Raw genomic sequence first — 142,576 nt, 5'->3', positions numbered from 1 at the left:
ACCCTGCAGCACTGTAAAGGGCACCTGTCGAGGGGCAGAGGAACCCTCAGTCCAGGAAGAGGAGAGTTCCAGAGGAACCCTCAGTCCACCCCTCTGTTCCCCTCCCCAACCCTGACCCATGGGATCCCCTCTGGAAAAGCTGGGCCAAGGCAAAACAGAAGAATCCTCTCCACAGTAACAGCACCAGGCAACAGCTGCACAGGAAAGCTGCCTTTCCTTCCCTGGGGCCAAAGGCTCCACAACGCAAGTACAGACAGATTCCCCTCCCTCAAGAGACCCGGAAACAGGAAGCCAAAGCCCCAGTACTGGATCCCTTTGGAGATGTTGTTTAGGAGGAGGGAAGGAAAGGTGTTTTTAATTTGGCAGAGAGCTCCACCCACCCTGGGCCCCCACCTCCTCCTTACCTGCAGATTCTCCTCCTCTTTCACTAGTTCCTTGGGGGGAAACAGATCCTTGGCTTGGATGTACTCCAGGCTGGGGGGCCCCTCCTCACCCTGTAGGGAAGGCCTCAGCCCTAAGTCACCAGGCTCCACTCGGCCCATCAGACCTCATTCTGCTCCCCTCCCCTCAATAAACCTGCATACACCCCGTACACCCTGATAAAGGTTTGGTCACTAGACGACGGAAAAGAGGACTGGCTTGGTGGGAGGGGTGATGTGGAGGGGATACTCAAGCCCATTCAGCCTAAGGGAAGAGTAAGCTCCAAAGAGGAACTGGGAGTCTGCACTCCTGGAAGAGCAGCAGAACCAAATAGAACCAAAATTTCCCAAATGGAGGAAGAGAGAAAACTAAGAAAAAGACAGGCAACAATGTGAGGGAAAGACAGAAGTGGGAATGGGGAGTGCCGCCCTGAAAAAAAGGAAGCAGGTGTGGCAGCTGGTTATGGAGACAGGAGGGAAAGCAGGCACCTAAGGCCACAGACTCTTCACTCTGGTAGGTGAAGGAGACAAAGAGGAGCAGGTTGGGGGATTCAGTCCCATGCCTCTAGAGGGCCTTCATGGATGTTTTCAAAAGAAGGATGTGTTTTGGAGCTGAGCTTATCTTCCAGTTAGGCCCTCAGTGCTGAAGAGCCCCCACCACCTACCAAGCAACCTGCCCTGCCTGCCGATCAGAGGGGAATTCCTACGGAATACCCACAGCAAGCAGAAGTAACTCCTCTCCCAACCAGCAGGGAGGGGTGAAGAGGGGATTTCTTCACCCGTTTCTCCCACAGGTCTGGGAGAAACCAGGAGACCCAAGGAAGGCCAGGGGGGGAGAGAGAGAGAGAGAGAGAGAGAGAGAGAGAGGGAGGGGGCCGGGCAGCCACCCACGGGGGGGGGGGGGGTAAGGAGGGGAGGGGTGGGAACATCTGAGAGGACAGATGGGGGAAGCTGGGAAGGAGCATTAAGCCGGAGTGGGGGAGGAGGGGAGGACTGGGAATGATGCAGAGGTAGGAGCCCTGCAGAGGCAGGGAAGATGGAGAAGAGAGGCTGTCTGGGGGACAGTCAAGGAGAAAAGACTGGCGTGTCAGGTGAGGTATGTTGTGGTGGAAGGGGGAGGGGACCGGAGCCAGGCAAACAGCTCAGATATCCTGTGCTCCCCGACGGGCCCCCTAACATCCCAGATCAGTCACATCCCACATCCCCAAGCAAGGATGCTGCGGGTGGGACCAAGATGGAGAGGCGGAGGTAAAGGGATGTACCCCTGCAGGGCGGGGCCTGAAGATCTGCAGTCAAGGGCAGTGGCTGCGGGGCCAAGATGGGTCACAGAATTTACACATACACACACACGCTTTCCATAATCCCCGGTCCCCGAAGATGAAAGCAAGTCCAAGAAAGAAAAGGAACCCCCCACCCTCCACTGCCAGGGGCCACGGAAAGCGGGATGAGCCAAAATTCGGAATCGCAAGGGCTGGCGCTGGGCGGGGCTGCGGGTGCAGCAAGCACTGGGACCCCGGGGCCCCCGCAGACCAGGCCAACACTTACGAAGCAGCTGAGCATGGAGCAGGAGACGCGGGCGGTCAGGCTCATGGTCGCGGGCGGTCTGGACCAGCACACATGTCCCCGGAGCCGCTGCGCTGCCCGCCAGTGCCGGACGCCCGCCGCATCACGGCTGCGGGGCCCGCCAGGTGCAGCCGCGGCGACCAGGAGGCGAGCGCGCTGGCGGTGGGGCCTCCGCGCGGCTCCCGCGCGCCTCTCCCCTCCTCTCCACAATGGAGCTAGCCCGGCTCCGCCCTCCGGCACGAGCGCGGAAGGGAGGGGAGCCAGACGAGGGGAGCGCCCCGGGCCGCGCGAGGAGGGGGGGTGGGGGCGGATCCTCGAGGCTCCGCCCACGGCTCCAGACTCCTCCCTCCTCGCGGTCCCCTCCGGCCGCATGCGAGGGCGTCCTCAGGGGACGTCTGGGGGCTTTCGCAGTCTGGCCGGAGGGACTGCCCCCAGACCGCGTCAGAGGGTAAGGCAAGCCCTCCTACATCCTTTCACTTCCCATATTCTCAGTGAACCAGCCCACACCCCTCTTTTCACACTCTGTCCCCATGTCCTCCCCACTCTGAGTTCCCCCAGTGTCTGTCCTGAATTTCCAAGATAAGGCTCACCTACAGTTTCAAGGCCTCCTCCTTTTCCTACAAAACCACCACCCACCACACCCCTGTCCACCAGTGTCCTCCAATCCCATGACATCACTAAATCCCACTCCCTTTTTTGCCCTTCCAAACAGACACTGGTCTATGCCAGGTTGGCCACTCCACACTCCTGAAAGGGAAGTTCTTTAAGTGTTTTAGTCCATGGCCCCTGCCCAACCCTACCCTTCATCTCCATCTCTCCCTGTTTCACATCCTCTGACATCTAGATAAGAAAGTCCTTCTTGGAGAAGAATTTTGGGAGGCTGGGAAAGAGAAGACTGGAACTACGGACCACAAAAGCTATGCAAAACAAAACCTGAAACCCAAGAGTAGGGTATGGAGGGAGTTGGGTAGAGGGCGAAGGAATAAGGAGGAGTCAGGCTCAAAGTGTCATCAAAAGTCTCGGAAGGAGCTGGTTGGGACCCCACACTTCCTGTGCCTGGTAACTTTCAGGAACTGGGGCTTTGGTTTTGCTCTGGGGGGGAAGGGGGAATAGGAGAAAACTTGACATTGTATTAAGCATCTGCTATGAGCCAGGCAGGCTGCAAACATTACCTCACTAGAACCTGTCAACTCTCCAAGAATTAACTGTTTTGCTGGTGAGAGGTCAGGCTTAGAAAGAAAATATGCGAGTTACCTAAACTATTCAAGCAGTGGTGCTAGGATTCAAAAATAGACTACGCTCACTCTAAAGCCCATGGTCTTTTCAGAGAGTCACAGAAGAAAAGAGGAAGGGGGCTACCAGTTGGTGGGAACCAAGACCACCAGGCTTTCTAGGGAAGAGACGAAAACCACATACCCCCATGCCTGTGGAGGAAAGGAGTGAGACCTCTCATCAACTGAATTCCTTAACCTGCACAGGGGACACTCAAAGAAGCTGAAAAGATACAGCCAGAGCAAGGGCCCGTATGGGCCTGGGCCTGCAACTCTCTGTTCTCTTTTCATCTCACGTTTCCTCCTCCTAGTTCTCAGGGGTTAGCTAAGGGGTTCCCTGAATGTGAGGTGAGAGAAGGGCATTTACAGTTAATGGAAGGTATAAGGATCATTTTCACCCCCAGCCTCAACCCCTGTGCAGCCCGGTGCTTCTCTGGGCCCCTGGAGGGTGCTATCCCGCTATATATCCAGTCAGCTACTGAGTGTAGTAGCTTAAAAGACAGCAGCATCTTAGAGCTGGAGAAACCCCACTGTTTTGATGGAGTCACTCCCAATACAGCACCCACAATATTCAAGGGGCTCACTAGGAAGTGCAAGGATCTTGAGATAAAGGAGGCCTGGCTTTTCAGACCAGAAGAGAGAGCTTCCACCAGGCACCCAAGAAAAGTAAGAGAAGGGCCATTATGAAAGGCTATGAGAGCCAGTGGTAGTATTGGGAAGGTATAGCATACATAGCATGTGCAGGAAAAGACTTCTAGAGGCTCCCTGTCCCAGTGCTGTATATTGGCTGGTGTTTTGCAACCTAAAGAAACCCTAATTTATTTCCAGGAGAGATGAACCTGTTTAGAGGCTGAACAGAGTAGCACAGAGCTCAAGGTCCAGGAGGGGCAGGACAGCTTCACAAAAAAAGACAGAAGGATTACAGAAAATAAAATAGTCTGAGGAAAGAGAGAGAATACTCACCATTCTACTGTGGTGAGGGTCCTGGCTGCCTGCTTCTTACTGTAAAAAGACAGAAACATAAGATTAAAGAGCACCATTAACATTACCTTAGAATCAGCGAATGCCACACATCTACTCCTAACCTCTTCAGCGAATTTCAGAGAACTGGCCTCTCCCCGTGTCCCCTTGCCAGACAGAGGCAATATGAGCTATGTGGGGAGAAAGCAACAAGTGATTCTGCAGGGCATGGAGTCGGCCCCAAAGTTCTGGCGCAGGAATGAGTGTCATCCAAGATTATTCAGCAGAACTCAAGAGTCCTGATTCCCAGACCAGAAGGAGAAGAACATTCCAAACACTGTTCCTTTTGGGAAAGCAAAAGAACTGCCAACTCTTAAAAGAGAGGCTGCCCAACCTGGACTTACTTCTGGCCCTGGAGGGACATGAAGCCACAAGAACGCTCTGCCAGCCTCCAAGTCTGGAAGTAGCACACACCTGACCTGTTTACTGGGGGCAGAGTCCAGAGCGAAGGACAAGAGGGAGGGGACCACAACCTGTGAGCTGAATGCCTTCTGGCAGCAGGACTGAATACGTCCTGATTAAAGTATTTGACACCAAGTGGGATGCTGGTTTATGGGAGGAGGCCACACAACAGAGACAGAATCAGGCCAGCCTAAGGCCTCAGAGTCAGTACCTGTCAAAGGGGCCCAAGTAACAGAAATTCAGGACGGGCCTCCTTGGCCCACTTAGGGAAGCAGGCCCAGGTTTTCCTGACACTTTCGCTCATGCCTGCTATCCGAGCTCAGAAGTCCAGCAGTTCCCTGCGGAAGGCTGCGGGGATAAAAGCCTCCATCTGTGGTCCTGCCCGCTTCCCTGATCACAGCCCACCCTTCCTCATGGGGGAGCCAGCAAGAGGCAAGCCAGAGGTGCTGCCTCACCGCCCACTGGCACGCAGCCTCAGGGAAACGGAGGGAGGGAAAGAGGGACAAGGACCAGGCCTGGGATGCCCAGGGCTCCCGGACCAAGGGGATCTGGCCCCGGGGTGGGGGCGGGCCAGGCTGGCAGGAGAGCCCAGGTGTCCAGGTTCTAGAGGCGGAGCCTAAAGATTCGGAGGCGGGGCCCCGAATGACAGAGGGCGGGGCCCATGAAAGCCGGAGGGGCAGGGGCGGGGCGAGGCAAGACGCGGTCGTTGCGGTTCCCAGACTGGCAGTGCACGGGGCACGGTGACTCACCCAGGCGGCGTCCGCCCGACCCTCCGAGGCCGCGCTCTCACCACTTCCGTCTCCCCCAGCTGCCGAGGCCGCGCAGCTTCGACCCCACCACGGGGCCTCTTCCCCCAACCAATCGTATCTCCGGTCTGTGCCCGCCCTGGCCAATAGCCACACCAAGTCCCGCCCTGCCCCCACCACGCAGCCGCCGCCCTCACTCTTCACTCTGCTCATTGGTTAAGTGGGGCAGACGCCCTCCCAGCCTTTAGCCTATCGGGTGCCGGAACACAAGACAGTACCTGGAGAGAGGAGGCACGGCCCCGGAGAGGAGGCTCGACCAATGGGAAATCACAGCGCGTCCCTGCGGCAGCCAATGACAGAGTAGTAAAAGGGGGGCTGCTGGAAGAGGCTCCAGGGGCCGGAAGTGGGGGTGGCTGTCGCCTACTGGTAGCGCAATTGGAGGCGGGCCCTTGTAAGGGCACAGGCCTTACAGCCACTTCCGGCGACGACCACGCCTTGGGTGTAGTTCTCAAATAGATCCCCGGTGTCACCGCAGTTTATCCGTTTCCAGTTTTGGTTTCGCTGCGGTCATCATCTCGTCCCAAACCCGGAAAGAGAGAAAAGACCCCGCAGGCTAAGAGAGGAGGGAGGCCTGGGCGCGAGGTTCTGTCTTCGGTCTTCTCCGAATGGAGGCGGGAGGGTTTCCTCTCTTCTGCGTCGTGACGGGTTCCTTCGACCCTTACTTTGCATCAGCGAACCGACCCTGCCGTCCTTCAGGACCTGCATGGTGCCGTCAGTCCCGAGTCAAGATCTCTCATTTGAGAGATACGAAATCTGGATCTCAGATTGCCACGAGCTAGCGGCGACCGCCTGGTCTGTAAGGAGAGTGGGAACGGGACTCGCCCAGCTCTTTGCTCCTCCCTTCTTCTCTCCCCTCCGGGGAGCTAGAGCAGGCAGCACGGCGGAGGGTGGCCGCTGGAGGTCGCAGTGGCCAAGAGATACCACCAACCCGGCAGAAACGGAGAACCGTTGATTTAGACTCTCAAGCGGTAGCTTCACTTTGGGGTTTTGCCTGAATGCTTTAAATACCAGGCCCTGGGGCCAAAATGTCTTCACGGGTCTCTGTGAAATTTTACTACAGCTGGTAAATCCAGCAAAACAGGAATCTTGCCCGTGTTCACTGCTTTAACCTGGGTCTAGAAGGGTCTGCAACCTAGCAAATGCTTAATATTTGTTACAAGAATATTAAACTTCTCGAGGACGATTGTACTTTACTCATTCCCAGCACTTACTTTAGTGTTGGATGATCCCAAGGGTTTCAGTATTTGTACAGTGTTCTAGCACAGGCTTCTTGGAATGCAGAGCTTAATTCTGTGTATACCCCTTTCCCCAAATCAGGGGAAACGGGAAGTCAGGAAGCTGCATGCTGGTAATACCATGTTTTCCCAAGAATGGATATCAGATCCAAAGCATCTATAGAACTGAAAATACTGTATGTGGAAAAGATGGAGAGCGGGTCAGGCCCCAGAAAAGAGAGGCAGGATAGAAGTGGTCAGTATGATGGAGAGGCCAGGTTGGATTCTAAGCGGAGACTGAACCCTGTCATAGGAGAGGAAAGTTTCCCCTACTCCCCCTTTCCTATTAAAAGCCAGAAACCAGCACCCTCCTTCAGCCCCCTTTAAAAAATGGGTCCTAGGATCTTCTTGGTCTCCAAGAGGTGGTAAAGACACAGACAGCGACACCAGAAGGCAGCTATAGACTTGTTAAACTTTATTTCCTCTGAGTCTCTGGGGAGGCAGCAGGGATGTAAGGCGAAGTGGCAGTAGCTGCAGGGGCCTGAGCAGAGCTGGTGCTGGGAGGGGCCGACATGGGCAGGACGAGGAGGAGATTTAAATATCCAGGATTGAAAGCCAGCTAATGGGTCTCTTCCATCTGTCTTTGGATTTTGTGCAGCATCTCCTGCATCCGCCGCAGCTGGAACAGGCACACACAGCGAAATGGGGCCATTTAGAATTCTACAGTGTTAGGGAAGTGCACCCAAGCTCTGATCCCTTAGCCAGGGCCATCGTAGCCCAGAGTTATGATGGAGACCCTGGGTAGAAGAATCAATCCCTCAATCCAGGACCCAAATAGGTCCCAGAGCCGGATCTTCCTACTCCCAAACCACAAAATATTGAGGTTTATAACTAAGCAGGGGCCTTCCATGCTGTCAATCCCTACCACCCCATACTGCTCTCACCTCCTCATCTTTCTCTCGGATCAGCCTCTCCGTTTCTGGATGTGTCCCTGGTGGGACAGCAGGGATGGGAAAGTCGGTACCACTCTCTCGAGTCAGTTTGCTGAGGGGAAGGGGGAAAGGGACTTGGTAAGGCTAAGGGGACCCCAGCATCTGCTTGGACTGAGCCCAGGGCCTGAAGAAGAACCAAGGAAGGGCTTGTTCTCACCCAAGGCTGCGCTTGGGCCCCCCACACCCTCTGTACACACACACCCCCACAACCCGCCCTCTGTCCTGGCTTCTGGCCATACTTGCGATTCCTTTCTTTCACCACCAGGCGGGTCATGCTCTGGATGCACTGTGCCCTGTAGTTCTCATAATGTGTCTCCCGCGTCACATCCTTCAGGTCCTGCATGTGAGTACGCACCAGCATTGTCCTCAGCTTCACAAAGTCGCAGTGTCCTGGGTTTTCCACTGCATAGCAAGGCTAGGGGTCAGCCAGGAGCATGGGGAGAGCTTCTGAGGGCAAGGAGATACCCTGGTCACAAGCTCAGTGTTTTACCTTCCACGATGCCCCAGGGGTAGAGCCGGCCCCGAACTCGCCGCCCTCTGGCCTCTACCACAGTGTTGCTGCCAATTACAGCAAATGGGATGCTTTCCTGGAAGAAGTTGGGGGGGGGGCTGTCAATACCCCCCACTCTTACCTGTTCCTTTCCACCTATATCTCTATTTTCTCTGCTTCACTCTAGGAAACCAGGGTCCTCTCCCACCCCTTACAAAGAATTCTACTTCCCTCTTCTGCTCCAAAGAAACAAGATGGAAAAGGGATGCCCTGGGGTGCTCCCACCTTTAGGGCTTGGTCCTGTAATTTGAAGTCCTCATCCTCATCAGAGTCACAGTCTGGGAACTGATAGACCTTGATTCCAAAGCGCTCAATCTCCTCTCGGATCTGGCAAACACATGAGGGGCCCACAGTTCTGGGGACCCCATCCTTTCCAGAAGCCCACCTGCTCCCCTCCCCCCACCAGCTTCCCTCACTTTGCGTTTCTTGCGCTCCACTTCAGGAGGTGTCAGTGTGTCCGCCTTGGCCAAGATAGGCACGATGTTGACCCGCTGATGCAGGGCCTTCATGAATTCAACGTCCAGCGGCCGGAGCCTGGGGAACAGGAATGTGTGACCACAGGCTAGCAGCAGCCCCGCCCTGGCGCTCTCAGCCTGCTCCCTTGGCAGCACCTGGCGGTGACAGGAGCCTCAGGCTCGGACCATACCCGTGGCCAAAGGGTGAGATGAAGTACAGGCAGCAGTGCACCCTGTTGTCTTGGATGTTCTTGCGGTTCAGGCCGCTCTCGTCTCGGAAATACTGCTCGAACTGCTGGTCGATGTATTCTGCCACAGGCTTCCAGCTGGGGCAGGAACAGACAAGCAGAGAAACTGTGGGAGTGGGGACTGCCTCTTGAGCTCTGGGACTACAGAGTGGCCCATGCCCTGGGCAGTGTCCTCAAGCCTCTGCTATTCCCTGGCTTGCTTGCCCACATCTCCAGGGAGGTACCTGGGTGCAACAGGGGTGTATCTCACCTGTCCCACTAGAAAACCAGATGGAGCACACAGGCAAAGTTCAATAAATACTAGTTTGATGAGAGAAGACCGAGGTGACCAGACCAGTAAGAATAAGGTGCCTGCAGGTGAACACCAGCTGGAAGCCCTCAGTCATGTTCACAGTGAAGTTCATAGTCCAGCCTCTGAACCTTTGCTCATGTGCTTCTACCCTCGCCTCCACCTCTCTAAACCCACCCCATCCTTCAAGGCCATAGCCAAGAACTCTCTCTTCTGTGAAGACTCCTTGCAGTGGGCACAGTGCTCTCTCCTTCTCTCCACCACACTGTGAAATCATACATCATATGATTTTATAAACACACACACACACACACACACACACACACACACACACATTCAAGAACTCCAACTTTCAAGTCTTTTGCTCTTCTGTTATTTAGGCTCATCCTCACTGACAGGTGCCCAGACAGGTGAATATGTAAGCACCGTCACTTTCATTTCATATAGGAAGGAACTAAATCTACAGCAGCTAAGAGACCATCCAGATCATTCTGGCTAGCAAATTTTCTACCCACCCAAGCCCTTGACCTTCTGACTCCTCCGTGTGCTTGCTGCAACACTGCCTGGCCTATTCACTAACTTGAGCTGATTGACACACATGTGAGAGAACAGCTTCTCCCCCTCCCCTGACCCCCACTAGGACCATAAGCCACTCACAAATCAGGATGATTCACACTTGTTCTGTAGCCTTAAAATGTCCAGCACTGGCTGGACACCTAGTATGTGCTCAATAAATTCCTGCTGGTTGACTGAACGAATGTATGTGCAGGAGCACTGTATACTGTGAAAGGCCAAACAAATGAATTACTACTGTGAGAGAAAGGAGGAAGAGGTAAGTAGATTGACTGAAGGAGGGGATGATACTTGCTACAGTAGGAACCAGGTGCTGGCGGGCGTAGTTTCACGGCAAGCCCGGGGTGCTGAGACATATACCTAGCAATGATGATATGGAGGCCACCTCGATCCTTCGGGAATATTTCCATCAGAAGACCACAAACTGTGTGCCAGCACAGTGCAAGGGCAAGATTATAAGAAGAAATGGCCCTCCCCACAAGGCTAAGACTGCAGTTGAAGATGAATGCGCACGTTAAGCCAAAACATCACATACAGTAATGATAAAGCCTGGGGATCCAGAGCACAGAAAGGTCCATAAGGGTCTGCTGAGTCTGTGAGGCAATTACCCAGGGTCAGCTTTCTGGGAGGGCCACCTGTGGAGTCAGCACAGGGCCCTGATCTCAGAAGGGCCCACCCTTGGTTTGCTTCTCTGCAGTGGCCATCTTGAAATCTGTCACCATTTTCAACAAGGGACCCTGCACTTATATTTCGCATTGGTGCTGCAGTTATAATCTTAAAATCCATGAGTGTAAACGGCTCTTACTTTCATTTTTAATGCACATTCACATGCGTCATTTGGGGTGATTTTCAGATCAACTGGGCAAAGTGGTAAGGCCGGGATGTTTCAGCTGAAGAAACAGGAATGCTGTCATTTGCTCAAGCCCACGCAGTTACTTAATGCTGGATCAAGGTCTGAACTCAGTCTAGTGGTCTTAGCACCCCCTGCCTGACTTCATTAAGGGCACCCCCTCTCCTGTCTTTATCACTCATTCTCCTTCTCTTCCAACAACTTGGGTCTGACCATTATCTAAGCATCCCTCCAGTTCCTGAAAAAAGAAAGCCAAGGATGATGGCATGTGTGGCAAAGCCACCTTTTCTTCTAGCCTAGAGGGTGCCTGGAGTTTAAACAAAGCTCAACCTGTTTGTCTCCCCTTCGCCTCTTCTTTCTCCTCCTCACCCATTCCTCAAGGCACTCTCATCCCTTTAATAAAAGTGGTTTGTGGCACCTAAAATGTGGCTGGTGAAAGAAAAGGAAGGAGGGAAGAGGATGTTTATTGAGCAACTACTAGATGTCAGGCCCTGTGCTACATGTTTTCAGTTGGATTTACTTTTTTGAGGCTTACTTATCTTAGATCTTCACCCCCACTAAGTATAGGTCAGAGTCACAAAGGACATTAAAGAACATCTATTCCAACCCTTTCCCTCTCATTTTACAGAGGAGACAGCTACCCCATAAGGAGCAGTGGCATGCTCAAAGCCACAGACTTTCCTCCTGAGGATTTTGGTTATGTCTTTGCCAATGGATGCTCGTGTATGGGTGGGTGTGTGTGTAATGGGAAGAGGGCATCTGGGACTGTGCTTGGTCAGACATACCACTCTGTGTTGTTGACTGCATCCCCAAAACCCGGTGTGTCCACAATGGTGAGCCGCAGCCTCACACCCTTCTCTTCTATATCCACTGCATGTTTAGTGATCTCCACAGTTTGCATGATCCGCTCTGGAGAAGGGGGAAACTGAGGCCAGGGCAAGGGCAAGGACCTGCCCAGTCAGGACAAACCACCCACCCCAACCAGCTCTGCTGCCCAGACTGCCTCATCCATACTGCCCCCCTTCCCACCCCAAGCTGACTGGGGGCCTGTTCTCTGGGAACCAGCAAGGAGCACATTTCCCAACACAGGAAATGCCGGTGGCTGTTGGCTCTGGCCCCAGCCTCTTCTCTGCTCCCGGCTCTTTTCTTGGATTCCTGGAATCCTTTGGGGGTCAGAGACTCAGAGAGCAGGATTCTGGTCCCTGCCCTGCTTCAGCACCCAAATCTTTAGGGAGCTGGCTGGTGGGCTGCCAGGCTACATAGGCCTACAGAGAGATGCCGTCAATCCCTCTAGGAAGCCATGGTTTCCTGCCTGCTGGGGAAGGCCCCAGGCCCCAGGCTCTGGCGTGGGTTTGATTTCCCAAGTCTACAGGCCTGTCTGCAAGCCCCTCTCCTTTCCTTACCTTCAGCACTGAGGAGTTTCCGGTCCCGGTACAGATCGGTGAGGAAGAGGCTATTGACAAGAGTGGATTTCCCCAGGCCAGACTCTCCTGATGGGGGAGAGAGGACAGAAGATAAGAGCTATAGCCAAGAGGCAACCCCATTAGAACAAGCTGTGGAGGGAGCTGCTTTCTTATCTAATTGGGAAGAGACAAACAACCATAGCATTTTAGAGCTGGAAGGGAGCGGAGAAAACAGCTTGTCCAGCCTTCTTATTTGAATGAGGCCCAGCGAGGGTAAGAGATTGCCCAAGGTCACACAGAAAAAGGCAAATATTGGAAAGCTGTTGATCAAGTGTTCTTTGTACCACTTCAACGTCCCCTCACCCCCCCACATACACACTTTTGGCCACCCACGGCTCTTGGTTATTTGCCAAAAAGACACAGCCACTGGCTGCTTTTTCCTTCCTTACCCATACCCCCTCCCCACATATATACTGTCCATACCTGCAACACCCCTACCCAGTCCAGTTCTTCCCCTCCTCTACCTGCCACCATGAGGGTAAAGTCAAAGCCCTTCTTCACAGACTTCCGGTGAACTTGATTGGGTAGGGTCGCAAAGCCCACATACTCCTTGTCATCCTAATGGACAGGAAGGCAGAGTGCATCAGAGCGAGAGGCAGGAGGGGCCCCAGGACCCAACACCAGCCTTCTCCCTCCCTCCTAGGTCTCTGCCCCCCCGCCCTAGAGGAGCACTGTCACACTCCTTCGAGGGCCCAGCCAGGGCCACCAGCCAGGCTTCTGCCCCTGCTAACAGTTTCCAGTGCACATGAGGGTCAATGCCACGGAGCTAGGGCTGACACAAGACAGACAGCCCCAGGTCAACATGCATGCATGCGTGTGCACACACCTATACAAACACACGTGCCCATACACGCACATACACTCGGGATCTCTCTGCTCCCTCCCTGGGTCTTCCTGCACCAGCCCACCGAAGGCCAAGGGCTGGAGGTTCTACCTCAGAGGAGTCATAGGGATCAAGCTTGCCCCAGGGGCTGCGGGGCCGGGCTGAGGGGCTGAGAGGGGCAGAGGCAGAGAAGCACTGCTGGCTGTCAGAGGCCTGGGACCACGAGGGGGGTCTGAACTCCAGGTCATCCTGGTAGAGGTCCGGGGCCTGGGGCCTTGGCTCCAGGACTTGGGGCTTGGACCCCCAGGTCTTGGCCTCTGGTTGGTGGCAGCTCTCGCTTCCTGGGAAATCCTTCACGAACTTGTTCAGTTCTGTGTCATCGGTGTCCTCCAGGAAGCACTTGATCTGGGGGGGTGGGGAGTGGGTAGGTGGCACGAAGGGGAGAATGAAGGAGGAAGACAGGAGAAGGTAAGAGGGAGAGAGAGGAAAGCGCTTGCAGTTAGAAGGGAAAGAAACTGCACTAGCAGCCAAGCCAGAGGAATACTCCCCATCCCTCCCTCACCTGCTCCTGGGCCTCCCAGTGGAGACATCAGGAGAGACCCCAGGATCCAGGAGCAGCCCTGGGCAGCCCCCAAAGTCCTTTCAACTGCTGTTGGGGTCTGAGTAGCTCTAGTCCTGATGCTCCCTCTCAACAGGGTGCTCACCACCTTGCCCTTCCTGGGGATCTGGCCAAGACATGGTCCAGGGACTGCCCTAAAGGCCAGGAAGCCAGACTGAAGAACGGGGAGCAATGGAGGCATTAGAGCTGAGAGGAGGACGTGGTTCAGGATTCAAGGAGAGTGCAGATGGTCAGTCAGAATGGGGGACGGGGAGTAGGGTGGGGTGAAGGGAGCTGCCGGCCCAGGTAAATCAAGGGCCAGCAGGGGCTCTGTGCCAGCTGTCACTGCACGTCAGTGAGCTCTAGCACCGAGGCGCAGACTCTACTGGGGGTGCCCACTTCCCAGGGCTCACTGCAAAGAGCTCAGCACAGCTGATCTGACCCCCCCATCCAGACACTGTGCCACATTGGAACCTGTGCCGAGGCCAGAGGACAGAAGGGTAAACCTGCCAGTGGGATGGAAGTGAGCTGGGAGAGACCCAGTGAGGGAAGATAGGAGTACGCTAGGCTGCTGACAGCCCCTACCTGGGAGGGACATGCAGGAGGAAACACCCGTTGGTTGTCTCTTGCCCCCTCTACCTGGGGTAAGCTTCAGCCTTCAGTGTAGGAGGGGAACTGGCCTGAGCCGCGAACCACAGGGGCGGGTAGGCAAAGAGTGGCCAACTCCTCTGTAGAGACCTGTCCACCCCCATCTCCAGCTTGGAAGAGAGGTCACTTCCCCCCAGTCCTGCCATCCCCTCCAGATCCAAAAACTTCCTCTCTCATTTGGGAGCCAGCCCCCTTTGTGGAGTGCCTGGCAGTGCTGGGCTCAGCTCTGCCTCACAATACCCACATGCCACCTCCAGACAATGGACAAGGGCCGGCTTCAGCGGCTGACTCACTCTCTGCGTTTTGGCCAAACCAGTGGGGGCTATCCCAGACCACTATGGAGTCCCGGTCAGAGTGCGGGGAGACAAGATGGCCACAATCTTCTGCAGGTCCCCAGTTTACAGGGCAAGAATTGAGGGAGGCAGACATTCACATTGCCAGGTTTATGCCAGAGGGAAGGGACTGAGATAGAGAGGATGCAGGGAAAAGTCCCCTAAGAATTACCTTCAGGCTGTCGCCTCTCACGTCCCCACACCTGCCTGTAGCTATAGTCTCCAGGCCCCCCCTGGACAGAGGGAAGGAAAGAGGCCCTTTAGCCTGGAACTGGAACCAGCATGTGGGGGCTTAGTGAACAAAAGAGGCTGTCCTGAAGCAAACCTAACAGGCTTTTCTCACCCATAATATTTGTGGGATCCCAGTGGAGTAACTGTCCATCCTAGTTTATTTGCTGCCCTGGCATAGTGATTAATTGTGCCCCTTTTCACACAAAGTGTCCCAGGTTGGAGAATTCATTATATCGCAACAGAGAAGGGATGGGGCTGCGGGGGGGTGAGGGGTATGGGGTGCAGCAGGTCTTGTTTTCTGGCAGCTAGAGTCTGGGGAATTCCAGAAAATCCTCCCTCTCTGCATAACCCCACAGTGACCCAGCACTTGGCCCCGGTGAAAGACGACTATGTTTCACTGGGTTTCCGCAAGGACACTGAGCAGAGGGGCAGCAGTTAAGGGAGAGAGGAAGACACTGATGGGGACCCCTAACATCCCCAGTCTTCCAACAGTCACCAGGAACCCACCATTCCTGGGTTCCCTGCCAGTCTTGGCTGCTTATCAGGGAGGGCCCCACAGAGGCTGTAGACAAGGAGTTAGGACACTAGGGTGTTCACCTCCTATCTGCTCTCCCCCAACCCCAGCTCTCACAGTGACTAGATCACTTTTTTACTTAAAGCCCCAATCCCCATCAAGGCAGGAGGGGAGAGGTCAGGTCCCCCCCATCTCCCAGAGAAGCACCTTACCCCAGCTTCAGTCCTGTCCTCAGGGACAGAACTGCTTTGCCATCCCAGTGAATGGTCCATGTCCCAGGCTTCGGCAAGCTCTAGTTCTAATTTTATCTCCCAGGCAAAGTTCCTCACACACGGAAACAGCCTGATCCCGATGCTCTTGTTGTAATCCAGCTTCCTGGCTTGCTCCTTTCCCTTTCTCTTTGACCCCCCCTGTCTCTGTCAGGGGCCAAAAAAGCCTGTGGAATGTCGTTCCCCACCCCCTCCTCCTCCCTTTCCCTTGGCTCCCACCCTCCAAGGACAGCTCAGCTGCAGCAGGATCACTCTGTTTCTCTGCAGTCCCCTCCTCCTCTGATTGGCTGTCCCATGACGCCTGCCCGCTGCCTACCCCGGTGGGCACAGCACCAGCCTCCCAAGTCTGTCTGCAGCACAGGCTCTTGATCAACCTGGCCTCTCCTATTACCCCCCAAGGACCCCGAGGCCTGCCAGAGGGTCGTGAGCTGTCCCCAAGGTGATCTGGCCCATCGGTACATGGGGACAGCCACCCAGGAGACTCCACTCCTAAAGGACTCCAATCTCTTTCACCTTAACTTTAAGCCATGCTGAAGTAAGGTGGGAGGTCTTATAATCCCCTTGAAATATGTTCTCATGGGAACAGCCCTGCTTTTCTGCCCAAATGTCCCTTTGTGTTTTCCTAGCAGGGAACCCCACTGTCTTGGGAAATCTGCCCCTAGATTTCCCTGTGGAGTCCCAGCCACAGGGGACTCCTCCCACCCAAGGATACCTGACCTCTGACTCACGGGGACCTATATCACTTCCATCACCCCACTGTTCCCAGAGAGTCAGTGGAGGAGCTGCTAGCACTTGGTCTCGGAGGGGCATGAGTTCTGGCCCAAGGGAAGCTGGCATCCCAGAAGCTTCAGAACGGCCAATTAGGTGGGAGACAGACCGAGGGGCCTGGCTGGGAGTATGCACATGGAGTCGGAAGACCAGCGTTTCTGGTTTGGCCAGAAACACCCTCTATGATTTTGAATATTATCTTAATTTCAGGGCCTTAATGTCCAATTGTGAATGGCCCTATCTTGCTTCTCAGGAAGGCCGGGGAGAGATACCTCAAGCTTTTGAACCTGAGGAGAGAAGGTGCATTTCAAGTCACAGGATAATTTTTAATGTTGGCCTGTCATTCTTTTCCCATGCAAACTGAAACCCCGTTGGGTTCCTGGGCTGGAGAGCACTCCCCCACTGTACCCACTGACCTCCAAAGTAGCTGGGACACTGATCTCCTTTCAGAGAGAGACCCCTTACAGAGGAGTCTGGCTTGACATGAACACGTCAGCCTAAGAACTGGGCCTAAAGGGCCTACAGCTGACGACTCTGGTCGTGGTGGGGTGTCTTTTAATTAGAGCAGAACAGGGTGGCTTCAGCCAAGCTGAAAGCACCAAGACCTCAGCTGAACTGAACTCCGTGTGTGGCAGAAAAAGCCCCTCTTGGTCCCTGCTGGGCTTGGCATTGGGGACAGTCCATGCTTCCCCAGGCTTCCATCACTGGAACAATCACTCTGTCTGTACCCATGTGGGGAGAAGTGGGGCAGGGATAAAGACAAGCACCACTTGGCCTCTCCCAGGAACCCCCTTCTGGGGAAGGTCACAAGGTCACCAAGACTTCCTAGCCAAGCCTTGGGCCTCAGCCTAGACACAGCTTGAAAGACAAAAGCTCAAAATGTTGGCCTTTCGAGACCTGGAAGCCTCTGATTCCAGTGGGCCCAGGGAGTTCCTTTCTCGAGGCTGCCCACAGCCGACATCCTGCCCCACAGGCTGATCATGGATCTCCTCCTTCTGTAAACAGCCTGTGCCTCCCAAGGCGAGGGCAAAGGCTGGGGGGCTTCCAAACTGGGAGGAGAGGCTGGCATGAGGGCCAGAGACCCTGACCCCCTTCATAATGCATCTGTGGCAGGCTCTGGCAAGGATGGCAGCAGAAAAGCTGACCCCCTTATAGTCAGACATCAAAGCTTCCCACCTGGGGGTCCCAGGAGGCAGGGGGGTGTGACTATTTCTCCTCCAGACAGGTGGCAGGAATGAGCTCGCCCAACCCCCACTGCTGCAGAGGGATCTGGTTTGGGAGTGGGGCAGTGTACAAGGCAGCAGGAGGAAGCCTCCTATGGTTCCTGTCTGAGAGGCAGAGGGACAGAGCTGATCCCATGGGTAGGATGGTGGGCAAGGCTTCGCTCTCTCAGGGGTCCCCGGGGCAGAGGACGCAGTAGGAAGAGCCTAGGAGCTGCTCCATGCCAGGCTGCAGGAAGGAGGGCTCAAGCGTCTCACCATCCCTCCTGGGGAGGCAGGCACTGTTTGTAGGCCTCCTCTGTGTGTTTCCCAAAGGAAGTTGGTACTGGCCCCTGAACCCAGGGCAGGTGGGCGAGGAGGGGTCACCCAGGTAACAGCTGACTCAGGCAAGGGTGGGGGACCCTCAGCTCAGCCTGCCGCTGACGCGCCTTCCCCAGCCCAACAAGCGCGTCTCTGCTGGCGGGCCCCCACCCCCACCTCCGCTCAGCACTGACCCACCCCTCGGTCCAAGAACACCGGCAGCACCCCAGGACTCGGGGTCCGCTCCGTCGCCACTCGAATCAGAGGGAGAAACTTGGAAGCTGCGACGCAGCGCCGTCCACCAGCATTGCCCGCCTGTGCCCGCAGCCGGAGACAGAGCCGGGGCTGCTGCGCCGCGGGTCCCCGCGGAGCCGCCGGGAGCAGAGGGCCCTGCGCGCCTCGGCCCTGCCCCGCGCCCGTGCGCCTTACCATGGCTGCAGCCCGGGCCGGGCCAGCTCCTCCTGGACAGTGTCCGAGGGACCCGCGGCCGAAGCTGCGAGCCGACCTCGCCGGACCGCCGGCCCCCGCCCGGCGCCCAGAGTGCGGACCGGCCGGGGGCGGGGCCTGTGACAAGGGCGGGGCCAGCCGGCCCTGGGGCGGGGCCTGCCCTCAGAGATCGCCGGCGCCTGCCGGGGTGCCCGGGACGGGCGACTGGCGGCGGGCGGCGGGCGGCGCGTGCTGTGGGCCTTGCAGCCCGAGACCCCGGGAAGCGAAGAGTGCGCAGAGGAGCTTAGGACAGCGCTGCACTGGTCACCTGGCTCGTCCTTACTCAGCCCCTAAGAGTGGCCTCTTCAGGCAGCACATCACAGTGGCGGCTTGAGCAAATGCCCAAAGAAAAAGGAAGGGCCCACCTGGCATCCCCAGGAGGAGATGTTTTTGGAAGGAGAGGGGTTTTGCCCCACGAGTTGGGAGAGAAACCATTAGTTACCAAAGGTTTGCAGGAAATGAACCCCACTGACGTCCAAGTTATTGATTGTCCCTACACACTCCATACCTCCTAAGGTAGAACGTTGGACGTTCTCTACCTCTACCCAAACTATGAAGACGAGGCAAGAGGTTCCCTTCCTGCAGGGCCCTAGATTAAAGATTAAAGAGGATTTGCTGCATAAATTATCGAGGGATCATCTGCTGGAAGGGTGGAAGGGAAGAGGCCTAGTGGCCTTTATGGGTCAGTAAAGCCTTGTCTGAGGCTGAGGAAAGTGGGAGGGCCTCAGGAGAGGCCAGCCCAGGCCTGAGCCAGTTCTACGCTGGGCAAGCAGGTGAGATGCTGTGGGGACAGATGCCCCAGCAGCTTTAGAGGCATTAGAGGCTCAGAAGGGTCATAGCAGCAAGGAAGAAGTAGATGCTTAGAGGGTGGGGAGTTGGTAGGGATCTCCTGAGCTAATACAGGTCTGAGCTGGTCAGCTTCTGTGGAAGTTTCCAGAAGCATGCCTCTCCCTGATTTCCAAGAGCCTTCCCCAAAGCAGGCTGACTGGCCCGAATACGCTTTAGACAAAACTGAGGCCCACGTACAACATGGCACTCTCTCTCTCTCTGGAAGTGCCACAGCCTGCCTACCTATTTCTGTCTGATCTGTCACCAGTGGTCACGGTTGGGATCAAGTTAGAACTTAGCAAAGAGAGGGAAAGGGCCTAGGTATGCAGATGAGAACCAGCTCAGAAAATGAGGCATGACTATTGGAGAAGTTATTGGATATTTGGCATTGGTGGACTGAAGGATGGGGGGGGTGCCTTTGCTTAAAGAAATCAGGGGTATTCATAAGCTAGCAAGCTGAGGAGAAACCTTCCTAGGTGGGTGACCTTGGGCAACTCACTTTACCTCTCTGGACCTCATTTTCCACACCAGAAAATGAGAGAATTAAATTAGGATAAGGGCCAGCAGCTTGGCTCAGATAAGAGGGAACCTCTGAAGGTATAGAGAGGTTCCTGGAAAAGGCCTGTGCTAGATCAAGAGATCTGAAGGAAAACAAAGACATGAAAGAGTTTCTTTAGAGAAAAACCAATGGCTATTGGAATCCTGCAGAAGTAGCAGCAGCTGCTGCCGTCAGACCCGAACATCAAACTCCAGCTACACAAAGCCCCACTGTTGGGAACTAGCTGTAGGCCACTAGTACTCATGTATGCTCTCATAAGACTTCCACTGGCATTCTGCACGGCCTGGGCTAGGGGTGCTGGGCCAGAGTGGGGGGTGGGGGAAGCCCATGTCAAGGAAGACAGGCTCCATCACAAAGCCTTGTTCTCCACAATTCTAAGTTCCCTCCTCCCACCGCCCCAGTCCCTGGCTGTAGTCCAAGTGTAGACACAGACACATCTCAGAAAGCAGCTCGGCTAGCTCATCCTCAGCTGCGGCTGGAATCCCAGCTCTGCGCTGGCACCTGCTGCCCAGGCACCAGCGAGCTCTGTGTGTCCTGAGGCACGTTGGTGCCCAAGCTTGTTTAAGGGAAGTGAGCCCCTAGGAGAGGCCTGGGACTGTGGAACTCATCTTTATGCCAAGACTCTAAGGAGCTTGGTGCTCACAGTGCCTTTGTAATCGCTGTATCCGATGCCCGACAGGAACCATGCTAAAAGCATGCTAAAAGCTAAAGGCAGACTTTGAGCCATCCATAAACCTTGAGTGCTAACCCTGCTGCACTCTGGGTTTCTGAGAGAACCTGGCCTAGGCTTAGGACCCCATGCCAATTTAAGTGATTATCTTACTGCCTGAATGCCCCTTCCCCTCCCTAGGCCTCCGTTTCCCCCACTGAAAGCTAGGACCAGACTCCCCACAACTCTAGCACTCGTGTTCTGGGGTTGGTATGGTAGAGTCTGACACCCAGGCAGAAGTGAAGCTGAGATGCAGCAGCCCTTGTATGGGTCACTGACCACTGAGTGCTCCTCCCCACCTCCAGTTAGCACATGGCCGCCCGACATTGCCTCAGTGCCCCTCAGCTCCTGGAGCTCTGGCTCTTCGTTACGATTCAACATCCCACCAGGAATTGACATCCTTGACTAGAGTACAATTTCCCAGGCACCACTGGAGTCGGGGTATGCAGGCCAAGGCTCTGGGGAGTGGACACTTTGTTTGGCACAAAGCCTGAATCTCCTGAGAAACTCAGATCAGCACACACCTCCAGCCTACTAGACAGGGCTCCCTCCGCTTAGGTCAGGCCAATGTGGTCTGTGTTAAAAAAAAAAAACTCCTTGCCCCTGCCATTGGACCTTTCCTGCCTACCCACGGGTGAAGGTTGTGAGGCACCAAACTAAACAAGGATGTTGCACGTGGACCAAGCCAAGGCCCAGGTTCAAAAGCTAAGAATAAATAGTGATTACCACAGGAAATCAGGATCTCTGATTTGTATGACTAGCAAAGGCCACTCTTGCCTCTGTGTAGCAGAGTTTCTCTTAAGTGGTACAGGAACTGATTGTACTTCCCTTCCCCGAGCGGTGATGAGTCACTGATGATATAGTCAGAGGGCTCTAGTGGGACCAAAAGGGCTAGCGCTGGGTTGCGTCTTTCAAGGAAATCTTACCTTATCTGTCCAGAAAGGTCTGTGGCAAGAAATCAAAATATCCCAAGCCCCTCCCCTGTCCCTATTGTTCCCCAGTGTCCCAGGATCCTGGGGCAGGCCTGAAATATGGGTGGCAAGGCCGGAGAGCACAATATTTCCTGGCACCTGCTGTATGGCTATGGTGAGGGGCAGTTCTGGAGCCAGCAGAGGGCAAGAGGCACGCAGAGGGCCCTTCCAGCACCTTCTCTGCAGTAGGGCAAGGCACAGGAGCTGAGAGATGGGACTTACATATACACTGGAGTGCGACCCCCCTTCAAGGGCCTCCACCTTACCTCCCAACTTGCTCTTGAATATCTCCCATGGCTAAAAACGCACTGACTCTACTGCCCTTCAATCTTTGGGCAGTAATTTACCAAAGGTCTTCATCATACAGAGTCAAAACTTGTGTCTACCTGGACGACCCTCCAAGTGTCTCTGTGCTAGAAGCCTTGCTAACTCATTTCACTGGACTTTGTTTGGTTCTTTGATGTCCATGCCCTTTCAAGGGACCCATCTGTATACTTTCCTCTCCCAAACTAACCACAAGCCCCTCAAGGACAGGGAGTATATCTTCTATTTTAACCTCTACTCATTTCAATTCAGTGAACATGTGATGTCATATCTTCCTGGATGACCAGGCCTCTGCCCCCAGGAGGTATCTGATCAATATGAATTGACTGAAAGGTTTCATTGATTGGCTTTCCACTCTGATTTTTGGAGCACAGACAAGCCTTGAGGCTCTTGGGCTTTACTGGCCCAGAATTTGCCCTTCATTCTGGCTGTTCACCAGCTCATACTCACCTCCCAGCCTCATAGTTCACATGCAGAGACACAAATGTTACCCTCACTAAAGCCGTTCCCTTCGTAATCTGTGATGTCTGAAGGTACTGCTGAAATATTGAGAAGTGACTTTGCAGGAAGATGTGGCTATGGGAGAAGGGTTTCTATACCATGTATAAATCCTAGGGCAGGATGCTCCCTAAAGTGCTCTCGATTTTGAGGTGTCAGCTCTGAGCCTCAGTTTCTCCACTAGTGAAATCAGGAGAAAAAATCCACCTCATGAGATTGCTATAAAGATTCACTAAAGTAACATGCTTAGAAAGGTGTACAGAGGGGTGCCTGGGTGGCTCAGTGGGTTAAAACCTCTGCCTTCGGCTCAGGTCATGATCTCAGGGTTCTGGGATGGAACCCCGCATCGGGCTTTCGGCTCAGCAGGGAGCCTGCTTCCTCCTCTCTGCCCGCCTCTCTGCCTACTTGTGATCTCTGTCTGTCAGATAAATAAATAAAATCTTAAAAGAAAGAAAGAAAGAAAGAAAGAAAGGTGTAGACACTAAAATGAGTGGTAGCTATTATCTCAGCTAATGAGAAAACTATCAACACCAAATCAGCAACCATCAGCTGTCATGATGTCAAATGCTTTCCCTCCAAAAAAATGAGGAATGTGCATGTGTAATGGGTGTAGAGGGATGAGAGAAGAGCCTGAGACTAAAGTGACATTGGAATGCCCATGTTGCCACCAACTGTAGAGTCAGCCTCCCCAGCTAAACAGCACTCCAATATCTAGAAAGCATGTCTCTCGATTTCAGACTTACTGAGCGGAATCCCCAAAAACAGCCATTGTGGAGACTCCCGGAGCTAAATGACTTTGTCTGTGATGGGAGTGCCTAGGAAGTGACTCTGGCCAGCCCTATCCTCCCACCTTCAGTGCCTCTCAGGAACTGCCTCACATTCTGTTCCTCTCCTCCAGGCGTTCCTTCAGCCCCCAAGGTGCAGCTGTCTCTTGCCTCTCCCCTCCTGGCAGCTGGGCCAAAGGCAGCTGAGCAGAGGAGGCGAAAGGGACACGGTCGTTTCTGTCACTCAGGATAACCTTCCTGTGGCTGAGCAGCTGTCAGGGTGACTTCTGTGTCACAGATTTTCTTCCTCACCCAAGGATGCTCTCTGCCCTCTGAAGCCGAGCTCCCTCATCTACCCAGATCTACTATTTCTCCTCTTACTTGAAAAACTCACCATCTCAAATACCACCAAGATCTTCTGACAGTAAGATACAATGTTGGAGATGGGTTCCAGGCAGGGAACCAAGGAGCAGCTTCTGGAAATACACCAGAGAGTCCAAAACAAAAGTGGCAGATTCTTCCCTATGTAGAATCATTCTGAGAACATCAACAACAACAACAACAATAAAACCCAAGGGATTCTGGCCTCAATTCTGCCATCAAGCCCAAGGGAGGGGCATAGGATTTTCCTGCCCCCATTTCATAGGCAGAGTGACAATCTGCTCAGGTCTCACAGGGCAGGCAGGACATCACACCCCTACCCTGTGCTTCCAGTGGCTCCTGCTGATGTACACTGCACCTTAGCCTGTCCTAGTGGTCACCATTTGCCCTAGTTTGCCCAGGACTGGGAGGTCCGGTCCCAGGATACAGGTTGCTAAACCAGGAATATCCCAGGCAAACCCTGATGAGTTGGTCAACCTAGACTGTCCCCAAAATAGCAAGTGTGGGTCAGAGGTTATCAGCCTCCCATTCAGCTCTGGACTTCGCTGCCCATGGTAGCTGGAAACGAACAAGGCATCACCTGACAGAAAGAGCAGCTGGGTGGCAGGGGTCAGGCTGTTATGAAAAGCCCCCCAATGTGCCCTGCCCCACTTTCAGCAGCTCTGCTCCATTCTTTCAATTCCCTCTCTTCTCAACTACAGGCCTCTGTACAAAGCAAGAGAAAATGAGGGCAGTGGGAAAGATGGTTCAAGGGTTCCTTTCAGGCAGCCCCCCCCACCCCCCGGGGCTCTGTTAACATTCCCAGGAATGCAGAGCAGCCCAGCATTTCTCCTAGACTCTGGGTTTTTTTTCTGTCGAGGAAGTCTACCTGAGCAAAACTTCCCCAAGACTCAAGAGCCAAAGAGAGGCTGGTCATACCATCCCAGAGGCCAAATGACATGTCACTTTAAAGACACCAAAGTCTGCCTTAGGTTTCACTGAGATGGCCTCCCCTGGTTCCTGGCCTCTTTTCCAGAGTTGGTTTCTTGCATAATTGATAGACATAGAAGGGAGTAAACCACCTTGTCTGCTGATAGCCTGAGACATCGTTTTCAAGGGCAAGTAAGTTAGGTGCCTTGAGGACAAGGACCTTGGGGCCAAGGCAGCCCCATCCATCAGGGGCGTTGCAGCCCTTCCCATCAAGAGCTGCTTTATTCCAAGGAATTCCCCAGGGCTGTGTGAGAAGACAGCCCCAGCTGACCCAATAGGGGACCTTCCTGTTGAGCTTTTGCTCGTTCTGATACCAAAAACAAAACCATTAGGAATGCTTCCCTCAGTTCAGCATAACCTTCTCTGGGGAGATTCCAGCCCCTAATGTACCAATCCAAGGATGAGAAGCATCTGTAAGCTCTGCTTCTTGGACAAAAGGGCCTTGAGGAGCCACTTGGGAAGAGACTGACACTTAAGAGAGAAATGGTTGAATCGGGCTCTGGCCCCAGCTGTGGACCCAGAAGGGCTTGTGAAGCTCAACAACAAACACGCGGCCGCCCCTAAGCCAGGAGCTGTGGCTGGCCACCAGAGAATGCCTGCCAAGAATGGAATCTGGAACAGACTCTACAGTCAACCATTCCCAGATCAGAAGAACCAGAGGCCTTGGACATCCACACCACAGATTCTCTCTTGTGGGATGGCCTGTGGGCCATGCAGCCTGGAGAACAGAATGGGGAAGGCCTAACACTCTCACGCTTTTTGAGAAGCCCTTGGCCTTCTCCATGCCACCCCACTTCCAAAGAGCCAGAAAAGACAGCAGGCCCAGTCTCTCCCCAGCTTCTCTTCCCAGCTTCTGGGGAGCAGTCCTGCTGCAGAACAGGGCTAGAGAGCTGCAATTATCGAGACAGGATAAGAGCTATTTTGGGAAGGAGCCATCTTGCTGCCAAGGCTTTTGACTTCCGAAACTAAAACAAGATGCACCAAGAAGGAGAGTGAAGGTAGGGGGAACAGGGAGGAACTTGCTCAGCCCAAACCATCATATCCTGAATGAGGGAAAACACTAACCCGTTCCCAAAGGTATGTAAGTGCATCAAAGGAGTGAGTGAGAGGCTAGCTATTAAGATACCCCTGGCTTTGAGAAGGAGGGTATAACTTGACCCCCAGCCACACACACATCCCCTTGATGACGACTCCCTCTTTCCGAAGACCCTGCAAGAACCCATATTCAGTCTGTTGCATTTATTTGGACATTTGAGCACAAACTATTTCATATTGTTGTTTAAAATGTTTCCTGTCTGTGTCTTATCTCCCCAACCAGACGGTAAGTTTCTCATGGCCAAAGAATGTGTGTACTCTGAGGTTTCAATGCTTCACCCACACCACAACCCCACCGCCAAGCAGTGCCTAGCGGAGTGCTAGGCATCTGAATAAAGTTGTTTATGGAAGGAAGGGATAGAGGGAGGAAGGAAGGAAGAGAAGAAGGGAAGACGGAGAAAAGGATTTACCGTCTTGCGTGGAGGTAATCTCTAGAAGTAGCTGTTCCCACCCACAGTGGAGCTCAGGGCGTAGGGCTGAATAGGAAGCCGTGGAAGAAGGGGTGGCAACCACATTTCTGGCACCTCCCCTTCAGCTCTTTCATTATCTGAGCTCAGGCTATCCTGCCCCACCTCCCTTGTTTGTTTTCTGTTTCTGTCTGTCATTAACTGTCCATCCTGGGCTAGCCCATGTGTGGGACCCATTAGAAGCCCATGCTAGGCTTTAGGTAAGGTAGGGATAGGGTGAGAGAAAGAATGGAGGCAGGAAAAGCTCAAACTATCTCATCAAACATGGGCCAAGAAGAACTAAAGTACTTAGAGGAACAATGCACTGTGAAATCAGGACACTCTTTGCCAAATTCAGGACACAGGGCTGCCGAGAGCAGAGTTTACCTTGTGCCTTTCAAAGTTGAGAACTCAAATAGTGTGTAACCCAGAGAAGTGTTCCCTTTCTGGAGTGCCGTAGGCTGTAGCAAGGAGAGCCAAGTGGAGACTGATCCAATGTATGGCTTTCCAGACAGCCTTCACATGGCGCACTTGGCAGGATTTATCATCTCTCCAGCGCTGCAACTACCTCAAATAGCGCCCTCTGGGGAGATGCAGCTCTACAGGTGCACAGTGCGGTAAGGGGAACGCAGGCTGGATTCTAGCCCCCACTTGCCCTGTTAGGTGCCCTTGTGCAGTGAACAACTTGCCCAACCATAAGGAGCACTTCTGTCTCCCTCCATTCTTACTTCCATGAGAGGTTAAGAGAGGGACTTGGATAAGGGGGAGCACAGGAAGAACGGAAGTAACTTCCCAGGGGTGTTCTTACCTCCTCATCTGTCATAATGGAGAAGCAGAAGTCGGGCATTCCCGGGGGCAGCAAATGGAATTCAGAGAGTACCAACAGGAGGGGAAAAAGAGAATTTTACTAAAGATATTTAGTAGACTTGGGCATAACCTGGCCCAGTATCCCAGTGCAAGTGGCTCAAATAGCAACAGCTAGCATTTACTGAGGGCTCACTGTTGCCAGGCACCACGCTGAGTACTGTAGCACCATGCTGTACATGTAGTAGCTTGGTCAGCCCTTATAAGGATCCTAAGAGGTTGCTACCATTCTCATTAACAAGGAAGCTAACGACTGGAGAGAGAAAATAACTTACCCAAGGTCACCGTGAGAAAATAAAGACAGGGCTCAAACCCAATACTATAACTTCAGAGTCCATTCTCTACTAACCTCAACTTTATAGAGCTTTGCTCCCTCTGAGGGGCAGGGATGCCCTTCTCTGCTCTGCTACCCATCATTCAGAGGGTTTGTGCTGGTTGGGACTGGATTGCCCTCCCAGGGCTCTTCCCCCAACCCCCCAGGAACTTCCTCATCCAGAGCCCTGGCCTCCCTCATGCTCACAGACTAAAGCATATTTTGAGCTAGAACATTCAAAGTAGGAACTCCTTGCTACTAAGATTCACTAAAGGAGGGTTGGTCCCTACCTTCCCTCCCACCAGAGAGGTCAAGGGAACAAAGTGGGAGGAGGGTGTCTGGGACACTTCTCTTAAAGATTCTAGAGTCAGGGGCAGCTGGCTAGCTAAGTTGGTAGAGCACGTGACTCTTGGTCTCAGGGTGGTAAGTTTGAGTTCTATGTTGGGTGTAGAGATTACTTAATAATAAAATCTTAAAAAAAAAAAAAAGGATTCTAGAGTTTGTTACAGGACCTACTGATGGCCTCAAGGCAGAGGCCTGACATCCCTGAAGACCCTGCTGGGTAGCAGTCAATGCTCCCCAGGTCCAGCTATGGGGGCTTGAGGAGAGTTCTGAAAAACCAGAGAGAGACGAGAGGAGATCCATCAACCTGAATTAGTGTGGAGTCAGCCCTGAGGAAGACTGTGAAATAGGTAGTTTGTCTTGGTGACTTTTTTGGTTTTTTAAAAAAATCACATGAGAGGCAAGTCCAGCTCATCTGTAAGGCAATGGGCTTAAACTGTTTTCCATTCCAAAAGTGACTACTTCCCACTGAAAAGAGGCTCCTGAAAACAAAAAGTTTCCGAGTCCCAAAGGAATGACTCTAACAGTGGAATTATAGACAAGATAAGGATTTCCTCTGCTCCTTCAAGTCAAACCCTGGTCCTGACAGTCTTAGCTCTATACTACACAGAGATCACCCTCCCACCTGTCCTCTTGCCTCCCAGACCCCACAATGGATCCATAGGACGGAAAAGCACAGACCTTTTAGCCAACAGATGACACGAGTGTACATTTCCTCAGAGACATCTGAAAGTAACAGAGATTGTTGCTTTTTTTCACAATGTGGGATGTACATCCCTCCCCCCACTACTTAACATCTCCCTTTCTAGTTCCACATTTCTCCTCCCAAAGATGCCCTCAGCCCTTGATCCTCTCCATGGAGCCCCTGAAGACTAAGACTAATTTCCCCGCTCCCTTTTCTCCACCCTCTTTGTGCCGCTATTAATGCCTTTTCCCTCTTGGAAGTCAGGGTCCTAATGTATCTATGCCCCCACCTTCTCCATTTTGTTGTCAAAATATTTACCTGAGAAACTTATTTTCTTTACTAGTCCTTACCAGCCCTCACCCCAGCTCAGTTCTTCATTCCTCCATTCTTGGGATGCACTTCCCACCCAGCAAACCACTCTCTACTACCTTCCATTGAAAGGTTAAGCAGCGTTGCCTGGAAGAGTCAATGCCTGATGCCAGCCCAAGCATCGTCACCGATGTCATTAGCTTGGAGCTCAGAGAAGCTGGAGGGGAAGGAATGGAGCAATGGACTCACGGGTGGGACTAGCTTTAGCACTGCCAGGAGGGCAGCTCTGAGGCCCAGAATGAAGAAGGGGCTTTTCCTGCCCACCCCAATGTCCCACCTCACTACTTTGGGACTGCACCTGGGCAGACTGCTTCTTCACATACCCACGAAGAAAGCACTAAACCTTTCAATGGGTTGTTTGCAGGTACGCTTGAAGGCCAGTGGCACTTCGCTCAACAGTGCCTGATTTAGAGACTCCTTTGGTAATGAGAGTGGTGGCGGTGTTGCTGGTGCTGGTGGTGGTGATGGACTTGCCTTCTCTCTCTGGAACATCATTTCCTCACAGAAAGGACTTGAGTCCATTTCAAAAAAGGACAATAAAGGATCTGGGGGAGGAGGGGACTCAGAATCAAAATCAGGTGTTGTCGGCCGGCTTTGGGGTGTTTCAACTTCAGGATTGAGTAAGGTCCACCATGAGGAATCAGGCCCATACCTAGGTAAGGACCGAGGGGGTAAGGGCCGAGGGGTCAGTTCCAGTTCTGCATGGACAGAGGGCTTTTGGGACGGTCCTGGGGACATGTAGACACTTTCTGAAGGCCTTTGGGTGTGCTGCTTATAGCTGCGCTCTGGAGTGACAAACGTAGGTTTGGGGGGGCTCTCAGACATTGCTCGAGATGCCACCTGGGGTGCTGGGTGTAGTAACTGTCCCCCTGGGGAGATGGTTACCCTACGTCCAACCTCGCTGTCTCCTCGGGTTGAGGGCCTCAGGTTGGACTCTACTTCTGTTGATATTAAGATCTTCGGGGAGGGCTTGATGTCAGCATAGACAGAATGCCTGGGGACAGATTCGGGATCTGGACGTACAGAAACTCGGTGTCCACCATCCAAATCCTTAAGGACAGAGAGTCTGAGGGACGATTCCACATTCATATTCTTATGCAAAGCCTTGGGTTCTGTACAGATTGAGCTGGGACGATTCATTTCACACTCCTGGCCAAGGATCCTTCTCAGGGCTGTCCGAGAGTCTGCATTGACATGGCCACCGCTATGTTCTGGGCTAGAGGGTCTCCTTGGAGATCTGATCTCCGTAGCCGTCAAACCCTTTCGGATGGGCTCAGTTTGTACTGCTTCATCCTTTGGGCAAACTAAAGTCCTACGGCGAATTCTGACCCCTTGTGGGTACTGGACCTTGGAGGGTGGGTCGTCTTCTTGTAAGATTTGTAAGTTATCCTTCTGGTCCACAAAACTCAACCTGCGAGAGGATTTGGCATCTGAGATTAATGAGTAGCGATTACTCATGTCACGCCCTGGCTTGCTCTCAACCCCTCTTCGTGTTGATTCCTCTCTGGATGGACTAACATTGCGCTGCATCTGGACACCATGGGAAGCTATCTGATTTTGATGGCCCTTTCGATGAGGAGAGGGATGGCGGTATGTTTCTGATTTTGATCGAGTCTCACTTCCTCGAGGGATGGGTGTTCCAGCAAGGCCAGTCCCTGATTGAGGGGAGCTGGATCGAGGATAGTCTGATGTTGAATGGAGAGTGGTGAGATGCCCAGCTTCTGATCTTCGATGTGGTGAAGGGCTCATTTGGACCGAAGCATGTCGTGAGCTCGAGGCAAGAATGTACCCTTGTTCCCGCTGAGGAGTTGTGTTGGTATCCTCAGACCCTTTTGGTGCTGAAACTGCTACCTTGGACCCAGCTTTATTGGTCTTGACCATCCGATACATGGAGCTCCTCTGGGCAGATCCCATATTTTACTGGCTGGCTTATACTGAGGGTCTTAGTGGAGTCTGGAAATTTCCCCTCAGTTTTAAACGCTGCTGTTCTTGCACTCCCACAAAAGTGGCTGTTATTCTAAGAGTGTCTCAAATAGTCCCCTTAGCTACCTGCCTGGTGATGTCATAAAGGAAGGAGCTTCCTACTAAACATCCTGGCATACAGCCACAATTTTTTTAAGTAGACTCCATGCCCAGTGTGGGTTAGAAATCACGACCTTGAGATCAAGAGTTGCATGGTCTACCAACTGAGCCAACCAGATGCCCCTTCAGAAACAATTCTTCAGAGAATCTCAAGCAGTAACTGCAAGGAAACTGAGGACTTATCTTTGGAGTTGACACCACCAAGACTTTGGCCAAGTTCTTAGCAAAACCAGATTTTCGTAGTACACATAGAAGGCTCCAGATTCTCCCTTCTAGGGATTCCAAGACTCATCCAGAGAAGAAGTCAACCTGATTATTCTACTAAGGCAAGGCTACTTAACTCAATCACTCTGTGTTAGTCCCAGTTTTAGTAAGACACAATTACAGAGTTGTCCCAATTTAGTTTAGAACTGCACTGTATAGAAGTAAAAAAAAAAAAAAATAGAGCTCCAGCCTCTTCTAGGTTTCAGAGGTGGTTTTGGTTGACCCTGAGGTAAAAACCCAGATTGCACAAATCATAAATTCTCATATTCTTGGCCCAGGAGTGAGCGTAGGACTGTAGGAAGGATTCGAAGTTAGTCATTGGTTTCAATCATTAAAGATTCATTGTGCACCTTAGACAAGTTACTTGACCTTCCTGAGCTTTGGTTTCTTCATCTGGAAATCAATGTCTGGGTAGATGTCATATAACAAATGTTAGTGTCCTTTCTTACAATCCTCTCCCCTCAGCTATCCTGATTAGATGGACTCTGGTTCTTTCCTGATTTGAAGAGTGCCTCTGCATCTTGGAAGATCATTTTGGATCAGAGACATGATCATCTTTCTTTCCCTTTCATATTCTCCTCTCCACCATATCCACATCCCACTTTGAAGGATCATCATGGTTATATGATGGTCAGATTCATTGTTTCTGGATCTTTAAATTCACCTTGATTAAAGACAAAGTTGAAACCAAAACCAAACATGTTTTTAGGTAACAGGAATCTCAATAGACTGAGAAACCTTGAGCTACTGACACAAGTCTTTAGAATATAAAACACTTGGCTAACCATTATATCTTGCTTTACAGAAAAGGATAAAAGTAGAATAATATTTACAAGTCAGATATCTGAAAATACTAAGGGTAAGCCAGGTTGAAGTGAAGATGTTTCCTATTTATACTTATTTGATATCTTATTGTTATAAAATTGATACTGGCTGACTTGAACAAAGCTTTCCTATGAGATTCTATTTTCTTCCTTTTTTTTTTTTTTTTAAGAGAGGGAGGGGCAGGGAGGAGCAGAGGGAGAGATAGAACTGTAAGTAGGCTCCATTCCCAGTGTGGCCATTGGTGGGGCTCAATCTCACAACCCTGAGATCCTGACCAGATCCAAAATCAAGAGTCAAGATACTTAACCCACTGAGCCACCCAGGCATCCCTGAAATTCTACTTTCAATACAATGACTTATTTTTTTTTTTTACAATGACTTATTGTTATATAACCTTTAAGCATGAGACTATAGTACTTATTTGTCTGGGGAGATTATATTTCTCTTTATAAATTTATTGAGAGAGTGATTTTGAATTTCCCTATCATCATGGAACATTAAGTCTGCTCTCACTTTTTTTGATCTTATTAAAATTAGCTCAGTTGTTTGATTGTTTATATTCTCTTAATATTGGGGAAATATATACATTTTCCTGTCAGTGTTCAATTTTAGTATAAGTAAACACAAAAGGGTGATTTTTGCAGAAATTTTGCAAAACACACACAGAATCTTGATTATTTTCCTCATCGTAAATAGTCTAACTTGAATCAATCTGTACCTGAGTCACAGATGGGTTCTTTGCAGCTGATCCTCCTTTTTCTTCCTGGCAGGAATATGGTGAAGATAAAATGTGATGACAAGTGTAAAAGCAATATTATTTTATTTTTTTTAATGGAAGGCATATAGTGAGGGGCAGGATTGCCAGGGATGGCTACTTAGTTGGGCTCTGTGGTAGCCTGTCTTCAGATGGCCCCCAATGACTCACCTCCTAGTTGTCATGCCTTTGTGTAGTCCCGCTCTCACTCTGATTCAGGGTTTACCCTCTGTGACCAATAGAATATAGCAAAAATGATAGTCTTTGACTTCTCTTTTTTTTTTTTAAGATTTATTTATTTAGGGGTACCTGAGTGGCTTTGTCAGTTGAGCAACCAACTCTTGGTTTTGGTTCAGGTCATGATCTCATGGTCCTGGAATGGAGCCCCACAATGGCTCCTCACTCAGCAGGAATTCTGCTTGAGGCTTCTCTCTCCCCATCTCCCATCTCCATTTTGCACACCCTCCCCCCCCACCAGCTCACACTCCTCTCTCTCTCATAAATAAATCTTTATTTGAGAGTGAGAGAGCACAAGCCCGAGGGGCAGAGGAGAGGGAGAGAGAATCCTAAGCAGACTCTACGCTGAGTGCAGAGTACAACACAGGGCTCAATCTCAAGACCCCAAGATCATGACCTGAGCTGAAACTGAGTCATACACTTAACCAACTATGCCACCCAGGTGCACCAATGGTATGTAACTTCTGAAGCTAGATCATAATGACATAGCACCTCTTGCCTTGGTCTCTTGGATTGCTCACTCAGGAAAACTAGCTACCATGTGGTGAAGACAGTCAATGGGAGACCCAGGTAGAAAGGAACTGAGGTCCCTAGTCAACAGCCAAGGCCAATTTGCCAGTTATGTAAGCCAAATTGGAAATGCATCAAACTGTAACCTCAGGAGAGACCCTGAGCCACAACTGCCCAGTGGAGCTACTTCTAAATTCCTGACATACAAAAACTATTAGAGAAAATAAATGGTTATTTCTGGGATCAAGCCCTGAGTTAGGGTCTCTGCTCAGCAGGGAGTCTGCTTTCCCCTCTGCCCCTCCCCCTACTCACACTTGGGCTCTCCCTCTATCTTTCTCTCTCAAATAAGTAAAATGGTTATTGCTATCTTAAGTCAGTAAGTTTTGGGGTGACTTCTAATGTAGCAATAGGTTATGTAGAATCAATTTCTCTAGTGTTGACTCTCATTAACCAAGCACAGAGCCCAATATGTAAACCAAAATAACAACTTACTAACACACTTTGAGACACACAATTGTTGAGTGGAATGGAAAGCCAGGTCATTTTCTCCCTGTAGACAGACCAACTTCAAGAGGAAGAAGTTGCTTGGTGAACATAGAATTGGATCAAGAAGTTAGTATGATGGTCCACGAGAGGGCAACACCTGTCACACAGAACTAGATATGCATAGTGGACCTCTCATATGCCCACCCACAATGCTTTAGCTAAGCATCCATCCCCAATGTCTGGCTCCTAAAACTTCATTTTCCTATGCTTTACACTAACCATTCCTTTCTTTTAGGCAGCTTTTCTTCAAGTGAATCCTAACAAAATTGACTACATTTATGGATACTTAATTATGACATTATAGTCCTGCCTCCAACTATTTAAGTATTCCTAAACCCTTTCTATTCTCCAAACTGAAAATAGCTTTTTAAAAAAAATCTTGTATTTATTTATTTTTAAAGATTTTATTTATTTATTTGACAGAGACAGAGATCACAAGTAGGCAGAGAGGCAGGCAGAGAGAGAGGAGGAAGCAGGCTCCCTGCTGAGCAGGGAGCCCAATGCGGGGCTCGATCCCAGGACCCCGGGATCACAACCTGAACCAAAGGCAGAGGCTTTAACCCACTGAGCCACGCAGGTGCCCCCAAACTGAAAATAGCTTAAAGAGAATTATAAAAAGTTGAAATAATCTGAAATGACCATTTTACTACTTTGATAAGCATCTTTCTAGATATCGATGCATTTGTCACATGTAGATATTCATCCATTTTCATGGGGTCATAATGTACCTACTAGCATACTACTACTTGCATTAGTCAGTAACATGTCATGGGCACCCTTCTCTGTCAATAAATCTATATGACACAATTTCTAATTAGCCTGCTTATGGTTGTTCCATAATTCAAAAAAATTATTGGGGTAAAAAACATAACATTTACCATCTTAACCATTCTGATGTGTATAGTTCAGTGGTATTAAATACATTCACACTGTTCTGCAAAAAAACAAAACAAAAAAACCCACAAAAACCAACTTGGGTCACCTCCTTCTCAATAGCAAAGCACTATCACTTTGCTATTGCTTGATAAACCTTGCTTTGCTACCCACCACTGTCTGGTCTTCCTCTTCATTCTTCAAAGTGGTGTGACCAAGAACCGTAGGCACCTACAGAGAAAAAAATCCTGTAACAATCCCAGGGTCCTGGAATCAAGTCCTGCTTTGGGCTCCTTGCTCAGCAGGGAGGCTGCTTCTCCCTCTGCCTGCTGCTTCCCCTGCTTATGCTCTCTCTTAATAAATAAATAAATAAAGAAAGAAAGAAAGAAAGAAAGTCTTAATTTTAAAAAGTCATTGGGGTTTTGATAAGAGATTGCATTGGATCTATAGATTGCTTTAGGCTTATATTATTAACATGTTAACAATATAACATCTTCTGTTACATGAACATGTGATGTGTTTCCATTTATGTCTTAATTTCTCTCAGCAATGTTTTGTGGTTTTCATGGCACAAGTGTTTCACCTCCTTGGTTAATTCCTAAGTATTTTATTATTTTTTTAAAAATTTTTATTTATTTATTTAACAGATAGAGATCACAAGTAGGCAGAGAAGCAGGCAGAGAGAGAGGGAAGCAGGCTCCCCGCTGAGCAGAGAGCCTGACGCAGGACTCCATCCCAGGACCCTGAGATCGTGACCCCAGCTCAAGGCAGAGGCCTAACCCACTGAGCCACCCAGGTGCCCCTATGTTATTGTTTTTGATGCCTCTGTAAATGGAATTGTTTTTGTAATTTCCCTTTCAGATTTTCCCTTATTCATGTATGGAAATGCAATGGAATCTTCTGTATTGCCTTTGTATCCTGCCACTTTGCTGAATTCATTTACTAGTTCTAACAGTTTTTTGGTGAAATCTTTAGGGTTTTCTACATAAGTTCATATCATCTGCAAACAGATATGGTCTTTACTTTTTCCTTTCTAATTAAGATAACTTTATTTTTCTTGCCAAATGCTCCGGCTAGAACTTCCAATACTATTTAAAAAGAAGTGTTGAAAGCAAGCATCCTCTCTAGTCTCTGATCTTGGAAGAAAAGCTTTCAGTCTTTCAATACCATCGAGTATGATATTCGCCATGGATTCTTCATATGTGGCTTTAATCATATTGAGATTGTTTCCTTTTATTCTTAGTTTGTTGAGTGTTTTTGTCACAAAAGGGTATTGATTTTGTCAGATGCTTTTTCTCCATCAAATTAAAATGATGATGCTTTCTTTCCTCTTCATTCTATCAAGGTGGTAGATCACATATTAAATTGTGACATATCATAACTGTACATATGATTTTCATGCTTTCAGCCATCCTCAAGTTCCAGGAATAAATCCCACTTGGTTATGGTGTATAATCTTTTCAATATGCTGCTGAATTGTTTGCTAGTCTTTTGTTGAGGATTTTTTCACCAGTATTCCTATGAGATAATCTGTAGTTTTGTGCCTTTATCTGTGCCTTTATCTGGCATCAAGAGTAATGCTGACCTCAGAATAAGTTAGAAAGTGTTTCTTCAATTTTTTGGAAAATTTTCAGAAGGATTTGTATTGGTTCCTCTTGAGATGTTTGGTAGAATTCAGCAGTGGAACCATCAGGTCTGAGGCTCTTCTTTCTTGGGAGATTTTTAATTTTTTATTCAATCTCTTTACTAGTTATAGGTCTATTTGGCTTTTCTCTTTCTTCATGATTAAGTCTTGCAGATATTGTGTTTCTAAGAATTTGTTCATTTCATCCAAGTTATCCAATTTGCCAGCATAAAATTGTTTATAGTACTCCCTTATAATCCTTTTTAATTTCTGTAGAATCAGTAGTAATGTCCCCACTTGAAATTTTTTTTTTAAAGATTTGAGAGAGAGAGCTTACAGTAGGGAGGGCCAGTGGGAGAGGGAGAATCTCAAGCAGACTCTGCACTAAGTGGAGCTCAGAGTGGGGCTCAATCTCACGACCCTGAGATCATGACCTGAGCTGAAAAAAATCTCAAGAATTTGGCACGTAATCGACTGTGCCACCCCACTTCATTTTCTGATTTTAGTAATTAGTAATTACTAAATTAGTAATTTAGAGTCTTCCCTTCTTTTCTAGTCCATCTAGCTACAGTATTTTCAATTTTGTTGGTCTTTCTGAAGAATCAACTTTTGGTTTCATTGATTTTTGCCTACTGTTTTTTTTTTTCTATTTCATTTATCTCTGCTCTAATCTTTATTATTTTCTTTCTTCTGCTAGCTTTGGGTTTAGTTTGTTCTATTTCTAGTTCCCTAAGGTATAGTGTTAGGTTGTTGATTTGAAATCTTTCTTACTTCTTTCATGTTTTTATTTATAAATTTCCATGCTTTTGCTGTATCCTTAAGTTTTAGTATGTTGCGTTTTTGTCTTCATCTCTAAGTACTTTCTAATTTCCTTATGATTTTTTAAATCACTTGGATGTTTTAAAAGTGTGTTATTTAGGAGCACCTGGGTGGCTCAGTTGGTTAAGCATCTGACTCTTGGTTTCAGCCCAGGTCATGACCTCAAGGGTCGTGGGATTGAGCCCTGTGTCTGGCTACACATTCAGCGGCTATTCTGCTTGAAGATTCTTTCCCCCTCCCCTCACTCACATTCTCCCTCTAAAATAAATAATCTTTTTTAAAAATTAAGCTCCCTGGAGCACAACATCATCTTTCTTTAAAAAAAAAAAAAAAAAAAAAAAGTGTGGGGGTGCCCAGGTGGCTCAGTTGGTTAAGTGTCTGACTCTTGATTTCCACTCAGGTCATGATCTTGGAGTTGTGCAATCAAGCCCCATTTCAACAGTTCTGTACTCAGCATGGAGACAGCTTCCCTCTCCCTCTACTCCTCCTCCCCTTCACTCTCTCTCAAATAAATAAGTAAAAATCTTTTTTTAAAAAAAATGTGTTATTTAACTTCCATGATTTTATTAATTCTCCACTTTTCCTTTTGTTATTAATTTCTAACTTCATCCTATTCTGGTCAGAGGAGTTACTCTGTATGATACCTATCTTTTAAAATCTAATGAGACATAAGTGGGCTATTTTTTAGGTTTTCCCTAAAAAGTATCCAGGTGTACTCGTGAAGAATACATATTCTGTTGTTGCTAAGTAGAGTGTTCTGTAAATATAAGATCTAGTTGGTTTGTTATGTTAACTCCTCTATTTCCTTATCCATCTTCTGTCTGGTTGGTCTATCCATTATTGTGAGTGGGTTTTTGAAGTCTCCAATTGTTATTACAGAATTGTCTATTTCTTATTTCTCCCTTCAATTCTGTCCATTTTTGCTTCCTATATTTTGGTGGCTTTCATTAGGTACATACATTGTTATACTTTCCCTATTGAACCTTTTATTAATATATAATGTCCTTGGGGTGCCTGGGTGGCTCAGTGGTTTATCCTCTGCCTTCAGCTCAGGTCATGATCCCAGCATCCTGGGATCGAGCCCCATATCGGGCTCTCTGCTCAGCAGGGAACCTGCTTCCTCCTTTCTCTGCCTGCCTCTCTGCCTACTTGTGATCTCTGTCAAATAAATAAATAAAATCTTTAAAAATATATATATATATATATATAATGTCCTTGTTTCTTATAACTTTTTTCGATTTAAAGTCTACTTTGTCTAATATTAATATAGCCACCCCTGTTCTTTTGGTTAGTAGTTGTATGAAATATCTTCATCCATCCTTTCACTTTCAATCTGTTTGTGTCTTTGGATCTCAACTGAATCTCTTATAGACAGCATTGAATTAGATTATGTATTTTTTTTTAAAGATTTTATTTATTTATTTGACAGATAGAGATCACAAGTAGGCAGAGAGGCAGGCAGAGAGAGAGAGGAGGAGGCAGGTTCCACGCTGAGCAGAAAGCCCGACTCGGGGCTCGATCCCAGGACCCTGGGACCATGACCTGAGCCGAAGGCAGAGGCTTTAACCCACTGAGCCACCCAGGCGCCCCTAGATTATGTATTTTTATCCATTCTACCAATCTTTATCTTTTGGAGAGTTTGATTCATTTATGCTTAAACTAATTACTGAGAAGAAGGCCTTACTTTTGTCATTATGCTATTTGTTTTTTACATGCCTTTATAACTTTTTTGTCCCACATTTCCTGCATTACTGTCTCCTTTTGTGTTTAGTTGATTTTCTCTAATGAAATGTTTAAATTCCTTTCTCATTTCCTTTTGTGTGTATTCAATAGCTATTTTCTTTGTGGTAACTATGACGATTACATTTTGTATCCTGAATTTGTAACACTCTAATTTGAATTTATGCCAGCTTAATTTCAATAACATTCAAAAACTCAGGGCGCCTAGGTGGCTCAGTCAGTTAAATGTCTGCCTTCGGCTCAGGTCATGATCCCAGGGTCCTGGGATTGAGCCCTGCATTGGGCTCCCTGCTTAGGGGGAGTCTGCTTCTCCCTCTGCCTCTCCCCTGGCTTGTGTTCGCTCTCTCTCACTCACATTTTCTCTCAAATAAATAAATAAAATCTTTTTTAAAAAGTGAGCCAACATTTAACAATCTCTTATGTGTCTGGAACTGTTTACATATTTATTCTCTGCTTCCTTGTTGTGAGGAAAAATGAAAGACTCTGTATGCTCCAAAAATTCAGCACCAAACCCACAGAGCAGATGTGAGGATGGGGACTAGGTTCATAAAGAACATATCACCATCAGTTTTGTTTTTTTTTTTTTAAGATTTTATTTGTCAGAGAGAGAGAGAGAGAGATCACAGTAGGCCGAGAGGCAGGCAGAGGCAGAGGGAGAAGCAGGTTCCCTGCTGAGCAAGGAGCCCGATGCGGGACTCGATCCCAGGACGCTGGGATCATGACCTGAGCCGAAGGCAGCCGCTCAACCAACTGAGCCACCCAGGCGTCCCATCACCATCAGTTTTAATCTAAAGTTAGCTCTTGGTTCACTTCCACAATCCTTATACTTTGCTTAGGGCACTCTTGAACTACAGTCTCAGGGAAAGCTGCTATGTATAAGTATACAAATACATTTGCTCCAGTATGATCTCAGACAGGTCATGGAATCCTGCACCTAACAGTTGCTCCATAACCAATAAACATTATCTACCAGCATTATTATTGTTAATGTTGGCCAGTATAACATAGTCACTGGCCAGCTAGAAGAGTCTACTGACATTGTAGACAGATTACAAATCCTATCAGTGGGAGTTTACGTAGGACTCTGTGAGCCTAATGAATACTAACAGAGTATTCATAGCCTTAATGAATACTAACAGAGAATGCTGTAATATCACAACTCATTATTTATCGTGCTGTCTGCTATCAGCCCTTATATTTTTATGTATGTTGGTTTTGTCTCACCAATTAAAGGTTTATGAGAGGAAGGATTATATATTACAAGTCCCTGTATCCTCCAAGTTTCTTACACATAGTATTATTTGTAAAGTAGTTTGCTTTGATTTTCTTCTGGTTATAATGACAAGCATCTGTCTCTTGATTCAAAATGGTCAAACAGATTTGTACCTTCTTATTTTATTTGTGCAGGGTAAAATTCTGTGGTGCTAGTAAGAATTGTATGAATATGACCATCCTCAACAGGAACAATTCAGTTTTCACAAACAAAAGACCTATTATTTATTTGCTAAGAATAAAATGTTAGCTGGCTAGTACTGTACAACAGCACATAGCTTCTAAGAAAAGGTTTTTATTCATATGTGAAGGCTCTAAACTTGAGGTAGATGAAGGTATATCGATCCTCTAAAAACCAGGCTACACATGTGTATGCATCTGGCCAGTAGTCACTAGCTGCTAAATTAGAAAAAAGGTTGTGATCTTCACCTTACCACAATTTCATCCTCTAAGGCACTAATGAGGTGAGGTATACAATCTGAAATATACAGAAATGATGTTTGTTCACCTTAAAGAGTTCAAAATATCTTGGACTTTTATTCTGACCTGTACTTTCATCATGTAAGTCAATTCTAGCTGGAATGGGAATATGGCAATCCTAGCCAAGAGGAGGGTAGTATTTCTAGTCTAAAATACGGATGACTGGTGCCGGTTTATATGAGAGGTGGTAGCAGTAGCTGCTTATACATCCAACTTTTTAACAGATATTGGGGGCACCTGGGTGGCTCAGTGGGTTAAGCGTCTGCCTACGGCTCAAGGCACGATCTCAGGGTCCTGGGATCGAGCCCCACATCGGGCTCTCTGCTCAGCGGGGAGCCTGCTTCCCCCTCTCTCTCTGCCTGCCTCTCTGCCTACTTGTGATCTTTCTCTCTGTCAAATAAATAAATAAATAAATAAATCTAAAAACAAAACAAAAACAGATATTGAAGACTGTTTGGGTGGCAGTTCCTCTCCCAATAACTAAAACAAAGAAATTTCTCTTACAAAGCTAAAACCTAAATGGTATTAACAGTAAACATTTTATTATATAACAGGAGTTAAAGTTTCAAAAATCTTAAACAACAAAACCAAAAGCCATTCTGGAAACAATGAGAAAATTTTACAGTAAAAGCTGCCTTTCACTTTTCAGAAATGTGAACTAAAAATAAATTGTTAAATGTGCAAACAAACAGTTAAGTGTGCAAACAGAAAGGGCCAGTGGTTCCGTCTATTGCGGCGGCTGAACAAAGTGTGAGCTAGGGGGTCAGTGCCTGATGGTGACTGAAGCAGATGAGGAGAGGCTGGAGCTCACCAGCAGGATGCTCAAACTCTGGCCAGGAGTCCACCTGTGATCCAAATCCCATTAGTCTGACAAGTCACTCTGATCCAGCACGATTATCCTGTGTGTGTATTTTTTTAAAAACAACAACAAAAAAAGGAGTTTCAAGTTGGTATGCATGTTTTTTAAAGACACAAACAGCAGTTTCTTTCTATTCAACTGAACACACAGGAAAGGGATTTGGATCTTTATAAATTCAAAGGAGATAATCAACTAGCATATCATGGGAATGCACAATGACTGCAAAGCAACTGATAGCACCATTCTGTCCTCCTTGTCTAAAACTGCTCTTGTGCTGACTCTACCATTCTACCAAAGTTGGCATGAATTTCCCCTTATATTTTAATTAACTATAAACATTAACAGATAAAAAAATCCAGCAACTTTGAATTCATTATCATTTTTAAAAATTATCAGTAACTTGATCATTCATGTTTATTCAGATGCTGGTGAATGTTTAAAGCCTGCTCCTATTTCTACAGACAGTGAACTTTATAAGCATATGCCAACTCATTACCTGGATGGTTCAGACCAACCCAGTCGTTTCCAAAAACAGGGTTTTAGTTCCTCTTGATGAAATATAGAAAGAAGAAAACACAACCAGATTATTGTCTGGGTCAAAGTGTGCCAGTATTTAGAAGTCACATTACAATGTTCTCTCTCTAGTTTAGGGTGGACAACAGTCATTTTCTTCTACAGAGAGAGAAACTTTCTAAAAACACAGTTAATGGGCCTTCCCTCCTAACATTCTACAGTTCCCCTTCACAACCATGGACACTAATGATGCTAATTCGCAAAGCCCCTGCATTATGTTCTCAGTGACTTCAACACTAGCTAAATGCTCACACGCACTGGGTCTTGTACCAGTCAGGGTCCCAGAGGAAATCAAGTACACCCCAAGCCCTTTAATGAGGTGACTACTTACACAGGTATAGTCAGAGTTAAGGGAGCAAACTAGGGATGGCAAGACATCCAGTGACTAGCAGCAGACGCAAGCCATTATCACTCCTAAGTCTAAAGGGACTGCGATGGAGGTGGGAAAGAACAGTTATTGGAACCCAGTGATAGCTGCAGCTGAGAAGGACAGGCTGCCTTACAGAAGCTGTGCTTCTGGAGGGATACCACTTCTACGCAGAGACAAGGTGCACTGACCAATGGGAAGCCTGCTGGCCAGGAAGCCCAGGAGATACAGTCCACAAAGCAAAAACAGGGCAGAAAAAGGAGGAGAATGAGAATGAACCAGGGAAGGGATGCAAGGGATACCAGATATTCTGAAAGAGTTAATATTTCTAACTTTCTAAATAGGAGGAACTTAAATATAGAGGGGTGTCATTTGTGAATGATGCCTAAAGCTCTGTCGAAATAGTTTTGAAATAAGATTAATTTATACCTCGCGTATTACTGGTAGACTCCACTTAATTTCCACAGTTTATGATTTCTTATAAGATTCTACAGCCTCTGTGTGAGCTAAATATAGAACTCCTTTGAAGACACTAGACAATAAGAAGCAAAACATCTTTCCAGAGAGTGTGCAAGATAAGATGAGGAGACTAGCCAAAGGCTTGCTTAGAAATAGAATTGGATGTTGTTACGGTTTTGTGATGAAGATATGATTGGCAATTAACAGAAAACGTAGGCTGAACTACAGGAGAAAAACATAGAAGGATTAGGTATAGCATCTGGGAAATATTTCTAAATAACTAAGATGTTCATCACAGTCCAAAGACTCCAAGCTAAACAATTATTCATTCATACCTTCTTCAGAAGTTCCTAAAAAGCTGTCCGATTTCCTTCTCTCTGATTTGATCCTTTCTTCTCCTTTTCTCTTCTTTTCACCAGCTTCTTGATCCTTAATATTTTCCTCCCTTCAATGACAATGATTTCGAGCATCAAACCATATGGCCAGGAGAACAGGACTGTTCCAAAGAAATCACAATAGATAGCACTAGTGGCCAGGCATTGGCTTGTGTGCGGTAACGTACATTAACACATTTAATTCTTATTACTTCTATATGAGGGAGTCACCATTACCATTCCCATTCCCATTAAGTGATGGGGAAACTGAGGCACAGAGAAGTAAGTTACAGGCCTCACTAAGTTCTGGAACTGGGATCCAACCCAAGCAGTCCGTCCCAGACTCTGCTCTCAACCTCTAGGCTATATTATTCACCTCCACCCAACCCCCACAAAGCATTTCACTTATTTTCTAATTGGTGTCCTTTTTATAACCACCGTTTATTTTATTATCTCACTTTATTTCCTGAAACTCTCTCTGAAGTATCCGATTAAAGTAGCTAATGATTTTAAGGACCATGTTTGCCAAACTAGTAAGCAGAAGCATCTGCCCCACACAACGGTAAGCTCCTGAAGGGCAGAGACATCCATCCCTCTGCTTCAGCACAGCACCTGGCTCACTGTCCATGCTCAAAAGATGCTGGCTCAACCAACTTGACACTGTTTAGGGATTTTTCTTCTGTTCTCATTAGCTAAATATTCCACACAAAATATGTAAAATGAGAGAGAAAATAAAGCCAGCTAGAGCAAAAAGGATTTTTCCCTCCTAATCTCTCATCACTAACAGAATCTTAGGCTCTAGAATTGGAGGAAGCCTTCAGGCTCTCTTCTACCTCCAGCCAAATGTCTGGACCCAGTGTTGTCTAGCCTGTGCTTGAGTGGGAGGAGCTCCCGGTCAAGGGAGTGTAGAGGCAGTAGTTTTCTCTATCAGAAAGCTATGGCTCTTAGAAAGCATATGCTTTGCTAAATAAAAAATACCTAACTCTGCAGTTTCTAGTCACTAGCTCTGTCCTTTGGGGCAGAAGAGAGTAAGCACACTCTCTTCACTTTATAGTATCTCTGGTGTTTGAGGGCAGCTATCAATTCTTCTACCCCATCTGTGCTTCTCAGGCTAAGCCTCTCCAGCGACCTCAGCTCTTCTCACAGGACATGGTTTCCAGACGTCTGACTGTTCTAGGGCCACCCTCTCCTGTTTGCCAACATCTCTTTTAAAATATGGCACCCAGAAAGACACCCCACACTGTGTCCCAGGAGTTCTCTCTCTAGTGTGAGACATTGCCTTGCCTGGACAATACAATTGTCTGTCCAGCATTAATGCTGCACTGACCTTTTTAGCATCAAACTGAGACCTCATGGAGTCGCTACTTATGGACTCTTCAAGAAAAATTTCTTGAATTCTTACCATGTCTCGAAACCCATGCTAAATGCTGAGCATATAAAAATAAGTCACAACTTCCTCCCTCCAATGAAATTACAGTGAGGAGGACCTTCCAGTCAAAAATTCTCCATTTGGCCAGATCCCTCGCATTCTACACAGTTCAATGCTAACCTTCATCTTTTAGAGAAATCTAACATTTCCACCTGTCAAGACTATTTTGAATCCACAGTCTACCACCTATCACATTAGCATTCATTCTTAGATTTGCGTTATCTAAAAATTTGATAAGCATCCCTTTTCTGATTTAATTCAAATGACTGATGAAATGTTGAAGGTGACAGGGCCAAGGTACAGCCATCTTAGAGGCCTCTCTGTATACTGATATCAGTCTGGGAATCAGTATCTTGAGCACTGTAGGTGGCTGGAGGAAGAGGGGCAGACAGGAGTCAAGGCTGGCTTAACAGCAGCAATGTAATGACATCACCAGACACTCATTCTTTAAGAAGTCACGGTATTTTTTAAAAAAACCTAAAATCTAGACCTCCTTCCTGAAAAAGAAGAAAATGATCCTCTGATGGGAGAACAATAACCTTGTGGAGCCTTCAGGGAGATCTTGTAGCTCCGTGCTGTCCTCGGGGGGCTGTAGCCATCTTTCTAGGTCCTCATCAAGAGTAGAGTGAGCTCTGTCCAAGGGCAAGTGAAGAGATTTGAGACAATTCTTGTCCCATGACAAGGAGGCAAAGTGTTTTAGAGTGGGAAAGGCCCTTCAAACCAATGCTTTCACTGTACACATGAGAAAATGAGAGCTCGGTGAGATTGTATCTAGAGCAGCAGAGGTCACTTAGATCTGATTTAAATGCAGACCAAACTCTTCTTTAGGCCCTTGACCAAAAGCCTCAGCACCCCTAAGAATAGTTATCTCCCAAAGTCCAATGTTAGACTCAGTCTCAATTCTAGGTCATTAAGTCAATTTCCACCTGAGGTTAGAATTGTACACTCACTCCTACAACTACTTTGGAGGAAGAACTACCTCTGAGGCTACAGGATGCAGAGAGTGTTTTCGGAAGGCCTGAAAAGTTGCTCTGTGGGCCTCTATCCGTGTCCAGTACAGCCAGCCCTTTCGGAAAACAGTAATAGCAGCTAACTTTGGATCACGAGCAAAGCACTTTATACAACCAAATTTAAGCTGGACTTTTTGAGCTAATCGTCTTCTCTTGCTTGAATAATGATGTACATTTTTACTGAAGGTGTTCTAAGGAGATGGAAGGGTGGGATTTATATCATACGTTATAGAAAAAAGATTTCTTTTTTGAAATTATTATTTTTTTAAAGATTTTATTTACTTATCAGTGAGAGAGAGAGCGAGAGAGCGAGAGAGCGCACAAGCATGGGAGCAGCAGACAGAAGAAGCAGGATTCCCACTCAGTAACGAGCCCAACAGCAGGACTCAATCCCACCTTTGCCTCTTTGTTTTTTTTTTTTTTCTGTCTCCCCAGGAAGGACCTTCCTTGCAGGTCCCAGGACTCCAGTCTCCTCCTCTACTTCCCAGACTTCCCTTACAAGTCTCTTTCTTTTCCTTCCTCACACAGAATAATTTAGCCCTTGCAGAGTGTGACGGAAACTGGATTCACTATCTAAAAGATATTCATAGCACTCTTCTCCCTTGCCTTCCTCTTCTACAGCAGCTAAAAAGCTAAAAACCCAATTTATAGTCTCCCTTGCAACTGAGGGTGGTCATGCATCACATTTGGCCACTGAGATATACGTGGGCACTGCTGGGGAGGGCTTCTGGGAAAGTTTCTGCTCTCCAGATAAAAAGGGGCAGAGTCACAATATTCCTTTGCCCCACCCTTTTATCTCTGCCTGGTGTGTGGATAGCAGCCATCTTGCAACGAGGAGGTGACAAGTCTGAAAATAAAGGTCAACATGCTATGGTGGCAAAGCAAGAATATCAAAGAGCCTAAGTCTCTGGTCGCATCACCAAGCTGCTACAACAGGCATGCCCTGCCAACCTGTGGGACTGCCTCTTGTGTGAGACAAACCCATCAAAGCACAATGGTGGGGTTTTCTATCATCTGCAGCTGAAAGAATTCTGCAGGCTACCCTAAGGATTCCCAGGACCAGGATTAGGATAAGGGGAATGGTACAAGGATAGATTCAGATCCTCTTTTTTGGGGCACCTGGGTGGCTCAGAGGGTTATGCCTCTGCCTTCGGCTCAGGTCATGATCTCAGGGTCCTGGGATCGAGCCCCGCATCGGGCTCCCTGCTCAGCGGAGAGCCTGCTTCCTCCTCTCTCTCTCTGCCTGCCTCTCTGCCTACTTGTGATCTCTGTCTGTCAAATAAATAAATAAAATCTTTAAAAACAAACAAACAAGCAAACAAAACAGATCCTCTTTTTCTTCAAATTTTAGACATTCTGCTCATCGTGGATTTTTTGGCATCAATTTTCATTTTTAAATATACCGCATTAAAATAATTTATCTTGACTCCTGTGTTTTTTAAAATAAAGACTTTATTTATTTATTTGACAGAGAGATAGAGAGCACAAATAGGAAGAACAGCAGGTAGAGGGAGAGGGAGAAGCAGACTCTCGCTGAGCTGGGAGCCTGATGTGGGGCTCGTTCCCAGGACCCTTGGGATCATGACCTGAGCTGAAGGCAGACACTTAACCAAGTAAGCCACTGAGGTGCCCCCAACCCCTGCGTTTTTTGGTGTCTTCTCCTTCAACTTTGTGCCCAAGGAGTGTGTCTCACTCACTTCACACCAGTCCTATTCCTGAATCACAGAACAAGGCAAGAGAAGTCAGAGGCATGAGAGGTGAACTGAAGTGGTTTACCTTACAGCATGGGTCAAAGGAGAGCCCTGAATCAGGAATGGAATGGGGTTTTTTGAGGCAACCTTGTGTTTTTAGACCCAACTGTCTGGATGATTGCCCCCATTTTTCTCTTATTTGGCTACAAAGATCTAAAAATTCTCTTCCGAGGCCTTTAATTTAAACATTTTTGAAAAAAGCTGAAACCTATGTTCACCTCACAAAATGAAGTAAAAACAAACAAAAACAGAAAAAAAGCAACTTGACAAGAAAAAAATCCTATTAAAAAATGGGTAAAGGACTTGAATAGTTATTTCTCCAGAGAAAATCTACAAATGGCCATGGACCATATGAAAAGTTGCTCAACATCAATCATCACTGGGGAAATACAAATCAAAACCACAACGAGATATCACCTCATACTCATTCCATTAGAGAGGCTACTATCAAAAAAGAAAAAAAAAGAAAAAGAAAATAACAAGTATTGGCAAGGATGTGAAGAAACTGGAGCCCTTGTGCACTGTTGGTAGGAATGTAAAATGGTGCAGCTGCTGTGGAAAACAGTATGATATTTCCTCAAAAAATTAAAAATAGATTTACCATGTGATCCAGCAATACCACTTCAGGGTACATATCCAAAATAATTGAAAGCAGGATATCCAGAAGAGATATTTGTACACCCGTGTTCATAGAAGCATTATTCACAGTAGGCAAAAGGTAAAAGTAACCCAGTATCTACGAATAAATGAATGGATTAACAAAATGTCACACACACACACACACACACACACACACACACACACACAGGAATTCAGCCTTAAAAAAGAAGAAAATTCTGGGGCACCTGGGTGGTTCAGTTGGTTAAGTGTCTGCCTTCAGCTCAGGTCATGATCCTGGGCCCTGGGATTGGGCCCCACATCAGGCTCCCTGCTCAGCAGGGAACCTGATCTCCCCCTCCCTCTGCTGCTGCTGCTCCCCCTTGCTTGTGTGGCGCACTCTCTCTCTCTCAAATAAATAAAATAGTTAAAAAAAGAAGAAGAAGGAAATTCTGACCATGTTGCATGGATGAACCCTGAGGATATTATGCTAAGTGAAATAAACCAGTTACGAAAGATAAATAATGAATGACTTCACTTTATGAGGTATCAAGAGGAGTCAAACTCATAGAAGCAGAAAGTAGAACAGCGGTTGCTGGGGAATGGGCAGTTGGTTTTTTTTTTTTTTTTTTTTTTAATTTTTTTTTGAAACAGAGATCACAAGTAGGCAGAGAGGCAGGCAGAGAGAGAGGGGAGGAAGCAGGCTCCCCGCTGAGCAGAGAGCCCGACGCGGGGCTCGATCCCTGGACCCTGGGATCATGACCAGAGCCGAAGGCAGAGGCTTTAACCCACTGAGCCACCCAGACGCCCTGGGCAGTTGGTTTTTAACGAGTACAGAGTTTCAGTTTTGTAAGACGAATAAGTTCAAGAGACTATTTGCACAACAATGCGAATAAACTTAACACTACTGAACTGTTACGTTTATCTTATCACAATGGTAATTAAAAACAAAAAACTTTCAGGAATAGGGGCTATTAGGACAATATGAAGAAGGACCTTTTCTTCCCGTCTTATTTGTCAATATCAGAAAACAAACTAAAGCAAACTGATATGGTATACTAAATCCTTTCAGAAATCCAGCTTTTTCTGTTACCTCTCTGTGTCCTCTTCTAGATCCTGAGTTTCTTTGGTCCAAAGCATACTATCTTCTTTTTCACAGTTAGTTTCTTGTTCTTCTAAGTGCCTTTGATCTAAAAACAGTTGAAAGACTTTATTAGAACATCAAAAAACAATTGAGAAAGTTTGCCTTAAAATGGAGTGCAAAAAATTAAGGCTAATCAGCGCTCCCTGAAGTATGCATTGCACGACTCCTTCCCAGGAGAGCCAGAGACCAGGTGGCAGTCCACAGGGTGCCTGCATTCACAGCAGCTGCTTCTGGGGTCTGGGGAGCTCTCTGGTGCCAGGTGAAGCAACAGGAAACCTCACCTGTGCCAAGACTCAAGAGAGACAGAGGAAGCAGAGGAAGCAGAAGAAAGAAAGGGCACATAGAAGAAGAGGCAGGAAACCCTGGAAACAAATTGCCCAGACTTACATTGGGGAACTACCCTGATCTTACTTGTTAGATGTTTCTAGGTTGAAGCCCCAAGGAAGGAATTTGGGTGGGGAAGTGTAGTACCCTTTAATCTATGCCAAGCATTTCATAATGTTATCTCATTTCATCCTGCCAGCAGTCCTATGAAGGGAAGGTTTGTTTACTATCTTACAATGTACCAGGCACTGTGCATACCTCAGGAGGTAGGAATTATCATCCACATTTTGTAGATGAGGATGACTGAGGCTCAGAGACATGAAATCATTTGCAGTACAAAAGTGGCAACTGAGGTGGAAGTGTCCCTGACTTCAAGGTCCCCAGGACCCCAGATGTACCAATGTGCTGCCAAAGACAGTGTAGCAGCAAGGCCCTGATGAAAAGGACCTGGGTAGTTGGCTTACCTTTTGCAGTGATGCCTAGATGACTTGCTGTGTTCTCCCCCAACACTGTGGATGAGGCCTGCTGCTTCTTCAAGTGCTCTGTCACAATTATACAAAAGCAGAAGGCAACTTACTTCTTCTTTTACATATCACACCATTCTCTAGGGCAGTGGTTCTCAAAGAGCAGCCCTCCGATCAGCCTCAGTATACTCACTCAGTTATACTCAGCATACTCTGACTTAGATGTGCAAATTCTCAGGCCTCATTCCAGACCTACTGAGTCAGAAACTCTGGGGGTGGGGCCAAGCAATCATATTTTACAAGCCCTCCAGGTTACTCTGACAGCTGGTAAAGTTTGAGAACCACTGGTCTATGCTGTTCAATTCCCTCCAACAGTAAAAATAAAAACAAAAATGTTAACGATGATAGGTCACATTTGCAGAGCCCTACGTGGCAGGTACTGTTTTTAATTTACACACATTCATTCAAGATTAATGTTTGCAATCTTCACAACAACCCTACAAGACTGATCATGTGATTGCCAATTCTGTTTAGCAGATGAGGAATTGAAGGTAAAGAAAGGTTGAGGACCTTGCCTGGTATCACATAGAAAGTAAGATGGAGAGCTGGGATTTAAACCTAGATGGTCCAGCTCTAAGATCTATGCTCCTAATCTGTATTTTATTCTTTCTCAAATAGTGTGGAACAACATCAAAGCAACTTCCAATTTTCCCCACCTCTGTAGCCTATATTTCATATTTTTACTAAGTTTATGAAGAGACAGAAGGCAAAGAATATCCATAATTTCTAGTTCCTAAAGAATTGACCGCAAGACCAAGACAAGTGTCTGCTAGACCCCACATACTGCTTTGCATTTGCTAGCTTTACAGTATGCTTCAAGTGCTCCCAGAGCAAAGCAGGAAGATAGATGAGAGGCAGCACACACAGGGACCATAGTTCCCTGATGCAGCCCTATTGTGTGCAGGCACAGGGCTCTCTCTTCCTGCAGGTCAGGAAGTAGGCCCTTCCTGCCGCTCCTGGGCATCAAGGGACCCCATTTGATTATTTCAAATAATCTGAAATTTAGAAATCCATTTTTATCCTTGTTAAAAGTAGTCCCTTGTTGATCTTAAAGGATCATCTTTATCCTAGGGTTCAAGAGGATCCTCCCCTTTAGGCCCTTGTCAGAAGACTAGAGCTTTGGATGTGGGTCCTCCAAAAGAACAGATGTCAGCACCAGGGCACTCCCCAAAGCTCTCTTGAGGTGGAATAACAGAATAATATACAGTAATTGCATGGGAGTGTCCATTATTAGGAGAAACTACCCAGGTGCCCTTGCGCTTTTGTCTTTCTGGGAAATTGCTGACTCACGTCAAAGTACAGACATCACCTAGGAACCTGGTCCAGATAATTCCCATATGTAAAATGAGGGAGGGTTTCTGCAGTGTATACTGTGGTACAGCTGTGCCATGAGGCTATAGCCCAGGAGGAAGCCTGCTAACAGCTGCTGAAATGGGGGAGTCCATATGGTGACTAAGAGAGAAGACAGCAGGATCCAGAGGGAAAGTATTACTAAGGTCAAACTGCAAAGGATCCTACAAATCCTGCCGTAAGTCATGACCAAGAACAAATGACACTGAGAATTTACCTGAGCGGGACATGTGTAGGTGACCTCTACTCTTACAAGCAGCAGTTCTATTGCTATACTAAGAAAAGCAACTAGAGAGAAGGATTTTGCAAAGACTCCTGGGATCTCTATAGAAGGAAAGGGTGTAGGGGTGGGAGCCCTAAGAGCTTAATCCAACAACCCTGTGATCGTGTGGAATTGGAGGAGAGGTGTGATGAGGTAAGAAGGGCCCGTGAGTACAGAAAAAGAAACTAAGGAAGGTTCTGGCAGCTCTGACTGGTTCCACCCTAGTTCTTGTGCCACTAGGAAGGTAACTCATCCTGATACCTTTAGTACCTCCTGCTGATGGCAAGTAGCCAGACATCATGCCTCCAAATTATCACTGGTTTGGTTCAAAAAGGAAGTGAAAAATTCCTTTAATAAAAGAATTTCATCATAATAAACCCTCAAATATTGTTATTTCTCTTAGAATCATTACCATAGGTCCTTTAAATAACAAAATGACAATAGACACAGGCTAATTATCCTGGCCAGGTTTCAGTAGTAGTGCGAGGCCCATTTCATTGGAAAACCGCTCCTTCCTGAATTATACATTCTATGAGACCTTCTGAGAGGCTTTTGTACCAGTGCTTACACATGAGACAAAGAACCACACTGTGGTCAGTGACCATAACAAACAAGGCCACGGAGCACATTTGGTATTGAACATCCCTTACCAATTTCGTCAAGCAGCTCCTGAGATGGTGGTGGTAGCTCATCAATGTGACACTGTGAAATGGCTTCTACTAGTGCTTAAAAAAGATAAAGGGGAAAATGACTTAATACCTTCCTGGCCCTGAACTGGATTTTCACAGCTTCCACATGGACTTAGGACCTCTCAACAGTAAAACAAACTAAGGCAGGGAGACAGCCTTTCTTTCACATTAGCAGTCCTACCTGAGACCTAACATGTGAATGGGTTTACTCCCCCTTTTACTTCAAACCCTTTCCTACTTTGCCCCATACCCACCCCAGTACTGCCTGATCCATGTCCTTTCCTCCCCAAGGATATTGGGGTACATGAGGTACAAATTCTTACTAAGTGGCTGGGGGCTCCTGGAGGGATAGAGGCGCTCTGGGCCACTCAAAATGAACAAAACATAAAGTGGGAGGTCTTTCTCTATAGATTATCAGGCCAAGGGATACAAAGCAACCATTCTTTGGGCCTTTCCCTAACTGCTCAGTTGTAACACTAACCAAAAACCCTCAGCATAATTCACAAAATCCAAGAACTGTGCCAAAACATAAGACATTAAAATTAGTATAGCAAAGGCAACACACCTCAAGGGCTGTTAATATTCTCATATCTTTTGATTTGAAAACTGTCTCCTAAGAATCTATCCTGAGAAAGGTATCAGAGGTACAGACAAAGATTTTTGTACAAAAAACAAAAATTAGAAAACAATATAGGGGCGCCTGGGTGGCTCAGTGGGTTAAGCCTCTGCCTTTGGCTCAGGTCATGATCCCAATGTCCTGGGATTGAGCCCCGATCTGGCTCTCTGCTCAGCAGGGAGTCTGCTCCCCCCGCCCCCTGTCTGCCTGCCTCTCTGCCTACTTGTGATTTCTGTCAAATAAATAAATAAAATCTTAAAAAAAAAAAAAACAATATAAATCTTCAACATAAGGGCTTGGCTAAGCAACATATATAGAATGGACTTCCACTGATTAAGAGGAAATCCTCAAAACATAGCATCAAAGAAAAAAAAAGCCCAGAGCTGACACACAATTATGATCTCAACTATGCTAAAAATATATACATTTTTGTATATTTCTAGAAATATGAAATTAGAGGGATGCCTGGCTGGCTCAGTCAGTATAGCATCAATCCTTCGTCTTGGGGTCTTGAGTTTGCGCCCCACGTTGGGCAGAGAGTTTATTAAAAAAAAAAAAAAAAAAGATGAAAAAGATACATACCAAAATAATACCATACCAAGAAGTTAAAAAACTGGTAGTAGAATTAAATAGTAGGTTTTTTTATAGCTCTTTTTAATTCTCTAAGTTTAATGAATATGTTTTACTTTTATAATCAGAGGGAAAATAGCATTTCTATTTGAATCTAATGTAGCATCAAAGATGAGACTAAGGTTCCCTTAAATTGGATTTTTTTTTTTGGGTCCTATTTTGATATTATAAACACAGGTTACCTTTCGGCAGGCTCCTTCTCTGGGTGGCATGGGACGATATGTCAGGTGACTTAACAATGCTGGAAGAACCAGCCCCAGTAAATGCAGACAATCTCTTCTATAAGTAAGACATAAACATGGTAATTGACACATGTATTGAGCTCAAAAGACCCATGAAGTTCAATCACTTCAAGATTAAGCCTGTGTTTCACTGATGGAAGAAGCCATTTGTTTTGTTGATTGAGTCAAACTCATTCTAAAGACCCCTCCTCTGCAATCCCTTCTCACCCCTCTTTGCCTCCCCAGTGCCCAGTACCTGCCTTTGTGTTGGATCACACCAGCCTTTCTCACTAGATGTGGAGCTCCTCCAGAGCAGAGACTATGTCTATCTTATTTATATTCGGATGCCTAGAAGAGGACCTGGCAAGCTATCCGGCACTTAGAACCTGCCCAATTAACAGATGGCTGAATGAAGCATAAAGTTCTTTATCGCCCTACTTCAGAGTGGACCTTTTGTGAGTCAAATGCCCAAAGAAGATGACAGTTGGGGCGCCTAGGTGGCTCAGTGGGTTAAGCCACTGCCTTCGGCTCAGTTCATGATCTCGGGGTCCTGAGATCGAGCCCCACATCGGGCTCTCTGCTCAGCGGGGAGCCCGCTTCCCGCCCCCTGCCTGCCTCTCTGCCTACTTGTGATCTCTCTCTCTGTCAAATAAAAAAATAAAATTAAAAAATTAAAAAAAAAGAAGATGACAGTTGATTTTTATTTATTTTTTATTTTTTAAAAAGATTTTATTTATTTGGCAAAGAGAAATCACAAGTAGGCAGAGAGGCAGGTAGGGGAGGGGGGTTGGGGGGAAGCAGGCTCCCCGCTGAGCAGAGAGCCCGAAAAAGGACTCGATTACAGGACCCTGAGCTCTTGCCCTGAGCCGAAGGCAGAGGCTTAACCCACTGAGCCACCCAGGCGCCCAACAGATGACTTTTAATTGAGGGCCAAAGCAAGACATCGATCTGCCTATAGAATGGTCAACAGATTTTTAATGAACAGTGCCAAGTAAGGAATTTGTGGTCTTCTTGTAGAGATTGTACATATGAAATATGAGGGAGAGAGAAGGGAAAAAGAAAAGGATAGCAGGGGAGGAGGAGGAGGAGGAGAGAAGGTAGCACACAAATATGTGTTTTTATTGCAGACTATTGGTCCAGGAGCTCAGAGAAGGTGATCAGTCAAAACTCTCAGGGAACCAAGCAGAGGAGGCATCAAAGGGAGAACTCAAGCCTCCTCAAGTGAGTAGGAGATGTGTAGACAGAAAGTACACTGAAGGTGAAGGTAGTAGCATCATAAACTGTGGCAGTTTGTCTCTTTAAAGAAATTGCCAGGGCACCTGGGTGGCTCAGTCAGTTAAGCATCTGTCTTCAACTCGTGTTGTGAACCCAGGGTCCTGGGACTGAGCCCTGCATCAGGCTCCCTGTTCAGCAGGGAGACTACATCTCCCTCTGCCTGCTACTCTCCCTGCTTGTGTGCTTGCTCTCTCACTCTCTCTCTCTCTAAAATAAGTAAATAAAATCTTTAAAAAAAAAAAAAAAAAAAAGGAAGGAAGGAAGGAAGGAAGGAAGAAATTGTGCCAAACATTATTTCTGGGGCGGGGGGGGGGGGGGGGGGGACATAAAAACCCAAGATATATCCTATAATACAGACTCAGAGAGACACCCCAAGGAGGCCTAGAGAAGATCCAGCTTATTTCTTGCTTTCTTTGTAAGATGGATTTGGAGAAATCTTAGTACTTTGGATCCCTAAAGCCGTTGGGCTGACTCCATGAGTGTGGAAAGTGGAGTCAGTATACTTACAAGATCAGTCAATCTTGAAGGGACAGTTTCAGAGGAAGTAAGAAAGGAATCTAGGCTCTTTGCTTTCTCTCGAACTGTTGAAAATGTATCAAATGAAGTTTGAATAGATTCCTGACTGTTCCAGCACGAGGTAGACCCTGTTTTAATCTGAAATGTGATACTTTCAAGGCAGTCTTTATACCGGCTGGCAGCTGAAGAACTTGACCCTGTTGTAAAAAAGAAGGCAATTATTGTCCAGGTCCTTTACATTATTTAAAAACAAAAACATAAAACTCTGTATCTATTCCAGGGATTCTCTGAATTGTTAATAACTAAAATAACTGCTGATATGAGACAAAACTCCTCAAAGTTTAAAAAAAAAAAAAGAAAAAAGACAGTTTCTAAACTTGGCCATCAAAATAAAGGGAGATTATTTGAACCACAAATATACTGGGACTAAGGACACCACAGAAAGGCTATTTGATGCTGGCTGTTGAGATTGCAGGACTCAAAACTATGTACATTTAGGGTTCCTGGGTGGCTCAGTGGGTTAAGCTGCTGCCTTCGGCTCAGGTCATGATCTCAGGGTCCTGGGATCGAGTCCCGCACCTCAGGGTCCTGGGATCAAGTCCCGCATCGAGCTCTTTGCTCAGCAGGGAGCCTGCTTCCCTCTCTCCCTCTCCGCCTGCCTCTTTGTCTACTTGTGATCTCTCTCTGTCAAATAAGTAAATAAAATCTTTAAAAAAAAAAAAACTATGTACATTTAAGCACAATAGGTTTTGAGTTACAAACACGAGAGAAGCCAATGTATTTGCGCTAAATTTAGTAGTGCTAGAATACAAAGTACAGTTTGCATTTGCGTGTCTCTACCACCTAAGTAAAAAAAAACTCCCTATAGCTGCTCAATAACCATCACCACCAACGCCTACGTGGGCCCCCATGGGATTATCCCCACCAGCTCTAGAACTAAAGACACCTCTGCACTGTGGGGAAACAGCTGCCAGTCTGTTCTCATAGCCTGGCTTCCCAAAGCCAGTGGGGCAGGAACCGTTCTTCTCCCAAACACTTCTCCCTGCAGTGGTTACCTGGGCTGAGCGGAGTGCTGACACTTGTAGGTGCGTGGTTTATTCTGGGTGTTTTGCATGAGACTTCCTTAAAAGAACCACCTTGTTCATAGGAGATACTGGAGAGGTCTTGAATGTCTGTCAGGGATCTAAGAAATTAAAAGCACAAAGTAATTAGGAGATGTTTAGAAAAATCAAACAATATATTCCCAAGGGGTACTTTTTAAGGATGCTCTTGACAATAATCTTTATTTGGCAGTAGGCCAGAATTAGACTATCTTAGAATATCTTATGTATCTGAAAGAGAATATTAGGGAATATCCTAAAAAGAGATAATAACTTTAAAGATATCTCAGCAGCTAAAAAGAAACTATTTCCACAGATGAAAATATATTTATGTGGAAAACAGATTTAATCTACCTCAAGTGTAAACTTATTAACATCATCATTATCATGTATTTCCTTGATTATAAGATGCTATTGATTTAGATCACATCCTCGTAACAGCTTTTTGGTGAAAGAAACACGCTCACATTAAATGTATACGTAAAAATGGGAAGAAAGTATTCTCTTACAAATAAGGAAATACTATTCCCCTAAAACCAAGGCTTTACACAGCATCCTTAGGCAACCCTTTGGTGGCCCTACATGTCTTTCTCTTTCAGCTCCTCTGGTGATTCCTTTAATGTCTCCTCTTGTTCACCTTCAGAACTGTAAGAGAGAAAGTGAGAAAAATTATATGAATTCCCTGTCAGCAGAATGCTCCAACCTGGTACAAGGGGACCAGTTTATCAGCCCTGTGAGAAGCAGCAGGAAGGGCACTAAACTCAGAAATAAAAAGTAGGTTCTGATCCTGGGTCTGCTACTGAGTAGCCATATGTTCTCAGGCATGTCTGGGCCTTGCTCTGGGCCTCAGTTTCCTCCCCAGAGATTGAATAAATACCCTCTAAGCATCAGCCCATCTGAAACCAGCCAATGATGCTATATGACAGTAAGTTCCTGAGGAAATCTAGAGAGCACAGGAAATCTGCTGGGCATGGAGGCTGGAGCAAAGGGCACAGCTGTGGGGCCTTACCAACTGTGAGACAGCCTCCTGCATGGATCATCAGGCGAGGCCAAGAGAGACTTATGCCAAAAAATGACCAGAAAAGGATACTGAAGACAAACTTAACTTGTTTCTACTTTAACCACTGTCTAGGATTCCATTTCACTATCTGTTGAGTACAAACTACAATTGTGTATTGCTAAATTCTTCTGTATGTTTTCATATTTTTAATCTTTTCAATAATCCTATGAAACCAATGGTACAAAGGAAAGAGCACAGATTTTGGACTGAGTTGTGACTTTATTAATTCTATTCACTGGAGTATTTGTTTCTCTTCTAAGCATACAGGTGGACAGCACTTCTTGCCCTCCTTTAATAAATGGCCACATGACTTGTTGTAAACAGTGAAATATAGTGAAAGTGACTGGAATCACTTTTGGACAGAAACCTTAAGGTCATGTTCCCTTTTTTCCTACCTGGGCAATCAAGGAAATACAAAGATGGAGTCTTCCTCAGCCTGGCTTTTGGATAGAAGGTAATGTAGCACAGAACACTTCTAGTCAATCCATGATGGACATGGAGCATGAGCAAAAAATAAATTTTTGCTGTTCTGAGACACTCAAATCTGGGGTTGTTTGTTATATAGCATAATCTAGCCTATCCTGACCAATACATGCACTTACTAACTATAGTCTTAGAAAAAATTAACTTTGCTTTCCTTATTCGCAAAATGGAGATAACAGTATACACCTCGAAGGGCTGTTACATAAATTAAATTTGAGAAAACCAAGTACTGGTATATGGTAGCTGCTTAGGAAAACACTAACTATAATTATTATAAATAAAAAAGTTGAAAGGGAGTCCAAGATAACAGAGGAATAGGAGACTTAAATTTTGCAAAGTCCTAGGAATTCAGCTAGATTGCTAATAAACTATTCTCAACACCTACGAATTCAACTGGAGAACAAAGAAAATAGCAGCAACTCTATGAACAGAAAAGCAATCATTTTCTGCAAGGTGGGATGTGCAGAGAAGTGAATCTGAGGTGATATATGGGAAGATAGACCGGGGTGGAGGGTCTTTGTCAGCTGGCCACTGGCAAGTGATAGAGCAGCAGAGCACAAAATCGGAACTTTTAGAAATCTGAGCCACGAGGGATGTTTCTCTGGTGGCTAAGTAGGGGGTGGAACCCTCACGAGGACAATGTGGTCTCAGGACCCTCAGGGTCACAGACAGATTGGGGGGTTCCCGAGTATGGCAGAACTCCCAAGTATCCAAGTGGGGAAACTGGCTGCAAAGACGGAGCCGAGGAGGGGTCTCTTAGCTTGGGGTTGCCATAAACTGTGATCCGCAGCACAGTCAGGCCACTGCCCTTTGAGCAGGGATGCCACAAGTGGCAGATCAGGGAGACCCCCCACTTCTTCCACTGAGAGGAATGGCACAGGAGCGGAATCTGATAGGTTTGGAGACTCTAAATGGGACCATGCGCCAGAGATAGAAATGCTCGGTCACAGGCTGGGTGAGCACGGTGTACGGCCGAAGACCAGGGAGACAGGAGGGATTGACTGCTTTTCTCTGAGGGCACACTGAGGAGTGGGGCCCCAACTCTCGGCTTCTCTGGGGCCAAAATTGGAAGGCCACCATTTTCATTCTCAGCCTCTAAAGCTGGACGGAAAGCTTTCAGGGAACAAAAGCTGCTGAGAGCAAACCTGAGCAGATTACTCAGCCTGACTCCTGGCAAGGGTAATGCAATTCCGCCTCAGGCAAAGACACCTGAGAATCACTGCAATAGGCCCCTGCTCCAGAAGATCAACAAGAACGTCCAGCCAACACCAAGGTCACCAATCAATGAGAACTGCACAACTTCAGCGCTAGGGGAATACAGCACATAGAATTCATGGCTTTTTCTCCCATGATTCTTCAGTCTTTCAACTTAAACTTTTAAAATTTTCTTTATTTTTTTCTTTTCTTTTCTTTGAATTATTCTTCTTTCCTTTTTCAACCAACTTATCAGTTCTTTTTTTAAAATCTTTTTAAATTTTTATTCTTACAGTCATATTTTATCCCTTCATTGTACTTAACCTTATTTTATATATATGTATTTTTTTCTTTCTTTAAAATTTTGGGATACAGCTTCTCCTAACAGACCAAAATACACCCAAAATCTAGTGTACGGCTCTGTTCTATTCATCTGCCTGATCACATTCTCTCTTTCTCTTTTTTTTTTTTTTCTTCTTTCTTCAACAACTTACCAATTCCTTTTTTAAAATCTTTTTTTTTAATTTTCATTTTTACACTCATATTCCATACCTTCATTGTATTTAACCTTATTTTTGTATATATGTAAGTTTCTCTTTTTTTAAAATTTGGGAGGCAGTTTCTTCTAACAGACAAAATATACCCAAAATCAAGCGGTGGCTCTGTGCTATTCACCAGCCTGATCACATTCTTCATTTTTTATCTCCCCTTTTTTCCTTTTCCGCCTGGTTTCAGGTCTCTTCTGATTTGTTTAGTGTATATTTCTTTGGGGGTTGTTGTTGCTCTTTTGGCATTTTGTGTTCTTGTTCATCTATTCTTCTCTCCACAAAATGACAAAATGGAAAAACTCACCTCAAAAATAGAAGAAGAGGGACGCCTGGGTGGCTCAGTTGGTTAAGCAGCTGCCTTCGGCTTGGGTCATGATCCCAGCGTCCTGGGATCAAGTCCCACATCGGGCTCCTTGCTCAGCAGGGAGCCTGCTTCTCCCTCTGCCTCTGCCTGCCATTCTGTCTGCCTGTGCTTGCTCTCTCTCCCTCTCTCTCTCTGACAAATAAATAAATAAAATCTTAAAAAAAAAAAAAAATAGAAGAAGAGGCAGTACTGACTGCTAGGGACCTAATCAATAGGGACATTAGCAAGATGTCAAAACTATAGTTCAGAATAACGATTATAAAGATACCAGCTGGGCTTGAAAAAAGCATAGAAGACCCTAGAGAATCCTTTTCTGGAGAAATAAAATCTAACCAAGTCAAAATCAAAAAGGCTATTTATGAGGTACAATAAAAAATGGAGGGTCTAACTGCTAGGATAAATGAGGCAGAAGAGAGAATTCCAGACTTCAAGCTCTATTACAAAGCTGTAATCATCAAGACAGTACAACAACAGTCACATAGATCAATGGAACAGAGTAGAGAGCCCAGAAATGGACCCTCAATCTTATGGTCAACTCATCTTCAACAAAGCAGGAAAGAATGTTCAATGGAAGAAAGACAGTTTCTTCAACAAATGGTGTTGGGAAAATTGGACAGCCACATGCAGAAAAACGAAACTGGACCATTTCCTTGCACTATGCACAAAAATAGACTCAAAATGGATGAAAGACCTCAATATGAGACAAGATATCATAAAATCCTTGAAGAGAACACAGGCAGCAACCTCTTCGACCTCAGCCACAGCAACTCCTTCCTAGACACATTGCCAAAGGCAAGGGAAACAAGGGCAAAAATGAACTACTGGGACTTCGTCAAGATCAAAAGCTTTTGCACAGCAAAGGAAACAGTCAACAAAACCAAAAGACAACTGACAGAACGGGAGGAGATGTTTGGGAGGAGATGTTTGCGAATGACATATCAGATAAAGGGCTAGTATCCAAAATCTACAAAGAACTTATCAAACTTAACACCCAAGGAACAAATAATCCAATCAAGAAATGGGCAGAAGATATGAACAGACATTTCTGCAAAGAAGACATCCAGACACATGAAAAAAGCCTCAACATCACCTGGCATCAGGGAAATACAAATCAAAAACTACAATGAGATACCACCTCATACCAGTCAGAATGGCTAAAATAAACAAGTCCGGAAATGACAAATGTTGGCGAGGATGTGGAGGAAGGGGAACCCTCCTACACGGTTGGTAAGAATGCAAGCTGGTGCAGCCACTCTGGAAAACAGTATGGAGGTTCCTCAAAAAGTTGAAAATAGAACTACCCTATGACCCAGCAATTGCACTACTGGGTATTTACCCCGAAGATACAAATGTAGGGATCCAAAGGGGCATCTGCACCCCAATGTTTACAGCAGCAATGTCCACAATAGCCAAATGATGGAAAGAGCCCAGATGTCCATTGACAGATGACTAGATAAAGAAGATGTGGTGTGTATATATACATATATATACATATATATGTGTGGGACTATTATGCAACCATCAAAAAATGAAATCTTGGGACGCCTGGGTGGCTCAGTTGGTTAAGCTGCCTTCGGCTCAGGTCATGATCCCAGCGTCCTGGGATCGAGTCCCACATCGGGCTCCTTGCTCGGCAGGGAGCCTGCTTCTCCCTCTGCCTCTGCCTGCCATTCTGTCTGCCTGTGCTCGCTCTCTCTCCCTCTCTCTCTCTCTGATAAATAAATAAATAAAATCTTTAAAAAAAAATGTAATCTTGCCATTTGCAACGACATGGATGGAACTAGAGGGTATTATGCTAAGCGAAATTAGTCAGAGAAAGATAATTATCATATGATCTCACTGAAATGTGGAATTTGAGAAACAAGGCAGAAGATCATAGGGGAAGGGAGGGAAAAATGAAACAAGATGAAACCAGAAAGAGAGACAAACCATAAAGCCTCCTAATCTTAGGAAATAAACCGAGGGTTGCTGGAGTGGAGGGAGTTGGGAAGGATGAGGTGGCTGCATAATGGACATTGGGGAGGGTATGTGTTGTGGTGAGCACTGTATATCATGTAAGACTGATTTAATCATAGACCTGTACCCCTGAAAAAAATGATACATTTTATGTTAATTTTTTTTTAAAAAGTTGAGGCCTAGAGATAGGGAAAATAAATTGGTGTTATTGTATCCGACATTTTACATCTATTATTAGTTTTTATAATTAGACTTTTTCACTTGAGGTCACTGTGTATTCACATGAAGTTTAAAGAAACATACTTTACCCAAGTTACACTGAATGGTAACATCTTGCAAATCCATAGTGTCAAACCAAGATACCAACATTGATATAGTCAAGATACAGAACATTTCCACCACCACAGGGATCCCTAATGGTGCCCTTTAAGATTTTATTTATTTATGAGAGAGAGAGAAAAGATAAGCAGGGGAAGGGGCAGAGGGAGAAGCAGACTCCCCACTGAGCAAGGAGCCCTCTATGACCCAAGCCCAAGGCAGATGCTTAACTGACTGAGCCACCCAGACGCCCCTCATGCTGCCCTTTTATAAGCAGTCTACTTCCCTCCTACGGCCTGCCTCTACCTTATTCCCTGGAAACTACTCAAATAATTTTATAATTTCGAGAATGTTATATAAGTGGAGTCATATAGTAAATAACTTTGGGGGATTGCTCTTTCCACCCAGCACAACCCTCCGGACATCTATCCAGATTGTTGCATGTATCAATAGTTCATTCTTTTTTGTTGCTGAGGTGTATTCCACAGTATTGGATGTACCAGTCTGTAAAATCCTTTACTTGTGGACAACATCTGGGTTTCCAGTTTTTGGTTATTACAAATAAAGTCACAAAAATAAGTAAATAAATAAATAAAGTTGCTATAAACATTCAGGTATGTGTTTCCTTTTTTTAAGATTTATTTATTTATTTGAGAGAGAGCATGAGCAGGAGGGGAAAAGGAAGAGGGAGAGAGAGGATCCCAGGCAGACTCCATGCTCATGACCCTGAGATCATGCCCTGAGGGAAAACCAAGAGTCAGATGCTCAACCTACTGTACCACCCAGGCGCCCCTATTACTATGTTTTTATATGAACATTAAGTCTTCATTTCTCTGTAATGAGAAATCAGTATTCAGATTTCTGAATAAAGATAATACAGATAATGACTCCTGAATACAGGAATACAGATAATGACTGAATTATCATTGAATGCAGGTAATGACTCCTGTTCACGATCCTTCACAATCCTGCTGAACAAATCCTAAGAAAGTTAAGGTGCCCAAAGCTAATTTTTCTGACATGGTAGCTAGAACATTTGAGGACGAGCAATATATAAATATGGGTATTATCATCACTTAACATTACTTCTGTGAGTCTGAAACCGTGAATAAAATACTAGCACATACCTCCGTATGGGTTGGAATTGAGACCTGGCTAAAACCTCAGCATTCCTTCCAGGTCTTTTACTCATTTGGAACTTTTCTTCACCTGAAAGAATAAAGTAAATGCTTTTTTTTTTTTAATTGAATTTTTGCCAACTCAGACTGTTATTTTCATTCCCTAGAATTCCCCTCGGTCTGGTCCAGAATGAGAAATAATCTGAATAAACAAAGTGCTTCCTAGTTGGGTTTGGATTGAGTGCTGTAGGAGAGGTTTTTGCTCTGAAAGTTTATTTTCCTTGCTCCGAGGGGGTAACTACATTCTGACACTCAGAATACAATCAAGCCATTTACTGGCCTTTCAGTTATAACCACTCCGTTATTTCTGGAGACAAATGTTGTTTTGTCTTTTCAGGAAGGCAAACTGACCTGGTTCCTGTCAACAGACACCAGGGGGCGTTGAAACCAAGAACTGTTTGTTCACTAAAGATTCCAAACAGAAAAGACCATTAGCTGGGCATTCCCAGAGGGCTAACTGCGTCTCTTGGCCAGCCATCAGGCTCCACTTAAAGAGCAGGGTGGTGAGACAACACTAATTCAACTCTCTTCTGTTCTCCCTGACATTGAGTGTCCAAAGTTACTTCCCACCAATTCTCAGTAAGATACTTTGCTGATCTCAGGGCAAACAGGGCCACTATCCATATTCCTTCCCAGCACCATACTGCTCTGGTTTATAGAGCCTTCCCTCTTGGCAAATGTTCATGATCCCCTTGCCATTCCTTAGGAACACGTGGTGTAGTGGGCAACGGGGAAGCCCACCAAAGCAGTGTCACCTTTAGCAGGTACCAAGGAGGTCTCTACCCCACCAGTATAGAGAAGCTCTGGGGTTCTTCTTCTCATGACACTTGTTCAAATACCTAGAAAGCATAAAACTAGAAAGCCTAATGGAATGCCTAATAAACACAATTAGAGCTGGAGGAACACTTAGAGATTTTAGAGTCTCTCTCCTTTACACAAAAGGAGAGTGGGGTCCTGGGGTGAAATGACTTGCCCAAAGTCATGCAGTGGGAAGAAAAAAAAAGTGGCAGAACTGGGCTTGGGACCCAGCATATGCCCAGTTGTTACCCATGGCATTGCCTGGTATGGAAGGGATACTTGTCAGAGCCCTAGTGGAAAAGGAGGGAGAGAAAGGCCAAAAGCAGGAAATGAGTAGAAATCAGAGGCTTCTTCATGTACTTCAGATGTCTATATCAAACTAGCCCTGGGTTTCTGACCTATCTGCCCCATAACTTCTCTATCCCACTCAACCCTCTTCCAAACAGAAGTGAAATGGCTACGTGCATGCAAGGCTCACACAGAATATGATCATGGACAGAGGCTCCACAGAAAAGAGTGGATGACCCAAGACCCAGGTCTGGGGACTTTTAACACACGTCGTCCTGAGGATTTAACTGTGCATCTCACAGCTTATTGCTTCTTAAAATGCTCTCGGCTGTGACAGGGGCATGAATCAGGTTAGAGACAGAAGACAGTGTGCAGCAGGAGGAAGGGAGTGAGTAAGTTCAGAACCCAAGCCCACCATGCCTGGGTTCAGAATGTTGAGACATGACCACAGACATCTACATGGCTCAGGGGGTGGGTAACTGGCTTTAAAACTGATAGCTATACACCCTAAAAGAGTAAAAGTGCACAATTTTTAAAATGTCTATATCAGAACAAGGGGTTCACTTATATCTTATCTCACCCGGGCAGCTGATCCAAGGTTAACTTCCCATGGAAGGGAAAGCAGTTGCTGAGTTATATAGAATTCAAGGCCTCCCAAGGGAAGGATGTTATGTTGACTGTGCACGACTGGCTGTTATTAACTCTTTGCCAAGATGCTAAGCAAGCAAAGGAAAATGCTTTTGGGGGTGGAAAAGGGCATGAAAAGCAAGTTCCAGTTTTTGTTGTGTCAATAATACAACATGTTATTGACACATATGGCCTGGGCAAACCCCTCAAGTCAGCTCAGTGAAGACAACCAAGCACCCGTGTGTGCCCCAAAGGGGTGAGGAATCTAATGAAAGACGGGAGGGGGAGGGGGCAGAAAGGGAGGGTGAGGAGGAGGAACAGGAACCACTAAACACATGCAAGGGGAAGTACAGATAACATGATCTGTGGCTGTCAGGAGGCTGGTGAGGGGCCAGAGATTCATTCTAATGAAGGGAAATCCCTGACCCTAGGTTCCTTCATCTGTAAAATCAAAGGCCTGGAGGAGGTTATCTCTAAGGACTGTTCCAGCTCTAAAGATCTGTCATCTAATAGAAAGTATAGGCAAGTGAGAAGGAATCTGCCTTAAGAGCTTATTACCAGAGCTTGGAGGCTGGGCAAATGCATCCTGTACTCCTTCAAAGTCCTCTTCTATGGGACTTGAGGTCTACAAAAGAATAAAAGGGTAAAGGAATAAGGGTCACTGGAGAATGAAGGATGTTAATCAAAAGGTAGGAGAATTTGTTGATGTTCTTAAACCTTGAAAATCTTTGTAAGTTTCCTGCATCTTTAATAGAAAAAGAACAAACCCATTTCAAAGACATTAAGGATCATTTGCACTCTGTGTTCCTCAACAAGCCCTCCCCTGCCTCCCACTGTGAGGAGGAACTGTGTGAATTTTCCTTATGTCATTACCTCCTTCTCTCCCCAGCATTCCAACAAAGATGTTTTGATTCTTAGGACCTTCATCAGAAAACCCAAAAAAGGCTGCGGGGTGCCTAGGCAGCTGAGTCTGTTAGTGTTTGCCTTCGGCTTAGGTCATGATCCCAAGGTGCTGGGATGGCGCCCCATCTCAATCCCTGCAATGGGAGCCTGCTCAGCTGGGAGTCTGCTTCTCCCTCTCCCCATCACCTGCCCCCTGCCCCGCTTGTGCTCTCTCTCTCCCGCTCTCTCAAATAAATGAATAAAATCTATAAATAAATAAATAAATAAAATAAGGAAAAAAGAAAAGAAAAAAAGTTTGGAAAAATAGTGCAGACTGTAAAGTTACTTTCTGGGGTAAGAAGTCAGAATACTGATTCCTCTGAAAGGGTGCAGCTACTGGAGGAGGCAAGGGCAGGGGGGTGGGGGTGGGGGTCTGCTGGAGGACTGCTTCCTGATCTGGGTACTGGTTACATGAATGTGTTCAGTCTGTGCAAGTCCATGAGCTGCACACGTAAGAGCTGTGTACTTTTCTCCATGTTACACTTTATGTATGTGTACACACACTTATACGTATATATGTATATATGTATGTATACACATGTACATTACATGCGTGTATATATGTACTTTGTATGTTTTTGTTAAAGATTTTCTTAACATCCCAATCTGCTCACAGTAAAATCAAGAATAGTTGATGGATTAATAATGAAAAATTACTCTGAGTTATGAGAAGTACAGAATAGTGGAAATGATGTTTTTTTGCATCACTGAATTCTTGTCAGTCAAATGTTGTGTTTGAAACATACAATCAGGGACACCTGGGTGGCTCAGTTGGTTGGACGACTGCCTTCGGCTCAGGTCATGATCCTGGGGTCCCGGGATCGAGTCCCACATCGGGCTCCCAGCTCCATGGGGAGTCTGCTTCTCCCTCTGACCTTCTCCTTGCTCATGCTCTCTCTCACTGTCTCTCTCTCAAATAAATAAATAAAATCTTTAAAAAAAAAAAAAAAAGAAACATACAATCAATCCTCCCTTTCTTCCACCCCACCTTCCATATTGGTAAAATGCCAAAAAAAGGTGGCAGGTTAGTAGGAAGGTGAGTCAGAAATTATACAAATAATGAATAAGAAAATCCAAACAGCTTCATTTTACAAATGAAAACATTCTGTACAAACAGGTGCTTGCCAATCCCGGGCAAGTTCCCGAGAAAGCCCCATGCACTGCCCAGCATCATACTCATGCTGGGTCCTGGCCTCTGATCCTGGCTCTCCCGCCACCTACGCTTGGCAGGCCAAGCTTAATTCCCCACATATGCGGATCACCACTTCTTCACACAGAGGAATAACAGCAGGCCTTCTTCTCTTCTCCACAGGAAGAATATGTGAATCAGGTAACATGAAGAAAAGCGTTTTGAAAAAAAGTACGAAGCACTGTACAAATGCAGGAACCACAGTTTTGGGAGAAACTGGATATGACCTCAAACATCTTATTTTTCAGATGTTTTCTCAAAATTTGAAAAGACTGCTAAGTCAACATTATACACTTTTATGTGTAAGCTATTTTTCTCAATAAAAACAACTTAAAAGAATTAAGGCAAATAAAGAAAGTTGAAAAGTACTTTTCCCTAAACTGTGGGGTTTTTTACCTCTAGAGCTAAGTTTTCTTGAGCAGTCGAGGAATAAAAATATTCATGGTCTGGAGTTAAAAATTCATCTGTTATGTCCTCAGAAGATTCTGGTGAACAAGTTGATCGCACAGACTGATCCTATTAATAATGTAGGAAATCACTTTTAGGTTGTTGTTCATTATAAACAAATCCTTTAGAGTTGGATGCAGTGTTAATAATGGGATTCTCTAAAATTACCCAGCAGTCAGGGCAACACTCCCTGGGCCAGCCTTCCCTGCCTGCTTACACACCTGCCTCTGCCCTCCTTCCCCACTATAAGCTGTGAACCCTCTGCAGCGAGGCCAGTGACAGCCCTGAGACTCACAGTCCTCATCTGCACAACGGAGGGGGAGGGAGTTGGGTGACATTTCTGCTCTGAAATTCTGAGAAGAAAGGTCCTAGACAACCCAGGCTGGGCCTGAGCTTGAACAGCCAGCCACAGATGCTTTGTTCTCTAGACAAAGAAGCTGAGGCCGCTCAGAACTGAGGAGTCCTGTGGGTGCTACAGTTTCAAAGCAAATGAAGGAACATAATATTAAAAGCAGCAATGCAGGGACACAGGGGTCACTCAGTTGGATAAGCCTCTGACTCTTGATTTTCGCTCAGGTCACAATCTCAGGGTCCTGGGATCAAGCCCGCTTCTTTGGGCTCCGAGCTCAGGGGCAGTCTGCTCGAGGATTCTCTCTCTCCCTCTGCCCCTCCCCCTGCTCATGCCAGCTTGTGCATGTGAGCTTTCTCTCAAATAAATAAATCGTTTGAAAAAAACAGCGATGCAATCTCAGTAATAAAAATAAAACTTGAAAATTCAAAAGTCCCAGTTATTTCTTCAGCATCTCTGTTCCACCCCTCCTTTTCTGCTCTTCTCCCTGTTCAGCCCCTGATCCCCACATGGGCAGGTAACTAGCTCCTCTCTGTACCTTCAGTCATCTCTCTGCAGAGGTTTTATGATTTATTTCCTTGGATGCTGCTTTTGCCACACACTTCTTCTTGCCGCATGCTTGGCAGCTGCTCCCTTTACTTCTCATATCAAACTGAAACTTCTCAGATAAGCCTGGCCTCACATACCCTCCTCAACTCCCTGACAGACCTATTTCTCCAGCCAAGCCAGTGTGCTTAACATGGCCTATCCTTCCGGCGCCCATGTGAGAAAAAGAATAAATTGTCTTAAATTGTCCTTGTGAATGGTTTGTGTGCTATGATTAAATACAATAGTATGTTCATTGAAAGATCTTAAATGTTATCACAACTGTATTTTTATATTATTTCATTTTCAGTTGCTGTTTATATTCTTTAAGTGATTGTGTCATCATATCATAATGATAAAAGATTCTGGTTCCTTAGCCTGGCTGGACTGTGGCCCAACTGCATGCTTCAAGGGTGCGTTAAACCCCTGCAGGGCTGGAGCCTCAATGCATTGATCCTGTGGAGGTACAGTTTTCAGGCATGAACACATGCCTTCCACTGAGAGCTGTCTCTGGGTCTTAGAGGACATTCTAGGTGAAGGAACTCTCATCACAAACCTGGCCTTGCTCTTGCTACTCCAATCAGACCTCAGTCACCTGCTGGGACATGAGCTTTGATACCTGACCTCACACTGTGCTTCCAGAGTTGGTATTATCTATCCAACTAGACAGGAAGCTCAAGGGCTTCCTGACTCTGACACTTTCTGTGTTCTGCACAAACTCTAAGATACACAGTGCTTTGAGTTGAAATGACTCAAAATGTATTTAGGCAGGGAAGAAAGACTTCCTCATTCTTGTCACAGACATGAGAGTGTGTACTCCAACAAAAAAGAACGACTACAGATATTATTTCACTGGCATAATACATAACAACTCAATTCGACTTTATTAGGTCCTTGGGTTCAACCTGGCTCTGTAGGCCATATTACTTACGCTGTAAGATTTCTCAATGACCACAGATGCATCAGAACTTGCTTGAAAGACTTCACTATGCTCTGGCTTCTCATTTTTTCTGGGAGACAGGTACCTGATATCTAATGATGACAGAACCAGGGCCAAAGTCATTCAGTGATATTTAGATGGCATGGAAGGGGAGAAGAATGGTGTGAGAGAGAAGATGTGTAACTATTCTGCCAAGGGTGGCCATGTCCCATTTGTCAGGGTCAGTCCAGAGAGTGGAGACTGTTAGTTTGGCCTGACCCCAACACATGGTCCTGTATCATCAATCCTTGTGCCCACCCATTCAAGAGCAATGCTTGAAAAGGAACAGATTCTAAATACTAAGAGCCCAAGACAAGTAGATTTTCTACCTAAGTGATAATTTTAGATGCATCTTTCTTTGACTTATAAACAATGAAGAAATAACATTCCATTCCCTGATTGCAAGCAAATTACCAAGTGGAACTACATGGCCTTCAGTTTTAACCTATAAATCTATAAAGTGATGACAGTCAATGCCATTTGTCTCTGGGTTCTTCTGGCACAAAATCTCTGGGAGCCAGTGGAGTTTTTCTGGCTTAAAATGCAATGCAAGGAAATGGGCAGTAGGGAACAGCCCTCTACCACTGTATTCAGGCAAGAAAGGTTCATTTCCCTGCCAGGTTACAGCCAGGAACAGGCTCACTCTATAGAGATTATTTAACTTTCTTTGAGCAAATGGGTCTGCTCCAGTAACAGGAAAACTCACGAATCTTTGGATTTCTTTACGTTCAGGAAGGACAGGGGAATCAATAGGGTATTTGTTTTCCCCTGCAGTTCAGGGTTCCCAGAGAGATGCGAATGGAGAGAAGATCAAGCAAAGGAAATATGCCAGGAGGCTTACGTATCTTTGAGTGAGTAACTTGATAGAGCTCATCTATCCCAATTCCTCCAACTGAACTTACTGGTGAAGCTTCGAGGCCCATGCTGTCTGCCGTGCTGGTTACTGTCACAGTCACTGTTGTCCATTTTGTCACACTTGCCATTTCCTCCGGACTCCTCATTTTTCCTGGGATACTCTACAGTGCACTGCCAGCCCACTTTCTCAGGGTCCCTCAGCAGGGGCCGCAGCAGGAGATCAGGCTCATTTTTAGCCTCATCCTCTAAAGTCACACTACTCTGAGGATGCCAAGGTGGTACCGCCAGCTGCCCAGTAGCCACTCTCTCTGCCATTTCTTTCACCTCCCCTGGAGAGAAGGGAAAGCAGCATTTAAAACAGAACTGTGAACACTGGACAAAAGCTTTTCCTTCTTTAAAGAGCTATATAATACTTTCATAACTCATATTGTCTTAATAATTGTCTTTTTAGAACTGCACCATCCCTAGCTTGCCCTGTTGGGCTTGAAGGGGAAGAGAGAGAAGAATTGATAACAGAAGGGAGGACAGAATTTCAGTACATTTCTGAATTTTAGAATGGAAGGTAGCAAAAAACTTGTAGATAGAACTTGTTGTGAAGATTTTATAAGAAAATCACAATCTCTACAGACTAATGGAAAGGATTCTAGAGTTTGTCCAGTTCCTTTAGACTAGGCAGAGATCATATTGTGTGAGAATGTGTGTGTCTGTGTTTGTTTATTTATTTTATATATGTATCTGCATGAGCATATCTTCATTCCAAATGTTCTATACTTTTGCTAATGTCATTTGACATTAGTATTAAAAAAACATAGACACTGTATCCTTATAAAAAAGCTTATAAAACTGATACAAAAGGAAACGCCCACAGGATATGCAAAAGTGACACTACATGCTCTCTACTTTCATAATGAATGTTACACATTAAATTTCTACTGCATATTGTTTTGCTACGCTTGTTATATAATATGCATCAATATATGTACAATGGAAATATTTCCTATAAAGTCTAGAAATGAAAAGAAGTTTTTTCCTAAAAGATAAATCACTGAACAGAACAGTATACACAATGGCAGGCTTGATGGTCTCTTTTCTTTGGACTAGTAACACAAAACATGTTCATTTAAACAATGTTAAAATACCCATCTTAATAAAAGCTTATCTTTCCTGAGTAAGTGGTAAACAAAAGAAGGAGGAGGATGAGGGGGAAAAGAAAGAAAAAGAAAGAAAGAAAGAAAGAAAGACATTTCCTTTCTGCAATTTGTAATCAGAAAGGCCTTAATTTTTAAACTGGAATGATCCAACAGAAGAAAAGAACATGGGAGGCTGGTGCAATACAGACTGTGTACTTAGAGATAACAAGCAGGTTAGAAATATACTTTAAGTTTCATTTGGCTCAACAGAACCTATGGCTCTTTACTCACTTTTCCACTTTAAGTGTACCTCTCCATCATCTTCATTATTTCTTGACTTTGCATTACAGATTTCAGAAGATACAGACTCCATACTGATCCTAAATTATGTAGGTTTGGGGGAAGAGGAGCAGGGTGGACACAAATACACCGGTTTGCTCAAGTTTCTGACACAAGCCTGAGCCCACCAGCCCACACAGAGGACCAGCCCCTACTCTGTCATTCCTGGGGCTGCACTGACTCCTGCCCACCACCAGAGAGCGCAAGACTCCACAATGTTCAGACCACAGACTCCTTACCTAGTAGAGCCCTGGCTAGGGCTGGATGACACAGCAGGGCCCTTAGGGTGCCTTGACACAGTGACAAGTGCACTACTAAGCTGAGTCAGCTTGGTTTGGGCACTGGACTCTTTAGGTCTTCCCTGGCTAAGAAATGAAGGGACTGGGTTAGAAGACCTCTAAGGTTATTTTCAGTTTCCAATTTCAGATTTCATGATTCTAAAAGTACTCTTGAGAAATTCTCACAGGAAGAAGAAACCCACAATTGAAATCGAGTTTCACTAGACAGACTTCTGAGGTCTAGCAGAGCCCCCCACCCCAACAATGCCACAGAACACAGGTGATGGTTTGGTAACTGTTCCTACCCTTCAATCAGAATTCTGTAACAGACACACCAGTGAGTCAGTGAGAGCACAATAACTAACATTCTCAAACACGGCCTTAAGACACCAGGGAGGGGCGCCTGGGTGGCTCAGTGGGTTAAAGCCTCTGCCTTCTGCTCCGGTCATGATCCCAGAGTCCTGGGATTGAGCCCCACACCGGGCTTTCTGCTCAGCAGGGAGCCTGTTTCCTCCTCTCTCTTCCTGCTTCTCTGCCTACTTGTGATCTCTGTCTGTCAAATAAATAAATAAAATCTTAAAAAAAAAAAAAAAAAAAGACACCAGGGAGCCTGAAGAACATTCAGAGCTCTTCAGCCTAGTCTCACTGAGTTCTAGACCCTACCTTCCACTAACCAGCTGCCTGCCTCTGGCATACTTCAGTCTTCGTGGATCAAGTTTCCTCATCTGAAAAACAAGGGAGTCTTTCTTCCTCTACATATCCTTGATCATATATAAATCTCATCGTCTATTAAAATAACTCCTCAAAAACACATATGTGGCATATGTATGAATTCCTCATTATCTTGAATGCCCTGCTTCCCCAATGGACCAGAACAGAGAGACTGTTGACCTGGAAAGGTCAGATCTGATTGGCTTCTTTAAAGGCAATTTGGCAGCAGCTATCAAGTATCTTTAAAATGTTTAAACCCTTTGACCTAGTAACTCTGCTTCTGGCAATCCACCAAGGACATAATCCAAAGTGCAGAAAAATTTGCAAAGACAAGTCACTGCAGCCCTATTCAAAATGGATCAAAGCATGAAACTACCTAAAATTCAACAATGGGGGAAATCCAACAAGTTCAAATTTGCAGGATGTTTTCTTTTTTTAATATTTATTTAAGTAATCTTTATACCCAACTGGGGCTCAAACTCACAACCCTGAGATCAAGAGTGGCATACTCTTCTGACTGAGTCAGTCAAGCACACAACCTGGATATTTTTTAATAAAGTGGGATAATGCTCTTGTTCTAATGTAAGATGAAAAGTCAGGATATAAAAGTACCTATATGGGGGTGCCTAAGTGACTCAGTTGGTTAAGCATCTTTGGAAAACATTCAAAAAGACTTGGTGGATTGGTAGCAAAATGTTAAACTTTTCTTTAGTCCGTTTTTTGTTCTCTTGGGGGAACATGGTGAATGGGTGTATCGGATTCCACAACTACGGCTTTGCTTTGTTATCTAATGGCCATACTGTCACCCCATCTGCTTCTCTCAATGATGTGAGCTCTAACCCCTTTGATGCCAGTTAGTTGGTTCTCTAATAATTCCCTTTGTAAAGGTAAAATACACTGAACTAAAATGTCTGGGCTATTTTCCTTGATTCTCCCTAATGAACACATTTACCAACGTGAAAGGAAAAGCAAACTCTTGTCATTAGTCTCAATCACCACTGGGAGAGAAACAAAAAGTTACTTTTTTCCAGAAGAACTGACTCCAAAGGCATGGATTAAAGCTACCATTTAACCACAGGAAAGGAAAACTGGAATTGACAGACTAGTCTATCTTGAAACACATTTATGGGCCTTTAATAATTACCCCTATGCAAAATAAAATTTGTTTTACCTAAATTCTTAAAAACTCAGTGTACACATACGCTCTCCTTCCCATGATCGGTGCTGAAGCCAATTCATTTCATAGATTTGGCTGGAAATCAGAGGCTGCATGGTAACAGTTAAACCGCTCAGCCCCTGCTCTGGACTCAGGGACGCTTATTTTGAGGAGCCCTTGTTTCCAAATAGTTTGGTTTCTGGAGCACTGACAGATGGAATACCTGGCATTCCTTTTTTAAGAAAAACAATCTGGGCAGCTTTGGAAGAGCAAGGTGCTTTGCTTTTGACAATTGTTGAGTTCTGCCTGATTAACCTGCCAGCTCCTTTACCTTCGATGTTTTTTCCTACAGGTTTCTGTTACATGGCTCTTTCCGCTCACCTGAAGGAGAAAACCTGCCAAGATCTGTTTCTGTGTTAGTGTTCTTCATCACCCACAGTCTCTTTGTCACAAGACACATGAAGATCATTAAGTGCCTCTGGGGTCACGTGGGAGTCTAAAGGCATGGTGACACAGAGAACAAAATGTTAACCCACCTGCTGGAATTTGGGCTCCTGTTTCTTTCCAGACTGTGCTTGGCTCCTTGAGTGGGCTGTGATTGTTCACTTGTGCTCTGTTTTCCAGGTCCACAAAAAGTTGGCAGCTTAAAAAGCAGTAAACATGTTTCAGTGCTTTGATGAAGGAATTCCTTTTCACTTTCACATTCTATTTTTCAAGCCATTCTTACTAAATGTGTAGAAATAACCAAACCTTCTAAGATGATTTCCCAGTGCGTATTTCATATCTAGTAACTCATCTCTCGGCTGGAGGTCTTTACAACATTACACAACAATGTCGGCCCCCAGAAATGCAGTCTAGACTGGGAGCAAGTGAAGGACGAGCAGAAAAAACAGACTTCAAAAATCCAGTAACTTTTAGGGTGGCTCAGTGTTTAAGCGTCTGCCTTTGGCTCAGGTCATGACCCTGTAGTCCTGGGATCAAGCCCTGTGCAGGCTCCCTGCTCAGTGGGGAGCCTGCTTCTCCCTCTCCTACTCTCCCTGCTTATGCTCTGTCAAATAAATAAAATCTTTTTTAAAAAGTCCAATAACTTTCCCCTGTATTATTATTAGGGTAGCAAGCTTTGTGGCAGGAGCCTTGGACCCTGGCTTCTAGTCTAATCCTTACTCAGAATAACCTAAGAGAGTCTTCTGCTTCAGCTTCCTCATCCATAAAACAGGGAAAATAGTATCTCCCTGAATCCCTCAGTGGGGATGCTATGAAAATAAGACACAATAAAATAAAAGCTACAATACTTTGGAAATAGAAGTAAATTAAATTAAAGCCTGTGTATTTTTTTTTTTAAAGATTTTATTTATTTATTTGTCAGAGAGAGAGAGAGGGAGAGAGAGCGAGCACAGGCAGACAGAATGGCAGGCAGAGGGAGAAGCAGGCTCCCTGACGAGCAAGGAGCCCAATGTGGGACTCGATCCCAGGACGCTGGGATCATGACCTGAGCCGAAGGCAGCTGCTTAACCAACTGAGCCACCCAGGCGTCCCAAAGCCTGTGTATTTTATTCCAAAGAGAAAATCCTGGATCTGCTTATTCTAATTTTAACAAACTTCATTATATTTCCTAGCCTGCAGCAAGTTAAGGCAACAAATGTGTTGCACTGGGATGGTAGTAAGATGTGCAAAGGTAAGAGGATGCATAAAAATCATCATAAGCTCCTAGAAACATCACCAAAGGCAAGGGAAGCAAGGGCAAAAATGAACTCCTGGAACTTCATCAAGATCAAGAGCTTTTGCACAGCAAAGGAAACAGTCAACAAAAACAAAAGACAAATGACAGAATGGGAGGAGATGTTTGCAAATGACATATCAGATAAAGGCCTAGTATCCAAAATCTATAAAGACCTTATCAAACTCAACACCCAAAGAACAAATAATCCAATCAAGAAACCGGCAGAAGGCATAAGCAGACATTTCTGCAAAGAAGACATTCAGATGGCCAACAGACACATGAAAAAGTGCTCCATGTCACTCAACATCAGGGAAATACAGGGAAATACAAAACCACAATGAGACACCACTTCACACCAGTCAGAACGGCTAAAATTAACAAGTCAGGAAATGACAGATGTTGGCGAAGATGCGGAGGAAGGGGAACCCTCCTACACTGTTGGTGGGAATGCAAGCTGGTGCAGCCACTCTAGAAAACAGCATGGAGGTTCCTCAAAAAGTTGAAAATAGAGCTACCCTACAACCCAGCAATCACATTACTGGGTATTTACCCTAAAGATACAAATGTAGTGATCCGAAAGGGCACGTGCACCCGAATGTTCATAGCAGCAATGCCCACAATAGCCAAACTATGGAAAGAACCTAGAAGTCCATCCACAGATGAATGGATAAAGAAGATGTGACATATATATACCATGGAATACTATGCAGCCATCAAAAGAAATGAACTCTTGCCATTTGCAATGACATGGATGGAACTAGAGGGTATTATGCTGAGCGAAATAAGTCAATCAGAGAAATATAAATTATCATATGATCTCCCTGATATGAGGAATTTGAGGGGTAGGGTGGGGGTTTTGGGGGTTAGGGAAGGAAAAAAATGAAACAAGATGGGATCAGGAGGGAGACAAACCATAAGAGACTCTTAATCTCACAAAACAAACTGAGGGTTGCTGGGCGGGGAGGGGTATGGAGAGGGTGGTTGGGTTATGGACATTGGGGAGGGTATGTGATATGGTGAGTGCTATGAAATGTGTAAGCCTGATGATTCACAGACCTGTATCCCTGGAGCAAATGATACATTATATGTTAAGAAAAATAATAAATAATTTTAAAATGCTATAAAACAAAATGGTCATAAGCTCCCTAAAGTATGAGCCACAGAGGCCTTTGCATGGGGGCAAAGATTCCTTAGCAGGGCCTGAAGGCAACAACTTTATTTGGAGCATCAAATAACACATGTTCTGAAAAATGTCATGGTCACCAAGAAGAGCTTAGAATATACTAAGAAATATATTCAAAATAGGTATTTAGAATAATGGGAGGTTTGTAATGTTTCCTTTGGTGCAATTAAAAATTTAGGAACTGAGAAATTAAAGGACTAATCCAGGGCACCAGGCATATAAATGAGGCCTTGGACCTTCTTGCCCAGCCCAGCCTCCAGCTGAATACAGTCAAGGGAGTGATCCCAGCCTATGCCACATGGAGTGAAAATTATCATACTGGTTAGCCCTAACATATTCCTGACCCGTAGAGTTGTGAAAAATAATAAATCACTGCTATTTTAAGCCACTAAGTTTGGGGTTTTGTTGTTGTTGTTGTTACTCCACAGCAATAGATAACCAAAACATAATATATAAGAAAAATTTTATTTCTAATAGTTTTCTAGGAAATCTGAATTTTCAAAAGAAAAAGAAATACTAGAGTCTAAGTACATTCTTTTTGCCTTCTCTTTATACAGAAACAAATGCGAACGCTTTCCACACGTTTTAAGTGAGGACTGCAGTCTCACTGAAACTCAGCAGGGGACCGTGAAAGAACACCAGACGAGGAGTGAAGAAACCTGCCCATAATCAGCTGTGGCCCTTGGCGGTGGCATAGTAAGGAGCGCGGGCGGTGGGAGTTGTCCACCCCGTGCAGGCCATAAAGGGATGCGCTTGAGGTAGAGAATTTTAAAATTAAAACCACTAAAAGCTGACCAGCTTTTTACCACCATAGGCCAGCAACTCTAAGTAACTTAAGTAATAAAATCCTTCTTCCAATGGGGCTCACCTCTCCTATCCCAACATCATCTCGGTAACACCTGGACTTTAGGAAGTTCAAGTCACTGAGCTTGAGCTTCATACTCAATGATGATGAGTATGGGGTAAATGATGTAAAATGACGGTGCTGATCCATCTCTAAAATTCTGATTCAAGAGACAGCCAGCTCTCTATATGTGAACTTGTTCATTAATTCATTCCCTCAATGATCATTTATCAAGTACCTTCTCTGTGCCAGGTACCCTTGCTAAGGCACAGAATGTGTAAGACCCAGGCCCTGCCCTTAGGAGCTGATGCAGGAGCCACTCTGAAACCTCACTAAGCTTCAAGCTACACCTCCTAGACCAGTTCCCATTGTGTCTTCTCGCCTCCTTTGAGGTGTCTTCTTTGATGACCAGGACCCTCTGTACCACACTGGAGCTACTCATAAGTAAAGCCTGTGACTCAATCATCATCATATCCCAGGGTTTAACTGTATAGCCTCTGGCTCTAGAAATGTTTATTGAATGAGTGAGTAAATGAATAAGCAATTGAGGATGGAAATTAATACCTGCCCAAGAGACCATATTTAGTAAGTGAATCATGCTAAATTGTTAATACTTGAATATTCTGACCTATAAAACAGCAGTTTCATGTGGTCCAACCTGATGCACAGGATTTATAAAGAACACGGGCTGTATGTTGGGGTTGGAATGAGAGACGAAGAGTATCTACCTTGGAGTCCCATCCTAGAGGCCTTATTTCCTGAAGCCAAGAGGACCCCACTATGAGCTGGTTTTATTTATGTTAGTCCTTGTATAGGGGTTAGGGGCAATGTTGAACCATGTTCCAGAACCTGCTCACACAGCCCTGCCTCCCACTTCTTAGCTTTACCTGATGGCTCTTCTCTGACTGATCTCCAGTGCTTTCTTCAGAGACTTGGGTGACAGCTTTCCAGTCACAGCCACTTCTTTTCCTGGACCTTTTGCCAAAATGTCCCCCTTGGAAGTCTCTCACTATGGAAGATCTTGTCAGGGTTAGGCAATTGCCACTGGTGTCCAGCTGCTGGCCTCCTGGCAGCTGTATGAGAGGTGGTATATACCTGGAAGCTGGGGGGCCCAAGGCTGAAGGGGAGTCATAGATGTTCACGAACTCTCTTGAAGAAGCCCACGAAGACCTACACTCCTCCTGCTCCTTCTGTATCATCTCAAGTTTATCGATTTTCTGTTGGATATTCCTGAGCAAATCGGCATTCTGGTGCATTAATGTCTGTGAAATCTTCAGATTCAGCACACACTTACTGATGTACTCCTCGGTCACACACCTATTGCTCACATGGCCCTTGGCTCCTCTGGCTGGCTCAGGAAGGCTGGGTGAACTAAGAGAACCATTTTGCCAATCCCAGTCCTCAAAGGAGAGCTCTGTGCTAGCTTCTGAAGAGCTCTCGTCCTCATCACAAAAACAGCATGCCTCTCTCTCCATATTTTCCAGCTCTTCTTCCATGGACTTTAGTTCATCTGCCTGGCTTGGTCCAGCCCCCTCGAAGGATGAACCCGCTTCTGGGGGCTCCTTCTCTTTGCCATCTCCCCTGTCCGGGCAGCCTGAGTAGATTTCATTGATTTCAAAGCTACAGAAGCTTGCCTGACCTGGGCTGGGGCTCCTAGCCTCTTCTGCCACAGGGCCAGCAGGAGAAGCAGTGTCTTGATTCTGAATCTCCTTGGTCATCATACTTGGATCTAGGACCTGAGGATCTGGTGTTGCTTTCTCCGGGGGAGAAGGGGGATCCCTGGGTGAATGAAGCCGACTACCTGTTGGAAAGAATGGCAACATGCAACTGATTAAAGGGATCACATGCAGCAGCTAAGCAGTCCTGGAATGTTGCTCAAGTGGTGTGAGAATAGAGAAAGCAGCTTTTTATTTTCCCAGTCCCTTCACAGGTGCGGAAGACTACCAGATACACTCACAGAGGGTGCAAGGGTATTTCTAACAGATGAAAATTTCCATTTTGACATGAGTTGAAGTAGAAAACTGGGGAGAGATCAAACCCTGGGGAAAATGTTGTAAGCTTAAGTTATAGTGCGTTCAAAACACACATAACTGTCAGGACATGGAAATTACAGACCCCTAAATCTTAATGACTAAATTCATAGCTTTTTTTTTTTTTTTAACATACACAGGAGTTTGAATACTCATGTCAGTTAAAAAGTCATGCTCTTGGTGAGTATCTGATAGAAGTAGCCAAAACAGTATACAAGAATGCAATGCATCATGGGAAGAATCATAATTCAAAAAATAACCCCAGAACAGACCACCCATCACCCATGGCTGATGGTGTATAACTTGCAGAGAACAGGATGGAGGAGCGAAAGTAATGAGCGCTTGGCTAGGAGGGGGTGGGGGAACGACACCATTCTAGAGGCTTCCAGCCCTATCCAAAGAGATAGAGAGGATAGTCACTTGGCCTGGATCCCAGCTCTGTAATAAGCTCTGGAGTCCTAAGCAAGCCACAAGTTCTCTGGCCCTTAGCTTTCTCATCTGGAATATGAGGAGATTATGCTGGATGATTACAAGGTCCTTTTTAACTCTGAATGCTAAGATTTCTAAAGGTACTAAAGGTTGGAGGGAAACACCAAAACATTAACAAGTTGTTTCTAAGTGGCAGAATTAAAATAGTAAGTAATTTTCTTCCTTGTATGATTTCAAGTTTTCTATAATGAACAGATAATAGCTTTGAATTTAAAAATCACCATTTTCATTTGTAAAGCAATTAAATCAAGTCCTAAGAACAATCATGCTAGAAATAAACTAGTCGTTACTGCTTAGTTCTGGATTGAACCAAGGTATATATGGAGCCAAAAAAATTTTACTTAGTAATTTCAAGGATCTTGATTTTTCCCTAAGGCATCCACCATTTCCAAGTGTAAGTGATGTGTACAGTTTGTGGAATTGATTAGTTGTAGCTTACAACTGTCATAAGAGATTCATGTCAAATAATGCTTAACCTGTGGGTTAAGGCCATACCCGTTTCTTTCAGCTCTTTTATTTCCAAGTTAGGGGTCTCTTTCAGATGATCTGAGGTCAGTCCTAGATAGACATTGACATCAGGATGGAGTTCATATCTCTGCACCGTGGGGCTCTCAGTTGGTGGAGTTCTCTGGGTTCCAAGAAAATCCTTTAACAAGCAAAATATCATTAAGGATATAATTTATAATCATCTGAATGTCACTTTTTTTTAAAGTTTATTTATTTAAGTGATCTCTATATACAATATGGGTCTCAAATTTACAACTCTGAGATTAAGAATCTCATGTTCTTCCAGCTGAGCCAGCCAGTTTTTTATGTTTTTGAAACAGATCTAGGTATCAAATAAATTCCCTCTTCTTCCTGTTGGGCAGACTGACTATAACTCAAATGAGTTAATTCATTATTATTACCAATATTTTTAAAATAATAATAATAGGGGGAGTCTGGATGGCTCAGTCAGTTAAGCATCCACCTTCATTCGGCTCAGGTCATGATCCTGGAGTTCCAGGACCAAGCCCTATGTTGGGTTCCCTGCTCAGCAGGGAAATTTGCTTGTCTCCCTCTGCCTCTCCTTGCTTGTGTTCTCTTTCTCTCAAATAAAATTCTTAAAAAATTAAATTAAATTAAATTAAATAATAACAATAGCTCTCAGTCACTGAATCACATTCTGTGCCTACGCCCCTCTATGTGCTGAGCTTCCCCAGCCTCCTTCATCAATTCCCAGCTGCCCTCACCAAGTGAAGCAGCTAGGAGGTCCTTTTCTTGGGAACCCAGAAAGAGTGTAATGAAATGAGGATTTCCAAATCTTCTTACAACTTGATCTCCAGCCTCTTCCTGGTCTCTAAGCTCCCTAAACCACTGTGATGAGTAAGCTGAAATAAACTAACGGCTTCAGAGCTTACCTTTAAGTCATTCTTCAGAAGGTACCGGATATCTTGAAGGTTCATAGTTCGGTTTTTCTGCTTGACCTGGATGCCTGACTTAACAATATCGTAGTAAGGTTTTGGAAGCCTGACATCAGCTTCTAAATAATTTCCCAAGACTATGGCTTCTTTGATAACTGAGCCATCTAAATCATTCCAGGGTATGTTATCTATTAAGGAAGAAATCATAGGAAAGAGTAGCATTAAGAACTCAAGTTTAAGGGGCGCCTGGGTGGCTCAGTCGGTTGAGCATCTGCCTTTGGCTCGGGTCATGATCTCAGGGTCCTGGGACCAAGCCCCACATTGGGCTCTCTGATCAATGGGGAGTCTCCTTCTCCCTCTCCCTCTGCCTGCTGCTCCCTCTGCTTGTGCTTGCTCTTGCTCTCACTCTCTCTCTCTCTGTAAAATAAATAAATAAAAAAATTTTTTAAAAGAATGCTTTAAAAAAAAAGTTTTTTTTTTTTAAAAAGAAATCAGGTAAAATTGGGTAACCTTAGTCAAGTCACTCAACCCTGTTAAATAGTAATTTCTCTTTATAGAAAAAGCTACCTGGAAGTCCATTCATATAAACAAGAAGCCACTTTACCCATTTATGAGGGCAATCCCTGCTGCAGAGATGGTGCTGGAATCACGTGTGCATGGGCTCCCTGCTGGCAGACCTGGACACCACAAGGAATATTTCATGGCTTCAGGATCCAAAGGCACTTCTCTCATGGAAGGTATGATTTTGCCTCTCAGACTGTAAACACTGCTACATAGGAAGGGACTCTCACCCCCTCAGTGAATGTGGTTTTACTGTATGTGTGTACGTGTGTTCCCCTCTCCTGAAAAATTCCGTGTCTTCTGATATGTGACCACTTCCTTCACATTAGGGTCTTGCAGATTTGGAAACGCTTTCGTGTCTTTCAAGTGACACTGCTTATATACACACTGAACCCTCGGTGTGTTTGATTTCATACTTTACTTCTCCAAGGCCAGTCTTTCCTCCTCATTTACAAGTTCTTTTTTTTTTTTTTTTAAGATTTTATTTATTTGAGAGACAGAGATTGAGAGCGAGAGACAGAGCACAAGCAGGGGAAGGGGAAGAGGGAGAGGGAGAAGCAGACTCCCTGTTGAGCAGGGAGCCTGCCATTGTGGGACTTGATCCCAAGACTCACGATCATGACCTAAGCTGAACCGACTGAGCCATCCAGGTGCCCCTTATTTACAGGTTCTTAAGGGGCATCTCACAGAGACCCCTAAGCATTGACAGCAACACTCAGTTTAAAAACTTTTCTCGGGTTAAATGTATTGCCGTTGACAGGATGATAGGTGGACCTTGTTAAGTCTCAAAGAACAGGTTAAAAGAGAAAGACTTCTGGGAGATCATCTCATATCTTCCATAAGCACAAAGAAGTTTCCTTAAAGAGATTTTCTATGTCCTGCATTTTCATAAAACTAAGTAACTCTTGAGGAAAAAAATCTAAGAGTAGAGACTCTGGTCAGAGTCAATGTGCTCTTGGATCTACCTGTTAAAATCTCCTGTATGATCACAGAAAAGCTGTAAACATCCGATTTCACTGTGGCTGCCTTCTGTAAGATCACCTCTGGGGCAGCCCAGTTGTACAGCTGGGTCGGGAGGGGCACTCGAGTCAGGTCCTTATGTATATGTCCATCTTGGCTACAGAAGGAAAAACAAGGTCAGGTTCATGTCTTAAAGGATCATCACGACCATTGTATAGGACATTTGTGAAACATCTGCCTCTGAAGACTGGCAATTTCCTTGAGCTTCTAGAAACCCAGCTAGGCCCTGAGCTAACCCTCACCGCCTGCTGTTCAAATCTACCAGAGTGGGCCCTGCCCACCCTCCACTGCATCTGACCATTCTCTCTTGCTCATTCACTCAAGTCATGGGGGACCGCTTTGAGTTTCTCCAAGATGTCATCACTTCAGGTGTTCGCACTGCAAAGTGGCTGCTTCTGCATGGCATGGGCTACCCAGAGATCCCAGGGTGACTGGCTGCTTCTTGTAACAAAGGTATTAGCTCAAAAATTACCTCGGAGATCTCCCTGACCACCTATAGTCCTCTTTTATTGGCTCCAGAGTACTTATTTGTTCATTTATCTCTTGCTTATTTTCTTCTCCCCTCTTCTAGAGTCAACTCCATGAGAAGAGGCACGTAATCTGTCTTTTATATCATGTATATCTAAACTTACACAAGGGCCTCAATGCCTACTTTTAAATAAATGATAATAAATAAATAATAAATAAGACTCTTTCAAGACCCCCCTCAAGCCCTATCTGCTTTATCAAAATCTTGTGGGACTCCTCCAATTCCAGAGTTTTCTGCACTCTGCCCTCTTGGGAACAAGCCTTCTCAGTTCAGCACTCAAAGGTTCACTGATTGGCTTGAAAAACTCAACTTCCAAACAAGATTCCTTGAGAACTAAGTCAGAGCATCCTAAATGTCTCCTGGGCCAACAAGAGTCCTCAGGGTGAGGTCAGCACTGACTTCTGTCTGCGGCTTTCATGAGCATCTGATGAGATCTTGTGTGCGGCAAGAGTTTGAGCCATAAAGCACTATACAAGTAAGTTATTAATATGAATGTTATGGTAGGCATTTGGTAAAAACTGTGAATGCTAGTCGATCAATTTTTTAAAGATTTATTTATTTTAGAGAGAGAGTGTGTGCTTCGGGGGGTGGGGGGTGGGGGGGAGGCGGATCTTGAGCAGACTTCCTGCTAAGTGTGGAGTCTGATGTAGGGCTCCATCTCATAATCCTGACATCATGACCTGAGCCAAAATCAAGAGTCAGACCTTTAACTGATTGAGGCATCCTGGTCCCCAGTAATTAAACTTTTAAAAAGCAAGTGGCCGGAAGTTCTTTGCTGGTCTGGCAAAAGGTAGATTTGAGGATAGGATGGACATCTCAGACTTTAAGCAAAGTTCCCTAAATAATATTTCTTCCAGAAGTAATATTTCTTTGACCTTTTGGTAGATGGTAGTGAGTTCAGGAAGCCATCAAGTTAGAAAAGTTGGTATTGACTTTTTGGTTGTATTACTGAATAGTTAGGTATGGCCCGGTATAGTATGAACAGCCTAGAGACATGCCAGTATCATATTTATATCACAGGTAAAGCAATGGAGTATTTTACTATCACAGATATATTCTGAGGATGTAAAATGCTTGGCTCTTTACCTTGTGGGGTGATTCTTCAAGGGAAACACTCACCTACCTTCTCAGGTCTCTCAGACTTGTCTAAGGCTCTGCGAGAGACAAGTCACTCACAAACCAGCGTTTATATTTTTTCTGTTTTATTTCACTCACCTTCTTCTCTTATAAACCCCCTTCTTTCTTGGTTAAATCTAGTTGGGGAGTGGGGGAGTGGGGGAGCTTCTTTTCTGGATGTCATTCTAGGGCAGTTAGTTTTCTAGGCTTCAGCTCTGACATCATTAAAATTATATTTGGCTATAGCTATGTGATACCACTTGCAAGGTCAATCAATACCCGTTCTAAAGATTCCATTAAGAAGGATTTGAAGAGTAAGAAAAACTGCTGTATCATTTTTATACCACGAGATGGAGTGTTACCCTTGACAATGACATTCAACAAACCAACCAGCCCAAATAGAATGTTACCAAAAATAAATGTGAAATTGAAAGTTATTCTGGATTCTTGGATCTCAGCTCATATTATCAGTTGTCAAAGAAGGGTATGCTGTTGTGGCTGAAACTGCTTGCTGACTGATGTTTCAGCCTGAAGTTCCATTCTGAGGTCAACAAATCCAAAAGAAAACTTAAACCTTCTTACTCAGTTACCTCCCAGCCCCTTACTTGACCAATCTGTGGATCCCAGCTCCTCAGTACATCTCGTTTTTTGCTTCTATTCTGTTTCCTTAATCACCAGCAGACCAGGAATTATGGCCTCCTAGCTGGGCTTCCTACCCTTAACCTCTAATCCATTCTGCCCCAATAGCCAGGAAACATCTTTACCACGTTCTAGCCACAGCTGGATAACTTGAGATCATCTCTTTCCCTTTCTGAGCCTCAGTTTCCTCATCTGTGAAAGACAAGGTGAGGCTGAGCCATCTCCAAAGATCTATTTCACTTTAGGCTTCACATTTCTATAGGAGAGCTCAGGCAGAAGAAACGGTCATGCCTCCATGTCAACAACAGATGTCACTCCATCACCAGCAAATAGCTTGGACTCTGCCGCAGCCTTCCTTAAAAAACCCTGCTGTTATCAAAGGCAAAAAATGTCCAAATCCCTTAGCTTCTACAGTTCCTGCATACATAGCTAAAGTGGTCAATCCCATTCTGAACCATTTAAAGTTTTCCCATCATCCAGACTCTTCTGTTCACTTAACTGATGTTTGACTGAGCACTTACAATGTGGCAGGCCCCTGGCTGACAAGGAACAAGCACAGTCCCTGCCCCCTCTGGTGGGGCAGACGCACTTGGCTGCAGAAGAATGGAATTATCCAAAGTGCTGTGGGGATCAGGGCTTCAGTACAGGCTTCATGGGTGTGGTGGGAGACTGTGCCTGAGGTGAGTTTAAAAGGATAACTAGGTGAGTGCCAACTATTCCAGATGGAGGCAGCAGTACCCAGAGATGGCCTAGACTGAAAGTGGCTTCAGATGCCAGGGAAGTGACAAGGCTGGCACTGTGGGCAGAGCCCCATCTTGGAAGGCTTCCACACCCCGCAAAGTGCCTGGACTTAATCTTGTAAGCAATGGGGAGACACTGGAAGGTTTAAACTGGAACTGAGAATGGCCCAGATCTGAGGCTGAGCAGCTCCAATGGAGACAGTACTCACGTAGAGAACTGCTGCAGTCACACCCTAACTGCTTCCCTGCCTCTCTCTTGTCCCCTTATCAGCCCCTTCTTCACATCCAGGAGCCAGAGGGACCTTCTTAGCCTGTCAATCATCCAGGACACCACATTGCTCCAAAAAAAAAAAAAAAAAAAAAAAAAAAAAAAAAAAAAAGCCCTTTGTATCACCCCAGTATTCTCGGGATAAAAAATTCAAATTCTTCGCCAAGGCCCACAGGGTCCAAATATAACAAAGTCCTCTGACTCTCCTCTGCAGGCAGAAGGACTAGGGGCATGTGCAGTCTGGGAAATAAGCCTTTCTGTTTCATTCAATCAAAAAACATATGCTGTGTAAAGGTTAGGCATTTGAGATACAGCAGTGGGTAAACAGAAATCCCTGCCCTCACAGAGCTTTTCACATCGTGAGAAAAAATACATTACAGACTATGCAAGGAGCAACAACCAGCGACCAAGAGACTGAAACAAAGCCTCAGTGTCTGGGCGGTGGGGGTAGGTGGGGGCAAAGGCAAGCTGAGGTAGGCAGGGCTGAGCAAGAAGCTTCACAGCAGAGCAGAACCAACAATGGGCTGAGGGCTCAGAGCTGTGGAAGGCAGCAAGGAAGCACAGGAGAGATCCTGTACCTTCTAGAGCCTACGGATGGAGACAGCAGGTACCCCCAACTCTTAGGAGGACTCTGACACCTGCCAAATGGGAAATGAAGCCCACCCACTAACCCTTGAATGAAGGGGTTGTTTTTCTCTCTGCCCCCTCACTGCCCTGATAGCCTCAAGGGCCAGGAATGCCCTTAGAGCCCGCCCAGCCAAGAACCTGGCCCAAGAGTGGGAGCCGTGACCAACTGTAAGGCTCTCCAGCACCTAACACCTTCTCTCTCCTTCCAGGATGCACGGCTATGACACATTTCCCAGCCTCCCTGCAGTGAGGAGGGGACTACAAAGCAGGAAGCAACGATACAGCCACTTCAGGCTGGCCCCTAAATACCACGTGGCCCTGCATGCTCCCTCCTCACCGACCAGCAACCACAGAACACAGTGGGGGGCTGAAGCTTAGGGACAGCAGAATTATGGATGGGGGAACTTGGAATACAGTGAGTGTCCCCCTCCAACATACACATTACACAGCAATGGGAATAAGAAACATACCTTGGTTGAGTTAAGCCACTGAAAATTTTTAAGTAGATAGAGCATTTACACCATTGGCGAATAGGGGCCCTTGCTTGTTAAATGTTTATTAAAATGAGAATGTCTTGAGCAGAATTAACTTCCCCAAAGTCCTAACCTTGGCAGACAGGGCAAGGCATCTGGGAAACCTCTTTCTCCAATGATGAACAATTCAGCTCACCAATGAGGAAGAGGCCCACCCAGATCAAATTCTTTCTCTACAGCACCCACCTTTCCATCATATACTCCAGGTTGGTTAGCCTTGCTTCCCCTGTGGAGACGATGTGGATGGCGTAGGAGCTAAGGGAGCGGTGGATAAACCCCCGGGAATGCAAGTATCTCAGGGCGTCAGAAATCTGGAGCAGCAGGTGCACGATCACCTCCATGCGCAGCACGGGGAACTGGGAGCGCTGGAATCAAGGGAGAAAACAGCCAGGAACAACAGGGACTGGGCCCCGGATGCTGCAGAATGCTTTGCGGTTTCCAAAGCCTTTTCAATTGTTCTTCACAGCTACCTAGAGTCCCCATTTTACACATGGGGAACCTGAAGCTCAGGGAGGTTAAATGACTGACCTAAAGTCCCAATGACCCAGGGCCCCTCCGGCTCCAAAGCTGGACCCTTTCCCTGAAATGCCACAAAAAATGAGAAGAAAGTTCTCAAAGCCTGGTATGTGTATCCAGGGTGGGCTCACCACCACCACACCACCACCAATGAACCTGTCCTGCACCTTACCCTGCTCAAGCCTGTGCTACTGGGAGAACCTGGAAGCTTAAAGGACCAGTCCAGCCCCTACCCCAGTGAGATGACTGATACTAAGAGGAAAGAAATTCACTCACACCAACATATCTGGCTGATTAAAGTGATGTTGGTCTCTCCCCAGGGAAATGGCATTCTTTCAGGGAAAAAAAAAAAAAAAACTTATTATTGAAATATAATTGGCATACAATGTTGTATTAGTTTCAGGTGTACAACACAGTAATTCAACAATTCCGTATGTTACATAATGTTCACTGCAATAACTATAGTCACCACCCGTCACCACACACTATTATAATATTATTGACTATATTCCCTACGCTATACTTTTTTTTTTAAATATTTATTTTATTTACTTATTTGACAGAGATCACACGTCGGCGAGAGGCAGGCAGAGAGAAAGGAGGAAGCAGGCTCCCCGCAGAGCAGAGAGCCCGATGCGGGGCTCGAGCCCAGGACCCTGGGATCATGACCCGAGCCGAAGGCAGCGGCCCAATCCACCAACCCACCCAGGCGCCCCCTTAGGCTATACTTTTTGACTTATTTTATAACTGTTAAGCTTGTACCTCTTAATCCCCTTCACCTATTTTGCCCATTCCCTACCTTCTGCCCTTCTGGCAACCGTGAGTTTGGTTTCTGTATTTATGAGTCTGTTTTTTTTTTCTTTAAGATTTTATTTATTTGACAGAGATCACAAGTAGGCAGAGCAGCAGGAGGAGAGGGGGAAGCAGGCTTCCTGCTGAGCAGAGAGCCCGCTGTGGGGCTCGATCCCAGGACCCTAAGATCATGACCTGGGCCAAAGGCAGAGTCCTAACCCACTGAGCCACCAACGCGCCCCTGAATTGGTATTTTCATTTTCTTTTTTTGTTAAAGATTTTATTTATTTACTTGAGAGAGAGAGAGCCCGAGTAGGGGAAGGGGCAGGCAGAGGGAGAAGCAGACTCCCCGCTGAGCAGGGAGCCTGACATGGAACTCAATCGCAGGACCCTGCGATCATGACCTGAAGCAAAGGAAGATGCCGAACCAACTGTGCCACCCAGATACCCTGGCATTTTTGTTTTCTTTGCATAAATACCTAGTAATGGAATTGCTAGATCATATAGCAGTCCTATTTTTAATTTCCTCAGAAACCTCCATTCTATTTTCCAGTGGTTCCACCATTTACATGCCCACCAACAGTGCAGAAAGATTCCTTTTTCTCCATATCCTTGCCAACACTTACTTCTTGTCTTTCCGATTCTAGCCATTCTGACTGGTGTGAGGTGGTATCTCACTGTGGTTTTAATTTGCATTTCCCTAATGATAAGTGATGTTGAACACCCTCTCATGTGTCTGTCTGCCATCTGTATGTCTTCTTTGGAAAAATGTCTATTGAGATCCTCTGTCCATTTTAATGGGATTATTTAGCTCTTTTTCTAGTCAGTTAAGTTCTTTATGTATTTTGGATATTAACTCCTTATCAGGTATTTCCTTTGCAAATATCTTCTTCCATTTAGTCAGATGCCTTTTTGTTTTGCTGATGGTTTCCGTGGCTGTACAAAACCTTTTTATTTTGGTGTAGTTCCAATAGTTTATTTTTGCTTTGGTTTTCCTCGCCTGAGGAGACATATCCTTTTTTTTTTTTTTTTTATATTTTTATTTATTTATTTGACAGACAGAGATCATTAGCAGGCAGAGAGGCAGGCGGGGCGGGGGGGGGGTGGTAAGCAGACTCCCCGATGAGCAGAGAGCCCAATGTGGGGCCTGATCCCAGGACCCTGGGATCATGACCTGAGCCGAAGGCAGAGGCTTTAACCCACTGAGCCACCCAGGCGCCCCAAGGAGACATATCCTTAAATATGTTGCTAAAGCCCATACCCAAGAGATTACTACCCATCATTTCTTTTAGGAGTTTGATGGTTTCAAGGCTCATATTTAGGTCTGTAATCCATTTTGAGTTTATTTTTCTGTATGGTGTAACAAAGTGGTCCAGTTCCATTCTTCTGCATATGGCTGTCCAATTTTCCCAACAACATTTGATAAAGAGACTGTCTTTTCCCCATTGTATGTTCCTGCTTCCTTTGTTGCACATTAACTGACCAGATAAGCATGGGTTTATTTCTGGGCTCTTTATACTGTTGCCCAGAGAAATGGCATTTTCAGGTAATGCCTTCATCAAATGACAAGAGACAAAAAGGGACGGGAGGGAAGGAGAGATAACACTAATAGGAAGTGCTCAGGCAGGAGGAATGGCTAGCCATTTTGGAGTAAGGCCTTTCCTAGAGGGTCTCTTCTCACTCCTGCCCAGAGTCTGTAGAGCAAAGTGATGGAGAAAGAAAAGTAAATGCTCCAGGACCTCTCTGAAGCTCATCTCAGCCCAAAGCACACTTCCTAGGGAGTCTGTGGGCCCTGAACGATGTTCCCACAAGATTTGAAAAGTGAAAGGGAGTGACTCAGATGTGTATATAAACAAAGCCCTTTCTACAGTAAAGGTCATGAAAGGCACAAGTGAAAATACAGGGAATTAAACCAGGGGTTGGCGCATCTTTGGTGGCTCAGTTGGTTAAGCTGCTGCCTTCTGCTCAGGTCAATGCGGTAAGCCTACTTCTTCTCCCTCTGCCTGCTGCTCCCTCTGCTTGTGCACATGTACTCTCTTTCTGGCAAATAAATAAATAAAATCTGAAAGAAAGAAAGCCAGCCAGCCAGCCACAGGCCACTTGATTACAGTTAGCTAGAAATGCATCTGTTTGTTTTCTGGGTCCATTGAGCTCTTAGAGGGCCGATGAAAAAACAGGACAGACAACAATAAAATCACATTAGTTCCAACCAGGTGCTTATCAGCCGTAAATGGTGGATATATAGCCCTAGAAAGTAAAGAATTAGGACATTTATCTTCAAAAAATGGAAAACAAAAATGGAAACTTCACTGCTGGGGCAGGGGGAAGAGGGCAGTGGGGAGAAGTGGGGAGGGCAGCAAGGGGAGGAAATGCTCAGAAGCAGCCACTTACCCGTTCGTGGAGGACGCTGAACAGTGTGCCGACCGTGACACGCTCATACACAAGACGGGTCTTCTCCAGGTCCTGGGACAGGCACACGGCCATCAGCTGCAGCAGGTGGGGGTGTCGGAGCTTGCTACAAAACAAAAGCAGCTTCAGATGTGGCTGAAAAAGGAAAAAATGAGGGTTTTCCTTCCTTCTAGGCCCCTTGAACACATTCTAAACACACAGCATTTGTACATTATGTCTTTCTAAGAAAACAGGATGGGTGGGGGGATGGGAGTAGGGGAATCTATGGCCTCTCATCGGTAACAACAATGCCAATGTCACCAAGAGCTACTGACCAAGGCATCCCATGTACATCATCCACATCCTAGCAACCACCTGTAAGAAACAGATCATTATACTCATTTTTGAGATAAAGAAACCTAGGTCAGAAAGCTGTCAGGGACTTCCCCTAGGTCACAGACCCCTCAGTCTCATGGCAAAGTCCACACAGTGTACATGTGTTTTTCCAGCTTCCTTACAGTGACTTCCCCAAAAGGAAGAGGTTGGCCTCTGACACACCACTCGCAGGGGTTGAGTGGCCTACTCAAGGAACCAGATTCATTCACTCAGCAGTCCTGGAGTGAAACCATGAACCAAGATCCTGCCTCAGCAAGAGCTGAAGGGCTAACCCTGGGGCCACAGGAAGCACAGGGCACTAGGGTACACCCACGAGCATATTCTCAATGGCAGAGACTCAGTTCCTCCATTGTGTGGATTTCATGCACAGCCATGGTCTATGAAGACAGGACTGTACATGCTATCCTGATGAGCACAAGGCCATAAAGAGGAAGGGCCTTGGAGGGCTGCTGGATGGGAGGCTGGACCATCAGAGACACAGGTTATGGAAGTGAATCAGTTAAGAGAATTAAGCCACTCACTACCACTATCCCCACCGCTCAGGCTACCCATTAATTCCACCTTCTCTCTCTTGGTAGCCTTTGCAATCAAATAACCCATTCCAACAGTCAGGAAATACTGAGGCTGAGGGGGGGCTGGTCTCCACACCCCGGGGACAGTACTGTATAGCCCTGAACTTGGGTCTGTAAAGAGAGACCTGGACTGTAATGCACCAGGCCCCTGGACTTCCTTCTCACCTGCTATGCTCCTGCTCTGCAATTAACAAGTCAGCCAGCCTAAGCCTGCTGCAGTGAGGGTGGGTGGGGAGATTCAGCTCCTTCACTGTGACCCTGCTCCCATTCCACACCAGGCTGCAAGGACAAGGGAAAGCGTGAGCAGCAGGGAGTGAGCTGCTCTCCCAGCCAAAGACCAGAGAAGTGGTGTTACACAGAATCTATAAAGCAGCCCCCACCCTCGCGCCCTTGAGTCCTCCCTCCCCCTCCTCTCATACTCCAACCCCCATATCCTAAAGCACCCTGGGGAACTTAGTATAGGTGGCAAGAAGTCACTGAAGAATTCAAGGGCAGGAGTGACATGATCAGGTCTGCATCTTAGAAAGACAATAGCAACAGCAGTGTGGGGAATGGTAGGAAGGGGTGTCAGGGAATGGAGGGACTGGCTAGGAGGCCAGTCTGGGTGAAGGGTGCTGATGACTTGGACAAAGACCACAGCAGCAGGACAGACAGGAAGGGACCTGGCTACAAATCTGTGGCAAAGGCAGGAAACAAAGGGTGTAGGGGACAGAGGGTCTCAGGAGGCTGGCAGAGGCCTTTTCAGAAGGGTGTTTCTTTGAGGCACGGAGGAACCATCCAGGTTCAAGGAGGGCAACAGACCTGGGGCATGACAACTCTTAGGACCCTGCAGGGGCCAGGTCTCTGGGGGCTGAAAACACCCCAGGGACTTCTGTCATAGCCAAATCCCATTACTGCTGCCCCTGCGGCAGCTGGCTGCTGAGAGCTACAGCTGATGCCTGTTCCGGATTCCACGGATTCCACGGAAACCTCAATCAATACCCTCTGGCCTATATTAGAGGCGGGACAGTCACCACTAAGCTGCCTGAAACTCTTTAGAAAACAGAAAGTTAAGAACAGCATCATGAGTAATCCTTTAGAGTAGCTGTTCTCAATGGGGAGGGGGTGGAATCTAGCAATGTCTCTAGACACTCTGGTTGTCACAGTCCTAACTGCGAGGGAAGGGGTTCACTGGAGGTTGCTATTGGCATCTAGTGAGTAGAAACCAGAGATGCTCTTAAGCCTCCTACAAGCCACAGGGCAGCCCCAATGACAAAGGACACCAGCTAAAAACATCAGTAGTGTCCAGGTTGAGAAACCCTGATTTAGACATCTGTTCTTCATGTTTCCTTGTGTTGGAGAAGAAAGCCTCCACACATAAAGGAGTCACGTGAAGCCCACCCTTCCTGTGGGACTACATCAGACCTCCCACAGGCCAGCTGCTGCTCACTTGGTCATGACCATGTAGGGGCCACTGAAGAAAGAGAAGGTAGGCTCATCATCGGCTTGAATCACTTCCTTTTCTCCGATTACTGGGAGAGATCCTAGGTAGGCCAGCTGTGCTCCCCCTGTGAGATAAAACTGAAAGCAGAGCACAGGTTCAAATCAAGGGGAGAGAAGAGGAAAAGTAAAATGCCCCAAGAATCTTGTCAGCCAGCCAAAAATAGCTGCTACTGACCAACCTGCTGAACTCCCCCATGCCCTGGACACTATTCTTTAATTTGTGCTCTCTTTAATCTGCCTAGAACCCCTGCAAGGTTGTAATATTCTTTGTCCTTCATTAGTGAGGAAACCAAGGCTCATGAAAAAAGGTCAGACACCTAACTGAAGTTCTAGGTTGAGGTTCAGGCCCCCAGAGAACCCAGGCCAAAACACAACTAAAGCTGACACTCCTCCTCCCCCTCCCCACCAAGGCTTCCTTAGCACAACCAACAGACACAGGGCTAGAGACTAAACTGTCAGCAGGCAGCACCACATGCCCAAATGTCTCTCTTTGTTGAGCAGAACCAAGAACCCAAAAGATACTATTTTCCCTCAAGATATTCTCAGTTTAAAATCTCAATTCCTTAAAGGCATTCCAACAAAAACTTATGGAGGTCCAGTCTATGGAGGGTTGATCACAAAGAAGACTGGAGGTGGGGGGCGGTGTGGAGGGGTGTTGAGGGGAGCGCCTAGCTGGCTCAGTCGGAAGAGCCCTGACTCCTTATCTCTTGGAATCTTGATCTCTTGCTCTTGGGCTCCCGAGTTCAAGCCCCACACTGGGTGTAGAGATTACTTAAATACATAAATAAACTTCAAAGCACACACGCACACACACGCGCGCACACACACACACACACACACACACACACACACACAAAAGACCCCAGGGGTCAGTAGAGCTCTCTGCTCCTCTTCAAGGAGACAAGTCTGGGGCCCTCACTAGGAATTAAAGGAACATTTTCTAAACTCTCCAAATGTAGCCCAAGGTCATTCAAGGGAAATTTTCAGGGCTTTCTCCATTTTTCAGTCGGACAGGAACACTGAGGGTGTCTGTCCTGCAGAAGAGAATGACTTCTCCAGAGAGGATATGGAAGAGCTGCACAAAGAGGGGAAAGGGGGCCAGAGCCAGGGCCAGGTGGCTCTCCAGTTGGCCCCAAAAGTGCTGGGTGTCCACAGCAACCTCTTACCTTCCCAAAGCCAAAGCTGTAGATATTCTGTGCAGAAATGACTCCAGCTTTAAGCAGTCTATTAGGAGAGCCATTAGGGTTTCTAGAAATAGTTTTAAATGGAAGAAAATTTAAGAGTTAACCACCTATATCCAGAGGAAAAAGCTGAACCAAGCTATGAGAATGTGTAGTTCATTTTGTCTTGACTACTTGACTTTTTATCCTGGAACTACAGATGATATAATAGCCAGTCTGTGAGCGGGCCCTGTGATTTCTACCTCCTGGTAATCCTGCCTTTCTGGTCAGATAGGGGAGACCTACCTGAAGAACTAGACACTGAAGAAATGACAGACTGGTTGAATTCCAAGACGAAATCCATCCAGGCTTCTGTTCTAATGATGCTCTGATTACTTGCTCTAAAGGAGACCAGCTGCCATGTTGCGAGGACATTCCAGTAGCCTATGGAGAGGCCCAACATTCTGGCCCAATCTGTCAGCCGTGTGACTATGCCATCTTGGAACTGGATCCTCCAGACCCAGTCAAACCTTCAGATGATAAAGCCCCACCTGACATCTTGAATACAACTTTGTAAGGAACCCTGAGCCAGATCCATACAGCTAAGGCATTCCCTGAGTCCTGACCCACAGAAATTGCATAAGATACAAACGTTTATTGCTATTTGAAACTGCTAAGTTTGGGGAGGTTGGGGTGGATTCATTATGCAACAGTAGATAATGAATTCAGATAGTCAAAGCTGGAAAAAATCAAAAGATATCTTATCCAACTTTTATTTTTATAGATGGGACAAATGAAGCCCAGAGAAGGGGGAACCTCCTGGTCTGGGGTCACAGAGAAGCAGGAGGGACGAGACCCTGATGCTGCTCACTCCAGCCACTGCTCTTCCCACATATCACACCCAAACCACCACCTGCACACTGGGACCACCTGCACACTGGGACCCCCATGAACTAAAGGTGTCTTAAGAGGAGTGGCTTATATTTCTTTCACTCCCAGAGGCTGACACAGTGCCATGCATGCAGCACATGCTCAGTTAATGCTTTCTGATGCGGCAGTTTGGGCTCAGACTGAAAGACAAAACATTCTGCTACTGCTGGAGCAAATGACAAAGGAGCTGCGGGTGACAGCGTGTACTCATCCTCACCCCACGCGAGCTCTGTGAGGCTCCATGTGCCCACTTTTCATGAGCTATCCCTTCTGCGCTTTAAGCTGCTATGAAGTTTAAGTGAAGATCCAGGGGACAGCCAACTGCCTCCTGCACAGGGGCAAGGATTTTGAGGTGGCAGAAGGGCAGGACACCCCACTGACATGGCTCCCCCTGCCCAGCTGGGGCCCCCGGGCTGTGTAAGTGGCTCTTCAGAGGGTATGAGCTCTGTTGAAGTAGAGGAGCTGGCTGTTCCCCAGTGGGGACCCAGGCAACAACTGCACTCAGACCAACCCCATTTCTTGCTCTTTTACCTAAATTCCTCAGGCCATGTCTATGTAAGCGAACTCAGCTGGGTGGGGGGAGAAAAAAGACTCCGGTTATCCACAACCATACAACCATCTGTCCTACTCAATTCGTGTTTTTCTTTGCCCCAACCAGACTCTGTGTAAACACGTACCTGTGAGGAATCTTACTTGATATGGTCCCACTCAGATCTGAGAGGCCATTTCTTATCTCACTGACTCAGGTGGTTTCTTTACGTTAAAAAAGGGGGAATGTGTGTACTTCCACTCCCATCAGGCACTCTGCGGTCCAACCCCATAAAAAGAATATTTCATCTAACTATAAAGTAGATGCTACATCTAGATTAGTAACTGAAGTTGTTTCTCAATACTTTATTTTGATTTTCCTTGAGGTTGGCCCACATTCCAACAAGCAGTGAAGGGCTGGTAGTGAGCAACACAGACATGGGTCTTGCCTTCTTGGTGTTGTAGAACTGTATAAAATTTCTGGTCATGAGAGACTCTGTTTTGAAGCTCCACCTTCCTTTCTAACGATGAACTCCAGGAGCGACAATGGTTTTACAAGCAGTCGCCCATAAGACTCAACAGAACAAATGGCATTCACACAATAAAACTGTTGGTATGAACTTTAACACAGAATAGTTAACAAATGCCTATCAAGGGCAGTTTCATTTGACAGCATTAATAAAACAGAGTAATCAGAAACAGCCAAGCAGTTAGCACCAGTTCACAGGGTTTTTTCCCTCTTCTTTATCTGTTATATAATTACCACCTCCTTCTTCTTTCTCATAAATAAGGCTCACTTTCCCCCATTTTCCTGCGTGCTACCAGAATCTGTGCTTCCTGAATTGCAATTCTGACACCCCTAAATAAAAGGCCTTTGTCTCTTGTTCAGTTTCACCTCCTTTTCTTAGTTGGCAGCGTTCAGTCTTATTAGAAATGGGCAAGAACATATATAAATAAAATCATTACAAACTGGGACAAGTCTCTCCAAACTCTGAATGAGGGAGCTCCACACAAAGGGGAGTAGCAAGGGCCGGCAAAGAGGTGGCAGGAGTTGGACCCAGTAGGGCCTCCAGGATCAGATAAGGGATTTGGGAGTTTATCCTGATAGGTACAGAGAATGCCTTAAAGTGTTTTTAGCAGAGAGTGGCACAACTCCATTTCCATTTTTAAAAGGTTGTTCTAGAAACTGACCCACAAGAGTGGCCCCAGGAGGAGCAGTTAGGAGTAACTACTCCTCAAGGGAATTAACTTATCTTTCCTGAGAAGCAATATCCAGCTCATAGGAAGAAAACCAGACTTGCTCAGGGAAGGACAGGAAGAGAGAGCCCGTGAAGGTGTGACAAGTCTAGCAACCCTGATTACAGAAAGTAATGTCATCAGAGAAAATCAAAATGGAAAGGATTCCATGAGTATAAACCCTAAGTCAACAAAGCCCTAAGAATTTTAAAAGAGCTAGGTAGTTGAGCATGGAAAGAAGCCTGAGGCCCTCCTCCTGCAGCTGTGACGGGGGCATGGAGGCTGCCCACCCCGCTAGCATCAGATCTCTCACACTAGCTTAAAACAGCTAGTGTGAGAGATCTGAGTTAAGTTAAGCATTCGTGTTCTTTTGCAATCTTAGGAATAAAGGAGCATTATTTCCATGGTTTGGGAGATGACACAAAAGCCAGTTGGCTGCTCTGCTGAGAAGGAATTTTCTGCTGGGCTCCTCAGACCTGCAAATTTCTTTTTTTGCTAACCACTAACCACAGAGTGGCTCCCACTAGAGCCCAGGCCACTCTCCACCCACCCCACATTCCTGCATGGGGGCAGGGCAGCAGAAGGTGCTCCTCTGGCTACTTCTGCAGGGGCCAAGGCCTCTCTGTCGGAGCTCACCACTTAGAGTGGGCCAGATGCCAGACAAGACCCCATATGGTGGGAAACTTGGTGGTCCACATTGCAGGGCTCCTACAAGGAAGGCTGGGGTGACACCAAATATCCCACACTGTTCAAGGCAGCACTCACCCCTGTATGAGACCACCAAACCGGGGCGGGCCGCAGATGAGCCGCTGCGGGGAGTCGATCTTCTTCAGGAGGTCACAGGAGAAACCCTGTATGATGGCCTGCATGTGCGACGCACAGCGCTGCATGAACTCCACCATCTGCAACACGCCGTGAAGATGTTCAATGCTGGAGCGAACCAAGAGCTACCCTGGCCTTCAGTGGACCTGGGACAGTCTGACCTGAATGATCTGAGGAGCCAGGATTCCCTGACAGGGAAATCTCTGCAAAGGGTAGGGCCCAGGTGATTTTTTACGGGAATGGAATGTTTCCAGGGAGGTGATTTGGCAATAATTTCCTCCAACTCTCTGGTTCCTCAAAAAGTTCTCCCTCCTCACTGAATGGATGATCAAAAAGATTCACTAGATTTACCTGAGAGTTTATAGCTGGTTAACTTGCTTCAATCCAGGCCTGTGTATCCAGTGCCATTAGGTAAGGCCACTGTAAGCCCTGTGCTGTCCCCAGGATCAGCTCCTCCCCGCTCCCTGGGCTCCCGATTCCTACTCAGTGCTCTGCCTTGGCTGTGGTTACAGAGCGGGCCTCACCGCGGTGCTGTGCTCCTTCCCGGATGTCAGAGCCCAAGTCTGCGGGTTTCGACCCTTTTCATCATGGAGTCTAAGATCACCCCCTGCATCCAGCAGTTTGCTGAGGATCCACTGATTGCCTGAAAATGCTGCTGCGTGAACAGGAGTACTTCCATCAAAGCAGCGGCTGGAAGGGGAGGTGCTTGTATCAGTGTCTGTAAACTCCTCCCTTCCACAGAACGGGGTGGGGGATTCGATGACTGACACAAGGCTCCCCTTCTACAAAGGCAACCTTTGGGAGGAGGATTATAATACCATTTGTGAGGCTATGCCAATAGGAGCTTTATACACACCCCCTTTTTCCACCCTTACCTTTCTACCCTTTGAGGTGGTATCATGTTCCAATTAACAGATAAGAAAACAAAAGGGCAAAGCTGAGATATATACCCAGGTATGGGTCTCGTTCTAAATCTGGTGTTCCTTTTCCCATTGTCCCTTGGTATTAGCTGCTCTGAAACAATTTCTTCATGTCTGTAGTGTCCTGGAGTCAGGGTGGTGAAGCACAGCCTAACCAGAGATCTTCCCTCTCAAGTGAGAATGTCTCTATCTCCCAATCCTATGGTAGAGGCCTGCAAAACCCTGATGCCAGCAATCTGATTAAGAATCTACAACTTGGGCGCCTGGGTGGCTCAGTGGGTTAAAGCCTCTGCCTTCGGCTCAGGTCGTGATCCCAGGGTCCTGGGATCTAGCCCTGCATCGAGCTCTCTGCTCGGCGGGGAACCTGCCTCCTCCTCTCTCTCTGCCTACTTGTGATCTCTGTCAAATAAATAAATAAAATCCTTAAAAAAAAAAAAAAATCTACAACTCAGGGATGCCTGGGTGGCTCAGTTAGTTAAGCGTCTGCCTTCAGCTCAGGTTATGATCCCAGGGTCCTGGGATGGAGCCCTGCATGGGACTCCCGGTTCAGTGGGGGAGTCGGAGTCTCCCTCTCCCTCTGCCGCTCCCCCTGCTTGTGCTCTCTCTCAAATAAATAAATAAAATCTTATTTAAAAAAAAAAAAAAGAAGAAGAAGAATCTACAACTCAGAGGTGCCTGACTGACTCAGTCAGTAGAGCACATAACCCTTGATCTTGGGGTTGTAAGTTCAAGTGCTGTGCTGGGTGTAAAGCCTACTTAAAAAAAAAATTGGGGGCACCTGAATGGCTCAGTGGGTTAAGCCTATGCATTCGGCTCAGGTCATGCATGATCTCAGGGATCGTGGGCTCATGGGATCGAGCCCTGCATCGAACTCTCTGCTCAGCGGGGAGCCTGTTTCTCCCTCTCTCTCTCTGCTTGCCTCTCTGCCTACGTGTGATCTCTCACTCTGTGTCAAAAAAAAATTTTTTTTAATTAATTGATAATATTTAACATTTGGGAGATTTCTCACTAAAAATTGGGATTTTCAGGGTCACATTGGCTCAGTCAGTTAGGCATCTGCCTTTAGCTCAGGTCATGATCTCAGGGTCCTGGGATCAAGCCCCATGTTGGGCTCCCTGCTCGGTGGGCAGCCTCCTTCCCCCTCTCCGTCTGCCTCTCCCCGCCAGCTCACTCTCTCAAACAAATATATAAAATCTTTTTTTTTTTAAGATTTTATTTATTATTTGACAGACATAGATCACAAGTAGGCAGAGACGCAGGCAGAGAGAGAAGGAGAAGCAGGTTTCCCGCTGAGCAGAGAGCCTGTTACGGGGCTCAATCCCAGGACCCTGAGACCATGACCTGAGCAAAGGCAGAGACTTAACCCACTGAGCCACTCAGGTGCCCCACAAATATATAAAATCTTTAACTAAAAAAAATTTTGGGATTATAAGCCTCTTGGAAATTTAGAAGATCTGGCCTTCCTGGCTCCCTTTCCTACCCAGGAGCAACAAATGCCTAACCCTTCTTAGAGAGAGCCTGTGCTCACTGACTCCACTTGGACCCACAGGATTCTGATTTTATGAGTTCAGTAGGTCCTTGTCATCACAGCATTTCTTTTGAGCACTTAATAATATAACCTCCCCCCAGAAATTTCCCTTCACTTTGATCAAAAGATATTTTTTAAGTCATATGAAAATAGTCCTATCACAAAATACAAACAGGGGAATTGCCTTCCCCTCTTTGACAATTTCCTTTCCTACCTCCCCTTGCCATCACGGGGACTTTTGAAAAAGGAAAGTCAAAACTGAGTTCTTAAGGCCTGGGCTCCTGGTCTCAGCTCTAACCATTAACATACCATTATAGGCCAGTCACTTAAATTTTCTGGGCCTTAACTCTTAACCTGGAATATTAAATCTTTGAATGATTTGATCTTTAAGGGATCCAGCTGTAAGCCTCCACAAAACAGACATAACTGCAGATAACTGGAAAATGCTGCATTTTTGCTGAGAACTCCAGGAATTCCCAGTGTGGCCACCTATAACACTGTTACCTGCAAACAAGTGAGACAGCCCTTTCTTTCTCAGCTTTGAAATTAAACATTAACACAGGACAGGAGAGTGTATATGAGTCTTAGAAGGAAACAGCAAAATGTTCACTGTATTAATTTACATCAGGGTTATAGAATTCTAATACCAATTGGTGTTTTTTCTTTATTCTTTTGTAAGCTTCCAAGTTTTCTCCTACTAAGCAAGCAACCTTATAAAAAACAAAAGCCCCCAAAATCTTCCAACATCAATACTTTACCTTTTTAAGATACATTAAATACGGCTTCCTTGTGTAAGAAGATGGAAATGTTACTTTATGACGTTTATGAGTATATTCTGGAATTCCTGTAGAAATCAGCTAGAATCATGTTTCTGGTTCTGTTCAATAGGAACCGTAAAAGTACCTGCTGTCCCCTCCCTCTTGGAAGAGGTGGTTGTGAAGATCAAGTGAGCTGGTGCCTGAGAAAGCCCTCTGAAAAGCAAAAGTGCTACACTGTTCCACATTAAAAGATGGGCCAACTGTGAAACTGAGGTTCTTCTGGACCACAATTACAAGAGCAAGGCCAGCGATTCTGATTAAGTGATCCCAAATATATTATAAATTTGGTTGGTAGGTATGTTAAACTGATTAAGAATCATACAAATTATAACCTGAGTGGAAATATGCAAACGGTACTACTTAATAAATAACAATTAAGTTCCCATTACTTTACTGGACGTAGTAAAACTGCTTAAAAATATGTTCTAACATAGCTAGCTATGCAACTGTATTTCATTGATATAAATTAGCAAAGGCTCTTTTAATATCTTCTCAAACTGTTTTCCAAATGTCCCAACTCATCTTAAAGGCATACTATTTTCTAGATAGTGATATTATTGTACTTACTGATTTGGATCTGATCCATAATCCACCAGAACATCAACTAATTTCTTAAGGCCTAATAACGCTGCAACAAAAAGTGCTGTCTGGCCGAGAGAATTAACTGCATCAACATAAATCCCTGCAAAGTAAGTTGAAAAAGCAATACAAACATCAGAGAACTTTTGAAAACAAAACTGGATAAATTCTTATCAGAAAACAAACTTGAATTCTCCCATGCAACACTTTCATATGTTATTTGTTATTAGCGAGTAAAACTAAAAACCCCCACAAATAAGCAAAACTCCACACACTAGCTATGACCCTAAACAAAAAAAAAAAAAAAAAAACTTAACCACCACCCAAGTCCTAACAACAACAACAAAAAAAAAACAACACGCACCCAACAAACCCAAGAAAAAAAAAAAGACAAACAAAAAATCTAACAACCATAACCGCTCCACAATACTTCTCTTAACTAAGAAATAAAACCACTCAGACTGCGTTCTCTCCCTCTTACTTCCCCACAAAAGGAAAGAAGAACGATCATCAATGGCAAGTGGTAGTTACAAAATCGCAACACCAAAAGCCAGCTTCACGCTCAGGAGAAAACACCACGCCTCTTCCTCGTGGTTTTGGGTACTCTACACATTCAGAGAAACTTCTCTAGTAACAAACTATAGAAATGATCCCTGAAAGTATAGTCTTAACGTCACTTCTTCCTACTTTCCGGGGTGAAAGAAAACCATGTACATTTTACTTATGGTGACTTTTTAAAATAAAGTCACTATCTTTCAAAATGTAGACTAGCATGTGTTTTCCAAAGAACTGTTCCATTACCAAAGTTCGACAAAGCGTTTTCGAACAATACTTTCAAAAGACATTTCACGTTATCACTAATTAACATGCAGCTCATAAACAGCCAATCGCACGGCATTTTTCCCACTCACCCCTTTCACCCATTGCCCGGCAGTTCCGACTCGTCAGTTTTACGTAGACTGCTGACGACTGCAAAGCGCGCCGGAACTCCAGGACGGGCCTCAGTTTAGACCGACAGTGGAACGGGTGAATCCTTTCTCTTCCCTCCGCCCTGCGAGGGAAACCTAAGTGGATGATGAAACCCATGACCCAAACCAAAGACAGTTTTGCAGAGCACTCCCGGTTTTTAAACTTAATCCCGTCTAATTACCAGCCATATACGCGGTCTTTGGGATTTTTTTTTCTAACAAATCAACTAATTTTTATTTACATAAAAGACGTGTTTAAACAAAACAATACATAATTATGCTTAAAGATTCAGGAGTTCTCGGGAACCTGGGTGGCTCAGTTGGTTAAGCAACTGCCTTTGGCTTAGGTCACGATTCTGGAGTCCCAGTATCTAGTCCCGCATCAGGCTTCCTGCTTGGTGGGGAGTCTGCTTCTCCCCCTGACCCTCCCCCCTCTCATGCTCTCTCTCTCTCTCTCAAATAAATAAATAAAATCTTAAAAAAAAAAAAGATTCAGGAGCTCTCAGCTCTTGGTCTAAAGACAAAGCTCCACATAGCTTACCAGGCCATCAGTGGTCTGACCCACACACCAGGTCTCCAGCCTTACTTTGCACCAGATTCCCTTTCACTTCAGTCATACTGAACTTCAGCCTTTTTGCTCACCATATTCCCTTCTGCCACAGAGTCTTTGCAAAAAACTCTTCCCTCAGACAGAAGTTCTCTCCCAATCCCTTCCCCAGCTTAACTGCAGTTCATCATTAAGACATCTGTCCAAATGTCATTGTCTCAGGGAACAGTTCCCTGACCTCCTTAATCAGATCCAACATCTTCTCTGTGTGATTATTTGATTAATGCCTGCTCTTTGCGTGAGACTATGTCTGGGAAGGGCAGAGACTATGAAATGACCTTGTATACTCACAATATTCCAAACACCTGGTACTAAAAGAATGAATCTAAGCAAAGGTGTCCAGTGTAGAGAACTGGGGTCCTTAACATTGTAATCTGTCATTTTAAAGTCATGGGGGGAAGAAAGTCACAAAACATTTTACCTAAATAGACAGTTGAGGATGGAGTCCTAGAGTCCACTAATGTTTTAAGGGGCAAGTTGAAAGGACAAAGCCAAAAAGTAGGGAGAGAAGGAAACCAAAAGAGGTAAGAGAAAAACCTGAACAAGTGGGTCACAGTGACAAGGGAGATAAGAGTTTCAAAAAGGAGGATCAGTCAACAGCATCAGACTGGAGAAATCTAGTGAGAAGGGTCAGTGTTCTTGGGGCACCTGTTCTTGGGCCACCTGGCTCAGTGGGTTGGGCCTCTGCCTTCAGTTCAGGTCATGAACTCAGGTCATGAACTCCTGGGATTGGGCCCCACATCCAGCTCTCGGTGGAGAACCTGCTTCCCCCTCTCTCTCTGCCTGCCTCTCTGCCTACTTGTGCTGTGTGTGTGTTTGTGTGTGTGTGTGTGTGTGTGTGTGTGTGTGTAATAAATAAATAAATCAAATCTTAAAAAAAAGAAGGATCAGTGTTTCTGCTGAGAGCAGTGCTAGTGGGGTTCACATTTCTTACTGCTCAGGTCTCACTATGTTACAAGTATGTGTGGCATGTCTTCTTCCCTCCCAGACTGTCTCCCCTAACCTTCAGGGCAGAACTGCCAAATTTCTCTCCCTTCAGTACCAGGTAAACTGACTTGACCTAGCTAGCCTAAGAGGAGATAGAGGAGAGCAGCAAAGAACAATGTGGGAAGACAATTCTCCACAGATGGCTCCTATGTCTCCAAATCAGGAAAGCAAGGCATTAACTGCTCTGTGTTCTACACTATTTTTTTTTTTCTACACTATTTTTTGAAGATGTTTATATACCAGACTTTGGAAAATACAGTATCTTCTTTTAGACCAAAGGCAGGCATGCTCACTGTCCAGTATAATAAAGATAACAGTTTCTTTTGGAGCAAAGGGTACACTGTCCATTATGGAAAATAAGCTCAGGGTGCTTCTGCATACAGCAACCCACCACATGTGCAATGTTATATAGCTCTTTGCACGGCTCTGTGGGAATTAGGGCTTGAGCAACCAGCACCAAAAAAAAAACTAAAAGTCTAACTACTGTTGTTGTTATGAGTAATAAACTATCACTCAATTCTGGGGGCGCCTGGGTGGCTCAATGGGTTAAAGCCTCTGCCTTCGGCTCAGGTCGTGATCCTGGGGTCCTGGGATGGAGCCCCACATCAGGCTCTCTGCTCAGCAGGGAGCCTGCTTCCCTCTCTCTCTCTGCCTTCCTCTGCCTACTTATGATCTGTCTGTCAAATAAAATCTTAAAAAAAAAAAAAAAACTATCACTCGATTCATTCTGTGACCCAAGAGTCTCCTGTCTTCTGCCTGCTTCCATATACCTGAAGCTGCATAATTTATAAAATCATAGATTATTCATACTACTCGATAGGAAGAAACTACAGTTTAGGGAAGCAAACTGGTTAATTCCTGGAGCTCATGAAGTAAGAAATTAAATCAACCATGGCCTCCAAAGGCTTAGGGAGGCACTTAGAGAGGCAGACCAACAATTCTTGAGAAGATACAAATGGCTGCAGAGAAAAATAGGTAGAAAACCACTGTCCCCACAAGTTACATAACAGCCTTTTGGTAATTTCCTAGTAGAAAACATTTATTCACTAATTCACTCATTCAACAAATATTTATTTCAGGCCAGCCCACTGTAGTCACGTTGTGACTGATATAAAGGTGACCAAAATAAGTCCCCCAAGAAGTGACCAAAGGCAGCTTTGACATGTTACAAAGACTGGACTAAAAAGGTCAAAAGACCTAGGTTTGAGTGTTGAAGTCTTAACGACAACCCTTTTTAGCCTGGAGCCTCCAGATGGGTCAGTCACCTAATCTCTGGTCCTCCCAGGAAGCAAGACCTGATATTAACAAGGATGTGTGCCAGGCACCATCCTAATGCAATCCTCACAATAGTACCATACAATAGGAGGAAGGTACTATTATCACTGTTTTATGGACAAAAAAACCCCCAACATGTAGAGTGGGTGGGCAATTTGCCAGAGATCACACAACAATCTGGCTCCAAAGTCTCTGCACTACAGCATACATCTCCCTCTCATCTTAATTCCTCACCCTTGTTGCTCAAAATTGCAGAAGGCTTTCCTCACTAAACAATGCTGTTCACAGCATTAAACAAAAAGGGGAGATAAAGTATTAATTTCTGAGAGCAGGAAACCTAGATAGCTTTGGGAGAAAGCGGAATGATGGGGTGTAAAGGGAATAAGAGAATAAATAATGTGTGTATAGGAAGGATGGATATTTCACCTTACTCTGCAGTATTCAATAAACCAACATAAAATGGTGCCTTGAGTTGAATAATGGGATAAAAAAGATAAACTTGAAGCTTGAAGAAAATAAAAAATGAGAAAACATTCAGAATTTGAGAAGAGGTGGGAAAAGACACTTTCCTAAATGTTAGGAATGTCAAATGTTACAATGCTTTTGGAAAGCAGTGGGGCAATATCTATGAAAAGCTGGAGCCAGAAATCCCACTTTGAATATTAAAAACCCATTATGTAGTGGCACCTGGGTGGCTCAGTCAGTTAAGCTTAAGCGTCTGCCTTCGGCTCAGGTCATGATCCCAGAGTCCTGGGATTCAGCTCCACATCGGGCTCCCTGCTCAGTGGGGAGGGGAGCCTGCTTCTCCCCCAGCTTATGCATGCATGCTCTCTCTCTCACAAATAAATAAATAAAATCTTTTCTTAAAAATAAAGATTTTACTTTTAAGTAATCTCTACACCCAACATGGGGTTTAAACTCACAACTCCAAAATCAGGAGTCTCACGCTCTACTGACTGAGCCAAAAAGCCAACCACCACTGTTTGGAGTTGTTTGTCTGTTTGTTTTTTAAAGATTTCATTTATTTATTTGATAGAGAGACACACAGCAAGAGAGGGAACACAAGCGGGGAAATGGAAGAGGGAGAAGCAGGCTTCCCACTGAGCAAGGAGCTCTGATCCCATGACACTGGGATCATGACCTAAGCTGAAGGCAGCCACTTAACGACTGAGCGAATCTACCCAGGCACCTGGTGTTGGGAGTTTTTTTGATTACTGATTCAATTTCTTTGCTGGTTATCAGTCTGTTCAAATTTTCTATTTCTTCCTGTTTCAGTTTTGGTAGTTTATATGTTTCTAGGAATTTATCCTTTCTTAGAGGTTGTCCGATTTGTTGGCATATAGTTTTTCGTAATTATGTTCTCTTATAGTTGTTTGTATTTCTGTGTTGTTATCTCTTCTCTCATTTGTGACGTTATTTATTTGAGTTATTTCTCTTTTTTTCTTATAAAGTTGGGCAAGAGGTTTATCCATTTTATCGATTTGTTTTTCCTTGAAAAACCAGCTCCTGGGGACACTTGGGTGGCTCAGTCAGTTGGGCAAATGCCTTTGGCTCAGGTCATGATCCCAGGATCATGTCCCACATCAGGCTCCTTGCTCAGCAGGGAGCCTGCTTCTCCCTCTGCTTGCTGCTCCCTCTGCTTGTGCTCACTAGCTCTCTCTCTCTCACTCTCTCTCTGACAAATAAATAAGTTCCTGGTTTCATTGCTCTTTCATTATTTTTTTAGTTTCTTTATCACTTATTTCTACTCTATATTATTTCCTTCCATCTGCTGGTTTTAGGTTTTGTTCCTTCTTTTTCTAGCTCCTTTAGGTGTAAGGTTACGTTATTCATTTGAGATTTTTCTTGCTTCTTGAGATAGGCCTGTATTGTTATCAGCTTCACTCTTAGAACCACTTTTGCAGCATCCCAAATGTTTTGGACTTCTGTGGTTTCATTTTCATTTGTTTCCATATACTTTTTTATGTCTTCTTTTATGTCCTAGCTGACCCATTTATTGTTTACTAGCTAGTCAAAACAGTATGGTACTGGCACAAAAATAGTCACATAGATCAATAGAACAGAATTGAAAACCCAGAAATAAACCCATAACTGTACAGTACATTAATCTTCATCAAAGCGGGAAAGGATATCCAATGAGAAAAGGACAGTCTCTTCAACAAATGGTATTGGGGAAACCAGATAGCAACATGCAAAAGAAAAAAAACTAGACCACTTTTTTTTTTTTTTTTTTTGAGAGAGAGGGTGCACAAGCTAGAGCAATGTGGCAGGAGGACAGACAGAGGAAGAGGGAAAGAGAGAATCTTAAGCAGGCTCTACACCGAGCACAGAACCCAACACAGGGCTCGATCTCATGACCCCGAGATCATGACCTGAGCCAATACCAACAGTCAGACACTTAACTAACTGAGCCACCCAGGCACCCAAGTATTACTTTCTTAAACCATAACAAAAATATATTCAAAATGGATTACCAATCTAAAAGTGAGACCTGAAACAATAAAAACCCTCGAAGAGATCACAGGCAGCAAACTCTTTGACATCAGCTATAGCAACTTTTTTCTAGATATGTCTCCTGAGGCAAGGGAAACAAAAGCAAAAATAAACTAATTTCATTAAAGTAATAAAACTTTTGCATGGTGAAGGGAACAATCAATAAAACTAAAAGGCAACCTATAGAATGGGAGAAGATATTTGCAAATGACATATCTGATAAAGGGTCAGTATCCAAAAGATATCAAGAACTTAAACAGCTCAACATCCAAAGAACAAATAATCCAATTAAGAAATCGGCAGTAGGGGCGCCTGGGTGGCTCAGTGGGTTAAAGCCTCTGCCTTCCACTCAGGTCATGATCTCAGAGTCCTGGAATCCAGCCCCACGTCGGGCTCTCTGCTTGGCGGGGAGCCTACTTCCCCCTCTCTCTCTGCCTGCCTCTCTGCCTACTTGTGATCTCTGTCTGTCAAATAAATAAGTAAAATCTTTAAAAAAAAAAAAAAAAAGAAAAGAAAAGAGAAAAGAAATCGGCAGTAGACATGAATACACATTTCTCCAGACATCCAGGTGGCCAACAGGCACATGAAAAAATGTTCACCATCATCACTCACCATCAGGGAAATGCAAATCAAAACTACAATGAGGGGGCGCCTGGGTGGCTCAGTGGGTTAAGCCGCTGCCTTCGGCTCAGGTCATGATCTCAGGGTCCTGGGATCGAGTCCCGCATCGGGCTCTCTGCTCAGCAGGGAGCCTGCTTCCCTCTCTCTCTCTCTCTGCCTGCCTCTCTGTCTACTTGTGATCTCTCTCTGTCAAATAAATAAATAAAATCTTAAAAAAAAAAACTACAATGAGGTATCACCTCCTACCTCAGAATGCTAAAATCAACAATGAAAGAAACAACAGGCGTTGGGAAGATGTGAAGAAAAAGGACCCTCCTGCACTGTTGGTGTTAATGCAAACTGGCACAGACACTTTAGAAAACAGTATGGAGATTCTTCAAAAAGTTTAAAAAAAAAAAAAAAGGATGCCTGGGTGTCTCAGATGGTTAAGCATCTGCCTTCAGCTTAGGTCATGATTCTGGGGACCTGGGATCCAGTTCTGTGTCGGGCTCCCTGCTCAGTAGGGAGCCTGTTTCTTCCTCTGCCTCTCATGAATAAATACATAAAATCTTTAAAAAAAAAAAGTTAAAAATGGGGACGACCGGGTGGCTCAGTCCATTAAGCATATACCTTTGGCTCAGGTTCTGATCCCTGGGTCCTGGGATAGAGCCCTGCATTGGGATCCCTGCTCTGCAGGAAGCCCGCTTCTCCCCCTCCCACTTGCCCTGCTGTATTCCCTCTCTCGCTGTCTCTCTCTCTGCCAAAAAATAAATAAAATCTTAAAAGAAAAAAAGTTAAAAATGGAACTACCCTACAATCAAGCAATCGCACTCCTGGTTATCTACCCAAAGAATACAAAAACACTGATTCAAAGGGATATATGTACTCCAATGTTTATAGCAGCCTTATCTACATTAGCCAAGACATGGAAGCATTCCAAGCACCCACTGATTCATGAATGGATAAAGAAGAGGTAGTATACATGTACAAAGGAATATTATTCACCTATAAAAAGGAATGAAATAGGGGATCCTGGGTGGCTCAGTGGGTAAAGCCTCTGCCTTCAGCTCAGGTCATGAACTCAGGGTCCTGGGATCGAGCCCAGCATCAGGATCTCTGCTCAGTGGGGAGCCTGCTTCCCGGCCCCCCCGCCTACCTCACTGCCTACTTGTTATCTCTGTCAAATAAATAAAATAAATAAAATCTTTTTAAAAAATGAAATATTGTCATTTGCGACAACATGGATGGTGCTAGAGAGCATAATGTTAAGCTAAATAAGTTAGTCAGAAAAAGACAAATATGATTTCACTCACATGTAGAATTAGATTTGCCAACTTTTTGCAGCCCCTGTCAAATGTCTCTTATTTATTTATTTATGTTTTTATTTACTTGACAGAGAGAGACACAGGGAGAGAGAGAACAGAGCTGGAAGAGTGGGAAAGGGAGAAGCAGGCTTCCAACTGAGCAGAGAGTGGACTCGATCCCAGGACCCTGGGAATCATGACCCGAGCTGAAGGCAGACGCTTAACTTACTGAGCCACCCAGGCACCCCAGATGTCTGCTTTTTAAAGGAAAGATTTTTCAGCCTTTGAGCCCGAGACTTTCAGCTCCCAGAACTGTGACTACCCTTCTCATCTCTCAAAACTGCAGAAACTCCTGGGTCCTCTTTCACAGATGTTAACAGTGGAGGTGCTACACCAAAGCATTCAGCTCTGTACCATAGGACCTGTCAGCAAGAGAACCCTGGAGCTGTGGACAAAGTACAATGGTGCCGAGTTTGGGTGTAAATGGTTTTACCTGGAAATGACCAAATTATTTAACTGGGTATGTGATTATACTCAGATTCATCTGGGCATTTGTTGGAGTATGTAAAAATAAAGATGGAAAAGGAATGGAAATATTGTCAGTAGGAATACATCTTTAATTCTTATCCCTCCCTGTCTTCTTTCATTCACTCAACAGTAAAAAAAAAAAAAAAAAGACTCTGTGGTGCTTGGGGCTCAGGTGATTAAGCAAACAACTCTTTTTAAAAAAAGAAGACTTCCAGGACGCCTGGGTGGCTCAGTTGGTTAAGCCGCTGCCTTCGGCTCAGGTCATGATCCCAGGGTCCTGGGATTGAGTCCCGCCTGCTTCTCTCTCTGCCTCTGCCTGCCGCTCTGCCTGCTTGTGTTCTCCCATGCTTGCTCTCTCTCTCATCTTTAAAAAAAAAAAAAAAAAGACTTTGACAGAGATAGAGAGTACAAGCAGGGGTATCCTGGTAGTCCCAGGATTGAGTCCAGCATGGCAGCTCCCGGCGCAGCGGGGAGTCTGCTTCTCCCTCTGTCCCTCTCCCCTACTCACACACTAGTGCTCTCTCTAGTGCGTGTGCACGCTCTCTCTCTCTCTCAGATAGATAGAGAGATAAATAAATAAAATCTTTTAAAAATTAAGGGCCATGCTTAATTAACATAATACTGAATGACAGCCAGCCACAGACCGCCTCTTTATTTATTTATTTATTTATTTTTAAAAAGATTTTATTTATTTATTGGACAGACAGAGATCACAAGTAGGCAGAGAGGCAGGCAGAGAGAGGAGGAAGCAGCTTTCCTGCAAGCGGAGACCCCACATGGTGCTCAATCCCAGGACCCTGAGATCATGACCTGAGGCAAAGGCAGAGGCTTTAACCCAATGAGCCACCCAGACACCCCAACAGCCTGCCTCTTTAAAGCCGGGAGGCATTCCCTCCACAGATCTAGTAAAGCAGCCTCACCCCTGAAAGCAAAAGGAAATGACAGGCCTTTGCTAGTAAGAAGCAAGGTGATTCTGGCGATTCACAGACCTGTACCCCTGGGGATAAAAATACATTATATGTTTATAAAAAAATAAAAAATGATTAAAAAAAAGAAGAAGAAGAAGCAAGGTGATTCAAGAGATCAGTAAACAATAGCAGTTGCATGAAATCGCAGTCCTAAGAGCTTGACTTTCAAACGCTGGTCAATTACAGACAGGGCACCATGACTGTGGCAGAAAGGGGAACCTGGTGGCTGAGAACCAATGCAGAAAAACAAAGCCTTTGGGGTTTGGGGGTAGTACAGTTTTCTGCACTACCTGTTCACACTTTTTGAGTATGTACATAAGTATGCATTTTTTGAGTAAGTTCAGTGCCCAACATGGGGCTTGAAACTGGCAACCCTGAGATTAAGAGTTGCTCTACTGACTGAACCAGCCAGTTACTTCACCTTTTGAGTTTCTAAAATAAAATTAGTTTGGTGGAGCTGACATTATTACTTTGAAAGAGGACTTTGCCTGCCTCCATTTTACCTCAAACTTTTTTTTTTTTTTTAAGATTTTACTTTTAAGTAATCTCCCCATCCAATGTAGGGCTCAAACTTACAACCCAGAGATAGAGTCATCGGCTCTACTGCCTGAGCCAGCCCAGGTGCCCATGACCTCAAACTTTCCAAATAAGGTTTTTGTTCCAGTTTATCTCTTAACTCAGGCAAAAGACCCTGCAGAACAAAACATAACTTGTTGGGAACCAAAAGTACTCCCTCAAGGAACCATGATTGCCCTGAGCCAACAAGACCCACCCGGGACTGACTCCAGGGCAGCGATCCTTTTAACCTTCACTGGCTGTCTGGATGTACCCACCACCCACCTTTGCCCTCCATTTTCTTTATATAAACCTGGAAGTACTTTGGGCATTTTGGATATCATAGACACTAGTCTTAGACACCAGTTTGCTGTCTTCCCAATGGTGACTTCACTGAAATAAATTCCTTTCTTATTCTACCACCACTTGTTTCTCTGCCTTTGGGAACCCCAGAGCCAGGTATTCCTGCACCCCTTATGTGCCTGCTACAACTTGAGTGCCAACTCTTAACACTACTAGCTACTATGTAGTGAGGGCTTTCCAGGTACAGGCATCATTCTAAGTGCCTTAAATATTAGATAAACGCAGTTGTTAGTCGTCCTAGTTTTATGGATAGAGAAACTAAGACACAGATTACGTAAGTTGCCAAAAGTCACACAGCTGTTAAATAGCAGAGCTGGTAAGTCACCCTCACCTTTATCCCGCTTTGTACTAAAATACTATTTCAGGTACTGAGCATACAGAGGTATGGAGGTGAGTAAAGGTTCCTACTCTCACTCTGAGTTTACATTCTAGTGAGGGAGAGAGACGACAGCAACAAACATCCAAGACAATGTTAGATAATGAGGCATGCCAAGGATTTTAAATGCTGAAACTGAGAGAGATTGGTGTCTCCTTTGGATTTGGATGGTCAAAGAAGGCCCTCTTTGGAGGTTACATTTACCCAGAGAAAACAATTAATGCAAAGATTCAAAGAAGGGAACAAAGCGGTATATTCCAGCAACCTGAAAACAGCTAGAGAGCTGTTCACGGTATGAGTATCAGGGTATGAGGGAGAGGTGAGGTGCAGGCAGGGGCCAGATATCTGAGGGTTTTCTAGGCAAGGTTGAGGTCAGGGGAGTCTGGATTTTAAGTGTGAAGGGAGGCCACCAATACATTTATAGCTGTGAAGACCAGTTTTGAGGCCATTGCCTCAGGTGTCTGTGGGATAGATCATGGTGGCTTGCATTTGGGTGTATGTAGCAAGAAAGGAGAAACTTGGGCTGTTGTGGAAGACGAGTCAATAGGATACACTGATGGACTTGGTGAGGGCCGGTGAGGGAAAGAGGTTTCAAAGGTGATAAGTTGGTTTGTGCCTGGAAAAAAAACCTGGTGGATCGAGTTGCTAATAGGGAAGACTGTGGAAGAGACAGGGATTTCTCATTCAAGGGAAGTACTTTTTCAGAATGAGGGAAAGAAGCAGTCAACCACTATATTTGCTTTATTTAATTGGACACTTACAACAATCCCATGTGTTGATGCTATTATTACTACATGCTACCTGCGTTAGAGGAACAGACTTAAGTTAAGAAATTTCTCCAGGGGGCGCCTGGGTGGCTCAGTGGGTTAAGCATCTGCCTTAGGCTCAGGTCATGATCTCAGGATCCTGGGATCAAGCCCTGCATCCGGCTCTCTGCTCAGCAGGGAGCCTGCTTCCCCCATCTCTCTGCCTGCCTCTCTGCCTACTTGTGATCTCTGTGTCAAAAAAAATAAATAAAATCTTAAAAAAAGGAAAAAAAAAAAAAAGAAATTTCACCAGAACTCACAGCTAGTAAATAGCAGACCAAGGTGTCAACTCTAGAGCACACACTTCTCTCACAGCCCCCAACCTTCAAAGATGACCAAGAACTAAAGTGAAAGCTTGGCCACTGTAGATCCCAAAGGAGAAAATCAAGTAGGAAATACATGGTACATAGCTAGAGTGGAAGAAAGAGAAATTAACTGTGATCTGGGAAGGTACTTCTGAGACCAGGAAGCAATCTCAAAGCTTTAACAGCAGGGAAGGAAAGGAGGCACACTCTCAGCACTCTCAGGAGATACGACGTCCTTTTTTTCTTTTTCTTTTCCTTTTTTTTTTTTTTTTTTAAAGATTTTATTTATTTATTTGAGAGAGAGCACATGAGCAAGGAGAAGGTCAGAGAGAGAAGCAGACTCCCCGTGGAGCTGGGAGTCCGATGCGGGACTCGATCCCGGGACTCCAGGATCATGACCTGAGCAGAAGGCAGTTGTCCAACCAACTGAGCCACCCAGGCGTCCCTCTTTTCCTTTTTTTTCCCCCTTTCTTTCTTTCCTTCTTTCTTTTCATTCTTTTCTTTCTATTTCTTTTAGGTTTAAGTAATCTCTACACCCAACGTGGGCTCGAATTCACAACCCTGAGATCGAAGGTTGCATGCTCTATTGACCCAGTCAGCCCAGCACCCCTCCTTCCTTCTTTCTTCTCATCTCTCCTACCCTTCCTCACCAGCCTCCCTCAGCAAAGATTTTGCCTCACACTGGGCACAGAACTAGAAGCTATCATTTGAAAAACCCTCACTATGGTCTCATTACACAGACGAACTGCCTACCTTTGTACTCCACATCAACTCTGGCCAACTCAAAAGTCCTGACCCTGGAAACAACTCTCTCCTAAATCTCAGTTTCTCCTGCTCTATCCAGTCCTTCCATCTGCTCTCAGACTTGTTCTCCCACCTTTATTTTCTTTTTTTAATATTTATTTATTTGAGAGAGGAGAGAAAGTGCATGGGGGGTGGGGAGGGAGAATCAGACTCCCCACTAAGCAGGGAGTCCAACGCAGGGCTCTATCCCAGGACCCTAGGATCACGACCTAAGCCTAAGGCAGATGCTCAATGGACTGAGCCACCCAAGTGCCCCATGTTCCCCCATCTTTAATTCTCCCATGTCCCTATCTACCCACATCCTACATCTCCTCCCCCCTCCAATGCATATCCGTCTCTATACTTTCCATCACAGCTTGATCTTCTGGGAGCTCTTTCCACCCAGTGACAAGCCCTCACATCCCTTCATTGATCAGCCCATCCCAAACCAGTTTCTCTATCTACCACAAGACCAATAAAGTTACCACTAAATGCCATGGATACCTTTCTAGCTGTATCTTTTTTTTTTTTTTAAAGATTTTATTTATTTATTTGACAGAGATCACAAGAAGGCAGAGAGGCAGGCAGAGAGAGGAGGAAGCAGGCTCCCCGCTGAGCAGAGAACCCGACGCGGGGCTCGATCCCAGGACACTGAGATCAAGACCTGAGCCGAAGGCAGAGGCTTTAACCCACTGAGCCACCCAGGCGCCCCTTTCTAGCTGTATCTTAATCTCTTATATGCTTTCTACACATTTCTCTATCCCACTTTCCTTCCTTGGCTTTGATCAAGCATATTCATCTGGTTTCCATTGTACCTGTTTGGCTCCCCCTTCTCAGTCTGCTTTGGGAGTTCTGTCTGTTAAAGGTCAGAAATTTCTCCTAAATGTGCCCTAAACTTAATTCTACCATCACTTCCCACCACATTGCCCTACCTAATTCAGTTACTCCTCCATTCTCCCCATCTTAACTCCTCCATTCTCCCCATCTTAACTCCTCCATTCTCCCCATCTTAACATAAGGAACCATTTGCTCAAGCCATGAAATCTGACAATTATCCCTCACTCAAACTGAATCAATCCCCCAAATCCTGCCAATATTAAATTTCTTTCAAATCTAGTCAGCTTCTCTTTCTTCATCACCATCACGACCTTCCCTACTGTCTAGATGAATGCAATAGGTGCCCAAACCAGGTCCTACACTTGCCACCTCAACCCTGCCCCAATCTAACTGCCACAGAGCTGTTAGTAACCTTAAACCACAAAGCAGATCAAAGCCAGCCCCCCCCTTTTTTTTCTTAAGTTTTTATTTATGTACTTGACAGAGCATACCCCCAACAAGCAGGGGGAAGCGGCAGGAAGAGGAAGAAAATGCAGGCTCCCACCTAAGCAAGGAGCCCCACAGGGTAGAACATGAGTTGGAAACACTCACTCAACCTACTGAACCACCCAAGTGCCTCCACTCCCCTTTCAATAGGGAGCCCACCACTCTTAAACAAAACCATACGTAATAAACAAAACTACCCCCAGCTCCCCACCCAAACGCTAAGAGTAAATCCTTCCTTTATTCTTAAAAATAAAAACAAAAAACTATATTAGCAAGAAGTAACCTTACAAGAAATAAAATTAGAAACAAAGAAGACCCACAAGAATACCTCAAACTGTTTGTCCTCCGTAAAAATAATATTAGTACCAACCCACCCTCAACTTTTATTTTTATTTACTAACAACCAAATCTACCAAAACCACTCAGATGGTATTCCTTCCATCTAACCTCTGCAAAAGAGAGAAAGAACGATCATCAATGACCAAAAGGTATTGTATACCACAACACCCACAGTCAGCTTCACGCTCAGGAAGAAATACTACAACTCCTCCTCGTGGTTTTGGGTACTCTACAAGTTCAGAGAAACTTCTCTAGTAACAAACTATAGAAATGATCCCTGAAAGTATAGTCTTAACTTTCTGCTTCTGGCCTCGGCTAGGTCTATGGCAGCCGCACACTTCTCTTTGATGGCGACATTTTTCCCCACGTTCTTCCATTTTAGAAATATCAAATAAACAAATTTTCAAAGTATTTTTTTTTACATACCACCTTTTAAAACACTCTGAATACTCTTAAGAGTCTTTTTTCTTAAAGAAAACTAAGTATTCTACTTCCTAATTAGCCTATTACAGACCGACAGCCAATCAGAAGCTTGTCTTTCTGCCGCTAACACTTCCGGACTACTTTAAGATAAGGGTGCGCTAGGGGGCGCCAATTAGTCCGACATCTCATGGACTACACTCCCCGTCTTCGGGTGAGAGTTCTCTTTTTCTTTCTTTCTTTCTTTTTTTTGGAACCTCTAAGACCCTAAATTTGGAAAGCTAATAGTAAATTAATTTGACATTTTTTAGAAGATTTTATTTATTTGACAGAGAGAGAGAAAGAGAGAGATCACAAGTAGGCAGAGAAAGAGGAAGGGAAGCAGGCTCACTGCTGAGCAGAGAGCCCAATGCACGGCTTGATCCCAGGACCCTGAGATCAAGACCTGAGCTGAAGGCAGAGGCTCAACCCACCGAGCCACCCAGGCGCCCCTAAATTGACATTTTTACTTTGAGACCAGCTCCTGGTTACTAACTTGTCTGTGGACTTGAGAGGCACATAATTCACCTGGATAGGTTTCTTTCTTTTCTTTTTTCTTTTCTTCTTTCCTTCCTTCCTTCCTTCCTTCCTTCCTTCCTTCCTTCCTTCCTTCCTTCCTTCCTTTCTCTCACTCTCTCCTTCATTTTTTTTCCCCAAGATTTTATTTATTTGATAGAGAGAGACATAGCCAGAGGGAACACAAGCAGGGGGAGTAGGAGAGGGAGAAGCAGGCTCCCGGCTGAGCTGGGAGCCTGATGCAGAGCTTGATCCCAGGACCCCAGGATCACCACCCAAGCAGAAAGCAGATACTTAACCAACTGAGCCACCCAGGTGCCCCTTATTTTTTTCTTTTTTCTTTTCTTTTTCTTTTTCTTTCTTTCTTTCTTTCTTTCTTTCAAGATTTGGGTTTTCAAAACAGTGTATCCAGGTGTAGAGAGCAAAATGGAGTCTCTCATATCAAGCAGGAGCCTGTGTCAAGCAATGACACAAGCAGTTAAGGTACTGCAGCTAGAAAATACTGCTTCACCAATCTCAGCTGACACCCCAGAACTGATAACAACTAGAACCAGAGGAGGTCTGCAGAGACCCAAAACTGATTAAATCCCTTTAACAAGGAAGAATTTTGGCAGGAGACAGACTCTTCAGACCTGACCCCCCTATGTCCGACCACTTGAAAAAGGCAACTGCCCCCAAAAGGTCTGCCAGGTTGATCTCCAAACACAACAGAGATCTTTCACTGTTTGAACATCAGAAGCAGTAAGTGCCCAGCGCTGACCCGGACCAGATGGAGGCCTTATCTCTACTGCACACCCATGGACTGACTTTGCGTTTGGTTGGTTAACTTTCTGCACACTTCTGGGTATCTTGTGTGTTGTGGGGCTTGTATTCTGTCCTGTCTGTGTGCTGTATAAGAAGCCAAGCTTAGGGGCGCCTGTGTGGCTCAGTGGGTTAAAGCCTCTGCCTTTGGCTCAGGTCATGATCTCAGGGTCCCGGGATCCAGCCTGCATCCAGCTCTATGCTCAAGCAGGAAGCCTGCTTCCCCCCCTCTCTCTGCCTGCCTCTCTGCCTACTTGTGATCTCTGTCAAATAAATAAATTAAATTAAAATCTTAAAAAAAAAAAAAAAAGCAGCCAAGCTTAATCCCATGGTGAACTGTCTTTGAGTTTGGAATCCTGAACAGCTTTATAATTGTGATTTAACTTTGCTTTATGATTGAATAAAGCTGACGTTGTGGAAAGAAACAACTCGTGTGTGTGCCTTCACAGGGTGCTCATGAAACCAAGCCAGTCTTAAATGGGGGAATCTGGAAATTTATTTTGACAGGTGGGGATACTCACCACTATACTAACGAGGAATCACACTGGAAATTTATTTTGAAAAGCAATTTTCCCCTTCATTTTTTAAAAGATTTTATTTATTTATTTGAGAGAGAGAGTGAGCACAAATGGTGGGGAGGGGCAGAGGGAGAGAGAAAAGCAGACTCCTCGCTGAGCAGGAAGCCCAACAAGGGGCTGAATCCCAGGACCCTGAGATCAGACCTGAGCCGAAGGCAGATGCTTAACTGACTGCGCTACCCAGGCACCCCCCTTTATTTTTTAATTAGGAAAAAAATAACAAGTGTAGTGTGCTTACTTTGGGGATTTGGGGTGTTGGGGGTTCTGCTTTAATTGGTAATTATGTACATATTCATATTATTTATAATTTTTGAATCTTAAATTGTATCACCTTTATTTTAAATATTATCAGGCCTATCTAAACAGAGACCACAACTTTTTCAGTTTTCTTCTTGGTGCTGCTCAGTATCAAAATAAATAAAATTCAATCTAAATAAGTCTTATTATTATTTGTTTAAATAACTTGCCAGGTGAGTCTGACAGGTTGCACACCTTTACCCACCCACCCCCCACCAAAAAATGGACTTAAATGTTATTTCTCTCGTTCATTAAAAAAGAGACAAATTTTTAAAAAAGAAACAAAACCAAAAAACCCTTATCATTTCTCTAGTACATTAATATGTTCCAGGCCTTCTACTAAACCCTTTACATAGATCACACCATTTAATCTTAGAACTAACCCTAAGAGTCTGAGGAAATGGAAACTTAGAATGTTAAGTGGCTCACCCATGCCACAAGGCTGTCTCCTGCTGCCTTAAGCACTGACATTCCACCTTTCTGTATCTTGTAAGTTCTTACCTTCTCCCATGTAACCCACAAAAGAGGTTCTTTGTGTTTTGCCCAAGTCTAGAACTAGGTAAAACTTAATAAACTGACCTGACTAAAGTAAACCCATAAGTAAAGAAGTAGGCAGTAGAAGTACGGGGGGGGGGGTGAGTTGCAGAAGTCGCCAAGGAAGAAAAGGGGGAATCGGGGTGCACTGTCTGAGGAGCAGTGAGAAATAATTTAGGCATTTCTTACAAATGCTAAGAAAGGTTGACTGGGGATGAACTTTTTTTTTCTTTTTCTTTTTTAGATTTTATCCATTTATCTGACAGAGAGGGAACACAAGCAGGGGGAGTGGGAGAGGAAGAAGCAGGCTTCCCAAAGAGCAGGGAGCCTGATGTGGGGCTCGATCCCAGGACCGCAGGATCATGACCTGAGCTGAAGGCAGACCCTCAATGACTGAGCCACCCAGGCGTTCCCAGGCATGAACTTCTTATTGATGGGAGTCAACTTAGCAATCAGAGGTGCTATGAAGAGGAAAAGGCTATGAATACAGCCTGTGTCCTGACTGGAAGATCTTTTGGCCATTTCCACCATGTATTCTGCCCACTGAATAGCACTCAGCAACTCTGTGACAGATCAAAAAGAAAATGAGACCAAAACTCCTTTCCTCAAGATTACTAACAGAGCGAGTCATCAACTTGGTACTCAGTGACAAGCTAGGCTTCCCTAAAGGAACCCGAGATCTTACCCTGCATAACTTACACCCATGTGATATATACACACATACAGAAACACCCTACTTCTGAGCACCAAAAAGAGAGCGGGGTAAAGGTTGGGGGAGGGGAGGAGAACGTGATCCTTAACTATAAAATGTTGAAATAAGGAATTGGACTAACTAACCTGCTTTGAAAGTCCCTTCTAGCTCTGATATTCTTTTTTTAAGATTTTATTTATTTATTTGATAGCACAAGTATGAAGAGCAGCAGGCAGAGGGAGAGGGAAAAGCAGAATCCCCGCCAAGCAGGGAGCCCCATGCAGGGCTCGATCCTAGGACCCTGGGATCTTGACCTGAGCCAAAGGCTGGTGCTTAACTGACTGAGCCACCCAGGTGCCCCCTAACTCTGATATTCTCAGATTGCCTTATTCATTTTTTCTTAACAGTTCTATGAGGAGGCCAGATCCGAGCCACACATCTGCCTACCTGACATCTAGTTGACTGACATCTTGAATTGAATGTCTCAGAAGCACCTTGAATTCAACATGTCCAAGCTAGTCTTGCCTGCTCCCTAAAACTAGGCCTCTTCCAGTTTCCTACCTTGGTGATGGTACCACTGCCCACAAACCGGTCCAGGAGCACAAAACAAGGGTTAGCTCTGACACCTTCCTTCACACCAACCTGTCATAAGGCTGATAAGTTATCTCCCACATACCTTTCAAACCCATCTGCTGATCTTCACCTCTACTATCTCTTTGGCTGGCTGAGTGACCATCTTTCAACTGGACAGAGCTTAACCTACACTCATCATTGCTCTTCTCCAATCCATTTCCCAAGCAGTGGTCTGGTTCCCTTTCAAATCCTTTTTTTTTTTTTTTAATGTTTTATTTATTTAAGTAATCTCTACACCTTACATGGGGCTCAAACTCATGACCCTTAGATCAAGATTTGCCTGCTCCTCCAAATGACCCAGCCAGGTGCCCAAGGAAGGGGTCTTTCTTTTTCTTTACTTTTTTTTTTTTTTTTTTAAGTAATTTCCACACCCAAAGCAGGGCTTGAACTTAAACTCAAACTCATGGCCCTGAGATCAAATCATGTACTCTTCTGACTGAGCCAACCAGGTGCCCTCCTTTTCAAACTTTAAATCGAATTATGTCAACTCTGAGAAGCAATTCTCCATGTCTCTCAGATTTTTGTACATCAGCTTTTCTTCTGGAGCATCTACTCCAGGATGTCTATATCATGAACAGACTTGGGAGCTAGAGACAGTGTCTACCTCCAGAGCAAAGAGGACGTTTGTTTCCTAGCCAAAACAATAAAGAATATTTCTCCCTCTGGGGACAATGTCAGGCAGGTTGTATGCCCGTTATAAAAGACAGTTTCATGCTCTTGGCTTTGCAAAGCCTGTCTTCTGTCATGCAGCCTATGTTGTATACAGGCATACTTGGCCTTCTTTGCATCACTCTCTGGGAACTGGGGCTCCAGTACAAAAATTGTACTGAGCAATACTGCTATTGCTGGAAATAATAAGTTGTCCTTTATCTCTGACCCAGGAATCTAGTATCCTGTGCCACCATCCACAAAACTGTGACAGGCTAATGTGATAGCTTGCAAATATAATAGAACCTCAGATCTTGACAGTTACCTCACACACTTTCCTCTACCCTGCTGAAAATAGTTCACTGGCATCTCACTGCTCTCAGAAGGAAGGTGAAACACCTCACAACGGTTTCTAAAGCCCTATATGTCTCGGCTCTCCTCTTGTCTCTCCAATCTCATGCTTTAGCTCACATTTCCAGTTCTCACTGTCCCACACTCACCCACTTTCTTGGAGTCTCTTATATGTTATGCTTCTACCAAAGAAGATCTTCCCACCTGTTGTTACCTTTGCTAGAAATACACTTCCTTGCCCTCTTTCCCCAGTTAACCTATGATACTGTGATATAATAAGAAATATGTATTTTGGGGGCACCTGGGTGGCTCAGTCAGTTAAGCACAACTGCCTTTGGTTCAGGTCATGGTCCTAGGGTCCTGGGATCAAACCCCACATGGGGCTCCCTGCTCAGTGGGGAGCCTGCTTCTCCCTCTCCCTTTGCCTGCCACTCCCCCTGCTGTGCGCGCTCACTCTCTCTCTCTGTCAAATACATTAAAAAACAAAAGAAAAAGAAAGAAAATATGTATTTTGGTCTTCAACCTGACTCCTGACCAGAGCTCCTAAAACTTCTGTAATTTCTAAATAATAACAGTGTTAGGAGCATCTTGTGTTTTATTATTTGTCTTTGATCCTGGTTCCTGACATATTTCCTGGGTGATAGAAGCATCTTTTGTTCTAATTAGACTACTCTTGGTGGGATTCAGGATGGAAGCTGGTTACCAGAAAGAAAAATCCAAGCTTGGGACGCCCGGGTGGCTCAGTTGGTTAAGCCGCTGCCTTCGGCTCAGGTCATGATCCCAGGGTCCTGGGATCGAGTCCTACATCGGGCTCCTTGTTCAGTGGGAGCCTGCTTCTCTCTCTGCCTCTGCCTGCCTCTCTGCCTGCTTGTGTTCTCCCTCCCTCTCTCTCTCTCTCTCTGACAAATAAATAAATAAAATCTTTAAAAAAAAAAAGAAAAAGAAAAATCCAAGCTTGGAAATTTGAGGGGTGCCTGCGTGGCTCAGTCAAGTTAAGCGTCCAAATCATAATTTCAGCTCAGGGCATGATCTCAGGGTTATGCGATAGAGCCCCAAGCCAGACTCTGCACTGGGTTTGGAGCCTATTTAAGATTCTCTCTTTCCAGGGTGCCTAGGTGGCTCAGTGGGTTAAAGCCTCTGCCTTCAGCTCAGGTCATGATCCCAGGGTCCTGGGATGGAGCCCCACATGGGGCTCTCTGCTCAGCAGGGAACCTGCTTCCTCCTCTCTCTCTCTCTGCCTGCCTCTCTGCCTACTTGTGATCTCTGTCAAATAAATAAATAAAATCTTAAAAAAAAAGATTTTCTCTTTCCCTCTCTCTGTGCCCCTCTGCCTTTAAAAAAAAAAGAAAAGAAAAAAAAGAAAAGGAAAGGAAAAAAAAAAAAAGCAGCTTGAAACTTTGAGCCCTACCCCATTCTCTGGGGAGGAGGGAGCTAGATGTGGGGGTAATGATCTGTCATGTGTAAGTGATGAAGCCTCCAGAAAAATTCCTTAAGTATTAGTTTGGAGAGCTTCTGGGTTGGTGAACACACGAAGGTGCTGGGGAGAATGGCACACTTGGACTGGGAATGTAAGCTTCACACCCCCTCCCCATACCTTGTCCTGTGCTTCTCTTCCTCTGGCTGTTCCTGAGTTGTATCCGTTTACAGTAAACTGGTGATCTAATAAGTAAACTGTTTTCCTGAGTTCTATGAACTGTTCTAGCTAATTATCAAGCCCAAGGAATGAGTTGTGGAAACCTGTGACTCGTAGTCAAGTCAGACAAAGTTTTGTGTAACCTGAAGACCCACTACTTAGGTCTGGTGTCCACGGTGTTGGGCAGAGTCAGTCTTGGGAAACCCAAGTACTTACACTGTGGGATCTGATACTATCTCCAGGTAGACAACATCAGAATTTAATCAAATTGTAAGACACTCACCTGGTGTTGGAGAATTGCTCAGTGTGGGGGAAAAAACCCACACTTGATGTCAGAAGTATGGTGAGAGTAAAGAAAAAAATAAGAGTTTTCCCTTTTTGGGTGCCTGGGTGGCTCAGTCGTTAAGCATCTGCCTTCGGCTCGGCTCATGATCCCAGGATCCTGGGATTGAGCCCAGCCCCGCTGAGCAGGGAAGCCTGCTTCTCCCTCTCCCACTCCCCCTGCTTGTGTTCCCTCTCTCTGTGTCTCTCTCTAGCAAATAAATAGATAAAATCTTAAAAAAAAAAAAAAAAAGAGCTTTCCCTTTCATCACTAATTTTTAAATCTTTAGATCTTGGGGAGTCTTCCTTTCTGATTCCCACACAGCTAGTACCCTTGCAGCAGCTATGATTTTCTTTTTCTTCGGGTGATTTTGCTACCGTATGTTCTACCTCTAGATGGTGAGAGGAGGGACTCTTAGTAACCATTGAGTCTCCAGCCTTTAGCATTGCACATGGCTAGGAATGTGCTCAGTAAACACAAACCTGTATGAGATCACAAGGAAGTAATTACTACTAAAAGTAGAGAATAATAAAGACTTGTGTTTCAGGAGAGGAAGAGAAGTGGAACACTTTTAAATATATTGAAGAAGAAACTTTAGCTTAGAATACTGTTAAAGAGGGGCACCTGGGTGGCTCAGTGGGTTAAAGCCTCTGCCTTCGGCTCAGGTCATGATCCCAGGGTCCTGGGATCAAGCCCCGCATCGTATCGGGCTCTCTGCTCGGCAGGGAGCCTGCTTCCTCCTCTCTCTCTGCCTGCCTCTCTGCCTCCTTGTGATCTCAGTCTGTCATATAAATAAATAAACATTAAAAAAAAAAAAAGAAGAAGAATACTGTTAAAGAGGGGCACCTGGTTGGCTCGGATGTCTGACTCTTGATCTCAGCTCAGGTCTTAATCTCACAGTCTTGAGATCAAGCCCTGTGCTGGGCTCCACAGTGGGCAAGGAGCCTACCAAAAAAAACGAACGAACGAATAAACAAAAAACTTTAAAGAACAGAGGAATAACCCCAAACACCCAAATTGTGTGCCAGGCTCTGAAAGGCCTCAGTACACTAACCAGTTCTTAGCATTTCCATCAGGTCAGAAAATTTAAAAAAAAATAAAATAAATTTTTTTTTAAAGGACACTTTAAAAAATAAAAGGTAATTCCTGATCAGGCCTCTATTGAGGAAAGGAAACCCACACACACTTTGCTTATTGGGGAAATGGTTTAATGTGGCTACTCCCTCAGAAAAAGCAGCAAACAAACTTTGCAAGCCAGCCCCTTCATATAATGACTGATTTCCAGGGAGTGACATTAGATGTCATCTCTTTAAGAGCTCTGGATCCCAGAGTAGGAGGGAAGTTAGTGTCAGGTTTGTGTTCTGCGGAACTAGTTCAGTCCTCACTTAATGGCTGTAACATCTCGGGCAAATTCCTTAACCCTGTCAAAGAAAAATGGGTTCCCTCCCCAAACTTAGCTTGAGAAAATCACTGTTGAGAGCAGCCGGGTTAAGATCAGAACCTTTCGTTGGGGCTTTGCTTCACCACTGTTTAACAGGTTCGTAACAGGTTTAACTGTAGGGGAATGAAAACTTGCTATTCCAAATAACTACAGATGTAGCCTCATCATTTGTTTCTTAGGTGTATTGTGTGTATGCCCCACTAAGAAAAATCCAAAACACCGAGTCTGGTAAAGATGTGGATAACAGGGAGTCTCATTCATTGCTGGTGGGGATGCAAAATGGTACAGCCACTTCAGAATACAGTTTGGCAGTTCTTACAAAATTAAAAATACTCTTACCATAAATTCCAGCACTTGCACTCCTTGGTATTTACTCAAAAGGAGTTGAAAACTTATGCCACATAAAAACGTGCACATGGTGGGGCGCCTGGGTGGCTCAGTGGGTTAAGCCCTTAACAAAGGTTAAGCCTTCGGCTCAAATCATGATCTCAGGGTCCTGGGAACTTGCTTCCCCCTCTCTCTGCCTGCTGCCTACCTACTTGTGATTTCTCTCTGTCAAATAAATAAATAAAATCCGGGGAAAAAAAAGAAAGAAGAAAAAAAAAAACCTGTACATGAGGGATGCCTGTGTGACTCAGTCGGTTAAGCGTCTGCCTTTGGCTCACTTCAGGATCCCAGAGTCCTGGGGTCAAGTCCTGCGTCAGCCTCCTTGCTCAGTGTGGAACCTGCTTCTTCCTCTGCCTGCCACTCCCCCTGCTTGCGCTCGCTCTACGACAAAGAAATAACATCTTAAAAAAAAAAGAAAAAACTAAACACGAGGGGCGCCTGGGTGGCTCAGTAGGTTAAGCCTCTGCCTTCGGCTCAGGTCATGATCTCAGAGTCCTGGGATCGAGCCCCACATCAGGCTCTCTGCTCAGCGGAGAGCCTGCTTTCCCCTCTCTCTCCCTCTGCCCGCCTGTCTGCCTACTTGTGATCTCTCTGTCAAATAAATAAAATCTTTAAAAAAACTGCACATGATATTTATACCAACTTTATTCATAATTGCCAGAACTTGGAAGCAACCAAGATGTTCTTCAATAGATGACAGATAAACTGTGGCACATCCAGACAAAAAATATTATTCAGCAATAAAAATGAATGAGCTATGAAGCCAACAAATGACACAAAGGAACTTTAAATGCATGTTGCTAAAAGAAAGAAGCCACTCTGGAAAGGCTACATTCTTTGGTTTCAACTAAATGATATTTTGGAAAAGACAAAAATATAGAGACAGTAAAAAAAAAATCAGTGGCTGCCAGGGTTCACATAAAGGGATAAACAGGAGGAGGATAAAGGATTTTTAGGGCAGTGAAATTATTCTGTATGATACTTAATGGTGGAAATAACATACATCTGTCAAAATCCACAGAACTATATAGCACAAAGAGTGAATCCTTTAACACACAAAGAGTGAAACCTCACTATAAACTTCGGTTAATAATGAAAAAAACTGAACTAGTGTAAACTCTGAACTTTAGCTCAACATTCACTAAAAAAAAAACAAACCATGTGTTAAAACTATACATTTATTACATATATATGTATGTGTGTGTATGTGTGTGTGTATATATATATGTATATATATATATATAAAAATAAAAAATATATATATTATTAAACCTTTGGTTTTACGGGGTGCCTGGGTGGCTCAGTGGGTTAAAGCCTATGCCTTCGGCTCAGGTTGTGATCCCAGGGTCCTGGGATTGAGCCTCACATCGGGCTCTCTGCTCAGCAGGGAGCCTGCTTACTCCTCTCTCTGCCTGCTTCTCTGCCTACTTGTGATCTCTGACTGTCAAATGAATAAATAAAATCTTAAAAAAACAAAACAAAACTGTGGTTTCAGGGATATCTTGTTCAAAACACAGATGAAGTAAATAGTGGGATTACCCACTACAATCAGGCCCAGAACTAAAGGGTGAAATGCCTGGTGTGCCAGTGAATGATTTATGAACCACATAACTTCATAGGCTCTAAGCACTGGAAAATACTGATAACAGGCCCTTAAATGACCACGCATGTACTCCCCAGTAAGAGCATTAGAGTTTTTTCAGGAAAAAAAAAACAAAAAAGAAAAAACAAAACAAAAAGAGAAGCCTCAGGCAGGGTATAAAAAGAATTCCACCTGTTCCCGCAAGGGGCTTGCTTAGTTTCAAGCAGACTCCCCACTGGGCGGGGAGCCTGAGGTGGGACTTGATCCCAGAGAGAACCTGAGGGGAAGGCAAACGCTTCACCAACTAAGCCAAACCATGCGTCCCTGTACAAACCAGTATAGTTAATAATACTGCACTATTTGAATATTTGAAAGTCACTAAGAGTATATCTTTTTTTTTTTTAAGATTTTATTTATTTATTTGACAGAGAGAGATCACAAGTAGAGAGAGAGGCAGGCAGAGAGAGAGAGAGGGAAGCAGGCTCCCTGCTGAGCAGAGAGCCCGATGCGGGACTCGATCCCAGGACCCTGAGATCATGACCTGAGCCGAAGGCAGCGGCTTAACCCACTGAGCCACCCAGGCGCCCACTAAGAGTATATCTTAAACGTGCTTTAGGATCATCACACAGACAAAAAATTCTATACGTACAGTGACATGTTAACTAGACATTGTGGTTATCATTTTGCAATACATACAAACTGGAATCATGTTGTACAACTAATATAATGTTTATGTCAATTACAGCAAAACTTTTTCAAAAAACTTAAAAATTTATATATTCACAACCAAAAGTTAAAATTCAATAGAAAACTTCACAATAAAAAGTAAATAGCCCCGACCAATAATACAAACTGATGAGAAATTTAAAAAAAAAAAAAAAAAAAAAAAGGAGAACTTCAAGGATTAATTTAGGAGGTCCAATATCTAACTAAAGAGAGTTCTAGAAAGACATGACTTCAGCAAAGCCGGAGAGAAACAATTTATATATAAAATACAATTAATAGAAACACCTGGGTGGCTTGGCGGGTAATCGTGGGGCTCTTGATTCCGGCTGGGGTTGACTTACTAGAACTCCATCGCTCTGGGCCTGGAGCCTAAATAATTCACTAAGATTGTCTCCTTCCTCTAGCGCTCTCACTCTCTTTAAAAGCAAGCTTCAAAAGGACAAAAACCCCATCTTGAAAAACAAATTTCCACACATAAAACATTCCCACACACGACCAGAAACAAATACCGCTAAAACTCAGAAAAACAATGCTTGAGAACTCAGTACCTGCTAACTTCCTTTATAAAGAAGGAAATTCTTTAAAAAAAACTTAAACCGGGGGATGCCTGGGTGGCTCAGTGGGTTAAATAAGCCTCTGCATTCGGATCAGGTCATGATCCCAGGGTCCTGGGATCCAGCCCCACATAGGGCTCTCTGCTCAGCAGGGAGCCTGCTTCCCTCCTCTCTCTGCCTGCCTCTCTGCCTGCTTGTGATCTCGCTCTGTCAAATAAATAAGTAAAACCTGTTAAAAAAAAAAAAAGAAAGAAAGAAAGAAAGAAAATGAAAAAGGAAAGAAACAAACAAACAAACAAACGAAACTCAAACCGGGACGCTTGCAAGGCTCAGTGGGTTAAGCAACTGCCTTCAGCTCCTGTCATGATAGGAGCGTCCTGGGACGCATCGGTCTCCTTGTACAGCAAGGAGCCTGCCTCTCTCTCTCTCTGACAAATAAAACCTCTCCCAAAAAAAAAAAAAAAAAAAAAATAGAGGCACCTGGATGGCTCGGTTAGTTGGACGACTGCCTTCCCCTCGGATCTTGACCCTAGGGTCCTGAGACCGTGCCCCGCATGAACTCTCTGCTCAATGAGCAGTAAGTCTTTCCATCTGTCACTCTACTCACACTTTCCCTCTCTATCCGTCTGTGAAATAAATGAAACCTTTAAAATTAAAATCAAACTACCAGCAGGTAAACACCAAAAATACATATAACAACACCTAAAAAAGTCAGCTAAAAACGACAAAGATGCAAAACCACTGACCTTAAACAGGAAGAAATAGAGACAAACCACTCAGACAGCACCCCTCTCCTCTCACCTTCCTAAAAAGAAAGGTGGAACGATCATCAATGACAAAGGGCAATTGCAAAGAAAACAACACCCAAAGTCAGCTTCACGCTCAGAAAAGGGTACTACGTCTCTTCCTCGTGGTTCTAGGTACTCTACACATTCAGAGAAACTTCTCTAGTAACAAACTATAGAAATGATCCCTGAAAGTATAGTCTTACTTCCAAACACTCGGCCTCGGTAAGTCAATGGCGTCCGCACACTTTGTACGCATGGTGATATTTTTGTCAACTCATCTGCCAACTCACGCATCTTATTTTATATTTCACGACAATTCGGTCAAATAGCAAAGTTTAAAACACCATTTTTTCGCCTGTAAATCTTCCAGCAACACTTAAATCAGTAACAAATCTCATTAGCATCCGGCTTCCTAACAGCGAATCACACGCTGTATGCCTCTGACTCCAACCCGGAGGGATCAGTATTGCCCCGCCCACCACGCCCGGCACGACCTGGGTCTCGGTCGGGTGGCACCGCCCCACTCTAGGCTAAAAAAATGTTGACGCCACAGGTCAGCATCGGACTGTCTCGCTTGCTACAAACGTCCGCTGACTTGAAGAGACCAGTTCCCTTTCCCTTGAGAGAGAGGCGGAAGGAGGAGGCAAAGAGAGAGGTAAGAACTGGTGTACACTTCTAATACCACATAATAATAATCATAACCACGATGATTTATTGAATACCTACTTGATAACATTTTGATCCGTTGTTTCATTTCATCCTCTAAACAACTGAAGAAGGGTGTCATTACTTCCTCGTTCTTATGCAGGCTATAACGTCATACAGCTGGACAAACCTAGGTATGTCTGGTACCAAATCAAATCCGGATTCTTTCTCGTAAGACAAAGTGGTCTTCCTCAGGAGGTCTAGTCTCCAATCAAATTAATTTCTCTAATAAAGCACTAAATACATTATCACTTAAAGTTCAGTCCTGAATGTTTCACCTTTCTGGCTTGTAGACCTCAGAAGCAGCCTGTTTGTCTGTGGCAAAAGTTAATCCCAGTTTCTCCTCAAAGAACACATGTACCGGGGCGCCTGGGTGGCTCAGTGGGTTAAGCCTCTGCCTTCGGCTCAGGTCATGATCTCGGGGTCCTGGGATCGAGCCCCGCATCAGGCTCTCTGCTCAGCAGGGAGCCTGCTTCCTCCTCTCTGCCTGCCTCTCTGCCTACTTGTGATCTCTCTCTCTCTCTCTCTGTCAAATAAATAAATAAATAATCTTATATATATATAAAAAAAGAACACATGTACCTTATATATGAAGTGTGTAATTTTTATCACTAAACTTCTAAAAATACTTTTCCCCCACATCTTCTAGGATGCCAGGAAGCACAGTGCCATCTAGACATGTGGTTTTCTGAACCAACCACATTTTCCAGGGCTTCATAGTAACATGACTAAAAAGCATGAGATTCATCTCATCTAACCACTTCTAACACAATCTCCTCAGAGACAGTCAGATGCTCTGTACTTAAATTCTGTCAGAAAGGGACAGTGTTTGGGCAATCTGCCCAGGTCTGAGACATATCCCCATTTTCTTATATATTGAAGTTATAAAGTGCCTTCCAATCACTTTCATCCAAGAGCTTGTCTCTGGTCTGGACCCTTCCATATCTAACACTTTTCCATTGTCCATTCCTCCAGCGTTTCTAGGAACCCCTCACCATCCATGCCATATGGATGGCCTCTTAAGAGCACACTATCCAACTGCATGTGGGTCTATCACTCCAGCACATTCAGTTTTTTTAAAGATTTTATTTTTTAAGTACTCTCTACACCCAATGTGAGGTTTGAACTCACAACCTGAAATCAAGAGTCACATGGTTCACTGACTGAGCCAGCCAGGCACCCCCAACTCAACTCTTTTTCTTTGTTAAGGTCCTGGCCTAAATATAGCTTCCTGTAAGACTTTTCCCTTGAGTACTCCCCAGACAAGGAGGCTGAGATGTAGGTACTTCTTTGCCTCCTGTACTTCTCAGTACTTTAATTACTTTTGTCTGCTGCTTGTACTGGGTTATACTCCTGGAAGGCATAGGCCACACATCTGTCCTTGGTGTTGTTCTTTTTCTTTTTTTCTTTAAGATTTTATTTATTTATTTGAGAGAGAGAGAGAGAGAGCACGCACAAGCAGGCGGAGGAACAGTTAGAGGGAGAAGCAGGCCTCCTGCTGGGCAGGGAGCATGACACAGGGCTCAATCCCAGGACCCTGGGATCATGATCTAAGCCAAAGGCAGATGCCTAACCAACTGAACCACCCATGTGCCCCTGATCTTGGTGTTCTAACCTCACGGGTCAATTAATATACATGTAATTAAAAATGAATAAAATCTGGGTTGAGGTTTCTAGAACTCAGGAACTCATCTTTTGGGTTTTAGAACTCATATAATCTATATAACTGAACTAAGTAGGATACAATCAGGAAACATTTTTTCCCCCTTTTACTGCCCTCAAGTCAAGTATGCTTTTTTGGTTGGATCTCCTTTTCCCTCTCCGGAGAGGTATCTCAGGCAGATTCCACAGTCTTTAAGTCACTCTGAGGCCTTCAAGCACAGTCTCATTTCAGGTAATAAATTGTCCAGTTCTATTGAAATCAAAACCTCTTCCTTGCTCTTCCACTCCTCTGATTTCGAGGCTGTTTCTGGCAACTCTAGAGCTGGAGGGGGAAGACCAATAAGGTGACAAGGGTCAAGGCCTTCAAACATAGCTGATCCTCTTTGTAGCTTTCGGCCTCTTCCTAGTGCCTGCTCTTCCGTGGGAGGGGTTAGTGGACCCTTCAGGTAACTCCACTCCACTTCACAGTACCCTAATGTGGCCGGTGCCCTCTCCTGCTGACTTCTTGCTGTTTCTCCAGCCTCTGTTGGGATTCTTCCTGCCTTCATAGTGTGAAGTCCTTTAGATGATTCTGCTACCCTCTACAGAGTCTACTTACCCCACTAAGTGGTGGAAGTGTGTAGCTAATCCAACTGCTGGTCTCTCATGTTTACCCAGTCATCAAGGGCTGCTATTAGGAAGGAGGCAGATGGCAGTCCTCCTGACCTCTAAATTCCAGGTAACATGCCAGGTTCTCTTCACACCACCTTGGTGGCAGCTGGCAAGGGCTGACATTCCTACTGTTCAGCAGGCTGAGACACAGACTCCCAACTATCCTGCTTGCAAGTTCTACAATTCTCTCCATGACGTTCACCTGAAGGACCTCTTATTTGGTTTGAAGCTGGGAAGGAGGGGAAAAGCCACAGCTTTCTATTCCTGTGAAATGTCTTTTAGAGAATCGTTTCCACTGACACTCCCACCACTACCCCATTGCCTTCTCCTAGATAGGCCTGAGGTGGATGATGGAGTTAAAGGTCCAAGGACCATTTTGGCCATCTCCTAAGAAGCTCTGGTTTAGACCGTCGGGGAACTTGTCACCTTGTCACCCCTTGTTCTCCACTCTGAAGCTTTAGATGAAATTCCCAGACACAGTTGAAATCCTGCTTCATATCCAGTTACACATGTCAACCCCATCACCTGCTGTAGCTTAATGGCAAGAATTTGAAGATGCAGAATGTTCAGATGTCTAAGATATAAATATTCTAATACTCTGCTTTTCACAATGGAGAGTGTGGATACAAGACAATAGAAGTCACAGCATACCTAAGCTGAACATCTATTTTTGTTTGTTTATTTGTTGTCTGAAAGAGAGCTTACACATATACAGAGGGAGAGGGAGAAGCAGACTCCCTGCTGAGCAGGGAACCCAATGTAGGGCTCAATCCCAGGACCCCGGGATCACGACTGGGCCCAAAGGCAGATGCTTAACTGATTGAGCCACCCTGGCACCCTCTGAACATCTATTTTCATGTTAACATGCACATGAATGTGTTATGGAATAAAATGCAAAATTTTGAGGGGAAAAAAAACCAACAGGACCTTTCAAATAAATTACTGACCTCACTATCAGCTACTTCATCCATAGACTCTAGGGGTGGTGCATGGAAACATTTGAGAACTTTCTGAATGAATTATTTTGTGGGATACTTGGATCCTGCAAAAATTGGAGTTACCTTTCTGGAAGTCCTCAGGAGTGCTTATGAAGTAAACGGAGAAACACTGCAGTGAAATTAGGTCACCCTGACTGTTTCACAAACAGCGGAGAGAAGTTTCATAAACCTGTCTTTATACTAAGAAGGGAGACAAGGAATTCAGCAGGACTTCTGGTTACTCAAACAACAACAACAAAATGAAAACAGGTCTGAATCGGTAGATCAAGGGCGAAACACCAGCAGAGGTTTTGTCCATGTATGGTTTAGTGTTTGTTCTTTTGGAGATTGCCTGAGCTACATTTGCTATTTCCATCTGCCTTGTGGGCTGAGCTGCCTGTAATGTCCAGCAGAAAAAAACCCTGGAAACTAAAGCACCAAGTTCCTGGGAGGAGCAAAGAAGGGGAGAGCTGTGAAAGCTGCTCTAGTCACTCCACCACAGGCTTCAGAAAACTGATTAAAGGAGAAAAGGGAATTAGGCAGAATTAAAAGTGGATGGCTGGGGCCTGAGGAGAAATCTGGAGTCTAACAGTTGGAAGACCTTATGGTTCCCTAGCACAAAACAAAACAGTCTCCAAACAACAATTTAAGACCTCTACTGAGCAATATAACTGCCCTTGTAGGGAAAATTTCATCTCAAATTTAACTTTCAATTTCCCCAAGAACTCATAGCTTTATCAAGTACCTGATTTTCCTTCCAAAACTATTCAGAAATGTGAATCAAGTTGCATCTGCAATTTTAACACAGTGCTTACCTTTCTTAAGAATCTTCTTCACTTTCATATAGTTCCCTTGTTTGACATATTCATGAAGTTGAGCTTCCAAGGAGTCATTTCTTAAGGAACCAAGCTGAACGGGACAGGGAACTGGAAGATGAACAGCCCGAGACATCCTGTTTCAAAAGAAAACAACATGCTTATTTTAACTCAGTCAGGCCTTCTGGCTAAGATTAAGTACAGAAATGCAATGAAGCAACCTAGATTCTTTTACATTCATTTCCCTTCTTGTCTACTTTCATTTATAATGAACATGATTAGGGGAACAGTTACTGAAACTACAAGATTTTTAAAAAAGATTTTATTTATTGGGGCCTCCTCGTCTCTCTCTGCCTGCCTCTCTGCCTACTTGTGATCTCTGTCAAATAAATAAATAAAATATTAAAAAAAAAAGATTTTATTTATTCGTTTGAGAGAGAGAGCATGACTGGGGCAGAAAGGCAGAGGAAGAGGGAGAAACAGACTCCCTGCTGAGCAGGGAGCCCAGTGAGGGACTTGATCCCAGGACCCTGAGACCATGACCCGAACCAAAGGCAGACACTTTACCAACTGAGCCCCCCAGGCACCCAAAACTCTACAAGATTAATGTTTATTCTCAATATTACTGGTAAATTGAAAAACTGAATATATTTAGCACTAATTCCTAGGACTAAAAAGTGGTGGCTACTGGGAAGTAAAATTAGAAATACGTTTATCATTAAGAAAACTAGGAGCCTATTAACTTTGAAAGGTTAGTACATAAATGCAGTCACTATGTGGGGCTGTAGAGAGGATAATGTAGTGGGTTAGCTTCACAGTTCAGACTCTAGTCTTGGCCCTGTCACCTCCTTAACTGTGACCTTGGAGAAATTATTTAACCTTGATAGGTCTGAATTTCTTCATACATAAAACTGGAGATAATAATAACCAGAGGGCTGCTGAGAGACTTCAATGAGCTAGTATGTGTAAAGTGTTTAGAACTGTGCCTGGCACCAAGCCCTGTAGTTGTTAGCTGTGTAGTTGTTAGCTGTTGGTATGCACAGTAAAATCCATGCAGAGAAATTTTAACTTTCCACATGTGGCATACACACCTGACTATCATACAATCAAGTGTTTGTGGAATACCCGCCATGTGTCCTCAAACGTGACAGGTACTATGTAAGACGCCTAAAATTGGATCCCTGCAATCACAATGCTGGTATATAGCCAGGCAGACGTGAGGTACTATGTTGGTGCTCCACAGACAGGGGATAAGAGAGGGAAGTCCTATCCACATGAATCAACAAACATGCATATCGGTCATAACTAAGTATTAGATGGAGAGACACAAAGGGTGTGAAAAGAGGTGAAGAGCAAGAAAAAGCCAAGAAGGCTAACACATTTGGTGGGTCTTCAACAGCCAGGAAGCCCATGTCAGAGTTTCTTTCCTTTATAAGGATGAATAATATTCCATTGTATGTATATACCACGTTTTGCTTATCTGTTTATCCATCAATGACACCTGGGTTGATTCTACCTTTGACTATTATAAATAACACTGCTATGGACATTTTAGGGTACAGTATCTTTTCAAATCCCCGTTTTCAATTCTTTTGGGTATATACCCAAAAAGGATTACACATGATAATTCTTCTTGCACACTCCAAGCCCAGTACAGAGCCCAATGTGGGGCTTGATCTCACAACCCTGAGATCATGATCTGAGCTGAAACCAATATTTGGATGCTTAACCGACTGAACCACCCACACATCCCTCACTTGGTAATTCTATGTTTAATTTTTTGAGGAACTGCTATACTCTCTTCTATACTGGCTAAACCGTTTGCATTCTCACCACTAGTGCACAAAGGTTCCAGTTTTTCCAGATCCTCACCAACAGTTGTTATTTCCTGCTTTTCCTCTTTTTTTTGTTTTTAAGAGATTTATTTATTTATTTGGGAGAGAGAGAACTGGCAGAAGGGACAGAGGGAGAGGGAGAGAGAATCTCAAGGTTAGATCCCATGACTTGAGATCATGACCCGAGGTGAAACCAAGAGTGGACCCTCAACCCACTGTACCACTTAGGTGCCCCTGTTTTTTCCCTTAATAATAGCTATCTTAATGGTTCCTGATCTCTTTATTTTTACTTACATTGCACAAATACATAACAATATTCTTGGTATGGAAAGTTCAAATAATGGGGAACCTGGGTGGCTCAGCCGGTTAAGTGTCTGCATTTAGCTCAGGTCCTGATCTTAGGGTCCTGGGATCAAGCCCCATGTAGGCTCCCTGCTCAGTGGGGTGTCTGCTTTTCCCTCATCCCCCCTGTCCTCCGCCCCGCTTGTGCGTGCTCTCTCTCAAATTAAATCTTGGGGGGAAAAAAGTTCAGATAAAACCTTGAGACCCACTCATTATTTACACACTAACGCTCACTCCCTTAGTATTTCTCTCTTTTTTTTTTTAAGATTTTATTTATTTACTTGACAGAGAACACAAGTAGGCAGAGAGGCAGGCAGAGAGAGAGGAGGAAGCAGGCTCCCCGCTGAGCAGAGAGCCCGATGCGGGGCTCGATCCCAGGACCCTGAGATCATGACCTGAGCCGAAGGCAGTGGCCTTAACCCACTGAGCCACCCAGGTGCCCCTCCCTTAGTATTTCTAATCTTTCTTTTTTTCCCCTGGTAGCTATCAGAACTTATCCTAAGTGGGGGCACCTGGGTGGCTCAGTCGTTGACCACCTGCCTTCGGCTCGGCTCATGATCCCAGGATCCTGGGATCAAACCCAACACTGGGGTCCCTGCCTGGCAGGAAGCCTGCTTCCGTGTTGCAGCTTTCCGCTGTCTCTTACCATCAAGTAAATAAAATCCTTAAAACAAACAAACAAAAAAAAACCCAACTTATCCTAAAAGACTGGTCTCTAGAGAATAGTGGACCTTAAAATGTTACCAAGATTCACGATTAATACTTGCAGTATTTTTTCTTTTCTGAGAAACTTCACTTTAAAGCCTACAAACAAAAAAAGAGAAAAACAAGAGCCAAGAGCGCAGCCAAAAAAAAAAAAAAGAAAACAACAAAAAAAAAAACCCGAAACATGTGACAAGCATAAATACCCTACACCAGCTCTCAAAGCAAGCATCGTCATCACAAATGTTCCAACTTATAAACATGCAAAACTACGTACTGCTCTTGAAAACCATTTCTCAGGGGAAAGCGCGAACGCAGTCCCCCACTACCACAAATTATGCAGTCGAGTTTCCCACATTTGGGGAAATCGCAGGGGTCAGCACATCCGGAGTGCAATGAATGAGCCTCGCCCTGGGAAAACCACCTTCGTGATCATGGTATCTCCCCTGCCAGGTAAGTATGAATTGAAGGCGGTGCCTGACTCTCCACCCTGGTCTGCAACACACCACACAATTATGGTCAATTACATTCCAAGTTCTTTAGACCTTCGGTTCCAAACTGCAAGGTTATTCACATGACACGACCAGCGTACACCAGTGGATATGTAGTGGAAATTCTGCCTCGTGAAGAATAAGCTCGAACACGCAGTCACCGCGCTCTTCATCTCCATATGCCCGCCTCTTGTCCCTTGTCACTCTGACGTCACTTTGCTTGTTGGAGAAACGGATAAATTCGTTCTGGTCAGGCTTTGCAACAATTTAAGAGACAGTCACCGACAGTTGTGGCTGGGAGGTTTTAAAATTCTCTACCTTCTCGGGCGTACGTAAAAGTTCCGGCGCGTATTTGTTACGGGTCTGAATTCTGCGCTGCAGGGCAGGGCAGTTTGGAAGGCGGTGGCCTGCGGTCCGCGGAGGGCAACACCAAATAGATTACGCTGGTCTAAATCACTGTTCCTCTCTGGGTCATACCCTCAGCCTCTATTTCCCTAAGTTGTTAAGCAGTAATACCGCCTGCCTACCTCCCAAGGTTTCTGTGAGGATGGAATAAGAGAAAGCAGGTGAAATGCAGCCTCGAGTCCCTCACCCCCACCAAGCCACGCTCCATGACAGGTGGCCGGTGTAGTTGGGAAGTCAAAGCCGGCTTCCCCAAGATTTGAGTTTGCAGTTTTCCGAGCAAAGGGAAGCAGCATCGAACCTGGATTTGGTAACAAATCGAGTGGCCCTCCCTTCCTTTTAGACAACAGAAAGAGAGGGTTTTGTTGTTGTTGTTTTGTGTCTCCCACCTGCCACCCCCGCCTTTTCTGCCCTGGCTGGGTAGGTGCCCCAGGCAAAACAACGGAGTTTACAGAAACTGTGTATCAAAGGCTTTGATCCCGTAGAGGCAAAACTTTATCTCTGCTCTGTTAGCATCTCCAGCTGGGCATGGGAATTTAACTGGCATCGACAGTTTAACAGGTAAAAGCATAAAAAATTTAACATAAATTTACAGTTTTAAATTTACCTAACGCAGAAGCTCTTAAAAAGAAATGAAAACCCAAAGAGATGGCAAAACTAAATGCTTTCATATTAGGTTGAACAAAGAGAGACAATTGTGTTTTCTCCCCCACCACCCCGCTTTTTTTAAAATTTTGAGGCAATTGTGGAAAAGTAACATGGGGGGGGTTACATAAACATGAATTCTTTTTATCAAGGTGTGTACAAAATTCTCTCGGGTTTGACCTCCCTTCTCTGGGAACATTTCTTTTACTTTGGTATAGGGAGGGCATCTTTTACATGGGAATTTTATCTCCTAATCTCAGGAAGGAAAGGGTAGATTAGGACCTACCCTTCTATCTGCTGTTTTTCTAGTGCTTTTGGCTCAAAGGAATCCTTATGCCAAAGTGGCATGTTTTGGGGTGGCATATTCTGATACCCTTCAGTGATATTTCCTTTTTAGTACATATGATTTTTTTTTTTTAAGATTTTATTTATTTGACAGACAGAGATCACAAGTAGGTAGAGAGGCGGGCAGAGAGAGAGGAGGAAGCAGGCTCCGCAAGGAGCAAAGAGCCCAATGTGGGGCTCTATCCCGGGACGCTGGGATCCTGACCTGAGCTGAAGGCAGAGGCTTTAACCCACTGAGCCACCCAGGTGCCCCAGTACATACAATTTTTTAAAAGTTATCTCTGAGCACAACATGAGGCTTGAACTCACAACCCCAACATCACAGTTTCATGCTCTACCAACTGAGCCAGCCAGGCACCCAGAACATGTGATTTTTTTAATAAAGATTTTAAAAATTTATTTATTTGACAGAGACACAGCTAGAGAGGGAATGCAAGCAAGGGAACTGGGAGAGGGAGAAGCAGGCTCAGTCAGTTAACTGTCTGCCCGGAGCTCTGGTTGTGATCCCAGGATCCCGGGACTGAGCTGCCTGTTTGGCTCCCTGCTCAGGGGAGAGTCTTCTTCTTCTTCTCCCTCTGCCCCTCTGCTCTACTTTTTCTCTCTCTCCCTATCTCTCTCAAAAAATACAATCTTGGGGGGAAAAAAAAGTAAAATTTTTGAGGGTATTTTAAATTATTACAACAGTGATAAATGTCCCTTACAGATAATTTGGAAAAGACAGAAAAGTATTTTTAAAACATTAAACCAAAATCCTGCTATAAAATTACCACTATTAAACATGGTAATTTCAATATGAATAAAAATTTTAATAGGATGATACTTCACATGCTGCTTTATGTTTTCACTCCTTTTGCTATATACATTGAGTCACAGATAACTGTACAATCAATATTCTGTTGCTTCTAGTTTACTGCCACTGTTCATATATATGAAAAGCCTTGTCAATATATCTTTGTAAGTAATTGATGATTTCTTGGGGTTATTTTTATTTATTTATTCAATTAAAAAAAATGTTTTTAAGTCAACTCTATGGCAGCATGCAGCTCAAACTCATGAACCCGAGATCAAGAGTCGCATGCTCTACCAACTGAGCCTGCCAGGCATCCTTCTTGGGGTAATTTTTAGTAGTTTTTCCCTGTTATTTTACAGTCATCTTAACAAGCACCTTAAATTATTGTGGGGGGGGAGAGGTGACATATGATACCTATTTTTAAGTTCTTTATTTATTTTTGAAGACTTTATTTATTTATTTGACACAGAGAGATCACAAGTAGGCAGAGAAGCAAACAGAAGATGGGAAAGCAGGTTTTCCGCTGAGCAGAGAGCCCCATGTGGGGCTCATCTCTTGACCCTGGGATCATGACCTGAGCCGAAGGCAGAGGCTTAACCCATTGAGCCACCCAGGCGCTCCTATATATGACTTTTTTTTTTTTTTTTAGATTTTATTTATTTATTTGACAGACAGAGATCACAAGTAGGCAGAGAAGCAGGCAGAGAGAGACGGGGAAGCAGGCAGAGACGGGGAAGCAGGCTCCCGGCCAAGCAGAAAGCCCTATGCGGGGCTGGATCCCAGGACCCTGGGATCATGACCCACGCCAAAGGCAGAGGCTTTAACCCACTGAGCCAACCAGGCGCCCCTATATATGACTTTTTTTAAAAAGTAAACTCTAATTCCAACATGGAGCTCTGAACTCATGAACCTGAGATCAAGAGTTGCATACCCTGCTGCTGAGCCAGCCAAGCACCCCCTACATGACATTTTCTTAAGATTTTGAGAGAGCACGTGTGCACGTGAGAGAGAGGACGAGCATGGAGAAGCAGACTTCCTGGACTCTGGGCTCCATCCCAGGACCCTGGGAACATGACCTGAGCCAAAAGCAGACCCTTCACCAAATGAGCCACCCATGCACCTCTATGACATTTTCATCCAGCAAAAAATTCACCTTTTTTCTTTGATTTTAAAAGTGCTTTCTTTAGGCACCTTGTCTTCAGTACCTAATTGTTTAAATCAATCCTGAATTCAGTGGTGGTATGCTTGGACACCAGGTAGCTTCACAAGAGAAAGTTCAATGTTGAAATATGCAATCTCTGACTAGTGAAGAAAAACCAGTCATTCCAGAAGATGGAGCAGGTGAATTTACCGAAATTAACAAAACAAGGCCTTCCTGGCTGACAAAACATAAACCGAGTACTAACGTTTAAAGTGATAAGAAAAAAAAATGATAGCAGACAGTATAATAAAGTTTCCTTATCTCAACTTCCAATAAAAAGAGTGAAAGAGGGACGCCTGGGTGGCTCAGTTGGTTAAGCAGCTGCCTTCGGCTCAGGTCATGATCCCAGCGTCCTGGGATCGAGTCCCGCATCGGGCTCCTTGCTCATCAGGGAGCCTGCTTCTCCCTCTGCCTGCCATTCTGTCTGCCTGTGCTTGCTCTCTCTCCCTCTCTCTCTGACAAATTAAGAAAAAAAAAAAAAGAGTGAAAGACCATTTATACTTTTATCAACCCACTTAAAAAACAGGTAATCAGGTAATCTATCCTCCACAAGAAAGGAAAAAGCTACTTGGTGGGTACCAACATGGCTTGGTTAGCTTAACAACTACCTTCAGATCAGGTCATAATGATGGAACCTCGAGAGAGAATCCCACACCTCGCGCTCAACTCCACGAGAAACGTACTCTTTTCTCCGACCTTCTTACATAAGACCTTCCTACAAAAGCGATTATGCTAAAAAATGAAAAGTACCTATTTTTGGAAACAGTCATACAGGGGAGAGCGCGAACGCAGTCCCCCACTACCACAAATTATGCAGTCGAGTTTCCCACAT

The 142,576-nt window shown here is 45.1% G+C and overlaps 4 protein-coding genes across 11 annotated transcripts in view; all 4 read right to left on the bottom strand.

The window, feature by feature from the left end:
* Positions 1-5,547, bottom strand: part of LOC111151361 (myotubularin related protein 4) — a 24,184-nt gene extending 18,637 nt beyond the window's left edge. The window contains exons 1-4 of one of the 3 annotated variants that reach the window (XM_022509330.1): positions 5,425-5,547; positions 4,217-4,255; positions 405-494; positions 1-24 (exon numbers count right to left, since the gene is read on the bottom strand). The exon at positions 1-24 is cut by the window's left edge and continues 93 nt beyond it. In XM_022509330.1, the coding sequence (XP_022365038.1) occupies positions 1-24; positions 405-494; positions 4,217-4,219 (117 nt within the window). In that variant the 5' untranslated portion in view covers positions 4,220-4,255; positions 5,425-5,547. Of the gene's footprint in view, positions 25-404; positions 1,248-1,964; positions 2,147-4,216; positions 4,256-5,424 lie in introns of those variants that run through there. The other 2 variants (XM_022509329.1, XM_022509328.1) reach the window with 2 other exon arrangements.
* Positions 5,548-7,148: 1,601 nt separating this feature from the next.
* LOC111151345 (septin 4) lies at positions 7,149-18,351 on the bottom strand. 4 transcript variants are annotated; one of them, XM_022509296.1, is made up of 12 exons: positions 18,248-18,351; positions 13,050-13,343; positions 12,580-12,673; positions 12,056-12,142; positions 11,438-11,561; positions 8,884-9,018; positions 8,654-8,771; positions 8,463-8,564; positions 8,178-8,274; positions 7,927-8,089; positions 7,640-7,739; positions 7,149-7,374 (listed from the first exon to the last, which is right to left on the bottom strand). In XM_022509296.1, the coding sequence occupies exons 1-12, from the start codon at positions 18,248-18,250 to the stop codon at positions 7,315-7,317; spliced, it is 1,377 nt and encodes a 458-aa protein (XP_022365004.1). In that variant the 5' UTR covers positions 18,251-18,351; the 3' UTR covers positions 7,149-7,314. The 4 variants fall into 4 exon arrangements, with proteins under 4 accessions (XP_022365004.1, XP_022365003.1, XP_022365006.1 ...); XM_022509295.1 differs by lacking the exon at positions 18,248-18,351 and adding an exon at positions 15,474-15,684; XM_022509298.1 differs by lacking the exon at positions 13,050-13,343.
* A 6,852-nt stretch (positions 18,352-25,203) lies between these two features.
* Positions 25,204-30,302, bottom strand: LOC111151465 (chromosome unknown C17orf47 homolog). Its single transcript, XM_022509472.1, has 3 exons — positions 28,745-30,302; positions 27,993-28,093; positions 25,204-25,272 (listed from the first exon to the last, which is right to left on the bottom strand). The coding sequence occupies exons 1-3, from the start codon at positions 30,300-30,302 to the stop codon at positions 25,204-25,206; spliced, it is 1,728 nt and encodes a 575-aa protein (XP_022365180.1).
* A 10,675-nt stretch (positions 30,303-40,977) lies between these two features.
* Positions 40,978-135,127, bottom strand: LOC111151495 (testis expressed 14, intercellular bridge forming factor). Of its 3 annotated transcripts, none has more exons than XM_022509510.1 (32): positions 134,992-135,127; positions 102,649-102,763; positions 99,340-99,505; positions 98,759-98,895; positions 95,305-95,387; positions 94,087-94,234; positions 92,823-92,936; positions 91,693-91,816; positions 88,180-88,358; positions 83,487-83,638; positions 81,958-82,148; positions 81,053-81,203; positions 79,049-79,839; positions 74,828-74,934; positions 72,386-72,511; positions 72,099-72,187; positions 70,725-71,006; positions 69,775-69,875; positions 67,859-67,978; positions 65,890-65,956; positions 63,568-63,649; positions 57,100-57,162; positions 56,473-56,600; positions 55,409-55,614; positions 53,588-53,684; positions 52,121-52,189; positions 49,799-49,876; positions 48,960-49,056; positions 45,048-45,140; positions 43,041-43,150; positions 41,803-41,854; positions 40,978-41,346 (listed from the first exon to the last, which is right to left on the bottom strand). In XM_022509510.1, exons 1-32 carry the CDS (start codon positions 135,125-135,127, stop codon positions 41,310-41,312), a joined length of 4,491 nt encoding a protein of 1,496 aa, XP_022365218.1. In that variant the 3' UTR covers positions 40,978-41,309. The 3 variants fall into 3 exon arrangements, with proteins under 3 accessions (XP_022365218.1, XP_022365217.1, XP_022365219.1); XM_022509509.1 differs by having other exon boundaries at positions 94,087-94,217; positions 95,306-95,387; XM_022509511.1 differs by lacking the exon at positions 67,859-67,978 and having other exon boundaries at positions 94,087-94,217; positions 95,306-95,387.
* Positions 135,128-142,576: the final 7,449 nt, after the last annotated feature.

Source organism: Enhydra lutris, unplaced genomic scaffold, assembly GCF_002288905.1.
Source record: "Enhydra lutris kenyoni isolate GAN:26980312 unplaced genomic scaffold, ASM228890v2 scaffoldscaffold26, whole genome shotgun sequence".
NCBI classification, from domain to species: Eukaryota; Metazoa; Chordata; class Mammalia; order Carnivora; family Mustelidae; genus Enhydra; species Enhydra lutris.
The sequence above is the reverse complement of the archived record's forward strand: the minus strand, read 5'-3'. Positions and strand labels throughout refer to the sequence as shown.

What these genes read in the sequence shown, in the direction of transcription:
- LOC111151465 (XM_022509472.1), bottom strand. Translation starts at nt 30,302, where the DNA reads ATGGTCAAGACCAATAAAGCTGGGTCCAAGGTAGCAGTTTCAGCACCA. An exon ending in GTTTAGTGCTTTCTTCGTGG is followed by an intron (nt 28,094 to 28,744) that starts GTATGTGAAGAA and finishes TGTTACTTTCAG; the next exon opens with ATGTCTCTGAGGAAATGTAC. An exon ending in TCTGGGAGGCAAGAGGACAG is followed by an intron (nt 25,273 to 27,992) that starts GTGGGAGGGTGA and finishes ATCTTGTTTTAG; the next exon opens with TTTCGGAAGTCAAAAGCCTT.
- LOC111151495 (XM_022509510.1), bottom strand. Translation starts at nt 135,127, where the DNA reads ATGTCTCGGGCTGTTCATCTTCCAGTTCCCTGTCCCGTTCAGCTTGGT. An exon ending in GCAGAGCAGGAGCATAGCAG is followed by an intron (nt 91,817 to 92,822) that starts GTGAGAAGGAAG and finishes TTTGTTTTGTAG; the next exon opens with CAAGCTCCGACACCCCCACC. An exon ending in TTTAGGAACTTCTGAAGAAG is followed by an intron (nt 41,855 to 43,040) that starts GTATGAATGAAT and finishes TATTTCATCAAG; the next exon opens with AGGAACTAAAACCCTGTTTT.
- LOC111151345 (XM_022509295.1), bottom strand. Translation starts at nt 15,533, where the DNA reads ATGGACCATTCACTGGGATGGCAAAGCAGTTCTGTCCCTGAGGACAGG. An exon ending in ATCCCTATGACTCCTCTGAG is followed by an intron (nt 12,674 to 13,049) that starts GTAGAACCTCCA and finishes CCTGTCCATTAG; the next exon opens with GATGACAAGGAGTATGTGGG. An exon ending in CCCCTGGGGCATCGTGGAAG is followed by an intron (nt 8,090 to 8,177) that starts GTAAAACACTGA and finishes CTTGCTATGCAG; the next exon opens with TGGAAAACCCAGGACACTGC.